This window comes from Hypomesus transpacificus, chromosome 1 (genome assembly GCF_021917145.1).
Source record: "Hypomesus transpacificus isolate Combined female chromosome 1, fHypTra1, whole genome shotgun sequence".
NCBI lineage: Eukaryota > Metazoa > Chordata > Actinopteri > Osmeriformes > Osmeridae > Hypomesus > Hypomesus transpacificus.
This window is the reverse complement of record NC_061060.1, coordinates 4,995,344-5,113,967: the sequence shown is the minus strand read 5'-3', so window position 1 is coordinate 5,113,967 and position 118,624 is coordinate 4,995,344. Positions and strand designations below refer to the sequence as shown.

Sequence of the window (118,624 nt, the reverse complement as noted above, 5' to 3'; positions counted from 1 at the left end):
CAAAAGAAAAAGCTTGTCAGTGGCGCGGGGGATTGAAAGCCTATCAAAAAGCTATAGAAGAGTGCTTTGGTCTGGAAGGGCACAATCAGGGGTTGCGGGGTGCTCGGTTCGGGCGGGGCTGGGCGTGGGGGGGTGTATGGGGTAGGCACGGTATGGGGGGTGTAGTTAGACGAAGCCCCCACCCCCCCCCCCCAACCAGCTCCCTCCTCTTCTTCTTTCTGTGAGGCTGCAGGCTCCTGTCAGAAGGGAGGGGGACGGAGTGTGAAAGAGGCTCAGGCCAGATAAACGGGGACAGATGGGTGGACTTAGAAGGAGGAATAATCACCAGCGGGCAGCGACGGCAGCCCCATAAAGGGGGTGCGTGATGCCGTTGTTTATACAAAACAGAATCTAATAGGAGTCCCCTGCTCCCCCCCCACCTCCACACACACCCGCTACAGGCCCTCACACTCCGTAGGATGACACAGTACCCCTCAAACACACCCCAGACACATAGCTACTGTCGCCGTTTCTACACGGAAACACTACAGGCCGTGTGGATGGGTAGTGTGACGTCGTCTTCCGAGAGGATGTGCAACCGTACCGATAGAGAATGCAGTGATGTCACCTGCATCAGTCCCAGCTCCAGTTTGTTGTCACCTACACAATTCCGGAGATTTGAGGAGCGACATGAAGTGAACTGTCACGTGATTGTCTGAGTGGCACGGCTGCGAACACAGCAGATAAACAACTGACCCAGTATAACTGGCAGGTGAAATCTATACATTCTCTATTTGTAAGAGGGTGTGTGTGGGAAGGAGCTGAGAAAAAGAGACTATTCTCATGCCATTCTTTAAGTGTCCACAATTAAGACCAAAATACACAATAAAACTTGGGTTGTGATTGATGAGTTCAGAACCGTTTTGGATTTCAGAACTGTGATGATTGATGGTGCATTTAAAGCAACAGAATCTCAGATGAGTTGAGAGTTTAACTTAGTAGTTTGACTTAATCATTTCTTTCTTTTGCTTTCTTTCTCTCTCTCTCTCTCCCTCCCACCTCTCTCACAGTCTCTTTTTCTCTATTTTCATTCCTTTTGTCCTTTTGTCGATTTAGGTAAATGAGTTGTGTTGTGTGTTGGAGGCATGTAATGCTGTCCTAAAGTCAGTTAAGTCAGTTGTTGGTCTATACTGTATGCACAAACACCAATCTGATGAAGATTTAGTAAACATATTTACATAATAAAACACAAGTTAATCCGATGCAGCATAAGTGCTCAAAAGCACAAGTGTTTCCCTGAGAACTAGAATTCTCAGTACAAAGTTCATCATTTGGCTGTCCCTTCTCCTCTGCATTCCCTACTCGAATGTGCTAAAAGTGAAGAGAAATTGAGAGAAACATGATGATATCGACATTTCAGCAGTTACCAGTATAAAAGAAAGAAGCATCAAGTGTCATCGTGCTATAACCCTAACGAGCGTCTGTCTCATCTTCAAGCCCGACCAGACTCAAAAGATCCTCTCCAGACCCAGACCGACCTCCAGCCCATCCATCTATCCATCCTTCTATCTGTCCATTCAGCCTCTCCTCTCCTCCTTTCCTTCACACTTGACAGTCGACTGCGTTTGGACTGTGTCCTCTCAGAGAGGCCCGTGAAAGCCTTTTGTCTGGGCCTGTTGCGCATGTTATCTACCGTGGCCCCTTGTGTCACTCACGAGGGGCCCGGAGGGCCTGGGGAGACCACAGAGAGACCCCCGTCTTGTTACCCCCCAATCCATTGCTCCTTAGCAGAGAGAGGAGAGCAGGAGTGCATCCCACCCCAGCTCACTGTCATGGTCCCCCTCTCATTCAATGACAGTTTGTTCTCAATTAGATTTCTTTGTAGCAACAGTGAAAGCCTTTTTGCCGACAAATTCTGCGCCGCCATCTGGGGAAGGGCTTTCTCTGGACGTAAAAGATGGCACCCCTCGCCCTAATATCCATGTTTTGCTTCTTCTGCCTCGTCTTTGCTCGGCTTTTCATTGGTTCTTCCGCTTCTTACCAGTTTGCTATAGCTTTTGAATAGCAGTTAACCAGCTTTGAAACTTGCTAGATATCTAAATTCTCATTTACATACGCCAGATTGGGCTTTATATACACAAGCTCACATGATAAACAGCTTTAATAGCCCCATATCAAATCCATGACATCTATTTAAATGGATCCAGACAGTGGAAAAGCCAGGAGGACTTCTGGAGCAGCAAGTATTGATGTTTTCTGGCTGCAGATGGCAGTGTGTTAGATGGATCTATGTATCAGGTCAAAGAGGTTCTCTCTGGTGTATTGTTACTTGCTGTGGTCATTTAATGGCAACAATATGAACCAATAATGATGACACAATTCTTTGATTTTCTGGTATTATTGAATGACACCGAAATATGAAATGAATGGGAAAAGATGTCGCTGAGGTAGGGCAGTACGAACACGAAGATCCTCAAATCTATCAACAGGTGCAAGAGACCGGAGCCCTGAATTCAGTAACAGATTTTCCTAGTTACGTATATATGCCAACACCAAGCGTGCCCCACAAAGAATGGAAACAGATCCAAGCCTCACACTGCAGTCTCTCACCATCAACTTTTCTTTCATGACCATAAAGATTATTTTCTTTTCAACAGTTTTCTCCCCGTTTCAAAGTGTCAGTGTTAGGTTAAGTGTGACATGCTCCTCACCGCCGTCACTTCCAGGGCCCCCTCGTGTCCTGCAGGGTTGCTGTGGATGTGTATAACGTGTGTGTGTGTGTGTGAGAGTGTGTGCACGTGTTTGCATATGCACAACAGAGTGTGTTCCTGCATGCGTTTGCGCATCTGTGCGTTCATTCTCACGTGTCTGTGCGTGCGTGTGTATGTGCGTGTGCGCATGCGTGTGTGCGTGTGTGTGTGTGTGGGGGGGGGGGATGGTTTAGGTGAGTGCTGTGCAGTGCATGGCTAATGGCAACCGAGGAGAAGCATGGTAAGAGGAGGGGCTCGGTCACGTTCTAAGAGAGCCCCCCCACAGAGGCCGCTTTGCTGTGAAGCACCGCCTTTTGTTTGCCATTTGTTTACCTTGCTTGCCTGGACCCCAGTGGCGTGGACAATGAAGGGCCTAGATCAACAGCTCTTTCAATGGCGCCGTCTTCTTGATCCCCTTTCCTATGAACACGGCTCACCTCAGAGAGAGAGGGAGAAAGGGAGAGGGAGAGAAAAGGAGAGAAGGAGAGGTGATTAAGAGCCCAACAGGCTATCTGCAGACTCAAAGGCACAAAGGCCTGCTCCACTTATCCAATAAAAAAAAGTGTTCGGCACAATCCCTGTGCCCTTCTCTGGTCTCACACCTCACTGCACAGAGGAGAGAGATTGTGTGTGTGCATGGGGGGGGGGGGGGGGGGGGGGGCTTACAAGGTTGAGGCAGGAGCCTGGCTGGGTCATATCAAGGAGCTCATGTGATATTGGAATGTTGACTTCCTAACAGTCTTGTACAAGTCAGTATTGTTACTACATGAAGTGTACAGTTATGTGGTGTACATCTACAGAGTAATGTGCAGGAATATTACAAATGTAGAAAATGCTGTAGTAGGCTGGGGTGGTTGGCAGGTTTTGTATAAGGTGGTAGACAGGGGTGGTTGGCTGGGGAAGTAGGCCTGAGTGGTTGGCCCGTTTGGTTGGCAAATGCAGATTTGGTGTGGGGTGGTATGCTGGGGTGGGAGGCAGGTTTGGTTGGCTGGGATGGCAGGCTATGGTGGTAGGCTTGAGCGATGGCCTTGGCTGTTCTGCATGTTTGGTAGGCAGGTGGTGGTCTACTGGGGTGTTAGGCTGGGGTGGTAGGCTGGGGTGGTAGGCTGGGGTGGTAGGCCAAATGAAAGGAATCCTTTATTCCAGAGGCAATGGGTTGTGGGTTTTAGATGGGTCAAGACTGAGGATGAGGCAAGGAGATTTGACATGCATAGTAAACACTTGTGGGGGGGGGGACTGTTTGACAGTTATTTAGTGGAAGGAACTGTCAATGTTTTTTCTAGTTACTAGGTAAGTGTGTGTTTGTGGGGGGGGGGGGGGGGTATTGTGAGGTTTGTAGGTAGGGTGGGCGGGACTAGCCGGCAGAGGGGGGAGGGGTAGAGGGTGGAAGCGTTGGGAACCAACCTCCTTTACCAGCTGCCTGGCAGATGCCCCGCCCCTTCCTCACTCCGCCACAAAAGATGAAAGCGAGGCCCGCTGGGTGGCAGAGGCACCAGGTGACCGTGGCAACCTGAGGGGTTCACTCAAGTGCTCCCTAATGCCGAAAACCATATCCCGCCGTTGTATAGAGAGCATTTAAGGGAGTTTGTAAGGAGCTGGGGGGAGTGGTGTGGAGGAGGAGAAGGAGGAGGAGAAGAGGGAGGAGTGGTGGTCGAGTCCTTTCTCTTGTTTTTAACCTGACCACATAATCTTTGCTTCTAAAGTCGCTGACAATAGACTTGGTGTGAAGGTGGCACCACAGTGGCCAACCCTTAACAAGGACCTTGCGTCCCAGCCTAATAATACACTCAGGTCAGGTTACATATCTGGATGAATGGCTGGCCTCGCAGGGAAGTCCTGCCTATCCAAGACTTTCACAATCCAATTAGTCTACACATCTCTGCTGACAGGCTGCCCACAGCCTGATGTGCTTCTTCTGAAGCTGTCCCCACATCGGAGTTTAACATCAGACACAAACCTTTTTTAAAGGAATTGAGATCCTAGAATTGGATTTTTGCTGAGTAACAAATTATTGTGGGGTGCAGATTTATGGATTGGGGCGATGTTTCTGGGTATGTATATCCACAATAATAGTGCATTATTTGAATTCATGTAATTAGCACTCTCACATGAATGATTTCTCTCTCTGACTAAAAGATTCAGCCACTCCTTTCTTCAACGCCCTAAAATGTAAAATTGTGTCCCAACAATCTAGATGTATTCTGCGTGTGTACCGAACACAAAAGATGAAAGCTCGGGTTCAGCAGTTCATGCTGTAAACACAATCCGATTGTTAAGAAGAGTTTGTAATTGTTTCAGAGGAGAAAAGGGCCTTATTTTCTAGTCTCTCCGTTTCGTGCCCTTGACCCCCTGTTGGTTTACAATCTTCCTTCTTTCATCACTGTTCTAAAGCAGTGGAAGCTGCTTTACATGAGAGATCGACCCCCAATTGGTAGCATTGTAACTTACTGGTGGTGATCGAACCTGGTTGTCCCCTCTTGATGCACATTTTGTGGACGGTTTGACTAAGACTACATTTTAACTAGAGCCAAACCATCACCGTAACACAAGCACACTTATTCAAGGACTAGTGCAATACAGCTAAAAGAGTGAAATATCATCTAATATGTCGCTTTGCCTTTCCCTGACTCACTGACTCTTCAACCCCCCTCACCACCCACCACCACCAGCCCCCACCCCACCACCAACTGATCTGATCCCATCTACTGTATGAGTGAGTGAAGGAGTAGAGAGGGGTGCTCAGCTGGGCTGATGGACTATCAGCAGGCCTGGTTAATCATTCTATTGTCAAGCAGATAGCGAAAGCCTATCTGCAGCCTTGACAGCTCCACAGCTCCGGTGATGGATGCTCAGGGCTGGCCTGCTCACTCCACTCTAGCATTGATCAATGATCCAGGCTGATAATACCTACAGGAAGCCCCGACCCACCACGGAGGACCACTACGTCAAAGTTGGAGTGGGTGGCTGGGTGGCTGGACCTCCCCCTTCATCCGTGAATAAGAAAGGGGGGGGGGGGGGGGGGGCGGGGGAGTGGAGTTGATCATTTATCCGAGTGGTGCTCCGAGGAGCCGGGCTGCGGTCGGGGTGACAGCTGAAGCATGGCGCATGCATGCGTGTCCGCCTCTTCAGATCTGTCTTGGGTCTCTTTTCACATTCGTCTCCACTGAATGTGACTGGATGCGTCAGATTCACCTACTGATTGACAGAGAACTGTGGCGAAGGATTTTCGTGTCTGAATGGAGTCTTTATCCCAGTCATGTTATAGGAAGGCGCATCCCATTTGTCATATGAAATAGCCCAATATACAGAATGACTTGTCATTTTATATATATATATTTGTGTTTCCCCCTTTTCTACATTCTTCTTTTCATCCCCCATGTCTGCCCCTCTTTCCCTCCCCAACCGTTTTCTCTTGAAACCCACAGTAGGCGTATCGCACCAAAGGAATCTTTGAGATTAAGTATCACGTGCTGTCTCAATGCCTTCTTTTTTTTATAAGCGTCAAGAACAAAAATCCTCTTCTTTGACCGGACAGGCCCTCCCTCCCTCCCCTCCATCCATCCCCAGTTTGCCCTATTGCCCCCTCCTCTCTTCTGTCCCGGCCAGCATCACAGAGCTCGCAATTATAGCCGATTTCCAGCTTACCCTGGAACTAATGTGATAAAATCTAAGAAAAAGACAAGGTGCACAAAGAGAGAGATGTAGCCTGGGGGAAGGCTGGCTGGCGGAGGTCTAAGCCAAGGCAACAAGTGGCTTTCTGGGACTCTAATGGGATTTTGCAAGAGGGCTCGCATTGATCTCCTGCTCTGCCCTTTCAAGGGAGTCTTTTGGCTGCCATGCGGCACACTTCGCCCACCCCCCCGCACCCTCACCTTCCCTTCTAACTATTACCCCCTTTTCTGCCCCAGTGCCCCACCCCACCCCTTCCATACCCTACCCACACCAGATGCCCCCTGCCTCTAAGAAGGAGCAGATGAGCTGGGGTTTTAGAAGTCACCGCCACAGGTGATGCTTAGTCCTTATGGTGGAGTGTGTCTGTGGGTGGGTATAAAATCTCCCTTTGCTAACTTGTAGTCATGTGAGAAGAATTGCATGGGATGTATAACCCCATTTAGTACATCAAAAGCCATAAGCCTTTACCACAAATCAGATTCTCGTATAGTCCTCTAAGACACCTCGGCTCAGAGAGAAAGGCGATACCACCCCAACAGTAGCTGTCACAGAACCGTGACTGCTGCCAGTTGTTGAAGTGAACTCTGACCCAGAGGAGCTGGGAGGTGGAAAGCGGTGGGGGTGAGGGGGGTCCTCTTTATGTGTCACAAAAAACCCTAAAGATGTAGCCCATAAGAATGCACTTTCATAACAAACTGTAGAATGTAATGACCAGCCGATATCTGCTTTGGTTTTGTGTTCATTGCTGCGGTGTTGATTGTAAATCCAGGTATTGTGAAATGCAGAGATGTGCACACACAAACACTGGCTAACACACAGACATACTCTCACACAGACAGTCCAAGTCTGCAGAGAATGTCTCTTTGTATTTGAAGATGAACATAAGAGCAAAGGAAGACACCGCTCCGGGGCTTGATGTGAGTGAGGGTGGGCAAATCTGACAAGACTTTGATTTCTTTTGTGTGTGTGTGTAGCAGTGTTTCTTCTTATGTGCATGTCTATCACACACACACACACTATCTTTGGCTACATGTGTGTGTATCCGTGCACATGTTCGTACGTGTGTGTGTGTGTGTGTGCATGTGGGCTTGACCAGTAGCAGATCTGTCAGGCGATCTTCAAGTGCCGAAGCTTTTCAAAGCTTTGTCCTCCACTTTGAGCTGCCCTCTGTGACCTTTGTGTGGACGCACTCGCCCAGCAAGGAAATGGAGAGGGGCCTCGGGTAGGCTTGCATTGTGGTCGAAGGGGAAGCAGGGTTCAAACGCACATGACCGCCCGGTTCCCCAAGGAGCAGTAAAGGGTGAGGGCTGGGCACAAAGGTGAAGCAGGGAAGATGTTGTCAAACGCAGCAAAGGGCTGGAGAAACCAGGAAGGTTTGATGTCCACAGGCGACCTCCTTGTTTTGCAAATCTGTAATACACTGTTGTCATTCAAGACCCCTCCACGATTCTTTGTGCTGGCTTCTTTCCTGGAGGTAAAGCTATCACTGTGCATTGTTGCAGTACTTTAGTGTAGACTAAAAAACAGAGCAACATGTTCTTGTTCCACAGAATTCATGAATGTTTTGTCCCCAGAACAAAAACCACATCAACAAGATGCTTTTGATTAATAAATAAATAAACACATTTGGGGAAACAAATGTGACACTCTCAAAGTTCCTGTTTTCCAAGCCTCGCTATGCTCATTTCATTGGACGAAAAGGATATAGTCACCGTCAAGTGGGCAGAATTTGGAACTCTCAAGAGCTGGGTTCCACCTGTCACAAACTTGCAGATGTATTATTCCCTCACGAGTGCTGACTTACCACAAGAACATTTGATGCTATCAGGACTTTGGCTATCAATGCAGCCGTACTTCAGTGTGAATCACAAAGGCAGGTGCTACACACATCCTATTATCTACCAGTGCAAATAAATGTGCAGCAACGACATCATTCCCCTTGGCCAATCTTTCTCATCAAATAAATGGAAAGATAATGTTAAAGGTTCAAGGGAGTTATCTTTTGCTGGAACTGCTCGCACCTGGTTTTAAAGTATTATTTGAGTAAATCAATGAATCAATCAAAAGATATATTAGTGAGTCATTGTTCCGAAGCCTTTCCAAACTCCTTGATGTTATCAAACACATTAAACAACTGTTGCCAAAAAATATCTGAGTTTGGTAGTCATCCCTTCACTTCAGAACCATGCTTACAAAACATACAACATCCAAAAACAAGGAACTATCCTGTTTATCCTGATCTCTTTCAATCCTTCTCTCTCGCCCACACCTTCATCCCAGACAGTTTCCCTAATCCAGAATCCCCCCGCCCCACACCCCTGCCCCCCCCCCCGCCCCCCCCTGCCCGGGCTCTAAGACCCTGACGTGATCGAGGACACACGGCTGCCATTCACACCGCCTCATTCAGGCTCCCATTGTGTCCTTAATCGTCGCTCGGTATTAAGCAGGCTCCACACTCCCCAAATCCCCTTACTAACACCCGGACCCCAAATCCAGGCCCGCGCTTTGTTGGCCAGTGAGGAGGGCCTCCCTCTCTCCCCACAGTCTCCGACCTCCAACCCTCCAAACCCCCCCTCCACCCCTCACTCCCATACCCCTTTTCAGTGTGCCCTGTGTGTGGGGATGGTTTGCGGGGGTGTAGGGGTGCAGGGATTTGAGGTGTGGGGGTTCAGGGGGTTGTGGGGGTGTGGGAAGAGGGAAAGCCCTGTGCTCATGGAGAAAGACTGATCCGTGGTTGTCTCGCGTGCCCATCGTGTTCTGGTGGTGTGCACCAGAGCTCATATTGACTCCTCGCAGTAACTCATCTTTTGGGTCCTCTGCATTAGTATTCAGACATGTTGGACAAGGTCAGATGGTGGCCTTGTGTCAGTATATGATAGACAGTGAGATATAACTAACTGATAATGTAAATATTCATCAAGTACTACAATAGATTGTGGATTTGGGTTCGGCAGCCACAGGCCCACTACTGGCATAAGAGGAGGTGTTTACAAAAACAAAGGAAACATATTCGGCTGTGATAAGGACTGTTGGTTACATGAAAGGTGCATAAGTATTTCTGTAACAGGTGTCTGTTTCACAGTGGAATCAAATTGTTTGTGACCCCAAGCACTGAAGAGGTTTTGAACCTCTCTGAAAGACAATGACATGTTTTTGTTTTCTGTTAGAATCCTTTCATTACAGAATTAGACAATGCCAGTTTATGAATGCGCTCAAGCTTTCCCCTACCACAGATATTTACAAACTCACACTCAGTCACCTTTGTTCAAAATGATCTCATTTCAACAGAAAGCACTAGTTTCTGCTTCTCTCTTTGCAAGATGTCAGTATTTTTCCAAGCACTTATCTTTTGGAGTGCTGTTAACATGAATAGGGCAAAGAAAATAGTATAGAGCACTGAAAAACCCATTAAAATAATATTTTCCCCCTCCCTCTTTGTTTTTATTTTCCTCTGTCTGTCTCCAAGTGTTCCTCAAAACTAACCCAGCCCATACAAACACATGCAAATGGCTCTAAAAAACTTTACAGAATGTAACTCAGACCCTGTTTGAGAGATGGCCTGAATGGTCTCTAAAAAGAAGCCTAATTAATCTAAGTACAGAGGCAATGGGCCCACTTGGAAATTCTTCACTCCTTTATCTGAATGGAAAAGAAAGAATGGGATCAAACCTCCCCCTTTCTATCCAGAGAAGGACCCGCCTCATTCAGCCATCGATGTTAACACTACCGACACTGCTCTACCCCATGGCTGCAAGAAGAAAATCAATCAATCTTTTTTTTCCCCTTCTTCTATATTTTTTCGTCTGTTTCCTTTTTATTGCTGTAAAAACGGGAGATATGGGAGGGGGGGAGGGGTGGAGGGGGGGGGAAACAAAGATATATTGCAATTTTTAAAGATCTTTTGGGCCTACACATTTTGAAGCAGCAAAGAGAAGCCTGGTGCTAGAGTTGTCAGGTGCTGGGGAGGCTGGGGAGAGAACAATGGGCGAGGAGAAGCAGAAGGCTGGGGATGAATGCTTTGGGTAAATCAGTAATGGAGCTAAAGGGCATACGCCTGTGGGGAATTTGCTGGCTTATAAAAGAGCTTTAAGAGGCCTTCATTCATATGGACCCAAAGAGATTTGAATTGCCCCCTTCACAATTACTTGAAAGGCCGAGCTCAGGGTGTTCCGAAACAAAGTGGAAATCACGCTGCCCCTCAATGGCTCTAATAAGCTTTTAACTATTTTACATTATAGCGTTCCCCTCTTCTTCTTTTCTCCCCTTGGCATTGTCTTGCAGCCATGCAGTCAGGCCAACTTAAATGTCTGATTTATACTTTTCGTCATGGTGAATTTAAAGTTTTTTTCTTCAACAACGAAAAGGAGAAATCCAAATGAAAGGTTTTATTATATGCAATGGAAATTGGGACAGCAACAGGGCAGGCAGTGGAAAACTGACTGACTGACTGAGTGCTTAAAACTGACTGGGTGTCTGGCTGGCTGGCTGGCTGGCTGACTGACTACCAACTGTATGAGAGTTTGAAATTTGCAAGACCGAAATCTTATGGATGACACAGTCAAATTTTTCACAATATAACGATTACGTTAGCATTTTTTTATTTCATTTAAGTTAATGTAATAAAAATAATCAACAGGTTATCTCCATTTAATCAACTATAGATAAAGAAATATAGAGGATTTGATCATCTATGTGTGAGCATAGCAGATAGTAATCAGCTGTTCATTCACGGGCCATATTCAGAGCCTTCCACTTCCATTCTAGACAGACTGTTGCCATGACACTGTTTATTGCCCTGGAAATTGCTTTCCTTCGCTTCCAAGCTACATAGGTCATGGGTTCAACCTGGGCCCAACTGCAATGCACCCTAAATACTCCTAAATATCCACCCTCCTACCTCGATGTGTTCTGTGATCCAGGAGGGTGGCAGTGCAGCGACAAACGAGGGGGGGGGGGGGGGGGGGGGCTGGAGAGGGGGGCTGGAGAGGGGCACAGTCAGAGCCCTCATGCCCCCTGGATGACACTGTTAAATGTGGGCTGTGTGGACATTAAGAATTTCATGGTAATTGTTGAAGACAACGGGGGGGGCTTGACCTCCCCAGCCCTGATTAAGTTATCATACAACCCTCACAGCCTGAGCCTGGTAATGTCCCCTAGACAGTAAAATAAGGAATGAAAAAGGTTCTCTGAAGAAGGTGTCTCAAAAATAAGGACAGCAATATATCCAGCGCACCACAAAGCTCTGAACACTTGTTCTGCACTTAGGTTTATCAGCCTAAACTGAACCTTACAACGTTAATTTGAAACATTGATAGTATGCATTCTTGCATTTTACGTTGGATAATGGATTGTATAGTTCCAATTGGTGCCTGCAATGTAGGGATCAAAGTTGTAAAAACCCAAGACAAATCTGTGACACGTTCATTACAGCTAATTGACATTAAATCTACAAGTGATCAGTTTATCTATCTTTGGTGTAATCCATGAGTCCAGATAGAGAGTAATGAGGCATACGGGGTGAAACATTAGTCCTGGTCCCAGCACAGGGGCAAGGGTACAGGTGCAATCACTGGCAGTAAGAGATGGGTGGAGAGGGGAAGAGGTTATCTTGTATTGCTTTGAGAGGAAAAAATCACATCTGTTTATCCTAAGCACATGGGCTAGGATTGGGTTTCCTTGATTTTATCTTCTTGGGTCTCTGAGGAGGCCCCCCCCCCCCCCCACTCACCGCCCCCTACTCTCTTAGAGTGATCAGGGGAGGGGATGGGTGGGTGGTGGGGTTAGAAAGGCACCTATTTGCAGAGAAATAAAAAGTCTGAATGTTGGGGTGACTGCATGGCTACCCTCTTGATTGACACTTTCCTGTGACTCTGTTCTGCCTCTGTGGGCATTTAAAACAGACACTCCCCCCCTCCCTCTTTTGGGCCAAGAGAAAAGCAACGATTAATGGGGGTTGTGGGTGGGTGGGTGGCTGGGTGGGGAGGGGGGGGGGTTTGAGGAGGGAGGGGAGGGAATGGAACTTGCTCTAGTGGGGTGTAGGTGACAGTGCGTATCAATTCAGGTAGGGGCACCTCTCCACCCTTGACGCCAGGGCCCCTTGTCCCCCGGCCACTCCAGCCTAATTAGACAGCACTTAACATGGTGGAGAGCCCTTAGAACCCTCTAACACCCACTTATACCTTCTAACCTTGAACAGAAAGTCCCCTCTCTAAACAAACTGAATTTTGACCTTGTATTATTCTTGCTAGAATATATAATAACCCTCGGTCAGTTGAAGGAGTTTGAAGTATAATCGTTAGTACAGAAATTATTTGATTCCTGTTGGCTAATAGATTTACTGAAATATCTCCTCCATAGGATGTTATATCAAATGTGTGAACAAAATATCTTAGTGTGTGTGTGCGTGTGTAAGTTTATAAATGTAAGTTGACTGCGTTAAGCATGTGTGTGTGTGTTCTGTGGGAGGGGGCATATGGCTGTAGGTGTGTGTTTGGGGCTTTCTATTACAAATGAAGACAAGATATCTTTACATACTGGGGGCAGTCACCAGGAACTACCTGCCCTGGGGGCAAGGGTCTGCATTGCCATTGTTTCCTGCTCGTTCTAAAGTGGACTCTTTCTCCCCAAATGTGAGGTTGGCCTCTCTACCTAGGGTTATGGGTGACATATGCCTAATCTACCATAAAGACACATCTGCACTCCAAGTGTTTCTTTCAGAACAGGTGGAGGCAAGGCTCAAATAACATCGTTTCCACACAGGTAGGTCCATAAAGCATGAAAACATGGATGTGGATGTACCTCATTTCTTTCCAAACTATGTTTGTGCCTTTGTGAGGTTTGATGTGATAGGAACGATTTTTATATGTTTTAGTAAGGCAACAAGGCATGGCATACCTTGAAAAATCACCTTTAAATACATGTTTAATCACCCAGTCATATCCAGAAATTGTCATGAAAAGTAATGACAAAGAAGTTCCATACGGTGTTCAAAAGGGCAGTAATTTATTCTGCCCTTTAACTGAATAAAAATGTCTATATTTTTAGCCATTCCTGACAACGAAGATAGCAAGTTAGATTTGTTGCGGCCCTAGGCCTGGACCCAAAATCCTAACATGATCATCTCCATCATGTCACAAGGTGCAAAACATTCACTGACTGATCCATTTCCTCAGCTATAAACACTGCAAAGGTGTGTGAATAGGAACTGAATAAGGGAAAAGGGAAAAGCCTGCCAGCACTGTTAATAGCCGGCATTGCTACTGCAAGCCCACAGGCACATCGACTTGCGGATGTAAGGCCAAGAGCCAGTGATTACACTCAGGTGGGCCGGAGAGGAAGTCACCCTCGACATAGAAAAAGGGAAAAGGCCACAAGGGTTTTTGACACCAGGAATTCCTACTTCATTCACCCTGCGCTTCCAGGACTTGAGCTGGGGAAGGACAAAAAGAATCTCCCTCCCCCCACACTCTCCGTCGTAAAGCCAGCAGTAAGGAGGAGGGCAGCACTGTAGAGGCTTTGGTTCCAACTCACAAAGCATATAAAGTGGGTTTACAAATTGAGAACAATGTTGAGGAATTTACAATGGGATCAATACTGGTCTATTGTGACCTGAGCAAGGCACTTATTAATCAGACTATTGTCTTGGTGAGAGCACCTCTCCTGACTATAGTCTTTGCTTGAACAATTCTAGAGAGACTCCGATAGGGCATTAAGTCAGAACTGTACATTACAAACAGTATATGTAAGGTTTTGCATGAATTTTACATTATGATGTAATACATTTTACATAATTAATGGCAGTTTAAAGACTGCATCACATACTTTGCATCACAATGTTGGAATATGGGAATTGAAGCTGGATGACAGCGTTTTACAATAGTGACTTGGAATAAACAGTTGTATTATGAACATAGTAGATTGTAGTGTATCCACTACATGTTGCAGTCTTATCTCAATTACCAAACCTTAATTATTTATTTACCTACCTGCAAACCTGCCAAATATATTTGCTGTCAAGTAGGCACTAAGCAGTTTGTGATACTTAGAAGACCAATTAGACTGAATTTAAGCCTCTGTTTTATCAACAAGTCATAATCTCCCACTAATCATCCCTTGCCTGCTGCTGGCAGTCCCTTCGGACACCATCCCAACTGACAGAATAGGTTTGAAACTGTCAAACATTTCTCTTCTCCCTCAAGTACACTTAAGCTCAGTGGTGTAGATAGAGCTATCCAGAGTATGTCCTATAACTGTCCTAAGACTTACTTACTCAGGGTCTGCTTCATTTCACTCGTGTTGTGCGTGTTTCACTCGTGTTTCACTCGTGTTGTGCAAAGAGATCGTTTCAAAACAGCATACTTAAGTGTCCGGCATACCTGCTTTAAAAAAAAGTGCCTCAAAGAGCGGACAGGAGGGCTGAATTCATTTTTCCCTGCTGCAAGGTGTGCGAAAGGGGATTACCTAACCTTGAGGTGGCTGGCCAGACAGACATCTGCACTAATGGGCAGTTGGAGGATGGCTGTCACTCCAGGCGGACGTCTGCCCCGAGCGCCGACCTCGAATCCGATTTCTCTTCAAATATCCTAACCTCCATCATTACCTCAGGTGATAGCCAGAACTGACCAGAGAACAGTTTTTAGGTTCAACTTTGGCATGCTCCAGAATTGTCAGCTTTCTTTGACTAATCCTTGTTTAGGAGAGCTCCACAGTAGGGAATTACCTTCGCATGCACTTCAAAGGGAGCGGACAACCCAAAACAAGCAATAAGAGGTTGGGCATCTTGTGCATGTTAGCTGCACTGATTATAGTGTCCTTTTTAATTATTTCAATTCTGCATTCTGACACCTACTGTGAAAAGTAGGTTTCCTGTTGTGGATAACATTTGCATCCTGCAAAGATGATAAATGGTTCAATGTCAATGATCCCTTTTTAATTACTGATGTCATCTACAAGTTCTGTTAGCATAATTGGAAAGCTTTTTAATGCTATCTCTCCCTTCCTCCTATCACACACCATCTGTTGGTCATTAACTTGTAGTTATTGTTTAATTGGAAGATTCGACTGCACCTACAGCACCACCCACCACACCTACACTGCTGTCATAATGGCCCAGTAGGTGTTCGCTTAAGTCTGAACTAGTGGGGTTTGGTTTCTCTCTCCCTCTCTTTCTACCTCCCTCCCTCCAGTCACTTCCAGCTGAGCCACTCCTGGGGTGCATTACTCGAAAGCTCTGGAGCCAGAGGCTCAACCGACAGCACTGTGGGGGAAGACAACCTGCTGCTTCCACCGTCTTACCCCAATCAATATTTAATAGGTGTCATAAAGTCGCAAATGACACAGGGAAGCTGCAAGTACAAATAAAAACCTTTTAGATCGTTTTTCCCAGAAGATATGTGTTCTTGATGGTATTATTCATATTTTACAAAAGCAGTATAATAGGCTATCTGTAACAGAACTGTTATTATGATGAATTAATTTATTAGACTGGCATATTTAAACTGCCTTACCATTTTTGACTTAAACACCTGGTATATTCGTTTTGCACAAAAAGGAATAATATTGTTCGAAGTAATGAGACTGCGCCGAGCAACAGATTGTGTTTTAGCCATGATAATGAGGAGAATTCTGTTTCCTCTAAAGGAAAGGGATCTCCCTACCCCTGATGAAATTTGGTCCTTTGTGCATCTCAAGACAACTGGCTTAAAGCCAGAGAGGGAAGAAGGAGAAATTAATTACATTTAGAAGTGTTAATTATAGTGGCCGTTTTTAGACTGAATAAAACACTTGGTTGGTCAGTAGGCTTAAGATAAAATGTTGGGATAGATTGATGTTCAAGGATGAATTTGATCATTATAGCTTTGTTGCATCCACAGAATATATCAATCCACATTTCATTAATAATTAGTGCTAAATTCGTTTTCAGTTTGTTTTACATTAATGACAATAGAAATGCAAGTAGAACATGGGCGAGGCATTAATTAGTTTGCAGGTGCACGAGCTCATTGCCCAGCGCGTCGGTTAAGCCTGGTCGCGCGATTGCTCATGGCCCCATGCGCACGAACAAAGAGTTATATTCATATAGAGTGCGCACAATAATGTGTCACTGCAGATGTAAGAATGCACTTATTATCATCAAGCACAAATCGAACAGGTGGCAGTACAACAGTTAAACTACAATAGTCTACATAAATAGCCTATCTGTAAAAAAAAACAAAACACGAATAATAGCCTAGGCTGTCCGTGCCAATTTAAAGCAATGTAAAAAGTCGCTTGCTACTCAAAAACACAGAAAATAGGGTAATAGATTTTACATAGAGGCCTAGGCCTATTATACGCCTTTTCCTCGCCAGGGTGTACGTTCTTTTTATTGCTTTCTTTCGTTCTTCCTTTTTCAGCTATTTCTTTCTTTCGGCTATCTCTTTTTTTCTTCATGTTGGTGAAGTTGGCATGTGCCTGTCTTACCCCCAGGGCCTACAGCGGTCCCATTATAGTTCTCTATCCCCGACACGTGCAGATACAAGGGGCCTTGGCAAGACCTCATGCGGATTTCCCACATGGAGGATTGAACCTGAACCTCTTAAGAAATATAATGATCCGGCCATCACAAAGAAGCCCCGAATAAAAAACTATTTAAAGGCATATCTGGTTTGAAAGAAAGAAATGTCATCCGCGGTCTCCCCAACACCCTGCAATAGAGCAGAGCAGGGCTGTGCGTTTGATATTGTGTGGAAACTACCCAGCAAATGTTTTGCACATGAGCACATACATGGCAAGAATGTGTTTGTTTTCCAAATATCCCATAGCCAGTTGTCCAAAATGAGTTGTCCCCTGATTCATACATGTTTACTCCAGACTTTGAGGATAGTGATGATGGTGTTATGTGCGTGCGTGTTCGTGTGTATAGCGCCACAATAGCATCGACCATGTGGATCCACCTGCTACTGTGCGCACGCTCGCTCTCCAAAACCGTTATCTTATTAATGCATCACATCCCCTTTGTCTCGTGAAGCATGCTAGACACTGGCCCTTTTATTTCCCTTACAATTCATTGACAATATGTGCTTGAGGTTGATAGAATTAGTCCATGACACATAAAACGTTATGCTCAAAGTTTTGCTAAGCTAGGCTATACTTATGGTCAAATAATACGGTTAAAGAGGGGGGAAACAAATATGTTTTTAAAAACGTTATATTTATTTGTAGAAAAATGGTTCGCACCACACTTCAAGTAAATAGAATAGATCTCTTTATGTACAAAATACAAAATACATTTTCATATCACTGCCAAAAGAAAAGTTGAATAAATAAAAAACAACACAATGTAAATGTAGAAAGGGTCCATGCGACTTCATAGAATTGTTATTTTTCTTCTGTTGAGGAGAACTGCAGTTTTTGTGGGTCAAAATATATAATGCATGAGGCCAGCTCCTTGTCTTTTGACGGCCTTTCAGTCCATTGTCAGACCGTTGAAACTGAATTTCCACGCTCGTTTTTCTGCATTATCACTCTACAAATTGTAAAATTGACTTTTCACCTCAGTCTGCAAAAGCAAATCTGTCTTGTTCTTTTTAATTATAATACTCTTGAGGACGGGGTCAATATTGTGAAGTGGACCTGTATAGTAGCCTGTGTTGAATGCGCTGCAAAAGTGCAAAGGGTTTGGACGAATAAACGTAGCAAAATAATTATTCAAAACTCGGGGGGAAATTAAGTTATTTCATAATTCGAATATTAGAACATGTATATAGAAAATCAACAGTATAAAATAGCCACAGAGACGTGGTTAAGGCAAATAGTGAATATGAACCGTCTCATTCCGTTTTGTCTTCACAAAATAACGGAAACATCCTCAAAACCCTCTCAGTTATGACCGCACAAACATCTAAAATGCAGGCTACTGTTAATAAACGCTCGAAGCAAAACTGTGGTAGCTGTACATAACATCTGTCTGCAGAAATCCGTAATCATCTGTTGCTGCCGGGCTGCTGGGGGTGGAAGTGCAATACGCCGGGGACGAGGAAGAAGACGATGCACTGGAACCCCAAGAGCCAGCATCGCTCCCGGGGCTTGGAGCTTCGGTTACGCACGACAGGCTCGGTAGAACGAGAGGCTTATCTCGCGACTTGTTTTGGGTCAGGTCAGCAATTCGAATGGTCTCGGAGAGTGCCCAAATGTAATTGTGCGCAAAACGCAGAGTCTCGATCTTGGTGAGCTTGGTTTCATCTGGAAATGCTGGGAGGATGCTCCTGAGGGTGTCCAAAGCATCGTTCAGGTTGTGCATTCTGTTTCTCTCGCGGTCATTTGCCTTTACGCGGCGGTTCTTCTTGACAACATGCACAGTTCCTTCGTTCCTCGCCCGCCCTCTGCGTCTCTTCTTCTGCTGCTGCTCAGGCACGCAGGTGCCCTGGCTGTCGCTCATGGGAGAGGCGGGCTTTCCAAGCGATTCAGGGGAAGCAGAGTGCATGCTGCTGTGTGAGGTTTCGTCATCTGTGAGCGTAAAGTAGTCGCAGCTGGAGCTGTCGATGTCAGAGTATGCGGTCTCCATTGCGGTGCACATCGTTTGTCTGCAGAAAAAAAGAGGAAAGCAACTGGTTAATCAGTGCAAATACAAAGCGTCCGAAGAGTTGTGACGACATATTCGAGGAAGCATAGAAGAATGCGCGGTGGACATAAACCTACCTTGGTTGATACTCTTGGCTTGGATAAGTTATCTTGCAGGGATTCGTAGTCCGAAAATAGTTTGAGTGTAGAGAGTACAAGGCACGCGTCTTGATCTTGCTCTTGAATCAGCTCGTGTGAGCCAGTGAGCCTGGCACACGACTGGCCTCAGATACCTTATATACCCTGGTGAAACAATGATCGCGCCCCCCTGCTTTGGCATTTGTGTGAAGGATGGATGAATGGGGTGCATCAGGTCTGCCCCGTGCCGCACTACCATCTCATTAGCATAATGCATGCCTGTTGTTTGTTCACCCTCCGAAGCGTGCCTGTAATCACGACTGTCCAATGGGAGCACGGGACCGCTGCCCAGCCACGCGAACAGCACTGTTGCTATCTCTGGACCAAAGACCGAGCCCACTTTAAGTAAAACCTTTAAAGTAAAATGGAAGAAAGAAACAACCGAAGGGCTGAAGCCCTTAGCCCCCAAGGCTAAGGCACGCTCCTTCTTCTCTGCGACTTTTGTAAACGCATCTAACCACAAATGGTTCCAAGCCACCAATTCAACATAATCTATACAGCCCTTAAATATATATATTTTTTAATAAATCAACTGACTACAATATTTAAATATCTGCTACTCTGACGCAGAATGAGTGATTTTGTTGTAGTGTGAAGAAAAACTTGGGCGTGGAAAGAATGAGCTAGTATATTCTTGAACATTTAAACTTTGTCATAACTATCCAGCGAAAACCTTTCCCGTTGCCAGTACAATTCCAATGTGAACAGAACTAGGCACATATTTGCCTGATTAATTTATAGCTTTAAGGCTCATCTTTACTTGTCACTGTTTTCCACAAGTCCCAGGCTTATTAAGATTCAAAACATGAAGAGCACAGCAGTAAAAATGTCTAGCACTTGCATTGGGCAATTTCTTTAAGTGTTTTTAAAGACATCTTTATGAGACAGGCATACAATTTTCCATTAATTATTCAATTTATTCAATTTCCAGCATCTCGCCTCTCTTTTGTAAAAGTGGATGGGGGCACTATTTAGAAATAGTTTGGCCAGAGACCTGCAGTGCTTTTCTCCTTGTCGCCTTATGAGAATAGAGGGACAGTCATTTATAAATAATTACACAATGTTTAGAGTCTTCAGGCATGTATAATATATCAAAGCGATTATAAGGTGAATTGTTCCATTGTCTGTCTCCTCTCACTTCTTTTCAGTTCTATACACGTTGTCCCTCGTCCAAATTCGGCTCCTATGGGCTTTTGTGCCCCTTTTTTTCTGCCTGGGCCACTCTATTGGCATTATTCTTATTCAAATAGTCACAGCGTGAACAAAAACACCACGACTCTGAGCTGTGCTCATATATTCTGTGTCACAAATAATTTCTTGCTTATTTACTTGCCCAGATGCCCCTTATTAAGGGCAGGTTACGCCAACGAGTAATGCAGCTATTTAAATGTAATTTTTGGATGCATAAAACGATGGCAGTTTTCTTATTATATAAACCAGAACCCAGTTATGACACACTATGGAGATTCTTTTGAGTAAAGACAAGCAAAGCACTTCACACCCTTGTAGAAACGCTGGAAGCAGTGACCCACGTGGATGGGTGGAGATTGATTTTATTATTACAATTTACCAACCTGTCAGCAATAACATCAAAGTCGCGGAACAGCTTGAACGAGTATTTTGGTTTTAGTTTAGACATTAGCAGAGGGACTTGGTTATTGGTCTTATAAAACAATAAAATGTAACAGGTTTACACGATATCCTAACGCAAGTTGATTTCCACAAGAAGTGTTAACTGCTGCAACTTTGCGGATAGACCCCGTCTTCTGGGGGGTATGGAGAAAGGCATTTTCTGCCCACACTTGAGAGAGGTTGCCAGGGTGATGCTCTGACAGGATTAGGCACAAGTGCACGAGATGTGATTGCATTTCAATGGTAGAAACACGTGAGAAAACGAAACAACCGAATTACCCAAAGAGGGTCCCTGTAAATGGAAACAAAGATAACTAAATAAAGAATTCGATTGAAAAAAAATTAATGCCTTAGGTCATGTCTTGCATACATTTTAGTATTTACATTTATCAAGATATAGCTATTGGTTCGAGTTTACACACATTGCCACAACATTTGTGGCATTATGTTGATTTCTGGATACCGTGGGGACTATCTTTTTTTCATAGCAGGTGTTAAACTCATAGGAGCTTTAAAATAAGGTGTCTGTCTGTACTGTTGAGGTCGTAATACCCCTTTTCAAACTGAGCAATGGAAGTGTGGGGGGATAGACTCACTCTATTCTCTATAGGCGTAGGCTATTCCTCAATTTATTTCATATCTATTTATACAACCTGAATTAAAATTCAATTTTGCATTTTGCTAAGCATTAATCCCCGGGTATTAACGCGATTACTGTCCGCAAAAGATCTTTGAGTCAGAAAGTCTGATAGGAGTTTTCAGATGGTAATCCGATGAATAATCCCTTCCCTTGGCGTTGAGGCAGGCCCGATGCCAGGGGACTTTTTTCTCCTTGTTAAAAAAAAACTCAAGCAGGGCAGAATAGGGCCATTACTTTTGAATGGTAATTAATTCCTTACTCCAGTGCTTCAATTGTACCGAGATACTACTCCACATCTCAAAGCTCTCCTTCATCTTTGTAAAGGCATTAGAGGAAGAAAAAGAAAACAAAGTCCTTGCTTACAACCAACCGTGATGGAGACCAAATTCTTTGTTACTACAAGGTCTATCTCTTGAGATTCACGGTTGTTGTACAGTTCTGTTGCATTTCATCCTCATGCTATTTCGTTCTGTAGACCTACAAAAATGTACAACATAGTTCAGTAAATATCAGGTTTAGAGCATCAGAGGACAGTAGTCGTCTTACATTTTGAAATGTGCAAATGTGCGCATTTTCATTTTCCGTGAAGTATTCGATTATGCACAGCCCACACACACGAGTGGTTGAGAAATGCACGTCCCCATTTTTATTATATCACTTTTTAGAATTACACGTTTTCACCCACATTTAAATTGTTTATGCTACAATTCGTTTTCATTCTTAAAGAGAGTTATAGGCTACATTCCTCTTCAAAATATTTTGTCTGCAATATCTTTTTTTTGTTTTTTTGTAACTTTATATTGATTTTCGAACACACGTTAACTATCTATAATGTACTGGAATCTCATTTAAGGCACTCTGAATGGTAATCGCATGCCCTCATTGTGAACCGGGCCCAAAATACTGCGGCAGTTCGTGAACCTGGGCACTATCAATCAGAGGTCCCAGTATAAATGCAAGACCTATTGCAGCCTATTCACTTGTCTTCATGTATTTGCACAAGTGCATAATTTACCTCTAGTTTACCCTACATTAGGAGCCACAATGAGAATAGTGTCTCTAAAGACTTTATAATTCAAAAGATCCATGGCAACTATTCAGCAAAATGAGCTAATGCTTTGCACTGGTTAAACTGTTAAAGGAGAACAAATATTCGGCAATACTTTAACTGTGGCAATTAATCCCATGTACAATTGGCTTCATCCGACTTTTCAACTTGAATAAACAAGGCCTTATGACCATATGCCCCAAAAAGGGAAATGCCCTTTGGATTGTTGGTTATGTTACGTGTTTGTTTGAGGAGACATTAAATGTTAAATCTGTTCTAATAGCCATTTTATGTGCATGGTCACAGGTTATAGAGATTATACATTGAATCAACACACTTTCAACACTGAAAGTCCGATTGATTTGATTTGAACGAATACATTGATTGACAACAGCAACAATAACAGTGATCATAATATACAACCCAGGTTCACATAGTGTGACTCTTAGGCTTTATAATTATAAACTGAATTGTATCCTTTGCTCCCTCCTTTGGCACCAGACTCATAGCCTGGTAGTTACAGGCATGGCCATCACTTGTGGAGTCTAGAATGAGCCATATGGTTTGGAGTGCAATAACTTGAAGCTGGTGCCAACAATGGAGTAATTGAGAAGGGGAAAGGGGGTCTGAGCTTGACTCGACAAAGCTGCAAAAACTCCCTCTTTCACCCTAATGAAGCTGTTGTCTGGAAGTGCACTGGAGGGGTTGGGGGCGTCGGTGCTGGACGTGATTTGTCATACAATCTGAATCTTTAGGAGGGCCGGAGAAAGACCTCCTCTCCATATGTCTGCTTATTTTGCATCTGAAAGCTAGGGACTGAGAGAGAGAGGAGAGAGAGGGAGAGACAGTGTGGGGGAGAGTGGGGAGGAACGAAGGTGGTATAATCTTCTGCATTAGCGAGGGATGCAGATTTTCTTATTTTCTTTTCACCATGAACAATTTGAAACCAGTGCATGAGATCCTGTAAATAACGATATTGAAGACCAAAATGTGTTTGTCCACCCAACAGTGATAAATGTTGTGAGTTGTGAGTATTATATAAAATAAAACAAAGTTCACCTCTGTCATCAACAATACGTTTCCTTTCAGATTGACTACATATTCAGGAAAAATATGACTCAAACATGTCCTTGTTTGAGTCCTGCATGAACTTTTCAACTTGAGCTGTGTTTATGCCTTTAGTAGTTTATATCCAATCCCATAAAGAAGCTTTAGATCGTGCGACAAGGAGACTGGGGAGACAAAGGTCTTCTTCAGAACAGGGTTCCTTAGTTGTTCTAGAAAGTAAGACCACCAACAATTTATGGAACCTTCTTTCTCCATTTGTAGTGGCATTGTATCTTAAAATGTCATTGCACAGGCATGGAGGAAGCCAACTGTCCCAGGTGCCACTCAACACATTAAACTTAACGTTACCTGACACAAAAAGGTTAAGTCCGAGAAAATGAAAGAGTATATTAATCTCCCTTTTACTCTTTGAATTCCCTCTTAAACTGAGAGGTTGAAAACCATGTATTTAGATAGGATTTAACCTCATCAGATATAAGGAATGTTATCTAAGTTGCCTTGTTTTTTTTCTCCCTTATCTCTGATCACGTTTGATGGCTGAATCTCTGTAGCATCTCTGGGCACTTGCAGTCTGTCATGGTGTAAAAGAATTTGCAAGAACGAGTGAGCTACAAAGACATGTGGTGTTCCCCAGTGAATTGATTTCATATCCCCTAAGCCAACGGTCTGATGATATGCATGGGTGTGTCTTCCAAAGACATGAAGGTCATGAACTTGTGACTGCAGGGACATCTGTACACATTCTCTCATTGCACTCTTTCCAATATTATGGTTAATGACAGAGGAACTCGCTTTCTCCCCAAGAATGCCGTCCGAGCCTGTGGCAGACACAACGAGGAAGTCCCTGAGGACCCTACCCAGGTTTTGGGACAACCCATTTTGTTGAGAACGCCCCACAACAAACCCGAAATATACGTGGACATCTGCCCTGGCTCATCAACATGCATGGCCTCAGTCTGAGGGTATCTGACCTGCCGTAGCAACAATGGAGAAGGAGCCTGATCTATAGCTCACCACTGCTACTGCCTTTATATTCAAACTCAAAGAGAAGCGTCTAAAAATTGGCCCTATTTGAGAGTTTAGGCGAACAGGAGGAGCTTCTTTCAGGGGACAGCATCAACCAACTCCCACTTTCACCTCCTTCTAGTCTCCCACAAGTGATTGTTTCTCTCCTGGTAACAGTGTACCAGACCATTGTTCTTTCTGTTCAGTAGACATGGACGTTGCACATAGGATCCTTCCTTGGGTTGCAAAGCAACATATAGAACTTAATGGATTTCCATTGAGTTAGAATGGAAGCTCCTGTACTTACTATAATATGTACAGTATTTAGAGATGCGGAACAGTATTTCATATAAATGTGGTGACAGTATTGGTAAAAGTGATGACAGCATTCCCCAGAAAGCACCAGCCCCCAATAGTGTGAACATAAGATCCCTTAAGATCCCTTGAACCTAAGTTAAGATCACTACTACCATCTACTGGTCATTAAAGCCAACTGCAACGTCTACATACACCATGCTTACACTAGCAGCACCTGATTTAATGTGTTCCAAATTCATTCTTTTAAAATAACCTAATATAATTGATTTGAATGTCCTTTATTGGCTGTACTGAACATGTTTAGCTTTTTTTCTGGTCAGGAAGTGTTAAGTAATAATTGTTTCAATAAACTTGTTGATAATTCAGTAGCCAAGGAAAATCTATGGCCCTCATCAAATTCAATGAAGCCAGTGGGATCAATACTACCATCTACTGGTCATTGAAAACCACATCTTGTGTGAATATAAAACACAAAACAGCAGTCGCTTGTGAGTTTTCCCCCAATTAATTTTCTAAATCTAGTCATCCAAATATGTAATCAGCAAAATATGTAATCATTCATTTAGCCTTTTTGTTTCTTATAGTTGCAGTGTCATTTCACTATGAGCAGGAAAACCAAAAGAGGGCACTGTTGTGACACTACTTTTGGGTCACCATTTACAAAGCCACAGTATGAATCTCAAAAGTGTAATGATTATATAGCAACATTATCACAGATTGTCACAAGACAAAGCCCTTTTTGCAGCTCATAATATAAATATCCAGTATGACAGCTATGTTCACTAGCTCAACAAGTTGTAGTGTGAAATTATATGCAGTTATATAATGAACGTAAAAACAAATATATGATCCATAAACATTTATTTTCAAATAGTTTAAGAAAAAATATATACTTTTCTTTTTTTACAACACTTTTGGTACTTTTTCATTTTTTTTACAGTACTTATTGTTATGTGCATGTACGACAACAAAATCAGTTTTACGTGGCACTGAGATAAGGAAGAATAAGAGAAAGAAGAGCACAGGAAATAAACTCCAAAAAAAAGCTGGTACTCTCCAAGTATGTCGGGGTCTGAACACCAGGGTAGAACAAGCACAAACATAAGAGGCACATTTTAGTAACAATACAGGAACCACCAGACATATGCTAAAATCAAACAATGATATGCAAAAATGAACGATGTATAGTATGTCTTAAAAAATTATTGACCTTAATGATATCAAACTGTAAAATAAGATTAAGTTCAGACAATGAAAGATGCCTCTTGTAACTTAACTTTGATTAGACAGAAAAGCCATGTCCTTGTATAAAATCGTAACTAATTGAAATCACAATATTCCAGTGAGAAGTAAAAGTAAACAAAAAATCCTCTTGCCCTGATATTACATTCAAAAACAGTTACCACATATGCATATGCTTTACATATATTTACGTAACATTGTTTTAACTTTACACATGCGAGGCTAGTTGATAACTTTGGCAACACAAGAAGTGCAACATAGTGACAGAACTCAAACAACATATCTTCTTCCACTGGCTTCACAGTGCAGACTAGTGCTTCCATCATCAATCAGGAGAGACTGTCTCAGTGCTTGATCCCAGGTACAAACTCTGCAGCATTGGGGTTCAAACTGCTGTTGATCTGAAGAGAAAACATAACGAGTGTGTATTCACAGGGTCCAAATACAATTTAGCATGTAACTGCCACACGATGAAGCTGGACATTTAAGAACATTTTCTAAAAGTTATCTGAATTTCCTTTAGGGGTTTGTCAGCGTTTGAATGGAAAATTTGGCAGTTGCTTTGTCCAGTGAAAACAGACACTTGAAAGCGCTTACCACAAGGTCATCCAGCAGACACTCGTCCCCAAGGCCCAGTAAGTTGAGCTGGTCTTGCAGTTGGCTGATGGCCTGGGGGAGGTCTCTGGCTGGTATGAACCATTCATGTTCCTCCTCCTCTAACATCTCCTGGAAACACCGCTCAATGAACTCCTCCTCCCAAAGCTCCTCTTCAACCTAGGAAGCCCAAAAAAGGTTCAAAGGTGCACTGCGGAAAGAACAATACAAATGTTGCTTGCAGGCAACTTCAACGTAACTGGCCAAGGTTGTTTTCTAATTGTGTTGTAAGCCTCCATATATAGTGTATGTATATAACTTGTAAACAGTTGATGCATTAAACTACTGAATTATAACTTTATTAGTAAAATGAGAGGAAATAGATATTACATCTATGTCAATCTATAATTAGCTGTATTTGAAAAGTCATAACTGTCTACCTGTCTATTAAATTCCTCTTCGTTTTCCATCCACATATATTCAGCGAAGGGATTGTCCTCATTGTTGAACTGGTTAGTTAGGATGACCTCGTTGTTGTTGATGATGTTTGAAGTGTTGTTGATACGACTTGGGTCTTTCATTTTTACTGTCTGTGAAAAAGGCATGGAACAATGGAACATTAAATGTTGCATGCCGACTATAGTCGAGACAAAACCACACATAGCAGGTAACTATATTCGAGTAGGTTAAAACAATAGCCAAGCTGGCTGACACTTGATAGCTAACTAGCTTAGCTGTTTTACAAGCCAGTAAAGGCAGGCATTGTAAGTCGACAAGACAGCACGCGCAGGGACTTTTACAGTATGGTTTTGACAACTTGATATACATTGTCGCATTATTATTAGCATATTATTAGCATCAAGCTAGAAGTCATACCGGAACTGGCAAAGTCTTGTCTTGTCCAACTCTTTGTCAAACTCTCCGTGCGAGATATACCTCTGCCTCTACGTTAGAATAATGGCTGCCTGTGTCTGTTTGTTTACATGGTGAACGTCAACATGTTCTCTGCTGTGATTGGGCGACAATTGAACGTTAGGCACACCCCCCCCACCAGTTACAGGCCCAGCAGCGCCACCTGGTGTTGTTGGTGGTGGGATTTTTCTCCGCGTGCTCACTCAAGACGAGGTAAGAATAACAACTATATCTGGAGAAATCGCTTATCCTCACTTCTTTAGCCATCACATCGAACCATCTATTGAACTTAACAAACAGGTGGTCCTGTTGTGGATCAATTTGTTCTTTGCAAAACAATTAGTAGGGCAGTGGGATTGATTGTTAGCTTTAGCAAAGATAACGTCGATTCGATTCAGGAATGGTTTGATTGGCGTATCACGTGACATGAACAATTTTACACATCGAGCACGTATTTTTATAATTTAAGGTAGCTAGCTATGTATACATTGCTTACGTTTGAGTTGTATCTATTAGTGAACAGATGGAGAATTGCGATACGTCTGTTGCCGTCACTGTGGAACAGCCATACATGTATTAGTTAGCTACTGAGCTAGTCAGGGCACCGTCGTCTCTGCTGGTGCTTGGCTTTATTGTCAAGTATTCTAAGCAAAGCCATATTAGATATCTGCAACGTGCAGTTTCCACGAATACATTAGCGTCACTTGGAAATCATAAGTCAGACGTGACGCACATTATACAACTAGCTAGTCAAGTACTTGGCCATATCTTCCAAATGTATAGCTGGTTGTGTAGCATGCTATCTAGCTCATTCTACCAGTAATTCGGATAATTAGCCTAACGTCAATCTTTGGGTCATATTGGCCAACCATCTTGATACCTACCGGATATTCATACATAATTAATTGTTAGGCCTATCTAGCAATTCCAACAATTTTGGTTGTTGATTTGGATTTCCTTCTTTCACCTCATTTTCTAGACCTCAAACTCTTCAGGATTTCATATAGCTAGCTGACACCAACTGATTCCGAACGTGTTCAATCTTGGCGATTCCTAGGTTTAAGCCGTCTTCTTTCTGGACATGGCACACTGTTCCTAATGTATGTTCCTCAACTCTTGATTGAGGTCATTTCAAGTTTGAATCTTTTATGCCTTTCTTGCCTTCTGTGCCTATAAATTAGCTCTCTCAAACGCTTATAAATGGTTCTTCCTGTTTTGAATGTGTCAATTTCTCACATTTTATGAATATGTGGACTCCTACTTCACCTCCATGTCTGCTTTGTGGCGGAAGCATTCAAGAATGTTCCGCACCATTGTGTTTTTGCAGAGCTAAACTTTCCATCAGAGAAGAGGACTTTCCCTTTCTCCGCGTTGACTTGGGCCTAGCCTACTTCGTTCGTTGAAATTCATTGAAGAAAGCAAGTCCCCCTTTCAAATATTTTTTTTTGTCCAACTATTGCTTAATTCCATCCTTGTGCCGTTTCAAAGTTTTTGTCTGTGCACAATCCTCTTCCTCTACCACAATGTCTCAGAAGATTCCTTCAGATAGTGGTCAGAAAGGGTTTGCTGTGGGGAGGGGCCTCCTAGCAGCTGCTGAGACCTTGAACTACAGCATGGGTGAGCAACGCTCTGACGGCCTCCAGGGCTCCTCCAGACAGCTCAACAGCATGGTCTCTGGCATGGGTGGTGTTGGAGATGGCCAGGACCGTAACTTGCAGCTTTCCCAACGGGGCGGAGCGAGTAGCCACATTGGAAACACCATGAAGTTGTTTGCCAGCTTAGGCCTGTCGCCTACCGACCTGGATGCGTTGGCGCAGATCCCAGAAGAGAACATCAGCGTGGAGACCTTGCCGCACCTTATCATGCAGCTGAAGAACCGCAAGGGAGATTCCAACAGGCACATGGTGGGCAACCCCAGGGACCTGCCCTCCATTTCCTCAGAAGACTCCTACAGGACCACAAGGGACAACTGGGATGACATGCGCAGTGGACGGCTTGGCACATCCATGGGGCAGTCTTCAGCCCGCGGCCAGCAGGGAGACTTAAGTTACGGTTCCATGCAAAATGTCACCGGAGCCCGGGGTTATGAGTTAGAATACAACAGTAGCAACAACAGCGGCGGCGGTGGGGGCAGGGAGCGGCAGTATTCTGAGCTTTCCCATGACCACTACGGTGGAATGGGCATGGGCCCTCCAGCGTCCAACAGTGTCTTTATGCAAAGACGGATGGGCTCGCCGTCACAGGGCAAAGTCCAGGACTACTTAGGAGTCATGCCTCACATGTTCCCCCATGTGTGCTCTCTTTGTGACTTTGATGTCCATTCCATCATGGTGAGTACCTTCCATTCCTTCTGACTGGCCTGTAAAACTCCAGCCACATTCTTGATGCATCCACACACTTGAACCCAGGTGGTTTGATTATCCCCAGTCCACCTTCAAAACCCCCAACACATGCACCATTTAGAATCTTTTTAAGGGCTCAATTCACTGACCTGCAGTTTACTTAACAAAATAACAGATCAATGGTTAACTTGCAATAGACAGGAAGAAAAGTTGTATTTCCTTTGGAATTGTTTAGTGAGACAGAGCCATGGTTTATTGACTAGGATTTAGGCCCACAGTAGGTTTGGAGGTCAGTGTGTGTATCTGCAGTAGGATTAATTAACTCAGGCTTTCATGTAATGTGGGTGTGTCTTTAGGAGTGGAATCAACACTCAAATGGGCTACGACATGCAGAGAACCAGAGGCTGCTCCTCCAAATGTAAGTTGCTACACTCAGCACACAAGTATTTTGTAGAAACTACATTGTGAGGTGTAATCTGATATGGTTTTTGTCTTGTATCGCCTAGATACCCTGATTGGAACCCTCCCATGGCCCAAAGCAGAAGGTTTGATGAGTTTCCACTTCTCTTTACTGTCTCGCTTCTTCACTTGTTTGTACACGCACACACCCCCCATTTGGGTGAAAAAAAGCATATTTATGGACCCATGGTTGCTAATCATTTGTCTTCTTCAGCTCTGAGTCACATGTGCTGGATACAAGCAACCTTTCACGGGGATTGCTGGGAGCCGCCCCCATGACCACCGGACAGCAGAACAGGGGCATGCCCTCCAGCTGGGGTAAGGTGCCCGTGTGGATGAATGCTCCCTCAATAGACCCATCCATATGTTTTGAAACCATGTATGATGGTAACAGTTGAGTTGGCGAATCGTTTTGGGTTATTAACTTGTCATCAGTTGGGTGCAAACATGGCAAAGTAACAATGTTCATATCTAAAAATACATTTAAAGTGTACTACCTTGGATTATCATGACGCGTATGGTTCATTTTAGGTGGTGTCACTGGACATGGTCATGGCAAAGCTCAGGCATATTCGGCACAGCCTAAGGTAATGCATTTTACTCCTTGTATAGCAAAATGTGTGGGTGGTTATGGGTAGACAGTTAGGACAGAGGGTTATTGATTGGTCAAATGGAACAGCATTTGCTTGAAAGATCTTTCAAGTAGCACGCCTGTCCTGACCCCCAGATAAGAAGCAGAGTTGTGGTGGCCAAGTATGATAGGAAGCTCCCCCCTCAGAAGAAGCTGTTCGCTTTGACTCAACCTTTCGGGACCCTTTGTGAGCACCTAGTGCTTAAAACCAAGGTAAGAGATTAAACTAACTGTACCTATTAGATGTTCTTTCAAGTCCATGTACCCTATACAGTGTCAGTTGTGTCTTTTGATACAGGCTTTTCTGGAGATGCAGACACACAAGGAAGCTTTGGCCATGGTCAACTACTACAAGCGAAAACCAGCAAACATTTTCGGCCAGGAAATCACCTTCTATCTATCCAAGGAACTTATGGTGATTGAGGTAGGAACAGTTTTTTTTTTTACCGTCTTTTTAAAAATTTATTAACAATTTAAATAGTTTGAGTGGTTATTCACAGTATTCGGTAGTGATTGCGAGTTTCACACCTTGTCTTCCATGTGTGAACAACAGAAAGACGAAAGGAACAACAGGCCCAGCCAAGTGGTCTTCTTCTCCAACCTCCCATGGGAGGCAGAGAAGAAGATGGAACTCCTCACCATCGCCAAACGATTCGGCACCGTGGAGAAACACCTGTTCCTAAAGGAGGAGGTAAACACTGAGTCCGATTCCAAGTTCAACACGCTGCTTGCATCTATGACACAAGCGACTTCTAGCATGCTTTTACTGTCGAGACCACTGCTTATTTACGTTTACATTTAGTCATTTAGCAGACGCTCTTATCCAGAGCGACTTACAGTAAGTACAGGGACATTCCCCCCGAGACAAGTAGGGTGAAGTGCCTTGCCCAAGGACACAACATCATTTGACACAGCGGGGAATCGATCCGGTAACCTTCTGAGTACTAGCCCGACTCCCTCACCGCTCAGCCATCTGACTCCCCTTATCCGCTTATCCATCCAAACAGTTTTGAAATGTATCTTTCGATTCTTGAAACATGTTAGCATTGTCAAGAGGTAGTTATAGGGTCACTAGCATTGCCTCTGACTGTGCATTACCTTGGAAATGTATGCGTAATTGTACATATTCTTGTAAGAATATTGGAACAATGCCGTGCCCATGTCCTCCCAGGCGTTTGTCCAGCTTGGGACTCCTGAGGATGCGCAGATGTTGGTGAAGTACTACACTCTCAACCCCCTCACCATCAAAGGCAGGGTCATCCGCCTTAACATGTGCACCAAGTACAAGACTCTAAAGTAAGCACTGCTCATGAACGCATTATAGAAATAAAAGTCCAGCATGCTCCACGAATCAAGTATTGATATTAAGAGTCGAATAGGTCTTAACAGTATTTGTAGAGATAATGAATACTGATGTTTCTTTTTGTTTTCCTTTTTTAGTGTGAAAAGTTCTAAAAGTGGGCAGGGCTGGTCGGGGGAGGAAAGGGGCAGAAAGTCCAGCACCAGCAGCACTGGGACCAAAACCTATTCAAAGGGCTCCTCTGTCTCTGCTGCTGAGGACAAGGAGGAGGAGTCGAAGCTGGCAGGGGGAGAAGGATCAGGAGATGAGGTAGTTGGAGTGGTGGAGGGGGATGAGGCGGAGGGCGAGGATTCCGGAACACAACAGGTTGACAAGGAAGACGTAGCTGAACTTCTAGGGGATGGGGCAGAAGCCGATGCGGAACCGTCGGAAGCGGCGGACTGCGCTTCGGAAACCCGGGATGAGGAACCGGAACCAAAAGATGAGAAAGTTCCGAGCAATGGCCGTGTCGAAGAGAAGCCTGAAGCGGAGCAGGGGGACAGGTCCGAGGAACGGTCTGACAGCCAGGTGGAGAGGACCACCCCCGGAGAGACCGAAGGCTCCTCACATGAAAAGGAGGCTAAAGGTGATGCTGAGTCAACAGAACCTGTTGAGAGCTCTGACCTGGCTGATGACGGCCAGTTTGAAGGCCCGGTAAGATAACGATAGAAACAATCCTCTTGATTATCTTGATATGCAAAACCCATTGCATATTTGCATAATTTTACAAAGAATATATTGTAGTAAACATCTCAGAAAAGATATATGTATAACTTTGTTCATTTTTTCCAGGAGGGAAGTATGGAGGAGGACTTCCCAGAGAATATGGATGACTTTGTGACTCTGGATGAGCTGGCTGATGAAGATGACATGGACTCTCAGTCCAAAGGTGACTCTTCAGCAGGTACGCAACACAGCTTGTTATCCTTCAAATGTGCAAGCTATCAAAGTACTTCACAATCTCATTTGACTGTCAACATAATCACCCTTTCCTTCACTTTCCAGGAAGCACAAGAAAAAATAAGGTAATGTGAACTGTTGTTTTTAAGAATTTAAACCATTGTCGCATGGTGCTCTATTAACTTTCTGTGTTTTGTTTTTATTTGATAGGAAATGAGAGTTGTCAATGTTGTCGGATTTAAACGAGGCCATACTCTAGTCAGTGAGCTCTTGGCTCTTGCCAAACCCTTTGGTAAAGTTGACCAACATCTGGTGCTTGATTTAAGGCCTGAGGTAAATTTCTACGCAGTTTACGCATAAGTATAATGGCAGATATGACATATTATTCCTTAACTCAACATATTACTTTTTTACTTTCACTCAAGGCTTTTATTCAGCTGTCTTCGGAAGAAGAGGCCAGAGCAATGGTTCAATTCTACAACGGAAATGTCACACCCACCGTCTGTGGGAAAGCTGTGAGAATATACCATTCACAAACATACCCTACTATCCAGGTAAGCAAGGTATGTATGTAGATTGGAAAGTTTGAGTGAAGAGTTTATCAAATATGAGATTTGTATCCTAAATGTTTGTCATTCCTTTCAGTGTGGGAATAGTAGAGTGGTGTATGTCGGCGGGATTCCGAACTCAAAGTACTTGGATGTGTCTATTCTGAAGATTGCGGAACCTTTTGGGAAAATAAGACGTTTCTTCCTGAACAGAATTAGATCTGAGGTAATGGGTAAAAGTTAAATAGGAGCTTTTGTTCTGATCTGACAGTAAAAAAATAAAATAAAAATCCTACTAGCGATAAGTAAAAGGATATATTAATTGTGTTCTAAATTAGTGTCTGTACTGTTCAGTGTTTTATTGAGATGGAGCGTGGAGAAGATGCTGAGAAAATGGCTGAAACCTACCGGGAAAATCCACCAAGATTCCAGAACAAGCGGTTGACCGTGTACATTAGTAGGAAATATAAGCAACTCAAGTATGGGTGAGTCAAAAAAATAAATAATCACTTGATTGTAAATTTCTGGTCATATTCATTGCATAGTTAGACCATTTGTGACTGTCCAGGCACCGGGGTACAGTCCTTTACCTATCCACACTGACTCCCCTCCAGACACAGACCCCCTGGTGCTGCGTCAGAGGAGAAACGACCTATCAAGAGGGAGCGTGAGGAGGGCGACGTGTCCACCAGCAGCAGTCCAGCCAAACCCACTGCCAAGCAGCAGCAGGAGGAGGAGGAGCCAGTGTTCAAGAAGTTCAAAGAGGAGAAGAGCCCTGTTTTGAAGCAGGGGCCAGAGAAAGATGGGGAGGAGACTAGTGATGTTTCCAGTAAAGAACAGCAGAATGCGGAGGTCAAGAACACTGACCAACCTTCAGAAAGCTCCGAAGTACTGAAGACTCCAATAGACTCGGTAGGAACCACCTCCATAGCTGTCTAAGCAGTCATTTGAGGTTTAACGAACCCCTTTTCCCCCGTCACCAAATGCAGTTGATCTAAAAGAGTCTGAGCAAGATGATGAAAAGTTGTCCACCGAGGAGGAAGTAGAGTTTTCTTTACATTTTAACCGTTATCACCGACAAGTTGTAAAGATCTTCCTCCATCTTTGCAAAACAGAGCATCAAACTTGAAGAGGGGCCTGTGATCCCCATCAGTGAGAAGAATGAAGAGAATGGGCAGAAACCCAGCTCTCAGACACCTGTGGCTGAGACCAAACCAGCCAACGCCTCCCTCCCCTTAGAACCGTACGATCCTACACATCCCATTGGTAAGTTAGTTCTGTCAGTCATCATTAGTGTGCAGTCAAGAATGATAAGGACCAGCATCCTGAGTCCTTCAGATATGTGGGTGTTATGGTCATACGAGTGCTGTTGATTCTGAACAGCTTCATGATTGATTGCAGGTGTGGAGTTTGTGAAGATGGGATACTACTGCAGGGTCTGCTTTTTGTTTTACTCCAACGAGGACACGGCAAAGAAGGTGCACTGTAGTAGTCAGGCTCACTACGACAAGCTAAAGGTAATAACATATCATTAATTTGTTTCTCCTTAGCTCATGACCATGTCTGAATGCTGTAGTCTTGAAAGGGTCTCTAAACTAACTGCCAGTCATCTTCTTACTTTAGAGGCACCAACAAAAACTAGCATTACGCGCAAGATGATTTATTGGCGACGTAACAAACAATCCTCTTTTGAATTTTCAGAAACACCTTGAAAAAGAGAAGACGAAAGCTTCAAGCACAACAGGGAAAAAGGTTGCTCAATAACCTCAATGCTTTGCATGCAGTTGGTCATCCTGAAGATGAATAACATTTTGAGTTCTATGTTTTTGTTGTAACCTTCATGTAGAAGTAAACCATTTAAGGTAAACTTGTATGCTGTTCAAGAAAAGGTTTACTCCTCCCCCCCCCCCCAGTATGACTGATCCTGAAAAGTAAACATACGAAGTAGCTTTTTTTTTTATTAAAGAGAATTTTAACTTGTATTCAGGACATTGTTTTATAGATGTGACAACTTGTTTTACATTTTATTAATTTAGCAAATAAAGCCACATACAAATTGTGTATATATAGTTTTGATCTTTCAGTTTCCAATACGAAAAGGAAAGATCTCCTTCAACTCAAGATTGACCAACACCTAATGTCTCTCTTGAAACAAAATTAAACATGTTAATGACTCACCTTTTAGTGTTTAATACTTTTTGAGCATATAACTAGTTCTTACTTGTAAATGAACAAAAATATTCATAGATCAACAACTTCTCTCTCAGGACTTCTTTTAGGAGGTTAGATTCAAGTTTTTGCTCCTTGTTCCTGGGGGAGAAGGGAAGAAGATCAACAGGGATAAATGTCAATCAACAAAAGAACTTTATATTGATACAATTGTGGTGATTAGGATGTGTAAAATATCAGCATTCCACAAAAATGATTCTTATACGCTCTAGTACTGTGGCATTGGAACTACGAGTAGTGTGCAGTAACAGATGCCTCCACAAGTCAACTGTGCTAATTAAATAGCTGCTTCTATAAAAGATGCATTTGTGTGTAATAAGTAACAACTTATTTTGACATGAACATTTCAGATGTAAAAGGCATCCAAAAGCCTCACCATGAACTTCTGGTAGTGGGACAGGCTGCTGCAGTGTTCCTTTTTGGCTTCATCCTCATCTGCATAGATGACCTGACACAGGTTGCAAAAATAGCCCACCACAGGACGAACAAATTCCATTCCTGTCACAGTATTAAGACCAATAGTCAGTCTGACATACCTGGTTCAATTCTCATGTAGACCATGAACTTCAAGCTTCCCCTTAAACACAGATTGGGAACTACTGGGGCTAACACCAACTGACACAGGATTAGCATAGTCACAGGGAAGTGGGTTAGAGTTTCCAGTACTTACCAACAGGGTTGTTGGGTTTGAATGACTCCACCCAGGTCTTTATGGGGTCTGGTTGCGTTTGAACCTCCTCTTCTCTGGATTCAGTCTTCTCAGCAGGCCTATCCTGGGGCCCCTCGCTGTCCTGCTGAACAACCAGATAAGGTTATTATTATAGAATGATAGTGTCTCCATGAAATGCTTCAAGTAACTACTTTAAAACTGCCTTCCTAGACAAACCTTTTCATCTGATGCCTGAGAGTCTGGGGTGTTTAGTTTGTCAGCCTCGCCTCCATTTTCATCACAGTCCTGTGTGGTGGAACCTACTGCTTGTTCCTCTGATACCACAGACCTTTCTTTGACGTTCTTGGATGTAGCCTTTGCTGTCAAGTCCTCCTTTTCCGCAACTGACTCCTCGCATTCTCCAGCCTTTTTTGTTGGGATGTTTTTTTCCGTTTTTATAGAAGAGTCATCCTTCTTGGCAGTTGGTTCTTCCTTCTCTGGCGTCTTTTTAGCAGAGTCATTTCTCTCTGCCTTAGGCTTAGAATGGGAACGGCTTCTGGTCTGTTTGCTTCTATAGGTGCTCCTTGTCCTGTGTCCTCTCCTTTCACTGTCCAATTCAGAGTCTGACTCAACCCTCCACCTAATAATTAGAAGTAAATATTTACATTTATGCATTTAGCAGACGCTTTTATCCAATGTGACTTCCAAGAGAGAGCTTTACAAAAGAGCATAGGTCACTGATCATAACAACGAGGTAGTCCCAAACATTGCAAGCAGCCAAAACATGAAGCATACATTGTGAAACTAAACAAATATGCTATTCACATCCTTAAAAACTAGATGAGGTGACACAAACAGGTTTGGTTGTTAACATTGGCTCTTACCCTGCAGTAAGCCTGTGGTATTTCCGAGATATGTGAATGCCCAAGCGCGAACCGTTGAATTCAATAGGCTTCATGTTCAGCTCACTGGCAGTTCTGGTAGCTTCTTCAGAACTCGACATCTCAAGAAATCCCTATGAACACATAAGTGAGGTTAGACAACCATTTGCCAAAAATTCCAAGGCCAGTAAATAAATGTAGGTCAAATCCAATTGATAAGGTTTATTCAAAATGAAGTACCATCACACAAAGAAACGACACATCTACTATGGTGATAATTGGGGAGTGTTACTACCTCTCGACGATTTCGGATGAGAAAATAGCGCACTACTTTTCCAAAGCCCTTAACGATCTTCACAAACTGAACGTCTGTGTAGTGGCTAAAAGGAAGATTATTGACGTAGATCACTCTGCTGTAGTGACACTGTAGGGACAGAAATAAAACATTTGTATTATATTATATATATTTTTTATTTACCATTGTGTGGTTCTGCATTACCTCAGACGTATTGAAAACAGTGATTATTTTGTAAAGAATAACCAATCCTTACCCTAGACTTGTGTCTTTTGTTCTTATCTGTGACAAAACAAACGAGATTAAATTAAAATGGGTTTTGGGCTTCTGGTGCGATCTAAATTCCCTTGATAAACCAGAGTTTATACGATTGAGATAAACCACATTTAGTACCAGAGTTAACTAAACTCAACTAAACCGAGTGCACTCAAAGTAGATATGCATAAAACAATCACTACCTTCCTCCTCAGAATGCTCCTCGTCTAACTCATCTAAGGTAATACAGTTCTCAAGACTCTCTGGAAAGTCAGGATCCTCCTGGGTGGGAACAAGAGATACAAACATTAGAACATAGGGACTCTTGTGTAGCTCAGTATCGGGCTGCCCATCCAGTATGCATTGCTGTCGCCAATTAAGTTAAATAATACTTATTTCACCTCCTCTTCGTCCTTTGTAGTGGCTGCTATCAGATCATCTCCATCTTTCTTTGGCTCTGGTTCTTGTCCAGAAGGAGCAGCAGTTGAAAGTTCTACTGACGGAGCCTTCTCCATCTCAGCCTGTTCCATCACCTCCTCCTTTACCTCTTTCACCTCCTCTTCCTCGGCCTGTCTCCGCTTCTCCTCTGGGGCCACAGCTGTCTCCGTCTCTGGGGGAGAAGACTTGGTTTCATCCTCTAACCTCTCCTGCTGCTCCATATCCTCAAGGCACACAGCTTCCTCCGTGGAGTCATCCATGTGAATCCCATCCTCCCCAATCACTTCCATCCCTTCTATGTCACTGTCCATGTCACTGTCACAGACCACAGTCCCAGTCATGTCCCAGCTTCCACTGGCTTCTTCCTGTTTGATGCACTCAGCACTCTGATGAACGCCGTCTGGTTTGGGTTTCTCTGCAATTGATTGGGCCACCTGATCCGTGGTGGCTGATTGGGCCTTGTCCTGTGTGTTGCATTGAAGAGCTGTCGGATGGGTGCTAGCTGGTTCTACTGTGGGGGCTTGAGTCATGGTCAGCCCTTGTTCCTTGGTCTTCTCCTCAGTCTGAGGTTGTGAGGAACCAGGAGAAGCTGCCTCATCAGGTTTTGAGGTTGTTTCTGTGTAGAGACAAAATAAAGAGTTGTACAATGACAATTACTATCTAGCACACCTCAACCGCATCAAACTCAATCTTGGAGATGGCTTAACCCTAAGCATGTGTGGGATCCTTCAAATGGTTTGATATCGAGTGAGTAAGTGAAGTAATTACTTTTGATAACTGTTTTGTCAGGCCCAGGGACCTTCTCGCTGTCTCTGGTGTGAGAACTCCTAGAGGAAGCTGGAGAGCTGTGTTTGCTGGAGGACCGCGTGTTCCCCTCTTCACTCCTCCTCCTCCGCTCTCCTTCTCTGCTGCTATGAACGTCGTCTTCCTTCTCTTTGCTCCTGCTTCTCCTCTTCCTCTTGTGTGAAGGGTCTTTCCCTGGACTGTGCGCACTGTTTTTGGGACTCGGGGACCTTTGTCTCTTTGAACTCTCTTCATATTTCCTGGTTGAGGGAACATTCCTGCAGGAACAAAAATATGGGTCAAAAATATGCTAATATGACCCTTAAGTCGACTTAAGTCATGAAACACTGTGAACTTACCTCAGTGTGCTGTACTCAGAAGAAAATGCCACTTGGAGTGACACGCCATCTATCTTGAGTGAAGTGGATGAGTAATAATCAACCAGCTTCTGAGCATCAATGGCATTGCTCATTTCCACAAAAGCCTGCATAGGATAAAGTCAATTACAAATAAGACAAATATGTAACAAAAGGACTATTAAAAGAACAAACAAAAGATGGTCATTATTATTATTTGTTTACCACTGAAGGTAGAAATAGTGAGTAGAGTACAGTGCCAAATTTTTTAGCTATGGCCATCAGATCCAGGTAGCCCTCCTTGCCCACAGGTGAAGGTGTGAAGCTCAACACCTTAGAACTCTGTTGAATAAAGGCAGGTTGAATGACAAGTCATCTCAACATCCTATTCACACGTTTGAATTTATTTAAAGATTTTACCTGGAGGAAGTTGAATGTTTGCGACACGTAAAAGGTTATTCTCTTTCCTTCTGTCTCTATAGGATTTTCAGTATAGTATTTTACTATATCCATTGCCTGGCCATTTGAGCCCATTTCCACAAATGCCTGAAATTTTTACAAATGTGTTTCATGTCATCACTAAGTTAACATACAACAAACCCTTCATATTTTCAACACAAACACTTTCTTTACTAGTCTTTTCAGATATTTAGATACCAGCTGATTCAGATACCAGCCAATAACCAATTGTATTAGTATTCATTTGTACCTCATTAAGCTAATTTGCAAATAGGTTATTGATGAAAAGGCTACTGTCTCACCAAAGAAGGGAACATGATCATTTTGACAACTTTTCCAAATTGTTCAGCCAGTCTCCTCAGAGAATGTTCCTCGTAAGTCTGGGCTGCAAATTTGGCACACACCACTTTGCTACTGCTCTGGGACTGGAAAATAACAAGACACGATTTCATGAAAAAGAATAAAGCATGAAAGTATATGATTATTTCATTATTGATTGAAACATTAAAAAAACAAATACCTTATTTTTCTTGTTTCTTGGCCTGTTTTCCGGTCTTCCACCTGTAGGACAATAAAGCAAAGTTTGCCACGTGGCAAATAGTTACATTGCCAATGTTGCATGCACGTGATCACAATAACTTCCAATAAAATAAAACTGATTGAGCAAGTCCACTTTACCAGAGGTTTGATTGGGTCTCTGGGCAGATGAGACCTTCCCTTCTCCAGCCTTCGGCTTTGCTGGTTGGTCATCACTCCTAGAGCAAGAACAAAACATCTTGGTCACATCAAACAAAAACGTGCAGCAAGATTGTCATGACACTGAAGGTGACACGTGTTGTACTCACCTTCTGATACTTTCAATCCTACAGTCCCAATCAGGGAACCTGTGATGTGAAGAGATAAAATGGCAATAGCAATTGTGTAACATGTTCTGAATGTAACTCTCACATTGGTGTAAAGAAAACCATAAGCGTAAAGTAAACCATAACTCACAATTGGAGAAGGAGAAGCTGTCCGTCTGCATGTTGAGGCCCATTAACGTGTGCTACCCAGGACTGGGGGAAGAAAAATGTCACATTTCCGGTCTGATCGGACACAAATAGATCCGCACCCTGATTCTTTGAGCGTTTTGTTGTTAAACATAATGCCCGTGGAAAAAAATCATCCCTTTTAAAAGCAACCTACCTGCTTGCGATTTGCGCTATAGAGCTTGCGGGTGATGGTCACCCTTCGCACAAGTAGCCCAGAAAGAAGTCACCCAGGAGACACAGCGAAAATGAGTGTGGGGGGGGGGGGGGGGGGGGGGGGGGGGGGGGGGGGGGGGGGGGGAGACTGCTTACCTTCTCAGAGAGCACAGTTATATCGCACAAAGAGCATGCGCAAGGGTATATCTCGGGGGTTTCTCCGTGGAAATCGAGAGCTGCCTTCCTGGAGGGCATCTTGCAGGCGGCCTTCATCCTGCTTTTGGGAAAATCTTCCTGGTTGTAGTCTGCTGCTGTTTGCGTTGCATACCTGTAATCAAGGTCTACACTGGAGGCAATTGGAGCGCTGCTGCTGCTGCCACTTCTCCCAGGTGCTGGGCTGTAAGAGGGCCTCTCGTAGCTGGGAAAGGTATTAGCTTTCTTACCGAAGTTGTAGTCCACCACATAGCTAGACTCATCCGATGCACATGAGGAGCTGGGCTTAAGGGTGATAGAGCCAGTCTGCCGAGGGTTGCCCCAACGGTCTTGCCAGCTGGCAACCTTCTCCGGTGGAAGGGGTTGAGGCTGGGGATCTCTGTAGGTCTGTTCCAGTGGATACTGAACTGGCTGGGAGCGAATTTTCTCCCATTCAGCGGAGGTGAGTTTGGGCTTGGAACTGAGGTTTGCAGGTGGGGGGTGAAATGTGGTCGAATGGGAGGTGGATGAGGAAGACCGTTTTCTCCTCTTGTTTTTGATCTCCATAAGCAGACCAGGAAGAGACTCCACAGTTATGAGGTGCTCTGGCAACTCCGCCAGCAGAGCCAGGTCTTCCGGCTTCAGCCCACAGCTAGACAAGAGACTAAGGGCTTTTTCTGGGGGCTTTGGGGACTGATGTGTCTCCATCGTGGAATGTCTGGATGTGTAGGAAGAGGATGACATAGTGGAGTGAGATGGCTCCTGCGTTCTCCTGTAAAGGTTGCAGTCATCAGATGTGTGTAGCTGATCTGAAGCCTGGTAAGAGTCGGACCTGGAATCTTTGACAGGTCTTCTGTAGGGGTAGTTGCTGTGAGACATGCTGGAAGGTAAATGTAGCAAGTCTTGTGGAAGTTTCCGATGCAGAGAGGTCACCGGAGAAATCTAAGGAAGATTAATGTAACGAAAATCGAGTCTTTGATACAATGCAACTGTAGAGGTCCAGAGTCCTCGGATAGGAAGTGTCATGCAATTGGCCAAGAATCAAATTGTAATCTCGAGAACCTTAATACACCTTACAAAAATTGACATACCAGACACTCACCCATCCATCCTACAATTTGGTTTTTCCACAAACCAATTAGTGGTTGTTATTTGACTACGCTAGCTATATAGGGATGCAAATACGACAGCAAGCTAGCTAACTACTTTGTAGACCCGCTGTTTTCAATCACGTTTTGTAATTCCACTTTCGTAATTGACTCCCAATTATATGTATTCAAACAATCTGTAAAAAACACCCTCCACCTGTTAGCCAAGTGCAAACAAATAATCGTACGTGTTAACAAAACATACAGTGGAACCAATCCTTGACAAAGTTTTTTCATCAAGTTTTCATCAAGCAAACATATAGTCTTAGATAAAAACAAGTAAACTGCAGTCGTCTTACCTATAATGGCAAAATTGTCGTAGAACCCTGCTACCCTTCTAGCCACCAGCCCAGCTAAACAATGTTAAGTAAAACGAGACGTATTTCCGGTTGTTAATTTTACTCTCATTTCAAAATAAAAGTCAAGAGACGGCGTGAAAAATTTTATATCCAAAATCCATTTGGATATAATCACAGCCATAGAAAATGTATGTCCCACCGAAAACCATTAAAACAGGTTGACAGCAGTATTTAATTTTATTTTTTTTACTACAGCGAGCTACCGGAACCACGTGACAATAAAGCTCTAGCTTTTTTTCCTGTGTTTCACTGGCAGTGAGTGTACACAATGTTTTATTTCACTCCATTCTACACCAAAAACGTCAGGGAGGACTGCCTTTTGTAGATACGAGTCTGCTGAATGTAGCCAGAATATCGGGTTTCTTTAACCGAGTCTGTTTCATTCGTCGTTTGCCTGAGAAAGCGACTTCCATTGGCCAGCTTCATTGAAAACCATTCAAACCGGTTGACAGCAGTGGGGTTTTTTGGAAGTACAGTGAGCTTCATGAACCATGTGATCACGTATCGGCGAGATCAAAGCGTGTCGCAACTCTTTTTCTATTGCTCTGGATATATTCATTTATGGGTTTATTTTACTTCAGACAGCATTGACATCAAATGTTTCAGTTCATTGATTTAGTTCGTATGACATTTTTGTGTGGAAATCTTTGTATGGGAAGCTGTATGTACACACAAACAGGCATAGGAAAAATGTAATGTCCATCATACACACTCATCATTCACGACACAAAATTTACCATTTATGACATGTCCTCAATGATGGATGTAAGAAACATTTTATTATTTTAAAAAAAGAAATTATGAAAATGAATGTTTATCCAAAAAAATAGGTAAACATTTATGTGAATTGATCAAGTATGATAGATTGTCAATTGATAAGGTAAACTTGTTTGACATTTATCATTTACAACAATAAAAAATGTGTTTCTTCCGCCAATTTGTCGTTCACAGCAAAGCCATGAAGAGTAATGGCATGTAATTATCTGTGGTCCCTCTGAACTGGTGTTTTATAGCTACAGTTACACAGTCAACTGTAATGCAATCATACCTCTCCTCCCCCTCCCCTCACCTACTGCCAAACTTAAAAACCACATAGACTGCAATTCAACCATAGAGAGCAATGCAACACTCGCTTGTTAAGCACAGGTACATTGTGTACAGAGTGAGCTTCAGTCAGAGCACTTGTCTAGGGGATCAGTAAGTGGGCCATGAGTGAGCAGACATGTGTGGGGTTGATCCGTGGACGGTCACAGGGTATCGAGAACCGCTCGTCATACCGAGATGAAACACAGAAGGGGGGAATCTTGCCATTTGTGTCAACGTATCTGATTGATTCCATTTTGAGCAGAAGTGCCTCGAAGGATCCTGATATCAACCAAGGTATGTTAAGAAGTAGAAAAAATGACTACCAATCTTCTTTCACTTGTTTAAAAAAAATTACATTTTGGAGAGACCTGTCATTGAAGTCTTTTAATAACTGCAGGAGCTTGGATTTACGTATTTGACTAAAGAAAAATATAATCAAATTAGTTGACTAAAAGAGAAACTCACAGACTAAAATGTAATAAATCAAGGTAGCTTGGAGTTTTCCCAAATTGATGATGTCATGGCTCCCATATCTCTCAAAGGAGCTGAGATAAAGCACAAACACTCCGACCAGGACAAAGGAGACCTCCCTTCACAGGTTACCCAGGAAAGTTCAATCGCTCCAAAGGAGACCAGCCACCACAGAAGCCAAGTCTCATTGAAGATGGTAGAAGAGAGCATAACAAGAGCTCAGAGAGAGAAACCAGAAAGAGGGACAGAGGAGGGATTGAAGTTGGAGCCACAAGTGCAGCCGAAATCAACGTCCACAGATGGACACATAAGCTCAAGAAAGCAGAGGCGCTACCGTACATCCTTCACTAACTCTCAGCTAGACCAACTGGAGAGAGCCTTCCGGAAGTCTCACTACCCTGACATATTTGCCAGGTAGTGTCGGGTTATCATTTAAGGATTATACTGTTGTTGTTATTATGGTGTGTCAAAAAAATAAAGAAAAAAAATCAATGCATTACCACTGCTATTGGTTAAGTTGTAGTATTAGTGTTATGTATTTTCTACATTCTTTGGGAATGTTCAACTATGAATCAATTATAATATTTTTCCCCAGAGAGGAACTGGCAGTGCGTCTGTCCTTGACTGAAGCTAGAATTCAGGTATATTTAAATTGTTAAAAGGAACTGTCAAAAATATAGTTCATCTCAATATTGTAATTTACAGTCAGGACATATATTGAAACCTACAGACACCTACCTTATTAGGTATGCATAATTACATAACGTATGCATCGTTCAGAGTTACATTCTGACAATCATGAATTTATCTAAAATATTACATCTCTGCCTCCCTGCTTCTCCCGTACATGTATTGCATTCAGGTGTGGTTCCAGAACCGCAGGGCCAAGTGGCGTAAGCGTGAGAGGGGCCAGCAGAGCTACCTCCCTGGTCTGGCAGTAAACACCTGCCCTCTGGGTCTGGGGCTTTGGCTGGATGCCCCCCTGCTGCACCATGACTCTGGGCTGGACCCCGTATGGAGCCTGGGGGGGATACCCATCAGTCTTCCTCGCCCAGCCCCCCTTCACTGCACTAAGCCCCTGGAAGCCCTGGGGCTTGGGCCGTTAGCATGGGCACCACTGTCTGAACATCCACTAGTGCACCCTAACTTTAGCAGGTATGTCAATCACAGTATCTCAGTCACATTTACTTGACTTTTCTCTTGTTCATTTGTCTTATGTGTTCTTTCGAACAAGAATCAAATACAATGTATCCATCGCAAAAAAATGCACAATAATCCATGTGATTAGAAAACATTAAATAGGTGACATTATTCATTTATATATTTTCTGGTTTCTATAGGTTCCTATCTTGGATGAACCCACCTGTTCATCCGATAACTGCCTTGGCCAACCAAGTGCCCCAGTCCCTCAGTCAGATGTCCGCAGGGGAAGAGAGGTTCTCCTCAAAAACTTATCTAGGACCTACGTGGTCACCAAGGTCTATGTTTGAAACCACAAGGAAGTAAACTTTTTTCATAAGTGAGCATAATTTATTAATTCTTCTCAGGTTCAAACATTTGTGATTTGTCATGTCAAAGCCTGTTCTTAAACTGAATTTTGAGTCACTATGTCAGGTTACATCATTGTTTTTATTGCCAAATCTTGCTGGTTAAACTCATTCTGACAGAAAAACAATAGTCTTTTCCCAAGGCTACCACATGCACATACGCACGCACGCACGCCCCACACCCCCACCTCACACACAGCAGAGGAACAATAATAGGTAACATCAAGATAAACTGAGGAGGTAACTAGATAAACACTTCCTCCATTTGGGTCCATTAGCTCCTCTGTCTAAACAGTAGTGAGTGGTAAATGGTAAATGGTCGAGCTGTAAACCTTGTTCACCAAAGCGTTGTTCGTCCTTTTGCTGAAATCAACTGGGAGTCATCTTGTTGCAGTTTTATCTGGTTGGCAGGAGCACTTAGAAGATCAACAACACACCTACTGTCCTTATTACTGTTCAACTGGCCATGAAGAAAGGGGGGCCATTAAAATGTTTCATGGGTGAAAGCGCTGACATACGTACACTTGATGACCGTATTATGATGCAGAGCATATCAAAATATAAGCTTGACACATCTTTACACAGGTAATTTATCATAAATGGTAGACAGAAAAAACATGCTCTAATGATAAGCCCATTTCAACCATGCATGGATGGATTCCCACACATACTGTCATTGCTTTCACTGCTGTAAAAAATGTTAGTCATGGTTTCATCTAAGAAGACCAGGCTAAAAAGGTGTAAAATAGTAGCAACAGGTGTAATTAATCATTGCAAAATGGTTCAGTGCAGGGTTCCTGCAGGGTTCCTGCAGGTTTCAGTAAGTCAAATGTAATTGTATTTATAATTCCAAGGAGCATGTGGGACTTCACCTTCACATAGTTTCATAAATATCGTCTCTCTCCTCTCTGCCAAACGCTTGTTAATCTCAGGAAGATTCTCTTTAGTTTAGTTTGGTTAGATAGTGCGAATTATAAAATGATAATCGGGGTGGTCAGTTTCTTCTCTAGGCTGTAAAGTAATATTTACGATTACAGGTAAGAACGATATGTAAATGTATCAACCCCCCCGACCTGTTGTTTTTACCTCTTTTGGGGGGGTCCAAGTCTTAATTAGAGGGGTCAACCCCCCCTCCCCCGCAATTCGAACCCTGGACTCTAGAGCTACGCTTTGTAGGCTATGACTCAATACTTTTTGCTATTTTGTAATACATTTCTGTGGCCAGCGTTTCTGGAAATGAATGAGGGTAAAACCTTTTTTAGAACTGACTAAATGAAACTTAGGAAATCGGATGAAAATTTGACAGTTTTTAAGACGTTTTAAGGCCTTAAAGTTCAAGAATCAGAATAAGTTCAGAATTGTAGACTTAAGACCCTGCAGGAACCCTGTCAGTGGCATAACATATGAAGGGTCCAAAACTTGCCAACTTATTTAGATATATCAGATGCCTTCCTTTTTCCTCCTTTATTATGAAATATATATACTGCGTTGTGTTCAGTAGAATGTGAGCAACAACATTACATTTACTGTAGAAGCAAATATGAGATGACAAGATTCATCAATGTCAATTTATTTCTCAGTTCAAGGTACATTACATTTGCGTGGACCACACAACTTGCTTTTGGTAATGCTTTTTCCTAATCAGTACATATCTAAATGTTATAATGTACCATTAGTATAAAACGTATTTCCAAGAACCAACTATTCTTCCTCTACTGTCTTGGTCCAATAACCTTGTCCTTAGAATAAATGGTACAATACACAAATAGATCTGTTACCTTTGTTGATCAATTTTCAAAATAGAGATCTACTGACACTACCTGGTCAATCTAATATATTGTTTTCATAATTGCTTGAAGCCAAGAGAGAAAAAACCAAAACAAAACAGACAGCCAACTATACAGACCATGAAAAGTAAAGCATCTTAAGGTAAATACATTTCCAAATGAACAGCAGTTAGTGTTAAGTGTTAGGGTTCATAGGTTTACTTTGTTCACATGAACGGTCCACAACAGCAGAAAGGTGGGGACATGGAAAAGCGTCAGGAAACTTCTTTCCTGAAATCAACCCCCCGAACCAAACGAGTCCTATTCCTTAGAGTGAACTAGAAAAGGCTAATTTACTATTCAAAGCCACGACAGTTCCCACATTTTAGCTCAATACTGTAATAACAGATATGCTCTCTCTCATCCCTCAACAAACACAAAACAAGGAGAAAACAAAAACAATTAAAAACGTTTCTGACAGAGTAAGACTGCTGTCGCATTTTCCTATCGGAAAATAGGATCTCATTGTGTGAATAGATCTGTCAAGATAAAAGCCTTGTCCTGCTTTTCTGCTACAGGCAAGTCTAGCAAGCCTTCACATTCTGTACGATATATATATATACACTTTTTGATTACAGCTTTTGTCACTGACAAACTGAACTCAAAATCCAAAAAGGTGTCAAACATGGAACAGAAAGGGGAATCTTGAAGCAAACACTTGATCATTTGACAGTTGTATCTACACATGAAAAAGGACCGTTTAAATAGGACTGATGCGTTGAAAGCGTTTGTCTAGATGAGAAATCTCAGCTGTTAGTTCACCAAGATGGTGAAATGGTGGTGGTGATTTAGCACGCAAGGGCATCAGTGCTCCCTCTGTGCCTTCAGATGAAATGTGGCATACGAAGAATAAGCAAATTGATAACGTTTACATTCTATAACACTTATTTTATGTTTTCATTGTTGTCAACCTTTTATGTTTTTGTGCCACGTGCTGGGGAATGTTTCAACATTAGATGAAACATGAAACTTTGAACCGTGGCACAATGAAAAGAACACATTTTACTATAAGGTGTTCCTATATGTATTTAATTCAGATTCAGGTGTCCTCGACATAAGCATGAGATAGTAATCAATGATGGCATGTCCATAGGGGCAGGTTGGCTAAAGCTCTGATGAGGAACCACAACCCTCAATATCAAATGCAGGATACATCTCAAGAGTCGAAGGAACAATGTTATTCACCTTGCCCGCTGAAGCAATCATATTTGAATTTGACATGTAAGCTACATACAAGCTACTTTGGCAAGTAGCTTGTGAAATGGCTACGTGAAATAGCCAGACAGCATAGCCGTTATACTTGGTTACATTCATACAATTCTTGGTTTCATAGAATCGAACAAAAATGTTTGTTACGGCAAAGCAGAGAGCTTTGTAGTATCAAGTACCAAAACTGAATGTTGTACTGCATTGACAATAATGCTGGACAAAAGCAAATTTAACCTAAAGACAAGTCAATGTCGGACTTGACAATACTATGCTCCCAACTTTGTTAGTAGACTCACAAGCCAACTGCAGGACAATGTGTGCAATTCCCAATCAGTCGGATCAAACCTTGTCGGTGGCACCTTATCCTAGTGTCTCCAAGTTTCCTTCCCTCGTTTCAGTCCCCTCCACCCTTTACTGATTTGAGGTCAGGACAAGTGAGACCAACATGGAGGATATCCACCAGGGGGGTGGTGGAGCCTCCCTTCCCCACCTGTCCAGGTCAACAACACCTGTGGTAAACGGCAGACATGACACCAGGAGAGGGAAAGCCACCGGTGTAAGACTATTGAGACGCAGCCGTTGTGGCTGGGCGTGTGCATATAGAAGGTGTTGGGGGGGCTGGCGGGGGGGGCTAACTCTCGGCGCTGTGCGGATGGGGGGGGGGGGGATAGGTGTATTCAGGGGGCAGGCGTAGAGGGAGCACTGAGCTGGGATCACCGTGGTCACATCAGAACGTCCACCACGTGGTCGCTGTGGTCCTCCTCCTCGGTGACCCGCAGGGCGAGGACCTGCTCGTTCAGGAACAGGCCGCTGAGGCGCTCCTTGCGGGCCTGACGCTGTTCCTTCAGCTGGCGTTTGCGCAGCGCCTTCTGCTGCAGCTTCCGCTGCTTGGAACGCTTCTGTTGGGACACATTTGCATTTGAGTCATTTTGCAGACGCTGTTATCAAGAGCGACTTACAGTGAGTCCAGGGACATTCTCCCCAAGGCAAATAGGATGAAGTGCCTTGCCCAAGGACACAACGTCATATAGCACAGCCAGGAATCAAACTGGCAACCTTCTGATTACTAGCCCGATTCCCTAACCACTCAGCCACCTGACTTAACACAGGTGGGGGGGCTGAGCTTTCACTGGACCCTGCCAAAGGATCATTCAACTGCCACAAAAATAACACTGGGCACACTACATTACGTGAAATAGTTAGTTACTTAGCAATGTTAAATTTAGCATGCTTGAGTTTGTCATTTGATTTCAGTGTATTTTTATGCTAAACGCAGTAACATGCAGAGCATGTATTCACATTTACATGTTCGGAATAAATACTGCTGAGTTTTACCTTGGAGTCTCGGATGCGCTCGGCGGCGCTGGCCAGGTTCCCGTCGCTGTGGGCGCGGCTGATGTTGGCTGTGCTGGCGTTGGAGGCGGTGGAGCCCGTGGTGGAGCTGCTGGTACTGCTGACCATGCTGGCGTTGCTGCTGCTGGCCCCGCTCACGCCGCTGGTGCTGGCGCTGCTGTGGCCGCTGCGCTTCCAGCTGTCCCTGGTGCTGCTCGCCCGCTGACGGGGGCTGTGCTCCCGGATGTAGCTTCGCACCTGGGGGGTGGAGATGGAGGGGTAAGTCGTCCGGGAACAATAGGGAAAATCACACCGAGTTCTGTTTGGGGAGTGGGGTTAAGGCTTGACAAGATGTATTAACCCCCAGCCATGCATGGATAAACCAAAAGCATATTCATACACAAACATGTTGCATCATCACAGGATATAAACTAAGGGCATCTCTGGAAAGTATCTCACTTGTTTGAGTTTCTCGTCGGTTAGACAGTTGAGCTCGATGATGAACTCGCTGTCTGTGGGGGAGATCTGGGCGCAGGGGTCGATGATCTTGATGATGTCCAGCTGTTCTCTCAGGCCCATCTCTGTGCTGACCTTACGGCTCAGGTATTCTATGTACTCCACCTAGACACACACATAGAACATGTTACTTACACACACACACACATTTCAGATCTAGGGCCTGATTTGGCAGTTGTGAAACTTAAAACTCGAGAACGATGTGCTGTGGTTGAAACCTAGCAGGAGAACCGTATCTCTGCAACCCCATGAGAATTGATAATGAGAGAGGAGAGTGTGTCGGCCCCATACCTGCTCATCATTGGTCATGGCACTCCATGGCAGTTCATCCAGGTTCCTGTGAGGTTTAGTTTTCCTCTTAGAGAACAAGCAAGGTGAGCTCGGAACGCTTGGTATAATGTCAGACAGCACATCACTCCCACTGGCGATGTCACTTCCTGGGAGCTAGGGAGGTGGGGGAGGGGGGTCAATATTTTGTATCTACCCAAAGCGTGTTTAGGGTAACAAAAAAAGTGTTCACAAAATCAATCCCACTCTTTTATCCAGTCGGAAAGTAACAGTTTTAAACGAACATACTAAATGTGTCATGTCATTTAAGAGTCTGCAATACCTGCCACTCGAACTCGCTGTCAGACCAGTCCCAGTAGGTGGAGATAGAGGAGGACACGTCACTGCACACAGAACCCTCAGGAAACAGGTCGAAGGAGGTGAACTCCTGGTCATCCAGAAGAGAGTAGCAGTCCTCCTGGTCTCCAACAGAGACAGAGGAGAACAGCTCCTCGCTGCATTCTGAGCTCGCCACGCTGGTCCCACATGACGTCAGATTCCATCTGGTGGGAAGAGGATGGAATATGTTGTTGGGCTATATTGTTCAAGTGTTCTAATAAATACACTATTTAACCAATAGTATGTGGACACTGCTCAGTATCAGGAGACCTGTTGAACCTCTTATTACAATTAATATGGGAGCTGCTTTACACATTTTCTACAACCGCCTTCACTTTTCGGGGAAGGCTATCGTATAGACGTTCGAACATTGGAAGTAAATCCCACATCCTCCAGCCACAAAAGCTTTAGGGACTTTTGCACACACTTTTTTTGGTGACTTGATCACCTGCCTTGCAGATGGTGTTAGAATGTGTCCTCAATGTAATTGATGGTGTTAAGATCTGGGATCTCTGTATAGACCAGTCCAATTTTCCACAATAATCTTGACAAAATATTTCTCTGTATGGACTTCACTTTGTGCTATTATTAAGCTGAAACAGGACAGGGCCTTTCACATATTTTTACCACAAAGTTTGAAGCACAGAATTGTCTAGAATGGAGAAAATAGTGTGTTTCCAAACCTCTTAAAAACCAAAGCAAATAGTTTCCTACTGGAGACAAGTAGAAATTATGACTTGGCAAACTATTGATTTCTTTATGCCATCAGGATTTGTTGGTTAATTCTGTATAAAATGCAAGCTGCTGCAGTCTGTACTTACCTATTGCTATGGAAACGGCGAAGAGGGTCAGTCCGGTGACAGGATGATAGCTGGCAGCCGAAGTCACTAACATCAAGCGTGCCCGCCTCACTTGGGTTACCCCGTTGGGACAGGAGAGGAAACGGCTCCTCTGGAGCAAGGAACTTTTCGTACAGGGCGTCAGACATTTCTTACACCTTAATGCACAGACGGAGACAAGATTCCATAAGAATACAACAAAAATCATGTTATGTTACGATATAAATTATACTTGGTCTTGGAAGTTTATAGGAATTTGACTTGCCAGTTGCCACATATTCTGTTGATAAACATAACTTTAGGCCTGTTATGCTGGGTTTGTAGGTACATTCTGTAGCTAGCTAGCAATACATTGCTACAGTAGTTGAATGATATCAGTAGTTGTGTGTCTTGCTAACAAACTACATCACAGACCAGTGCTAACCTTACAGTAGGCCTAGAATTAACTTTTAACGGCTTCTAATAAGATTGTTTTTCGAGCCATCACAGACCTGCTAGTAATACGCTTTTGCTAGCTACTAGACTAGCTTAATAATGTCGACTAGCTAACCAGTGGCCTTGGCAGAAAGAAAAAAAAGTTCGAATCATAGTACAGTACTGTAAGCCTACTACGTGACGAGCCAATTACTTACTGTTATGCTGGTCAGTAGCTCTTAAGTTTAGCTAAATGTTGGAAATGTTTGCACTGCCAAATGAACACAAAACCTGCTATGGTAGATATCAGGTTAGGGCCTTCCCGTGTTGCTCACAACCCTGGCTAGCTAATGTAGCTGCTACAGCAGCTAGACTATCTTTGACTCACTTAACTCAACTTAGCATAGCTAAGCCGTTAGCAAGCGCCCTATTCACCATGTAATCGGTGGTGAATAAACGATGAATGACTACCTAAACTACTGTTTAGATAATTGCTGAATATCTAGATATCTAAATTAAAGACGAATTAGCAAACCTTTCGTTGATCAAAGAACACTCCTCGTTGTCACCGCATTTGCAAATCTTCCCGACCCAGCTATGACAACAACCCACATTACACGTCATCGAGTTGGAGCTTTAGCGCCCTCTACTGCCCGCCTACTTCCACAGGAAGGACTCAATATCATGTCATGTGACACAACAAGGAAGCGATCTTCGTTCAACAGTAACTAAACACTTTTTGGAGTAAACACCAGCGAAGCATTAATACATTTAAAACCTGTAACAGCATATGATTTATCATGTCTGCAAGCCACAACAAGACTTCGGTCACAGATACAAGCTTTTTGGGTGGAAGGGTACCATCAGAAATCGAAATGATGGTTAAACACATGAAGGACTTGGATCATGAAACCTTCAGAAAATTGCTAAAAGGTAACGGGAACTGACCGTGCAGCATATTAATCTTCATTTGTTATGGATACATTTTATATTCAACATGTGGTTTTTTTGTGGTTGTATGGCAGCAATGCCTCGCCAACCAACGTAAATGCTTTAGCACATTTCAGGCTTTTTACAAATATAATAATACATGTTTTCTCAATTCTCAGCTGTTGTAAATGCCATAGAAGGTCAAGACTGCCAAGAAACAATGAAGGCTATAGCTGAAAGAAGTGTCATACCCGAGGAACGACTGAGTCACATTGTAGCTGGGATGTACAGACTCCTGAATGAGGCGTTACGCATTCCAACCACCTCTCTAAAACAAGAGGTAAGCAATTAGCATAGTGCGGCATGTAAAGGTAGGACATCTACCGGTATGACCTCTACATAACATCATGTTCTGACAATGTAAAATATGCCATGTTTGCCTTTACTGTCTTTCAGGCTTTCAAAGACAATCTCAGGGAATTGAGGTACGCTGTCTCATGGCTCAATATCATGCTTTAACCATTCCTTGTTTCAGAGACATGCTCACAAACAGTTGCATAATTTCTTAAAGTAACCTGATTCAAGTACTGGATGTTGTTATTAATATTATTGTAAATGTAACCTATTCTCTGACTTCAGGATACCAGAAGAATTCATCACAGATTTAGCAAGTGTGGTTTTTGGCAATCGGTATGTTATATTTATACCATTTATCTGTTTTGACATTTGACAGCACTCATCATAGTCTACATGTATGTGGCTGTTGCTTGCTGATGGCAATTTTTTTAATCTGTGTTTGTGGTTTGTTTATATTGTGACTGTGTCTGCATTTGTCCTCAGACGAGCTGTTCTGGAAGCTGTAGCAAGCCAGCGAGGGCCAGGGTTACCTGCTATGGAGGAATTTAGATGGAGAGTGGATGTTGCTATTTCAACCAGGTAGATTTTACATTACGTTTTCTTTGGAACTTAAACCAAGCAATGTGTGAGATACCGGCTTTGGTATAGCCTCAATAAGCATAGATGTGTGGCAATTTATGTAGTGTTGTTTGATATAGAGCTCTTTCACGAACATTAGGAAAACACTAGAAAGAGTTCATTAATATTGCATGCATCCTCATTGTGTATGTGTTCTCTCTGCAGCTCTCTAGGCCGTGCCTTGCAACCCTCTATTCTCATGCAGATGAAACTCTCTGATGGAAAAGCACATCGCTTTGAGGTACTATAACCCTTTAGGACAGAACCATATAACAATATAGTAAAATAATTTTCAAAATGTCCTTTTGGAGGTTTACATCTATTTCTAAGTTGACTTGATTGTCATGTGTGTCCAGGATTCAATCCCTGTTATGTGCACTTGTGTTATAGCACTGATACTTGTCCTCATTAGGTCACTGGCTGTAGTGATTATGTAATTAGATCACAGGCTCAGTATCACAAACCCATCACCTATATCCCTATTCCTTTCTGTGTGGATGTACAAATATAACTACTGTACTGCTCTAAAATTGCACTAGTGCCCCACTATTGTAGGTTAACATTTCGTTTTTTGTGTCATATTTAGATTCTGACAAAAACATTTTTTGAAATTATGTCACAGGGTGTTTTGTTTCAATTACTTTTTCATTGTTTGTTTGTATAACTTGCATGCCAAGTTATAAGCAACATTCCAATAGTTTAATATATTGGCATTATCCAAGGTAAGGAAAACAACAACAATCTGGGAAAAATAGTACCACCAGCTGAAAAGGAGGCTCATGTTTGGTTCTTTTCTTCATGTATTTTCTATTCCTCCAGGTTCCAGTTTCCAAGTTTCAGGAGCTACGGTACAATGTGGCACTCATCCTGAAGGAGATGAATGATCTGGAGAAGAGAAGTGTGTTGAAGATTCAAGACTGACTGCTCGGTTGTCTCCCTATAGATGCGATATCTGCCGGTGATCGTCTATGCTCCAGACTGGCCTTCACTCTTGGTAGAAGGACCATAATTTGGTAGTTGGTAGGACTGAAAACAGATGGGAAAGCACTGGTTCAAGGACCAACATGTGTTTTTGTTATTGGACCCACTACGATACTTATTTGCAACACATCTCGCTATGTAATAATTTGTTTGATGCTTATTGAATGTACTTTGTAAGTTGAATGTGTGGTCAAAATATTATCCAATTCCAGGATTTGAATATTTCTAACATTTTGGAGATACTACAAATGTCATTGCTGTAGTTTTTTAAAAACTTTATCATGTTTCTGAATTAAATCTTTGATTGACAAATTGCAGAATATTTGACCTCTTAAGTGTCAGTGAGGTCAAATTGAGCAATGGGTCAAGCCCTGTTGCTAGGGCGAAGTCTAGACAAGCTGGCGGCGTTGATGGCCCAGTTTCAGAGTCACAGAAGTTTCCGGGCATGGTTGGCCTAAACCTGATATAGACCAGGCTGTCTGAAAATGGGTTTGAGTTAGGCTAATGCAAGACTAGACGACCTATATATCCTTACCAGTTGTGTGTGTGTGTGAATGTGTGTGTGTATGTGTGTGTGTGTGCGTGTGTGTGTGGGGGGGGGGTTATACTGCAGGTATAAACAGTAATCTCATGTCTAATACCGTTTAATAATCGTTTTATGAAAGTGTAAGCCTGATTAAATGTGATCTGTCAATTTAACATTGAGTAATTATTGTTAAGCTACACCTTAGGCAACCGTATCTGACAACTGCCTGTAACTGCGTAGGTCCTCTGTTTAGCGAAATGCTACAATCGTAAACTAGAAACGAGCGCTAAATCTATGCAAATTTGTAAATCTCACTTCAGGACGTTGACCGAATTAGATCAGTTGTCCCGACGCTTTCGGTGTTACAACTGAATTGTTTTGTAACAGTTGAAGATACTTATCCAATGAGAACAGCTGGCATTGGTCACATGACAACGTTTACGTAAGCCTTTTTTTTTTTCATTGAGAATATCATTAATGGTGTACGATGCTGTCGCCGCAAAGTAGTGAGCTGAACAGAGGGCGAAGAGCTAAGAAAATGAGTGGAATACGGTTTGACCATTTACTTCCAAGTAGGCAACAGTGAATCTATTGCCATTACATCCCCACCTAACATGGGTACGGAGTGCGCCAATGGAATGCTGCAGCTTGCGGCTGAAGCGTTTCAATCTAAAAACTTCGAGCTGGCGGCTGACATCTACGAATGCCAACTGCTGCACATCAACGACCCTGCTTCTCAGCTGGAACTGTTGGTGAAGAGAGCAGATGCTCTGGCGTACGGTGGTAAGGTACCCGAAGCCTTCGAAATGTACAAGAAAGCCTCAGAAATCGAAAGACTACGGCCTGTTCACCTGGAAAATCTGATAGAATATCTCGTTTACAGTATTCAAAGAAAGGAGGACGCAGATGATCACCACCGGCTACGAGGCGACATTAAAGAAGGCGATGCATACGATGCTTTCTCATGCAGGATATGTTATGGATTTCTATATGAGCCGGTTACATTGCCTTGCGGACATTGCTTTTGTAAAAAGTGCCTGGATAGAGAAAAGACTCCCGTCTGTTGCAAAGAGTGCAATGACAGTTCCAAAATTGCCGATGTTAACAGTTACAGAGTTAATGTAATTCTCAGTAACTTGCTTTCAAAGTGGTTTCCTATTCAATTACATGCTGTTCAGTTGAGACGTGAGGGGAATGGATTGTACGCAGAAAAAAGAATGGAAGCTGCTTTGGAAAAATACAACGAAGCAATACAAATAGGTAAGATGAATATATATGTTACTATTATGAGCCTTTAGGCTGCTTACAATTTAAACTCCTAGACAACCGCATAGTTTATACATTTTTATTTAAAAACAATAACCAATGCGCATTTTCTATTTTATAGACCAAATGTCCAGGTTAATTAGCAGCATTGTTAACTGACTGCAGCAATAAGTACATTGTAATATTGATCCGCAATGTCTTTTATTATTGTACTCCTATCCTCTGGACTGGGACAGCGTCATACCAGAAGTGGTCAGCGCGTGGTAGTTGAATAAGATGTTATGTAGGCTAGAAGACTAAATATTACGTAAAGGCGTGCGTCGGTGCTTTTCCTCATTGTGTAACAACAATAAAACTGCGAATGTAGGTCAAGGGTATACCTCAGTTCACTGCCAGTTGCAGCACTGTTGGTTTCACTGACTGGTGGTGACCTAGTGTACACAGATTACATTAGACAATTCAGTATCTTTAATAGGCATGCATCATTATATAAAGAGCAGTTATTTGCTTAGATGTGCAAAAGTATACCGACCTTGAATGTTACTGAAAATCACTTGTATTGAAGAAAACTGAAGATACATTATTGTTCTGTCAAGTCCATGTGTCAAATAGTTCTCTCTCACTCTTTTTAATGTCCAGCACCAAGGGACCATGTGTTATTCAGCAATCGATCACAGATCAATTACAGTCTAAAGAACTATGAGGATGCCCTACGTGATGCAGAACTGGCCTGCAAACTCATGCCTCTGTGGTCAAAGGTGAGGATTAAATATTATAAATATAGAGCACATCAGTAGAGCTGGCACTACAAGATGGGCAGGGTTGGGTGTTGCCCACTGAAAGATTATATTGCCCTTCCACCTTATATCTTCTGAGTAATATATTAGCTTCAAAGCAAATGTTGAATTACCCACCCAAAACCTTTACCCCTGTATCTTATTTACTTTTATTGTTGTAGATGTGTATGTGTTATACTTTGTGTTGCAGCTCCGTGTAAGAGGATAGACATCACTAACCACATTTACCTTCCCATAGGGACACATAAAGAGAGCTCAAACTCTTGTCACTCTTGGGAAGACAGAAGAAGCTTTAAGAGAATACCTAGTCTGTATTTCCTTAGAGTCTGACTGCAAAGTAGCCAGAACAGAGGCTCAGAAGGTTAGTAATATGATTCAAATGTTCATATCAATGTTCTAGTCAAATGCATTACTGCCAGACACTACCAAATGATTCAAACTTGAATTGAAGGCACAAAAGCCATGTTGATGCTGGCGGTGACAATAATCCCTTCTCTTTTTCTTTGTCTATTTTCTGTAGATCCTGGCAGATCTCTTGGGCCCTGAGACTGACCATGTCCACACCAGGATCCTGGACTGTTCAAGTCTTATATCTTCCAGATCCAGAATTAAAGGCTCCATCCTATGCCCCCCCACCTCTGGCAGGCTTGTAGACCCTGCCCAGCCCTACAAGGTGAGAGACTCTTTTGACCAGTTCTGGAAGAGTTGCTGCTATTTCACCATGCATGTTTGGCTAACTAGTATGTTCATTGTCTGACCCATCCTTTATCCTTCGAACAATTACACTATGGAGAATAGTTTGTTAGTGTGTAGCATGTTCATGTATTCATATAATATGGTATTAGCCCCTCTAGTGAAAAACACTATGAGCAATGAAGTCAGAACATGGTGACTGACATACATACAACTCCTTCCCAGAAGTGCAAAGTGGTCAACACCAGCAGAACTGCCTCTGAGGACAAGCTGGCCCCCCCTTGTCCCCAGTCGGACCCCAGGCAAGCAGCCTGCCCGAGGGGCAAGACCGAGTGCTGCAAGATCAAAGGTGAAGAGGAGGAGGTGGACGGAGCTCTTCACGCCACCGTCATTGACAGGAGTCTTTTTCTCAAGCGCAAACGTAGCACAGATGAGGACGTTAGCGAAGACGCCAGCAAGCGGCCACATTTCGGTGAGCCTTGAGACTTTGTTTTTGTCACCTTCCCTCTGAGTCTGAATCTGAATTCATATCATTGCATTACAGTTGCCTCTAGACAGGCATGGGACAAATGCTGTATAAATATAGCTAGCATCATCTCCTTTTATGACAAAGGGTGCCATTTATGCACATTTGTAACTTAATGCAAAATTATATATTGTTCCCACAATTCATGACCAACACATACTAGAACCTTTATCCAAGGTGATATCATAGTGAGGTAGTTGTGGTTAGGGTGTGCTAAACCTTGCCATTATTTTGTCGTCTCCAGAGGTCGTCCAGAGCGAAAGAAATACTTCCTGGAGTGAAGTGGTGGGAGACCTCATTGACCCCACAGACCTGGAGTGTTCCCTCTGCATGAGGTAATTACTCAAATAGCAAGTTACTCCATCATAACATAGCCTACAACAATAATACAAAAAGCATAAAACGTTACCTAAACAGGCCGGCCGGCTTACGCAGAGCACGTATTGTACATTGGAGTGGTAAAACTGGTACTATTGTTTTGCCTACTTTGCCTACTTTTCTCCCTGGTATCCCCTAGGCTGTTCTATGAGCCTGTCACCACTCCCTGTGGACACACCTTCTGTCTCAAGTGTCTGGAACGGTGTCTGGACCACAACCCTAAGTGTCCCCTCTGCAAGGAGGAGCTTTCTGAGGTAAGCACACTTTGGTGTCAACCAGACCGCTGCATGTACATACGTCCCTATATATAATCCATGAACAGAAACTACTTTTACCACCATTTTACTACATGCTGCATCACATATCAAACTGTGATGACCCGCCTTTGTTGGAAATGCAATGGAAGGGGATCTCAATTAACAATGAGGAATGCAAATTGTTTTGTAAAAAAAGAAAAAAGATTCTGGCGTTATTTAAATGTTGTTCAGCAACACAGGAGGGTTAATATGTGTATCCCTCCTTCTCTGCCCGTCCAACCAGTACCTGGCTCAGAGGCAGTACTGTAAGACCATCCTTATGGAGAACCTTATCTACAAGTACCTGCCGACAGAGCTACTGGAGAGGCAGAACGTCAACCAGGAAGAAATGGCTGAATTATCCAAGTAAGAACCTCAGTCCCAGTAGGACTAGTTGACAGGGGCAGCTGTCACACTGAGGCAGCAGTTCCATGTTACAGTACATTAGTACTTTTTTCTTTTTCCCCAACCAATGTCTTTTTTCTTTTTGTGCTCTCAGTCTCAACAAGAACGTGCCTATCTTTGTCTGCACCATGGCCTTTCCCACTGTGCCCTGCCCGCTGCACATCTTTGAGCCTTGCTACCGCCTGATGATCCGCAGATGCATGGAGACTGGGACCAAGCAGTTTGGGATGTGTCTGGGGGACTCCCTCAAAGGGTGGGTGCCACACTGGGGACCTCACCGCTTACATACTCAGGAAGTCTCAGGATTGTAATGATTACCAACATTTGTATTTGTGTAATCTGAAACTGATTGGCTCAACAGCATGGCTAGACAATGGCAAACAAAGTCAAACCAAAGAACTTCCTCAATAGGAGTATCAATATGCAAATCGTACAGTGGCAAAATATCATAGAAATCATTTGCGTAATTCAGTCAGTGGTACGGGTTTAGCATGTGGGTTAAAATCGTCTTGTTTGCCTTATTCGTACACATTTTTTATGAATTTACATACTCACCGTTTCTCCTTCACTTCCAGGTTTGCGGACTATGGCTGCTTGCTAGAGATCCGAAACGTGGAGTTCTTCGCCGACGGACGCTCGGTGGCAGACACCATCGGCCGGAGGAGGTTCAAGGTCATCCAGCACAGCCAGAGGGACGGCTATAACACAGCCGACATCGAGTACCTGGAGGACGTCAAGGTATGAGAGCACCACCACAAAGATGAACACAATGTTATTTGGCTCAAAAAGTCATTTTTCATCGTTAAAAGATGTCAACAGATTTGTTTAGCATGGTAAAACGTTCTAATGTAAGCATTGTTACTCCTTTCTCAATTCATAATCAGGGAGTATTCTAAAATGTAAGCCATGATGTCTGGTTGCGTTAGGTGGAGGGGCTGGCGGAGCAGGAGCTGCAGTGTCTTCATGATGCAGTGTACGACCAGGCCCTGGTCTGGGTCAACTCCCTGAAGCCTGAGCAGAAGGAGCGCATCGTGGGCCACTTCGGACCCATGCCAGAGAAAGACTCCCAGCCTCAGGTACGGTACAAATAGAACCCTGGACTCAAATCTCTGGGGGGGACACACACCTGCACACACACACAAGCCGAGAGCGGTAGTACTGACCGTAACTCCGTTGGTCTCTTTGCAGGCCAGTCCCAACGGTCCGTCCTGGTGCTGGTGGCTGCTAGCAGTTCTGCCCCTAGAGGGTCGCGCCCAGCTGCCCTTCCTCGCACTCACCTCCCTCAAGGACCGCCTCAGCGGCATCCGCAGGGTGCTGCTCTTCATGGCCCGCAATCGCCAGCGGTGACTCGAATCAGCCTCGCTCATTCCGCATCCTCCATGCCCCCTAGCCTCAGAGACCCTCTCAGTGTCCCACTGAACTGTCCCTGAGGACACCCCCCCTCCCTTATATACCCCTCATGTAGCTCCCCCCCAACCCCAGAGATACTTCCTACAAGGACTTCCTCATCTAAGTCCTGTCTGACTGTACGTTTTGCAAAACAAACAAAAAAAGACCAAATTGCTGAGTTATCAAGCCTTCATGTAAATACTAGACTTGGGCAAGAAAGTGACAATGATTCTTCACTATCTGTGCGTTGAAGATTGGGTGTCTTCCTACCAAGTTTGCTTTCTTCCTCCCTCTCTTCTCTCCTTCTTCCAAGAACTAGAAGCTAAAATGGACCGTGATCTTTGAATCTGAGTGCTTTAAAACTGATATGGATTTTGTGTTATTGATTTGATTTGTTTTATATTTTTATCCTCCCCGTTATTTATAAACGTGTGTGTGCATGCAATATTGTTTACATGAGCAGGATGCCGAAAGCCGAACTAATAGATAGCTTGTTTCCAAAGGGTTTAACCTATTAAATCAACACCTACCAACATACATATAAAAAACTAAGAGAAAAGGACTATTCTGTCCAGAAAAACCAACTACCAAGTGTATCTGAGTTCCATTGAGGCCTAGACTTGCCATTTTTTCCTCCAGAGGATTATCATATGTTTTCCTGACCCACAGTGAAGGTATAAAAGACCTGGGTCATTTACCATTCGTAAATACTAGAAAGAAGAAATACTTCACACAGCACAATAGAACAGCACCAAACAGTGCAAACCTTGAGTTCAAACGAACACGCTTCAAAAGTATTTATTCGGTGTATTTGACTTTGGTTTGTTGGTAGCTATACTAGGTACAAGTAAGGATCAAGTATTTATTGGTATTTATATGTTCAACTTGCACTTCTAGTTTAAGTAAGGGAAAGTATGTCATTGACCAGGATATGGTCTGTAGTGCTTCCCGAACTACAAACGATTTCCCTGCATGCTTCTGGGTAAGAGGTTAGTAGTGAACCTTACCTTCAGAAAAGTATGTTTTTCAACGTTGGATGATACATATTCCTTTGTTCGCCAGACTTTTTCATCATTTTCGACTATAATTTCCATGTTATGATGTCCTCCTTTTTCTACAAAACCTATTGGTCAAGGATGGTTTTGTTAAAGAAATGTGTGTATAAATGCAAGATGTTTTGTATTCCAAGGGCCAATACCATGTAACTGTATAGAGGACTGTACAGGCATATATCCTCAGTTGTCCGTGGCATAAATATACTCTCTGAACTTAATGGACTCTTCAAAGGCCACAACAACTTAAATAAGTTATAAGTAACAGTAATGGCAATAACTGCTCTTATTTCGGCTTACCAGAGATTGGCTGAGAAAGGGGGTAAAACTAGTTGAATGTCACTTTGCAATCACAGTTGTTGGGAAGTATCAGCTTTCAGTACTGCAGTTGGAATATCAGTCTGACCACCCTGACACTTTCCTGTTAATGTTTATGGTGTTTGGTATCAAAAAGCTGGAATTCAACTTATTGCCCCAAGAAATTCTCAAATTAGCTCTCTGTATTGGAAATTGAGTTCCAATGACCCAAATGTTCCTCAAGATGCCTGTTCAACTTCAGATACCTAAAAAGAATCTTTCTTGGCTGAGCAACAAGCCCGTAACACCACAGACTGATAAGATTGTGTTCTTTGTTATTTATTTATTTCAAATCATTTGAACCTGATGCCTGTGTTTTTCAAACTGTTCTCCAGTTGATCACAAGCTGTAGCAGAAGAACACAGATCTCCTTTTGAACATGTTTAGTGCCTTAAGTTGGATTGCTTCCATGTTGTCACTTGACCATCCCATGCTGTTCAAAATGAGGTAGCTATAGAAAAGTAGCAAAGAAAATTCAATGACATTTCTAAAGAGATTTGGCCCAAATGCAGAAATTAGGAACTAGTTCCTAGTTTCTTGAAGATGTAAAAATAATGATCCTTGCACTTGTTTCAAAATATTGGTACTAGATATTGTCTTACAAAGTCTTATTGTTTCAATTGAGTGTGTCATAAATTGGCAGATTTTTTGACATCATTGAGATCCCAGGGTCAAGAATTTGAAAATGTATACTGTGAATTCTTTTGGCATACATTATGTCAAGGACACAGTCTAAAACACAGTTTCTTATCCAATAAGCCACATCCTATGTGTATGACTAGTCATGTAATCTAAACCAAACTGTTCTTCAGCTATGCAAAGCTCCATTCAGTTATTCCATAGAAATTGGCAAAACCCAGTATCGACCCAGAAAAAAGAAATGTCTTCACCTTGTTTGAAATTTTGCACTTGGCCTTTGACAAACAAGCTCAGTCAAATCTACCTCTGGAAAACCCCTTGTAGCTCTTCCGCACAACGCTCTCATTGATTATTATCAAAGTGTTGTTATTGGTTTCCATGAAGATGACCATGAGGCTTATTCAGTGGTTGTATAACAAATGGCCTCTAACTGTATGCGTGTTTACAAAAATGAATGTACGTTGTTCAACATCCTCTGATGTTATACAGTTTGTCTGTTTTTGATATAGTAATTAGTATGCAATGTTTATGTACAGTTAAACAAGAACACTTCTGAATAAAAAAGATGAAGCTCTGTATCCCCGTGATGCAGAGGACACAAACACAGTTCCTGCATCTTTTGCTTTCATGTCCCACTTAAGTGTTTAGAACAGCAGACTCTGAGGTACGCCAGAGCTCTGTGGAAGACTTTAGAAAGTTCCAGAAGCTGGATGAGAGGGAGATGAGTGGTGGGACATCGAACTTATTTAGTGCAGGTCTCAGGGAGCAACTAGGCGTTATGCAACGCTTCGGAGAAATGTAGGTCAGAGAAGGAGAAGAAGCTAAGCCACTCCCCTTTCCCGCTCTCCCCTGCCTCCTGTAACCCACTGACCCACTTCCTACTGGCCTGCCCCTCTTTTCTGCTCCTGGAGGACTCTGGGAGGTAAGTTGGTGAATGGAGGCGGGCGGGGGGGGGGGTCTGTGATCTGGATACCTACGGTCTGGTCTGTGACAGAGAGGAGAGGGCGGGAGGGGAGATATGTTTAATAACACTTATATAAGGGGGCAGCAGGGACAGGGGGTTGCATAAACTTAGAAATGGGTTATCTGAATCTGCAGCCTATCAGGTTATAAGGGGTTCTCTGCATGGGCTGTGTCACTGACACCCTCTTTCTCTCTCGCACACAGAAAGAGTGCTATTCAGTATGGTGTCTAGGAATGGTGCCAGTTCTTGTGAAAAGAAGACTGCTTTATTTAGGCTCATTCCTATGGTATATGATATCTTTATTTGAAAGGCCTTTTGTTTCTATTTCAAGGTTAATCAACACACACACACAAAACAAACTTTGTGAGTCACAAACTGAGGTCTGAGCCCAGTTCCGTTTGTCCCTACCAAACAGCAGCACAGTTCCAGTGGATATGTTTTGCACAGTACAGTACAAGGCAATCTTTCTCTGCATCTGCCACCAATCAGATCCCTCCCCAGCCTGCCCTGGCCAGAGAGCCCTGGTCACATAACACCCACCCTCCCCCTCTGCCAAGAAGCAGCATTATGTAACGTCTAAGGAGAAGGTCAGTAGATGCAGGCGTCGCCATGGGAACTTGGCTGCTACAACCTTCCCCCGATTTTTTTTTAAACATGTAACGCGGCAGGCTTAACTAGGACAGAGCATTGCATTCTGGGAGAGCAGTTACCTAACTCACCCAGAAAAAATGCATCTGGTAGGTTAAGTGGCCTGTTTGTCTGTTGTTTGTCTCCGTGGTGATGTTATGTGTTTGTTAGTTGAAAGATGCCAGACGCTAAGTGTGAGGACTGGCAGGGAACTGGGATCAGCTTTCCCACCCCAGATTTGAAACGAGTCAGATACGGGACATGACACAGAGCAGATCTGAGGACAGCAACCACTGTTGGAATCGCTGACAGGGAGGCTGTCTTAAAAGGCTGTTTGCATGGTTTGTGATGACAGTTTGAGAGAGAGAGACAGACAGACAGAAAGAGAGAAAGATGTTGAGAAATGGAGACAGAGAGATATGCTGTGTAGGGAGTACCATGTAAGGGATTCTTCACACACTCCTTGAGAGCCAAACAAAATAGTACACGAGACGACCCTGACACAAACACCTTCAAGCCTCTCTGGGAGCCATCAGGAGGTACATGCTGAACTGACAAGTTAGAGTGTGAAACAGCATGGCACGGGGGAGTGGGGAACATGCTTGATCTGAACAGTGTATGGTACTATGAGGCAGTTCACAGAAGATATGTAGAGGATATGTGTGGAGGAGGAATGTGTATGCACAAACTAAACTGCGATGACAATGATAGGGAAGGAGAGAAGCACCTGGTATCTGGTCGAGGAGTTAGGCTGGAATTGTTTTTGTGGTGCAGTAGCAGGGTCTGTTTTGTGGGATTGCCTCTGGTGCTTTGGGTTGAGAGCAGGACAGGGGAAACGTCCCACAGTACTCCTCCAAAACCTCCTCCCAGTACACCGATACATTGGTACTCGCTTCCATACTGAAATGCTTGCGTACACAAATACATCTATATTTTGGATTAGGATTATTATTATTGTGTGAGATGCGTTCACTGTAGAAGTACTTTCAGTATACAATATACTCAATATATTGAGTAGATAATACAAAATGTGTGAGACAAAATCTTTGAAACCATTATCCATTTGTGCAAAAACACCTCCCGACTGTGAAATCAACAACTTTACACAAAGTGTACAAATGTTCCCAACTGTAATTAAGTGACCCCTGCGTACCACAGTAAGTGTCAACACCTCAATCCAACAGGATCATTGTGTAACCTACAGACAGACAGGCCGGCCTTGTGTCTCAGTCAGCTTTGGAAGACGACAGCCCGGGCGGGCCACCATCGATTGCCAACGCATCGTTTTAATGGGCTTAAACAGCCGAGGACAGCCCGGTTGTGCAACCAGGAGACGCACGAGCTGAGCTGTTCAACGAGGCCACCTCCTGTCATGGAGGCAAAGCCTGGATGGCCACAGACCACAGCAGCCAGAAGCCCTGCTGAATCGGTGTCAGTTACAGTCATGGACACTCACAGTTTGGTGTAAGTGTGACATTGGTGCTGTGGACATCTGTCCGTGTCTGTCTCTGTCCTGCAACATCCATGTATGTTGGAGCGTTTAAGACTCATTTGATACAACCCAGAGTGTGGTCTGTTTTGGGATTGTTCCAGAAGTTGGATAGAGCTGGGTAAACATGATCAAGTGCTCTTCAAGTGTAAGAGTAGTTGCTGCATAAGTTAACAGTTTACTGAGATCCAAATAAACAAAGAACACTAATTTGTTGAAATGGTACAGTACTGAACCCAGGTATGATAATGTCCACTTTAGCTACAAACTTTCTTTTGCTGCCTAAATAAGCCTGATAATATCTAGTAAAAATAGTCTGAGAATAGTAGAAGTGAAATTGTGAAACATCTCGAGTGATACTGGTCAGGGTCTGGGTTTCACTGTGTTCCACACAAATCATGAATACAAGCCCACATACGCGGGGGCCAAGCTCAGCCCCTCTCACCCACTGTGACCCGGCACACAGGGTTAGGAAGCACAATAGAGATTTCACGAGTCACCACACTGGCTAACACCCTTCTTCTATTCACCATTGTCATCTGAATACACGGAGCAGATTAGTGTCCATGACGATGTCACAGCAAGCCCACCTTCCAAAGCACAGAACAGAGGTCAAATCTGAAATGAACATTTTCATTCGATTGTATTGAATGATTTCAATCATAAAATACCTTTTAGCCAAAAGCATTTGACCCATGCATATGAAAGTACTATTGTATGCCCCTCTTTCAACAGTCTACCATCGTTATTTCTGTCCGCAAATGAGTTTCCAGTGCCTTATGAACATTACAGGACACCGTGTTGATATACTGTGACTGTCCCCTGACGGCTTCACGACAGTTTATATAACTGTGCTTGTTCTGTGAGGCTCCACACCAGCCTCAGACACACCAGAGTGGGCGGAGCAGGCTGCCTTCCTCCCTCAGCCTTAATAAATACCTTGACATGAGTAATGCACTGCTTGTGCAACCCCGAATAATGCACAACAAGCTGTGTCTAGAGGAGGTCAGGCTGTGTTGTGCGTGACTCGTGTTGTGCAACGGGCGTCAACAGCATCTGCGGAAGAAAACGAGTTAAGTGACGAAAGAATGTGACGTTTCAAGTTGAATAATACAGTACATGAGGGTGCAAACATTCTGTCAAAAGTAAGAGCAATTTTGTTGACCAGCAATCACTGTAGGAAGCACTGACTACAAGGTTCTCTTTCTGTGTTTGTTTGCCCCCTTGTGGATTGTATTTGCTACTGCAGGTGTCTTTGACCACAGTGGGTGCTCAAAGACTATTTTGGTCAGCCCTCCCTCTGCTAACAAAGGTGGTATTTAATCGAGGACTCTGTATACAAAACCATATTTGGTCATTTTTTATGTTAAGAGCATCCAGATGTACAAGACAGACGTGATAAAAAATATGATTAGTTCATTCCTTGACCTCAAAAACCTTTACAGTAACATTTAAAGTACAGTTAGAAAAACAAAACAGGGAACATTTTTGTTATTTACTGCACATTTTATGTACAAGACACACTTTCAAAATGCAATACAAAAATACAAACAAAATACATAAAACATGTCGGAGATTTAATAAATACAAAGAACCCTCAGCTCAGTCCAGCTCTAAATCCGTCCACGTTTAAACTCGTCCACCAAACCAAGGACCAGAACTGGGTCAACTACATTGACCAAACATTTTAGGTGCATTTGATTTACCTCACAGTAAATCTTTGGAACCCTTTTAGGACTTTTGGCTTTTACCGTTTATAGCCAAAGTGCACCCAATTTGCCAATCGTTTTTGACCCAAGGCTACTGGAGATTTAAGGTAGGTCTGTATTGACCAATGATGATACACTTTTGACGCTTCACACATATGTAACACTGACATTACAGGTTTAGTCTTCGTCCAAAATGACTGGCAAAGAGAAATTAAAACAAAGAAACACATTAAGACTTACTGGTTTGTCATATTTAAAGACACACAGCTTCAATTCAGTTCAATTCATGTCTTATCATATGATGTCATCTGACCTCTCGCTCTCTTTCTTTCACATACACATTATCAGAGGGGCCTGTGACATCATATGACACCCATCCAATCAGAGGCTTGAGTGTATGACTGTACGATATAGCAAAGTGGAAGAAAGGTATGTTAGAGAGATATATCGCAATATATCCCTACATATACATATATATATATATATATATATATATCAGTGTGCAAATGCATTCTGGTCCATCAGTGGACAGACATAAGAGACAGGACAGACAGTTAGCGTGTGACGCCCGTTCCTCATTGGACGATCTGAGGCATCTCACTCCAGGCTTTGGCTTTCTTCTTGGCCAGAGCAAGCCAGGGGGGCTCATCCTGGGGGAGTGTGGCTGAGGGGGACATGGCTCTCTGGGACAATGGTGCCTGAGTGCAGGGCTGGGGGGGTTGAGCTTTGGGGGACGAGGCCGGGGGCCCAGGCTGGGGCTGTGTGGGTTTCTGGGCCACGGCTGGGGGGCCAGGTGAGGTCAGGGCTTTCCTCCCCTCCCTATCCGTCACAGCTGCCTTGGATGTCTCCAGAGAAGAGCTCACTGAAATGAATGATTGATGTGTGTCACCTGTCTGGTCCTATCATTGCCATCGTACTAGCATTTAGTAACTACATATTCTATCTAAATGTAAAGGTTGTTTATGAGCCTAAACTGTCATTATTATACAGCATTTTCTGGAGAAAAGACATCTCAACAGTGTAAAGGTGCAATAAGTAAGATCAGTAAAACAGAATAGTGCTATAAACATGTTGAGTAAGCACTATGACTGTTGTTTAGCAACACAGACAGCTGACTGCTAGTGGGTCAATTTCAAATTTGGGAGGAGCCGACTACTTTTCAGCCAATTATGTTCCAGCAATCCTGTTCCTACAAATCACCTTTGGCGAGGCAGGCCTTCCTACTCGGCCAATTGTGTCAAACCATGTCAATCAAACTTGAGCTGGAGGAAAGCAAGGAAGTTCAGAAAAGAACTTGGCAGCTTTAAATTCAACTGTCAAGGGCACATTCTACCACTCTAACATACCCCATGGGGGCAGTCATATGTACATGATTCTCCTTTGTGGACCAAAATCCCTCTGAAAGGAACTGATTGAGACGAGTCTCTCTTTTTGTGAGTAAACATTGGAATGTTTATTTGCAAGTTTAGGAGTGTGTGTGTCTATGCCAAAAATATGAATCTAACCTTTAATGGGAGACCCTCCAGGCTTGGCATGGTCTTTGATAGGACTGGAAAGAACAGGAATGGGCTCCTTCTCAGGGACCTCCTTGAAGAGAAGTATAGAAAAGAATATCAAATATATGTAACTTATGACGGAATGTATATGTGAATGTCACCAAACCTGGAACGAACACAGCAAGTGTCTCTAATGGAATATCATAGATAATAATCAGAAATGCACTTTCTCCTTCCACCCTCCTTCTAATGCAGTGAGGTCAAAGGATGACCCCCATTGCATTTCACTATCAATCAATCAGACGTTACATTTACATTTGATTGACATTCATTTTATTTATAAACAAAGACAAAACCCTGTGTGGCCACCTTCTCTATAGTCCTCTCCTGGGCTTCCTCCACAGAGTTCTCCTTGAAGACACGCTGCTTCTGTCTGGCCATGTGGATCCAGCTGGGAGACTCGGAACCTCCACTAGGCACTCTGGACACGATCGGTTCTGAAACCCAACCCAGGACCGTTGAAACCTCTGCTGGTAGACACCTTACAATAATTGAACCCCAGCAGCCTAACTTGGTTAGGCTCATGATTAAGTAAAAAGGAACCAATACAAAGGTACTTCATGCCTTTAGAGTTGAGAGAGAGCACTCTCCAGTTCCATAACACAAGTTATCCAACAGGAACCAGGCGACATGAATACAACTAAAAGCATTGCTATGTTAGATCTTACAACAAGGAATAGGATAGACGGACACACTGAATGCTCAGAACAGGGCGCTGCTTACCTGGCATTCTCCTGGTTTTCCCCCCGCTCTCTCCCTGCAGCTCTGGCTTCCTGGGTAAGGCAGGCTTGCTGCTGATTGGCTGGGCCGGAGGATCGGGGGCGGGTCTTTTTGTTTGTTCTGCGGAGCGAGCGGGGGGTGCGACCTCCGGCGCAGGGGCGTCGCTCTCCGACACGGAGGCGTAGCGGAGCAGAGCTGAGGTGGACGTCTTTCTGAGGCGCACGCCGAAAGGGTTCTCTGGGTTCGCTTCCTCCTGAGGCGGGAGGTCTCTGGCCGGTCGACCTGCAGCTGTCGCGTCTCCTGCCGCCACAGGGGTCGGGGTTCTCAGAGGACTAGTATTTACTTCAGGTTTCGCCAGGTTTGTCGGTTCAGCTCGGACGGGACCATCTCGCTTCCCTGCCGACACCGCTTCGCCAAGCCCGGGTGTGGTTAAGGAGCTGGCAGGGGCGGCGGGGACAGGGGAGGGAGAGAAGGCGGGGGAGGGAGAGAAGGAGCAGGAGGAGGGAGAGAGCGAGGGGGAGGAGGGAGAGAGCGAGGGGGAGGCGGGAGAGAGCGAGGGGGAGGAGGGAGAGAGCGAGGGGGAGGCGGACAGAGAGGGAGGATCGTCTTTGGGGGCTGTTCCTCCTGGGAGGGTCCTCTGCCAGGCGGGGGCGATGGTGAACCGGATGCCTTTACCCTGCTCAGAAGCACCAGGCACTTTCCCAGCATCCTCTGGGGCTTGCAAGGGCTGCCCGGAGATCTGCTCAGAGCTGAAGGAAAACAGAGTCGATTTGGTACCGGTGCTGGTCTGGGTAGGGGTCAAACTAACCTCCTCCTCTTCGCTTGGTGGGAGGGCATCGGATTGGTGTTCGGGCTCTGAAGAGGAGGGGTCACAGCTAGGTTCCACAACTGTCTGGTCCATGACTGGTTGGTCTATGGCTGATTGGTCCAAAACATTCTGGTCTACCTCTGAATTGTTCACAACGGTTTGGTCCACAACGGGTGCTCCTGGAACGTTTGCTTCCATCATTGTTTGGGCTGTGATCGTTTCGTCAAGGGATGACTGGTGTGTGAGTAGGGCTTCTGACAGGTCAGTCAGGCTCTCTGGTTTGTCTTTAACGATGACCAGGTCAGTCATCTCCGCTGGCTGTTGCTCCACTTCAGTACCACAGTGTACACCTTCGTCTTCTTTCTTCTCCTCTTCTTCGGGGTCCAAAACGACCGTCTTCTCTGCTGGTTCTGAATCCTCCTCAATCTCCTCCTCTTCCTTCCTCTCCTCACATACATCCTCTTCTTCCTCCTCTTCTCCTTCCAGCGCCTCCTCCTCCTCGTCCTCCTCAATCTCCTCCTCTTCCTCGTGTCTTTCTTGCACGTCTTCCGCTGCGTCCGGCGCCTCCTCTTCCTCCCCCTTTTCTTGACTCTCTCCTTCGTTCCACTCCTTCGTGAAGGGTGTGGGCTTTTCATCTTCGGTGCTGTTCTCGCTGGTTTCTTCAGCACTGTCCAGCTTCTCCTCCTGTGGTTGGAAGCGATCTACCACCGGCTCCTCTTCCTCATCGCCGACATCCTCCTCATCCTCCGACTCTGCTGTTTTGAGGTCCTCGCGTGACTCATCGGGAGACCGAGGTCCGTCCCTGAGGGCAGTGGCGTCTTCCTGTAGGGGCGAGTCTGAGGGTGGAGACAGGGGGTCACATGGTTTGGCTAGAGAGTCAGAGGATGTGTTCAAGACGTCAAGGCCACAGGACAGATCATCCACCTCCCTCTCGTCCTCCTCCTCCACTTTCCCATGCTCCTCCTGCTCCTCATTCGCCTCTTCTTGCATCACCAAGACCCCACCCTCGGTTTCCAGCCCCAGGGAGGAGGAAAGGGGGCCCCTGAGGGAGCTCAGCACCTCCTGGAGCAGGGAGCTCTCCTCCTCCTGCTCCCCACCAGCCCCTCCAGCCTCGAGCAGGAAGTCTCCAGCAGGGGTCTCCAGCGAGGCCAGGCAGTCCACAGAAGAGGCCCTGGAGCTGGGCAGGGAGGGAGGCTGAGACAGGGTCTTGGGATGGGGCTCTGCCGGGAGACATTCCTCCGAGTCGGACTCATCCCGCTGTGGGGAGGGGGAGGGGGAGGAGGAGGAAGGGGGGGCATCCTGGCCGTGAGAAACTTCCTGTCCGGCCCCCAGCTCGTCCTCGGTATCAGCCGGCGGGGGCGGCTCTGCCGAAGCATGCTGGGATTGTTTGGAATCCGTCTGCTCATCTTCAGCCTCCTCATCCGTGGCAGGGGCTTTGGCCTGGTCACTGTCCACGTCTGGAGCACACACAGCAGCACACACACACACACACAGCACCACACACACACACACAAACACACAGCACCACACACACACACACACACACACAATTTGTCAGAGCAGTGGGCAGCACAGCTACAATGCAGTTGTTAAAATAATCATGTCTAACAGATTGACTGAACAGAAGCGCTTTTAATCACATATGCACTTATCTTCATACTTGTCATTATATACTATATTTCATAGTAATACAGAAAATCTGGAATCTATTTATCTTCTGTATTAGTTAACTACTTTGAATAAATTTAGACTAAATACACACCTTCTTCTTCTCCCTCGTCTACAGACTCTGGGATAGAAACACTCAGTCTCTCTTCCTGGAAGGAGTCTCTTTCTGACCGGCACTCAACCCTCTGCACACAGAGAGAAACAAACATGACTCAATTGATAAACATTTCACAATGTAATCTATTAAGTTAGTGAGTGTATGAGATAGACATAGAAACACATACACATAACTCCCCCCCCCCACCCCCTCCCAACAGACTTAACGTGCATACTGTAAAATGCATCCTGCACCACGCGTACTGGATGCGTGTGCACGTGTGCACGTGTGCCTTACGGTGGTGGGTTTCCTCTTGGTGCAGGCGTGGTGACGGAGCGCGAGGCGGTGTTTAGCGGCCGTGTTGTCCAGGCACACCGTGGGACTGGCAGGCTGGCTGAAGTCTGCTGCTGGGACCACCAGGGGACTGATGGACCTGGAGCCTGGGTCACATGACAACTGGAGAGAGAGACAGAGAGGGGGGGGGGGGGGGGTAAGTGAGAGTAGTAATACCTTTCATACTAGACAGATGTATCCCATCCAACAACACCTTAAACCATTTCACACAGTATGGTCCAACTTTCAATCAGAGGAATGACCAATAACCAAAACTCCCAGAACGAAACAGCGTTTTCCATTCCCTTGTGCAGAGTCTGATATAAACGACAGGACAACAGAATAGAAACTAAAAAACAATGATGGATGTCTAGAGTCACAGTTTGTTACACTAGCACACCAACCCTCGAGACTGAGAGGACTGTAGGTTGTAACTCTGTCTTTGCCTCAGGATGAGAGGAGAGCTCTAGAGAGGAGAGAGAAGAGGAGAAAGGAGAGGAGGAGAGATGAGAGCCCAGCTGAACAAACACTCAGTCAGGGTCAGCCATTGTCGGAACCATCTCTCACCCTGTCCTCCTGTCCGCCTTCAGTATAAACACACTGACTGCAGTGATGTCCGCCGGGAAGGCAGGCAGGCAGGGAGTAAGGAAGTGAGGGAGTTGGGCAGGCTTGGATCTTGACATTTTTAAGTTGCCTCTACCCTCAGAATCTACCATCACTTTAAACACATTGTAGTATAGAGTTGTTTTATCACTCAATAAGAGCATTTCATATGTAATGGTCCACCGTATTGTAAGCCCAAACACAGGTGCCCGCAAGGCATTCCTTCTATGGGACTGATTAGAATGTCATAGGTCACCGACCATAAACAGAAACAATAAGTGCTTTAGCGGTAACAGACCAGGTGCTAACGAGTTAACGAGGGTCATGTGCGCTAATGGTCACTGTGCGCATATATGAGGCGGCGACACTACTGGGGATACTAAAAACAGGCACATGTATTTTATTTTATTTTTTTACAGGACAAAAAAAGAGACCAGGCCAGATATAAGGACAACCTGATCATCAAACGATGTCACAAGCAGGACTACAGTCGCACAGAGTATTCTAACGTTGGCTTAGAAGGCTCCCTTTATTCCTAGGATGTCTTGCCCTAAACCTTTTTACTTTGGTACTGTATCCAGAGTCGTTTCAATGAACATTATACAGTGTGGGGGGGAGCAGGCGGGTTGGTGTGGAGCCAGGCAGGGCTTGGCAAACTCTGGCCCATAGCAAAGAAGTACCCCCCCCCCCCCCGATCTACTGCAGACGGCCTGGCTGCCTCAGGAAACCAATGGAATGCATTCAGACCGCACGGAAGACAAAGCCTAACCTTAACACAGCGAACCCACACTCACACAGTCAGACAATACATCCTGCAGGAACACTGCAGAAGGACATGCTTGTCTTTAGCCTCACATCAGCAGAGGGACATTTGTGGTGGGAGTGTTCCGAGTGTGGGGAAAAGAAGAGCGGAGAAGGGAGGAGATGGGAAAGATAAGATGAAATGAGAGGAGGAAGGAGAGGAGATGATGGGGGAGAAGGCTCTCTCTTCCTAGGTTCCTGGAAGAGGTCAAACAGCAGGACACTTCCTTATAAGGCTTGGATAAGCGCTTCTGGGTGGTTCCGGCTCGTGGTGCAGCTGGGAGCACACACACGGCACATGACAACTATTTGGAGATATACGAACAAACAAGAGCATCTGTGTGTGTGAGAGTTACCGTGTCTTTTATAATATAACAGTTCTGAGTGCTCCCCCCTCCCCCTCCCCCTCCCCCTCCCGTCAAGTCTTCCTTGTTATCCCATGATATCTGGACGAGAGTGCAGAGTGGTATCGGTACTTTAGAACTTTCTGTCCTGCCTTCACCACAAAAAAAACATTGACATTCTGAGAAAATAGCAGGTGTCACCTCCCTTCAAGGCATTTCTGTTTACAATGTGAGAAGATCATTAACGTTTATCTGCAGATCCCATTCAATCCAGTATCTTTCCGAAACGAAAACATATGCTTTTAACGTTCGAGGATGAATGCATGAATTTTCAATGGTCCCATTGTAAGGAGCATGCAATCTGGCCTGAAACATTACCCGGGTGAAGTCCCTGCCTCACAAACCATCACTGATGCTTGTTTACTTCAAGTAACAGATCCGTTATTGTGGCTGTTATTACATTTGATTACTCACATGCAACCAAAGAAGCTGCGTACATGAAGTTAGTGTTCATGAGGCATCTCCCACTATACAAGCAGTGCCTGCCTCATGGTCCTAAACCTTACAGAATAAAAAGATTCACACTACTACTTTCGGATATCTAACCCTATATACTGTCCTGTAGATAATCAACGAACAAACGTTCAACTAAATACTGATTAACCCAAACTTTAAACATAAATCTTCAACCAGGTATGCGTACATAAGAGTTACAGTAGATAGTGAGTCTGTATCAACAGTATTAGTCTAAATGAATCAATGTTAGACTATCAACACACTCTGTAATGTACACGAAACCATCTTAATTGTTGATAAAACCTTGGATTTTTTTGTTGTTGCCGAAAGCAACTCATGAGCTTGAGCAAGCGAGCAAGAATGCAGAGTATTTCTGGACATAGTCCAAACACCTTAGTCCCCTTACAGCAGGAAACCCCTCTTCTGAATCCACTTCCTGCCAGTCAGTCAAGAGGACCCGCCTCTCGTCTGAAAAGTTCTACATTATACAAGGACCCATAATATAAAGGTGAACACTTTGAATAAAGTTGAGACCTGAGTGATTTTTCTCTTGCACTGTTGCTTGCTTTGACCTCGATGTGACCAATTTTGCTTCCGGCTAATTTGTTTCCCTTTGGCAATAACAGATGAGGGGGGGGGGGGGGGGGGGGGGGGGGGCGGCCAATTGGCTGTTGAAATCCCATTTCCTCACCCTGTGTCACTGTGAGTCACTTGCACTTCTCAGAAAAAAACAGCATGAAAAGGGTGTTTCCGGAGGAGCCGAGTCATTTAAAGGGAGTAGTTTGATATTCATGGTTCACATGTATAGGGTTTGATACAAACACACTCGCTCATCACACCACGTGTGTAGACAATGCTCACTTAAAAAAAAAAAAAAGACTCCTTTTACAATGATCCCAAAGTGTGAATGCTTAGAAGAGGAGACATTTTGAGAGAAGATACCTGGTCGTCATCACTGTCTGTACCCTCGAGGCTCAGGGAGCTGTTTCTCTGCACCAGGTTGAAGGACTGACGGCAGAGGAGAGAGAAGAGGAAAACATTATCGTTCAACTACCACTCAGCAGTTGGGCGCAGGTGTATGTGTGCATTCTGTGTACAATGGAAACTCCCTCAAGGACGGTGGGTTGGGATGTGTCTGCAGGTCTCCACTGTGCTGTGTCTGCAGGTCTCCACTGTGCTGTGTCTGCAGGTCTACACTGTGCTGTGTCTGCAGGTCTCCACTGTGCTTTGTCTGCAGGTCTCCACTGTGCTGTGTCTGCGGGTCTACACTGTGTCTGCAGGTCTACACTGTGCTGTGTCTGCGGGTCTATGCTGTGTCTGCGGGTCTACACTGTGCTGTGTCTGCGGGTCTACACTGTGTCTGCAGGTCTACACTGTGTTGTGTCTGCAGGTCTACACTGTGCTGTGTCTGCGGGTCTATGCTGTGTCTGCAGGTCTACACTGTGTTGTGTCTGCAGGTCTACACTGTGCTGTGTCTGCGGGTCTACACTGTGCTGTGTCTGCAGGTCTACACTGTGCTGTGTCTGCAGGTCTACGCTGTGCTGTGTCTGCAGGTCTACACTGTGCTGTGTCTGCAGGTCTGTGCTGTGTCTGCAGGTCTGTGCTGTGTCTGCAGGTATCCACTGTGCTGTGTCTGCAGGTCTACACTGGGCTGTGCGCCAATAACCTGTGTTGAAAGCTACGGGTGTGTCTGGATGTTTGTCCAGACATGTTAGGGTGTGGGTGTAACAGATGTGGGCTCCTAACAAATCTTTTTCCTCACCTTCCCAGTACTGTCCCGAAGTGCAAAATGAACCGTTCCAAACTGAACTTGGCCTGTCCCAAAATGTTAATTCTTGTGTTTTTGCATTTTTACATTCTGATCTACAATATTTGCAACACTATTTAAGTACTCCATAGTCGTGGGGCTTAAATCAATGTCTGAATTCCAATGTGAATACATACATAATAAAATACACAATTGTCTTGCTTGTTTCATGGTGGGGCACAATTCTTGGTGTGGCTGTAGTAACAAAAGTCTAAAGGTTCGAAAAAAGTTTTGGAATACAAGTTTTTAAAGGTTTTAAAAATATTTTCTACCAAAAGTTTCAAAATGTTGAAAATACATTTGCGTTTTATTTTTTAAATCTTTTTACAAAAATAGGTTTGCATCATTGATGAGTACTTAATGAGGACTATACTACTTTATTGTACTCTATAGTACTCTACTCTGCTTTACCCTGTCTAGATGGATGGTGCTCCTACCTTATGGGAGCCTTTGGTCATGACGGTGTGCAGGGTGGAGTATTCGGGGGGGCTGCAGGGTAGACCATCGTCCTCCGACACGGCTCCCCCATCATCGGCTCTCTTCATACACATCAGAGAGGGAGGGGAGCCCAGACGAATGGCCTGCTTCAACTGAAGCTGTGGAGATAGAACAAGCTTGCTCTTTAAGACTGATCTTCATCAAGTCCCATACAAACACTATTACAATACTTAGAATTTGCTTTAGTTTGCACTTTTGATTCAATTTTTCAGACTACTGCGTGGCCAAGATGAAGTGACTTACCATTGCGTATTTAACAATATTTGCAATTATTATATGGCAACGACATAATAATGTAGTCACGCCAGCCGCGTATTGACCTCATCGCCGGTCTGCGGTCTGATACGGATACTAGACGAAGACTAGACTAGTACTGTCATATTCACTATCCAGACGATACTGAAGACATCAACAGCGACAAATAAATAGTTAACTTTCTAAAATAGTCGTTATTTGTGTTGGAATTAAAGCCCTTTTAGCAGAACCGTGTCGTCCGCTTTCTATCAAAAGTAATTGGTTGCTAGGCATAACCTGAAACACACCGTGAGAAGACTTAAGAGCTAGCTACAATTAGCCTACCATTTAGTTTCATTTACAAAATGAAAAGAGCTAAAAATGCCATACGCGGCTTTGCTGCATCAACCTCGCTATCGCTCGGTCTATACGTCTCGCTCGGTCTATTCTAGCCTCAGTTTGATATTTCCCGGCATGACCTCACTCTCAGTTAATAAGTAGTAAATAATATATGACACAAAGTTAGATTACATGCACTTACAATACTTCCAAGTACTTTACTTGATACAATGTGCGTGTCTGGGCGTCAAGAGTCACAGAAACACAAACCTCACGGCGTGTTTATCTGTGTGAGCTTAGTCAGCCTGCGCCAGATAGCTCGGAACAATCATTCAAGGGCACCGTCACCTCTGTCCTCGTCCCTCCTCCTCCTCCCTTGCCTCCCCCGCTCTCTCTCATGCCTCCCCACCTTCACCTCCTTGCCGGCTCTCCTTCTAACACACATTCTCTCTTTCTGTTATCCCATTCAAAGTGATCTAGTAGGCCAGCTTCCAAAATGTCCAACATGTGTATGACTTTGTAAAGCTCTCTCTTGGAAGTCGCTTAGGATAAAAGCGTCTGCTAAATTAATAAATGTAAATGACTGACAACGAAACATGTCTACAACATTGTAGCTGTAATCCACCAAGAACAACTAATCTGGAAAACAACAAGCTATATCTGATTTCTTAAAGTTAGCCAATTATGGAAGTAATCTTGTTGTCTGGATGAGGCACTCCCCTACTGTGGGGTTCTTTCAGTTATCCTTAGACACTCGTTTGTGGCTATTCTTTGAATGTGCTGTCTGTGATCACCTAGACTTGGCATACAGTCTTTGGCAGACTGGGACTGTGCCTTCACTTTCCAGGTAATAGGACCTTAGGCCTAGTTAGCCTAGCAGCAGACACTCCTCCCCACTCCTGAGGTAATATGTCATACCAGGAATTAAACCCAGGTCACCTAAGACAGAAGGGCTGACCTGAACAGACCAAGAAGTCACTCACAGTCTCATAGCGGTATTTCAGTTAGCGTCTCAGGAAACGACGCTTGATAAAGAGGCGAACCATCCACCTCGACCGCATCAGCGCTACAAACCAAGACACGCATCCTCAAACCCCTGTGACGGTGCATCTTGTCTGGGGCACCCCAGGTTGAGCAGGGGTTGAGCCTGGAGGGTTTAGCTAGCAACCAGCTTGCAACCAGTGAGCTGAGGCTTAGCCGCAAGATGGCTAATAATACACCGCAGAGTGCCAGCTCCAATACAGATTAAGAGTTGAATGTCAGATAGCTGGGAGTGACTGGACACATACTGCTTTCACTTAATGTAACTCACACCAACTATGTACCACGTTATCAATGTGTGTGTGGCTACATCTTGGAGGCCAAGAAGGTTGAGAAAGAAGTTGCATTCTTTTGTTGACAGATTGTAAACTGATAGTGAGAAAATTAAAGACAATAAGTAGTTTCAAGAAACATTGTGTTCTATCAACTTTTTAATTTTATTCTGTTATGTTCGCGTATTTGGGTTAATTCTTGAAATGTTTTTCAAACTCTTGTGATTTCTACTGATGACCTACCTGCAGAGATTTGACTTTCCCATGTATACTGTCCTGTGAGGCACCCAACCCCTCCTTTTCCACCGATGATGGCGAATCAGAAACAAAGACACTGTCATGTGACAGGGCCTTGCTGCCCATGTTAATCTTTGACCTGTGGGAGACAGGAAGAGGAAAACAAAAAGTACCAGTTAAGTGATTGTATCAACAAAGGGAAGTTAAAATTCACCACTTATTCTGTTCACAGTTATGTGTATTTAGCCTGATGAAAACATCGAATCAAAACATTGTCACAAACTAAGGTGGCCAAATAAGCAGTGTGTGTACTTTTGTTTTTCTTTAACTTATATCTTACATTACTTATTTTAGTATTGTCCTCAGACCACAGCCAAAAAGTCTGCTGAACAAGAAAGCATTACCTTCCTAGAAACTGGGTTATCTTCATTAGATTATGTAGAAACAAATCTAATAAAGTTGGTTCAAAAACCCTCAAGTAGCAGGAAGGATGAGTCACTGTTGGTTTCTTTAGGAGGACATCAACAGTAGGTATAAAACTTGAGCCCCAAACAGAAATATACTCAGATGGAAGATTGGAGGGGAAACAGTAGGTTTGTTATTCATGTTTCTGTGTGGGTATATTAATTCCTAGTGTTGTGTCCTGCATTATGATACATGTGTGTGTATAACATTGTATAGTTGTAAACCAGCTGGAGCCTTTAGGTTCTCTGATGGGAGGCATTTGAAGAGTATTCTCAGCTGTGTGTATTTGACAAATCGGATCGATCCAAGAATAATTATGGGATTTTCGTAAATTTACATTTATTCATTTAGCAGACGCTTTTATCCAAAGCGAAGTAAATGTTTCATGATGTACATTCTCTTCACTGAACATTCGCAATGGATTTGTTGTGTAACTGTGTATGTGTATGTCTAAATCTATTTCAGTGTGTCTGTTATGGCATGTATGTGTGTGTTGATATGAACAATGTCTATATTATGTTTGTATGTATGCGTATGCGTGTGTGTGTGTGTGTGTGTGTGTGGTGCAAGCATGCACATAAGGTTGTTATCAAGGTGTATTCTGTCACCCTGAGCCCTGGTCCTTCTCAGAGCGTGTGAGGCTGGTGGTCTCAGGTGTGTTGACATTGTCACTGGACTGGCTGGACTTTAACACCGTGTCGCCTGCTGGAGCCGGTGCCTCCTTCCTCTTCTTCTTCACAAAGAAATTCTTGAAAGTCTGGAACTTTGATTTCTTCTTTCCTGCAAGGTTACGTTTTTAAAAGTCAGTTAACGTTTCAGTTCATGTTTACAGTTTACATTTCAATCCAAATTAAACTAGTGTCATCAGCTTTGTTACTTTCCATGGCTGTTATTCTTCTGGTGTTTCACATCAAATGTTTTCCAATGCCTGCACTATATTTGTTCACTTCCTGTATTGACTGATAGAAGTGGAACGTGAGATGATAGATACTGAGATACTTCTTTATTCTCTTGATTACAGCAACCATAGTATGAACCTTTCTTCTTTCCCCTTTAGATGCAGATTAAAACTCAGATTTTCTGAGTTCAAGAACAATAAGTACAACCAATGTATCTGGGCTCTTCAACCAGAACCGGGACCACCTACAGTATTATGTTGTGAAACCCTGGTAGTGAACCACAAACACCATGAGCCGTTGTGTACTGTGAGCTTCGGTAATGGTAATTGACCCTGTGTTGGTTGTAAAACCCCTGGTAGCCTTAATGACCTGGCTTGTAAAACTCTCTGTGTCTTCAAAGGCATTAACGCCACAGTGGAAAAAACTAAAAACTCCCCTTTTAAGCACTTTCAGTGCATATATGTCTGTAAAAAATCTTCCCCTGGCAACCAGATTTTGTTGGTCGTTTTTAAATAAACAAAATGCCATATAAGCCGGATAGGCGGTTGACAATGGATGGAATAACACATGCAAATGATATGCGTTATATATTTAACCAATATCTTTTCCTGAACAACATTTCACATGTAAACAACCCACCAATGCCTATTTTGGTAATAATAGCTACATCATGAAGAGAAAGGTCAAAGAAACAAAGGCCAAGACCCAAATCAAAAGGTCGAGCTGGCTCGAGCCACAGAGCTGTACAATATCAAGGAGGGTGACCTCTTCTTACGACAATCTTAGGATGAAGACCTTTGGCAGGGGAACAATTGTCGGATTAGCGAGAGCAGTCGGTGTCAGTTAGCCTCTGTTTATTTTTCTATATAAAGACTTGAGACAATCCTGTGTGTGTCTCACATGTTGTAGATCCTATTACAGACCTGGTCTGGATCCTCCATGTCCTGTACCCTCTGGCTCCATCACAGGGCTTAAACAGGGCCAGCCGCTGTAACTGCCTCGAGAAAGTTAACTAGCTGAGCTGCTGTTTCAGGATCCCTGAACTATTTCTGGATGTTTTTATGTTTAAATGTATAGGAATGCCGATAACTTAACCTGAGAGTACTTATTATTCAAGGTCTTTCAAAAAGAAATCTGATTGCAAGTTTTCAGGTGTGAGGGAAGAACCTTTCCCTTCTCTTGGTTCATCTACATTGAAGCCAAAAACATCCCTCTCTCCCTTTTCTCCTGTTCCTCTTCCTCTCGTCATACCCTCTCCTCCCCCATGAGGTATCTGTCAGGGCATCACATGGGGTTGGAGCTCCCCAGCTCCCCTACTGGCTTCCAGTCAGAGATCAACCTCCTTTTCCATTGACAAAAATCTCCATTTACACCCCTCCTTCACCTCCCTCTCCCTGCTAGATATTTAATCCCATTTTAGGGGATCATCCCTCTCTTAAGTGTGACCAGCTCTGTAAAGAAAATGGCTAATCCACATCCGCACCCCATGTAAGATAGGCAATCCAAGCCCTCCGGCGCCGGTCCCCCCCCCCCCCGTGACCTCACTTCCTGTTTCCCAGGGTGCTGAAGGGAAGAGTTCAGGGTTGGTGGACAAAAAGTGGAAAATAATTTGGTTCTTTAGGGAGCTGACAAAGACTGATGCTGTACAATTTTCCGGACTATAATTCTTTTAAGAGTCTCTTGTTAATATGTATGTACATTGGATCCCTGGAGAGCAGTGCATCATTCTGGAGGGAGACAATAGAACCGATCAGGACGGAATGTGTGTGTTTTCTATTTTAAGATTATTAAGCTTATTTCAGCAACACTCAAACACTTCTCAGATGCAGCATTGAGAGTCGTGTAATCTTTATGAACTACAAGCAGCCCTGATTAGATAATCTGATTGGATGGGATCTACAACCCCGTAATCTGATTGATAGGATGTACAACCCCGTCAGGCAGTCGTAGTCTCCTAGCAGCTCATGGTCAAAACAGACTCAAATATTTTTTGCAAACAAGTACTTATATGGGCTTGCTTTAATCTGCAAATATGTGTCTGAAAATCTTTTTTTTTTTCTTATTCATCTGCTTAAATTAAAAAACCTTAGGTTTCCATTTGACACAATAAAAATAAAAATGTGTTATTCTACAACATTAGGTGTAAAATATTTCAGCTTTCGGTTTCTCAGATTAACTACCTGGACATTCTTCTGGGGCTTCTGCTGGGTCCTGAGTGATCATCACATCTGGTGGTCCTGCGGCCATGATGCTGCTGTCACTGCTGGGGGAGGGAGGGAGGGAGATTGAGAGAGAGAAAGAGAGAAAACATTATAGAGAACCATACCTGTGTACGATCAACATTCAAACTATTTCAACTGTTGGGCTTGAGGTACTTTGCCAAAAGGTTCATACTTGACAAGTACACCCGATACATTTCATTTTCCATTCTCATCTGCCATCTACGTCATTCAAGCTCATCTTCTGCAAACATAAGCAATGACTGCTAAGTTTCTAAGGGCACCACAATTTCCCTGTGGGGATAACTACATTTCTGTCTAATCTAATCTCTAATCTAACTCCCCTGGTTCCTGGGAGACAGGAATATGTGTCTTAAGTCAATGACCATCAGACCTTCCATACACAAAATAACAGTTGTAGTTCGATGTCTGGTGGTGGTTGTGGGGGGTTAAGGATCTTAATTTATTCATTGACTATTTTTGGGGTCTTGCCAAATGACTGCATTCCATAAATTATGGCCTTTTACAACTTTTCTTTTATTTATTCAAGTCAAGGAGGGAGACAGTGACAAGACAGTGACAAACCAGGGGAAAATAAACTGCAGTGGAAATTATAATATTCTTGTGTCAGACCTCCTAAGCGCCAAAGACAGAGGAGGTTGTTATGTTACAGTAATTTATAGACAGAAATAGCCCATCCTGAGAAAAACCAGAGGCTGGCTTGTGTGACAAACAGCTGGGGTACAGTACGTACTGTACTTCCTGCTATGACATCACATCAGCTGCTGCATCCTGTGTGCAAGCCTGTTGGTACGTGACATCTACTGCAACCCTCCCGCACAGCGTCAAGACTCAATAAGAGTTCATTATTGATCAAACATGAAGGCTAAAAAGGCACTATTTTGACTTTTATTACCATGACAAAGGTATTTTATAATGCCCTATTAATGATATATAGATGCTCAAAATATAAACATTCAATTAACTCTAACACCATGCCATAAAGAGCAAAGTTACTTTCAATAATGTCTATTGCAAAAACACCACAACGTAAAAACACATTTCCAACAACACATACTCTAAGAGCCTCCAGTGACATGGTTCATCCAAACGTTTCTCATTTGTCTACTAAGTGTTTATAGAGGGATCTAGTGCTCTAGTTTGTATATGCTACAGAGTAGGAACATTCCAGAATGTGAAGGTAGTGGACGTACGCCCAGTCATCTTCCTCATCACGACAGAAGAAAGCACATCTACATCCTTACAGGAATAAGTCCAGCATTCTCTTCTCAGTGTACTTGCTCTAGCTAACTCTAAATCTTTAACTCGTGAAATATGGACTAGCCCTCATCATAGATATATATACCAGTACAGTATTTACACTTGAATCACTATGGGTCTAAAATACTTTAAAATAGTTGGGAAGTACTTGACATTGGCTCCCTCTGTACCACAATGAAACCAATGGAACAAGTCAACCATTGAAGTTGATTCTTTCATGTAGATGACACTGTCAGGTATTTGGTGTGAGTAATTCGTCCTGGTCTCATATGGATAAGTGAATATATGACATCCCATTTCTCCAAAGAAGAGAGCAAAGGATGCATTTCGAAAGCTTTCATATGAGGAGTCTGTTGAGACAGTCAGTGAAGCCAGCCATCTTTCCTTTCCTTATCTCATCTGATAGCAGATATTCATTTCCCTCGTCTCTCACAAGAGAAGAGGGTTATTTTTCTTTGTCCATATACTATCAGAGAAATCTAGACATCTACAAACACACACACACACAAGCGACAGCAACAATTCCACCAACACAGAAACAAAACAAAACTCTACAATAATACAGAACACAAACTCATTATGAGGATGATTTCTAAGAACGAGATAAAGCCTGATGTTTCGGAAATACAATTTGAAAGGGTGATGCAGCTAGTTCATGAATTGGACGACAGATAATAGAAACTATGTTTCTTGGAAAGCGCCTCATGGATGGCAATCACTGAAACAAGGTCTTGTCCAAGGCCCAGTTTACATTGTGCCCCTGGAGGGAAACAGCCACAGGGGAAACCTCCTTCAGGATAGTAGCCAGGACAACTCCACTACCCAGCAGCACATGGGTCCCAGAGGTCAAGCAGCATCAACAAACTGACCTGGATCCGCCTGCAAGTCTACAGCCCAGCGATGATGTCCTCCGCTTCATCTCTCAACTTAGGGAGGAGAGCGAGAGGAAGGAGAGACAGGAAGATGGGAAAGAGGGGGTTAAATTAGTGGTAAGAGTGAAAGAGAGAAATGGTGGGAACAGACCAGGAGGCGTGGGTGTGTGTGAGAGACAGAGATGAAGACAGAGATAGAGAAAAAAAGAGAGAAAGATGGTGGGAACAGACCAGGAGGAGGGAAAAGAGGGTGATGGTGGGAAGGGAAGAGTCAAAGTACAGAAAGAAAAGACTTTGTTAAACAAACAGAAGACATGTTGAAGAAGCAGTAGATATTTGAGAGGAGTGTTGGAACAGCGATTTCCAAGTTCCTTATGAGGAAGGATCCTTAATACATATTTAGTTGAAGGTGGAACAATTTTCTCTCCATTACTGGTTATTAAGTATTACTGTATAACAGATTTGTTTTTTTTGTAGTACTTTTTTTTGGGACCTTTTACTTACTTGTTTTAAAGATCCTATCAAGCCTAGCTGCACTGCTATCTGTGTGCTCTGTACCTCAGTGTCCGGATGTGCAGTGTCACCTGTGTTACGCAATAGAGCATGCCATTGGAGACTAGCTTTGCACAGACCTGTGAGGTGTTCAGGCATTAACAACCACCTGATTGAAGACGCACACATACGCACACACGCAATATCACTCGAACAAACCAAACACGTACACGCATTCAGAAAAAGAAATTAAACACACACACGCAACAGGACCATCTGGTCTAAGTCTCACACAGCTGATGTTGACAAAACGTCAGAGCCCAAATGCACATACTACTGGACAGTACATATTGTTCTAGGCCTGAAAATGCTCCCTGAAATGTTTGGAAGGGTATTTAGGATTTGTCTTGTTCTACTATCACAAAGAAACTTGAAAGGCATTCTTCCCAGACTTGTAGTATGAGATATGAAACATATTTCTTCACTTACCTAATCTTGTCTTACATTACACAAGGCAGAGTGTGATAATGTCTAAGCTCAACCTAATCCTTTTTAGTTCCACTGGGGAGAGACTATATTTTTAATTCAAAGAGAGATAAAATAACAAAAACATCGACGAGAAAATGTAAGCTTCAAGCATCAAAAAACAGTGCAGTCAATCCAATTCATAGTACATGTATCAGTCTAATCCATCTGCAAAAAACATTGGGAACCAGTAACTAACTAGGTTACCGGAGTGATTAAATCATCGTCCGGCAACGATGCGCGTTCCTCTTAGCGGTCACAGCTGAATGGACAACCCTGTAATCCACGAGGTGAAGCCAGAGTGGAGAATTTTGAAATAGAGCTCCCCACGTGAATACTGTTACTGAACTGTGCCAACTGCCAAACATTCAGTGAGACTGGAAGGCTTGTTAGTGAGTTTATATGACTCTAGTTTGTTTTAAAGGTCTTTCATTTGAGCTGGTGAGAGAGATGCCTCTGGCAAATGTAATTATACACATGGCGAAGAGGGAAAGGACAGACATAGAAAGTCTCCTCTGCAATTCAACATACAAGTTGATTGTAATTTAGCCTTTTACAAGTATATGGCAGAGCGTGTCCAGCACCAAGAATTTCAATTCGAATACGGCATTTGCCTGGTCATTCTCCAAACATTCGTTTCAAGCGTAGGGAAACATCATTATCACCAAAGGGAAATACATCGATGTGGTGAAGACGACCACAATAACATACAGGATATGGGACGCGTGAGTGTGTAGTGAGAGACAGCTGGGAAACATGTCCAGTAAAGACACTGTAAAGTCACACTACAAACTGGAGGAATTACAAGTATACTTTGCAATTGTTTACCTAGCACTGATGGCCACCTCAAAGCAAATGTTCAAATGTGTTACTTACACATATTTTGTTTGAAGAGTTAGCTGTGTGTGTATGTGTGAGATTTGGCACACGTCCCCTTCACATGTAGAAGAAGAAAAGGTTGCCATGCAGGTTTGTATCAGTACTGTATGCCTCATCTGCATAGAGTCCATCTGTTTTTGACTGAAGCAGGGTCGCCAGATAATAATGATCTACAGTAGGCCTGTCTGTTTCACTACAACTGCTGTTCAGAGGCAGGAGCAAATCTCACATACCTAAAAGATTGTCCAGAGGGCCAAAACCACAAACCCTTGGTATTTCCTCCACCCATCACCTCAATATGAAAGGAATGACTCAAATTCATGGAATGTACACAATACTGTATTTCCCTTCCAATTTATATATATATATATATATATATATATATATATATATATATATATGATGTATGGATGAGAGGTTGTTTGTTACAATCTATTAAGTGAAAAGTGAAAATGTTGTAGAGTTCAGGAAGACATTCGTTTTCACAGTCTAGCTCCAGTGAGTAAAAAGTTAAGTGTGGCAACTTTTCCAGATATACTTTACAGCACAGTTTAGTAAAACATTTTCATCAAAACAATTCTCTTTAGATTCTCCACAAAATGTGTCAGAAGTAACACAGTGTGAAGAAGAATCCCTAAATGACTGTCTGGCTTAACCCCAGCCTTTTTAAAACACACCCTGGTTGATGACCCAGAGTTGACCCTACCTTACAGGTCTTTATCTTGGATTGTCCAGGCAGAAAACTGTTCATTAGACCACAAATTAGTGGGAAACCAGGTGTTTTGCAAATATTGATCTCAAATACTGCAATCCAGTCAAATACTAGAGGTGCACTTGATTCAGTTGTTCAATGAAAGTTCTACGAACCCAACAGGACAGTCCCAACAGTGAATAAGATGGGATGTAAAACACACCTCAAATACTTTCTAGTATTTGATAACTTGACTTGAGTGTTTTGGAGTTTTGTTGTAGCACCTCTTACCCAAGCAATAATATTAGCTGTGTTCCACCGTGCATGCCATATAAGGACTAGTGTCTGACTATCTTCTCTTCTCCCTGACACACTTGCTCACACCCGCTCAGACATGGGTTCGACCTGCAGGGTGATGTTGCACCATATCTCCCATGCCAGTTCTTTCCTCTTCAAATTATCAGAGAACATTTTAGGGAGAGGTTCAAGTTCATTGGCCCACAGCCATAGACAACATTTCAAAAAAGACCTGGCAACAATAAGTCTCATTTGAAAGTTTGTGAATTCAGTCCAGGTTTTGCCGCTTTAAAGTCTCTCATATCTAACACCCAAAAGGATTGCATTTCTCAATGTGGTTGGAATTGAGTAAAGTTATCCATGGTCATCAGATCGTGTACACATGTTTCTCTTTAAAGGGCGATAGTATGTGTGGGGAGGCATAGTCTAGTCCTAAATGATCTTCTCTTTGGCTTGTTCTCCCTGCTAGCCCTGGTTTCATCAGATTGTTGTGGGGTGGAAGTAGGGTGCACAACTGATACTGGCCATGACTTGTCTGAAGGGAAGTGGAGGAGGGCATGAATGTGAATAATACACTTTGCTTATAAGAGACTCAAGAATTCCGGTGAAACGTTACAGTATTTCAGTGACTCAAGCTGTTTCAAAAGAGTTGACTCACTCTCTTTCTCCATCTCTCCCTCTCTTTATTCCCAGTCGGTCAGTGAACTAAGCGAGAGGTCTATAAAAGCTCTGACTGTCTCAGTGTCATGAGACTACAAGGAGACAGGGAGAGATGGGGCACTGATACACCAATTAAACAAGCCATGAACAAAGCAAGTCTCAAGTCCACATGGCTGAGACATAGTACAGGCCTTGTCGATTAGCAGACACTTCTACTCCAATCCACAAAAGTGTATTCACACATCCTAGTGAACTTTACTTAACACCAGTGAGCTGAATACATGTCAGTTTATTGGGTTTGTGCCGAAAGCGCCATTGGGAGGATAAGCCTGTTTTGCCAACTCGTTTCATGGAGAACAAGTCATTCATGCATGAAAACCTTGCAAATCAATATAATCCAAATATATTACAATACAAGGGGCGAGTGTCCCATCTCACAAAGCACTTTTACACAGCTCATGCATATGCAGACAGTCAGCGTTGAATGCCATGAATGGGCATGCTGACTTTGAATAAACACTCTGGCTGGCATACAATCAAAGTTAACACTTCTTCTAGTCCTTAAGCAGCAATTCGATCTCAAAGCATCTCCCAGAAAAATAACTTACTTGTTTCCTCGCAAGCAGCCATAGATCCCAGCCATGGTTTCAACCTTGTTGGATAAATCAACCAGAAATACAGAAGACCCTTCACTCCAAGTTCTAGATCATCCTCTGGGTCAAATGACAACCGGCACAAAACACCCCTTTGAAAGTTATGTATTCACAAGTAAATACTGCCCAAAGTGTCCGACACACAATATAACTTCTTTAGTCCACAGAAGCCAGACCAGAAATAGAGCTTGGGCTGGTATCAGGATAGGGAGAGAGAGGGAGAGAGACAGCTGACTGGAGGGATGAGAGTTTCTTGTCCTTCTGTCTTGAGACTATAGCCTACAGAGTGGGAGGACACAAGTAAACCGGCAGCCTGCCCCAGGCTGCTCTTTCCACCCCCCCCCTTCCTATCCTCCGCCCACACCCTTCCCTCCCTCCCTTCCCTCCCTCCCTCCCTCCCTTAATGCCTCCGTCGCAGGGACTAATCCCCTCGATGCCGACTGAGTGTCTGGCAGGCCAAAGTGATGGAATCCCGCTGGGCCTATTGTCTCAGCCCCAGGCCTTCCTTAATTCTGCCCTACGTGGTGGTGATAATTAGCTATGTGTGGACTGTGGAGGGGATGTGGACGTGCGTGTGTATATAAAGCCACGAGGGGATGTGGGGATTGTCCTGACTAGGGAGTCAGTCCTGCTACTCTAGCCAATCAGAAATGACACAATGCAATAGCCCAGCCAATAGAGTACTGGTGCCTGAGTCAACACAAGCAACAGATGTCTCCACGAGGAACAACTTTAAGTCATCTGTCTTGATGGACGTAGAAGACATGACGACTTGAAAGAATGTCAATAAAGGTTATTGACGTGCAGAGTTCAATATTCTCTATCAAATCAATATTGCATGACCGAATCTATCATGGCCTTTGAAAATAAGAATATAATTCAATATAATATCTTAATTCAAGTTGGTGGTGTGTGTTTGAGAAATGTATCTGAGACGTTTCATTGTTGGAGTTCCCTGAAAGATCTAGTAAAGCTGGATCAAACAAATGAGTTGAATGACCAAGAAGCCAGCACTATGTCCCAGGCAGAACCAAGAATGCATTCTTGAAAACTATGACAGCATCCAAGCCTATAAGCCACATACCTCATTTGTTCATTTCGACATTCCATGGTCAGGTTGTCTATAAGAATACTTTGTAGCCTTGTAAAAGGAAAGGCAAATGTACGCCAGATATCCTAACAATTAAATCTCAACAGAAGAATGCAATTTGTTTACAATATATAACTAAAACATGTTGTATCCATAACGCTATTCAATCTACCGAATCTCAGTATATCAATTGGTCTACGTGACTTCAATAGCCCATCAGTAATTGGTTATTTTGTAGTACATCAAATATTATAACCACCAGGATATCTGCCCAGAATCTCCAGGCAGAAAATGTTTACATTCATAAAGGGTAAGTGGACTAATTTCAAACACACATCTATCATGTATCTGTGTTTTTAAAGCCAGGAGGAATGTTGGTCAGTTTCCCTCCTTTAAAAAAAGCAGTGTTGGTATTTCCTGAAACATTTCTCCTCAGCTCCGACAGAAACCCAAGCAGGCTTGTCTGTCTGGTACCTTAACACAGGAAGCACGCTGCTGCTAGCTAACGCTAGCTGAGTGACAGTAGACCTTTCATTTGGGAACATTGTATTAGGCGGATTCACAGTGGAGGGTGCAGCTTCCTGTTGAGAATAAGGTGCTGCAATTTCAATCAAAAGACATTTGCCAAAGCTGTAAAAAAAAAAAAAAAAAAAAAGCTACCTACAGCATGCTCACTCTCATTTCTATGGCTCCTTGTGGTAAAAGCCAAATCTGTGCCTGTGGTTAAGCTAGAGGCCTCCCACCCCCCCTCCTGTCCACCCCCATCCTCCTGGTCCCGTCCACACTTCACCCAGACTCAGGTTTCTCGGGTCCACCCCTGAGTTTCAGTGTGGAGCGGAGTTTCTCTCCTCTGCAGAGAGCCGGAGAGGAGTGGAGTTCGGCTAGGAATGTCTGCTCACATCTGGAAGCCATCGTCTGAGGCAGGAGGCTAGGCGGCACCAGCCCTAATCAAGTCCATGTATGCTCCACTGTAAATAACTCTGAAATCATACCCCTGCTCTCTGCTCTCTGCTCCCAGCGCTGGGGGGCTGAGCCTCCCTCCAATATCCAACAGCGGAGTCTGGGTCAGCAGTGTTACTGCAACCCAGGTCTTCTACTGAGATACAAGACTACTAGACACTCTTGAAAAGACACTCAGGTCTGAAACAATGTCCTCAAACCCCATATCATCTGAGTGGTCGCTAAACTCCCCTCTGTGTTTTCACAGTTCAAACAATCCAATTCCAGTACCTGCGTTTATGTTCCTGGTTAAACACATTTAGAGTTGAGTTGACCCCTGTGATCACCCCATCTCCTCTCTCTGCAGACTTCTCTTTCCTCCCTTCCACACCGACACAAGAGCCTTGCTGAGTTTTAAAGCTTGATAAAGGAACCGTCTGCCCATTTTACCGACAGGGAACTCATTTGCTGCACAGTTTGTGTGCGTATATGGCAAGCGAGCAACCAATTAAACTGGAAGGTTTGATTGCATGGTGATAATCTAATAAGAGTGGGGGGCAGGGGGCTAATTTAACAGTGTTTTGGTCTTGTGTGTGTTCCTTGTTCCCAGGTGGCCCATTGACAGGCTCCGAGTGGCTGACCCCAGTTCTATGTTGACCCCAACAGTCAGCTGGGACTCATTTACAAAAGAAGGGCAACTGTAAACACACCAGCTACATGTCACATCCCTGTCCAGCTGATCAACCCTAGAACCAAGTTGAGCAGAAGCTAAATGATGATCCCCCCACATACTTTTGAGTACCTGGGACTCAGCCTTCAACTAAATGACTGGTGTTGTTGGATCTAACACAGATGAACTAGATTCAGTATTTACCTGGCTGTCATTGAGTTGATAAGTATTAAAGTTAACTGCGAAGGGACCCTCTTGCTCTGACAAAAATGTAATCAGGCTACCATATGGGACAACATAATTGATGTTGTACACTATTATTTTGCATACTTAATATTGTAAACTTAAACAGAATGATAATGACAGGTCAACGGCATAATTCATGAGGTTGATCAAGTAACACGATCACGGATCAATTCAGCGAAAGCGCAACAATTAACCCAATCAACCAGAACCGTCGTCGAAAAACTACGTAAAACACATTCGCCTGTTGAGCGAAATTAAGGTCGTAATAGAACCCTAAATAAACTCCAAATATACTTAGTTTACATACCTGCGAACTGGGTTAATATTTCAAATTTTATGTTCGTTCATCCATCGACGTGCCAAGACATCAGTGAATTGGGGTAATTTGGTGTGCCTCACTGAAGTTTCTCTGCAGGAAAGGACCGCCCCTAGACCTGAAACAAAGTCGCCTAATTGCTCCGCAGAGAACTAACTGAACTACCCCTTATCCAACAACATCGCTTTCAAGCGATGTTCATCCCAACACACAACATTGCGACAAAAATGGATCAATATGTTTCATTTATAAAGCAGATAATATGGCGCATGGTATTAGTGGTTGCTGCCGTTTCAGTTTACATTTTCTAAGAAACGTACGCTAAATAGGCAACTTCGAGTAAGCTACATCAAAAATTGTATTATGATTTACAAGACAATAACACATTTTAAAGAGACTGAATATATGTTTAAGGGTGGCACATTGTGGCACACTTTTACATTGCTAAAGGAAAACAGCGCACTCCAGTGGCCATTGATAAACAAAGCATGATCTTTTATTGTGGGAAAAACCTTTCAAACGAGTCATGATCATCACAACATTAGCCTACATCACATGCCAGTAGAGAGAATAAATGAGACTGAATATATATTTTTTTGCAGTACAGTCAACATATCTAGCAATTATTCTCCTATTCTCATTATCAAGGACTGAAGCTTGGGGAAACTTTAGAAGCCCTGAGTTTTGAACCACTGTGACCGAGCCACCACGTCATTGGAATAGTCATCCCCGGTGGTGCCCACATCCATACGCTCATAGGTTTGGACATTTTTGTCCCCTGCATTGTAGGCTGATATTCCCCCTGAAAAAGAAAATAGATTATGTAGTTAGAAATCAAAGAAATATGTATTTCTTCAAAACAGAAAGACTTAAGGCTTCTGTAAAAAACCTACACTGAGCATGCATGCATTTATGACACACAGTGGCCATTCTTATTTAGTTCTGGATCTACAGCCTGTCATATCACTTTCTAGTGACATTGCAGAACAAGAAAAGGGGAAATAATACTCAAAGTACCTTTGAGCTGGTGTTCCTTTGGCCATTTAGGGAACTTCTTCTGGATTTTGTTGATAAAATCAACAAGAATCCCTGTTGCCTGGTTCACATGCTCCTTGCTGTCCCACTCGCCAACTAGCTTATGGAAACGCTTGTCGACCTGTGGAAACGAGGTTTACCACACATTTATAGTACTATATACAGCATAGTTGGAGAATGATACATAAATGTGTCTCCTATGGAGGGAAAGTAGCATGAAAGGCTAGATTAGTCTGTTTCTTTTTACTGTGTGCTTGAGTCAATTCTATAATTTCTCATGTATTACTAATAACAACAATAATTATAGTTATTATGAATCTATTCTACCATCTACCTTCTATTAGCCTTTCAGACAAACAAAGTGTATTCAGCCTTCTCATATATGTATTGTGTTTGTAATTACTCTATTTTACAATACGGGAACAGTTATTTTCTTGCAGAGCCTATGTGCAGATGCAAGTCCTTAGTACGTACTTGCATAAGACCAAAGCCGTTGCCATGGTCTCCCCAGCCGTTGTCCAGAGCAGCACCGGCTCGGGACTCCCTGGACATGATTCCTGCTATGATGGCCGGATCCAGGCTTTTTGAAAGGCCCACCGTTTGCACCATGCTCTTGTACTGGTTCATTCTCTTCATATCAATTTCCGCCATCTTGTGGGATGCCTCCACCCCTGAGAGGCATTTTGGACATTTTTGATACTTCTATTTTCATAGCAGGAATTGAAGTGCATACAGCTTTGTTGAGATTAAGCAACACACACACACACACCTTTGACAGACAGCTTGTCTTGTTTGGCCGTTTTCTCTGAAGCACCACTGGTTTCCACTTTCATGATGTCGCCAAAAAGACTCGCTAAAATAGGAACAAAAGAGTTCACACGTTTCCTGTATTTATTTTGAACTTGAACAGGCTTTCAACATATACAATGCTGTATGGCAAAATATGATAAATATCTTCACATATTAAATATACAGATTCCTGTGCCCTAACAGCAGAAAATAACTCACCCATGTTACTTTGTCTTTGGGGGTTTTCTTGATATGCAGGTCTCTCAAAACCTGTGCCAGTCTAAATCAGACACTGTTGCAACAGGCAGAGGAGGGCTTGGCCAGAGGCTGCTCAACAGAGTGAACAGACACCCCAGGACAGTGCAGCACAGCAGAGCACAATACATTTATTGTAACTGCTGTTCGACTGTTTTCTCATCTATAAACTACTTTGACTTGAATTCGTCTCTCAAAGCAGGTGTATAGGGAAAACAAAGGACAGATAAACCAGACGCAATATTTTGAAAGAATTTTTCGCTTTCGCTTAACAATTTATTTCTCAACCGGTTTGTGATGAAAGAGGAATACGTGCTTTTGAGTGTGTGAAGCAAGCGTACTGTGTATAGGCCTACTCTTTCTACCATATTTCTATACAGCCTATTTTGTATTCAGGTGTCTTTGCCGTCATATAAAATCGTCTACTGTTTCGCTTAGAGTTTTTCAATACAAAATAAACAAAACATAATAGCTTCTCTGATCTTTAATCTTGTGGGGCGGTGCGTCGCATTTCATGGTTTTCCAAAAGCCAATCAAATTACAACAAGGGGGAGGAGCTTCTCTTGTCAGGAAGTTATTGCATTAAATTAGAAGAAGAGACGTTGCCTTGTTTTTGACAGACGCCGACCGTGGAAAAGGGATTAGTAATATTGCTGCCAAATCATGCATTATTGTATTACATAATGCACAAGATACATAGCGTTCCATCATTCTAATTTGGAACATCTGGTGCCCAGCAATGTTACTATTTTTCCATACCTGGCTTTGCGCTTTAAGTTTTCTTATCTGTGCACCTGCGTTTGATGCTAAAGGTAAGATTACTGGCCATGAGACAAAACTGTTAGATGAAGTTGAACAAACATAACTATGTTTTTCTCATCTAGACAAACTCAATGTTTTATTTATTATGGCGGACGATATGAGGCCAACTTTGGGGTGTTACGGAGACCCAATTGTGAAGTCGCCAAATATTGATCAACTTGCTTCCAAAAGCAAAGTTTTTCTCCAAGCATACGCACAGGTAAGTTGACAGACTGTAAGTTAATCAAAATATGTCGCTAACTGTTCCTGTCCGGATATCGGTGGGGAACCTCCGTGTTAGCCTCCTGTGTGTACTCGACCTTCCATTCAATTTACAGCAAGCAGTGTGTGGACCAAGTCGGACGTCAATGTTGACCAGTCGCAGACCAGACACAACGAGATTGTATGACTTTAATTCTTATTGGAGAGTCCACGCGGGAAACTACACAACTCTGCCTCAGTACTTCAAATCACGGGGATACACCACCATGTCGGTTGGCAAGGTTTTTCACCCTGGTAAGATGGCTGGCCAATATGTAACTTAGTATCATACTTTATTAACATGATTCACATTTCCTATAATTATTATGATGTTTTGTTTTTACAGCTCCTTGTTGTCTCATGTGTTAAATGAACCACTTAATTGGGGTTGCATTGCTTTAAACAACATTCCCCCCCCCCAATATAGCCACCAAGAATTTCAGTGAAGCTTAAGCCATTCTGGAATTTCAGTTTGACCTTGTAATTACTATAGCACTATGTGGTCTGTGTGTTTTGTTCTGAAGGAATAGTCTCCAACCACACAGATGATTACCCCTACAGCTGGTCTGTACCCCCCTATCATCCCGCCTCTTTCGCCTACGAAAAGGAGAAGGTCAGTGTCTGTTGTTGTGGTGTCCAGTTCTTGTTTTCCTGGCCCTCCTGTCAGCTCTCGGACACCTTGACCCACCCTCTCATTGATTCCCTTTTCCTAGTTTAACCTGACTCACTCCATTCTCTAGTCCCTTCCTGTTTCATGGATACATCCTCATTCCCTTCTCACAATATTTATTTATATTTATATTTTTATTCCCCTTAGTATTAGCTAGACCCCCCTTAGTATTAGCTAGACTTTGCTCCTTTTGTATAGTTAGTACACATATTTAAGTTTCAATATTCCTATATGTTTAATGTATGCACCTCCCTGCCAAAGTAAATTCCTTGTTTGTGCAAACATTCATGGCGAATAAAATACTTCTGATTCTGATAAAAAATAAAAAAAAATACTTCTGACAACGTCCACCTAGTCAGTATTCCTAGTCCTAATAAGATGTTATCGTAGTGTCATGACTGTGCTCTGTATTGACCTAAATAGTTTGTCATAAAGGTAAGGGGCACTCATCAAAAAGATGTTGTCGTATCAAAAACAAGCACAAGCCCTTCACTTGTGATGCAATGCGGACTGAGTGTGTTAGTCCGAGTGTTAACCTTTGAGCCAGGTGTGTCTGAGGTACAGCTGTGGCTTAAGCCTCCTGCCTCCCTGTTGCAGATGTGCAGGGGCAGGGATGGCAAGCTGCACGAGAACCTGCTGTGCGCTGTGAACGTGAGCCAGATGCCCCTGGCCACCCTGCCAGACCTGGAGAGCACGAAGGAAGCCACCAGGCTGCTGGGGGCTGCCGCCCGGGCCGGCGACGCCTTCTTCCTGGCAGTGGGCTTCCACAAACCCCACATCCCCTTCAGGATACCTCAGGTAGGCAGGGGACTGTCCAGAACACACACCTCCCCCCGATGAAAGCACATGAACCCAGCCGCTCTTTTTATAAGGAAGCAGACGCGTGTGATCAGTGTGACGGGTGAGTGTGACCGCTTATGAGACACGACTTGACACGGGTTTGTGTGTCTGTGTCCATCGTACCCTTCAGGAGTACCTAAGCCTGTATCCCCTGGAGAAGATGAGCCTGGCCCCAGACCCAGACGTGCCGCCGGGCCTCCCCAGCGTGGCCTATAACCCCTGGATGGACCTGAGGAGGAGAGAGGATGTCCGGGGCCTTAACACCAGCTTCCCCTACGGACCCATCCCCCAAGACTTCCAGGTTCAACAGGGACACTCACTCCCGTTTTCTCCGACTGACGTGGATTTTTAGAAGTGCTTCGATGGATACGGGTTGAATTGAACTGGTGTAACTGTTGGTTTTGTGTGTGTTGAAGCTGAAGATTCGGCAGCATTACTTTGCAGCCGTGTCATATATCGACACCCAGGTGGGCCGCCTGCTGAGCGCCCTCGATGAGCTGGGTTTGGCTGATCAGACCCTGGTGGTCTTCAGCTCCGACCACGGTCAGTATACAGCCCACATGCGACAGCTTCAATATCTACATTTTTGGTCTAATTTTGGAGTATTAACATCTATATTTTGTTCACATTCTAACATTCATCTATTCATGTTCTAGAATTCTTTAGCCATTATATATCCACAATCTAGCTTTAATATTTCCATTATATTCACAACCCAGAGGTTTAATAGGTACATGTTATAATTATTGTGATATTATGGTCAGTCTTTAACAAGCTACAGTATGAGCCATGTAGTGAAGCCAGCTTCACTATGTAAATTAATTTTTCGAAATTAATTATACATTCAATTATTTGATGTCTTTGTTCTGTACCTATGCATTTTACCTCAATCACAGTACACCATGCCATCTCCACTAAATTGTCTATTGGGTTATACTTGTTTAGTTTTAGATAGGAACGTAAAGTGAGGTCCTATCAGTCTGTAGTGATTAAACAGACCCTTGATTTTTGTCCCAAGGGAAGGGATGGATAAATCTAATGTCAGCCTCACACGACTTTTTGTCATTTTGCATGCATTTCTCATTTAGGCCACTTGATGGCAGTGTGATTTCATTATAAATCTCCCTTTGCAGTTTTGATTTGACTGAGTCTTCACTTGAAGGACTCATAACCTAATCAAATATTGGTTTACTTGACCACAACCGATTGATTATTTTTTCAGCTTGGTTTACATTTGTTATATGGATTGGCTCATTTTAATGGTTACTGTAAAGAATCACATAATAAACATGTGGTGCAAAAGGAAAATAATAGAATATTTTTGGTCGCATGAACATTATATAAAGTAAACAGTAATTTAAATCAGATTTATAGTAAATTTCACGCAAAATCATTAGCAGCGGCAGTTAAACAATTTAGTTTCCGTCACACTGCAAAAATGTTTGTGTTTTTTCCTCAGGCTGGTCTCTTGGTGAACACGGGGAGTGGGCCAAGTACAGCAACTTTGAAGTAGCCACACGCGTTCCTCTGATGTTCTACGTACCCGACTTGACGACAGAGTTTGGTTGGACAGAAGCAGGAAAGAACTTCCCCTTCATAGACGTCTTCAACCAATCGGAGGTCTTCAAAGGTACCTAATGTCCAATTCAGAAAAAAAAAACTTATAAACTATAAAACAGTGATTGGATGGCTTCCTGGTCATACAGGTCAGTGTTAAGAATCTCTGAATGGGTCTACCGACTAAATCTCATCCCAAATGAGTGTGAATGGATATATCAACCCTCTGGATTGTGACGATGATCATCAGCTTCATGACACAGTTTCTGTCATGTTCTGTCCTTCCCTTCCTGGTGCTAGCGGGGAGTGTGGTGAGGAATGTGGTGGAGCTGGTGGATGTGTTCCCCACGGTGTCCTACCTGGCTGGGCTGCGAGCACCTCACCCCTGCCCTGACGTCTCCTTCAAGGTCCAGCTGTGCACCGAGGGGAGCAACCTGGCTTACAACTTTGGCCGGCGAGAAAGAGGGAGGGACTCAGAAGCCATCGCCTTCAGCCAGTACCCCCGCCCCTCCAACACGCCCCAGGTACGATACCTAATGCAGTCTACAAGTCATAGTTTACCTAGACAGAAACAAGATACTTGGTTTCCCTGAGTTTAAACCTTAGGCTAGACTAAACAAATACAATTGAAGATGCTTCAGAGTCCTACTCCAGGCTTAACTTGTGTTCAGAAGTCTGGGCCTAGCACAACTAGCAAACTCAACTAACACATACTTTACATGAAATTACACTCCATTGGAACTTTCCAAACTGCAGCCTGATATTCTACCTTCCAAAAAGAACTCCTTGATCTGATCAAAGTAGATCAGGGAACAGCTGGCTAGAGAACCACATGTTCACACCTATCTGATCATGTTAGATATCATTAGATACATTTAAGGAGCGGTAGGGAAATCATAATTTCTCAAGAATTCAAAAGGTAACATGTCTCACCTCCAAGAACCCTGTTCGATTTGAGTACTTGCTGTTTTCCAGGTGAACTCCGACCTTCCAGACCTGAAAGACATCCGGGTCATGGGCTACTCCATGCGCTCCTGGGATTATCACTACACCCTATGGGTGACCTTTGACCCCGCCTCCTTCCAGGCCAACATGTCTGACATACACGCCGGCGAGCTATACATGCTGGAGGACGACCCCTTTGAAGACAACAACCTGTACAACGCCACGCATCACGCCACGCTGCTGAGGAAGATGAGCTACTTCCATCCTCATCCTCATCAGCCTGACTGGCGTTCAAATCTTCGACAGCAGCTCCTCTACATCACCGCAGAGATGAAAGCCGGCATGACATCACTGTAGCCCGCAAACTAAAGACTACAACGACAGGAGTGCCCAACAGAATCCCAATGAGATCGACTGAGAATCTGCTCAACAAGGGTCGTTCGAGAAGGGTGCTGTGTGAGGAGGATGGAGCCACTACTGAACAGCCTCCTACAGTCATGCTGATGCCAGTTCGATCCTCCTAGTTTACCACCAGTGGGAGGGATTCTAAACGCAGTCCCAGTGTGTGTGTGAGAGAGATAGGAAAGGGAACATGTAGAGCATACAAACACTTTCTGAATGTGTTCAGACTCATTAAGGGAATTCAACTTGGTCTGTGTAACAGCATTTACTCAAAACACATTGCTCTTTTTTTTTGCAAGGAAGAGCTGTAGTTTCAACTGTACACATGGAGTGTGTGTGTGTGTGTGTAGCAATGTTTTTGTTTCAAGGGAGGTCCTTGGCCTCAGGTTGAGCTTCACTGAAGCTTTGTAACATTTGTTCAATAATGCACATGCGTTTCTGCCAGATTTGATGCAGAAATAGTATCGAATGTACTGTAAAACAAAAAAAGGAAACGATATGCATAGTGGAGTATAGAATAAGACAAATAATAGTCAAAGGATAGGACTAGTCATGGTTGACATATTGATTATCTCTGTAAAAACATATCTTTTGTAAATGTAGTTTTGGATGTGTCTGTTCAAATAAATATATTGGGTTGCAGCACAAAGTTTAATGTGTCCCTCATTCCACACACACACTCAGACATGTGCACACACACGCGCACACACACACACACAGCTTTTCATAACTGAAGTAGTGGCTCTCTGGTAGTCATGGTGTAAGTGGACTATGAAGATGATCAGCTTAAGTTTCAATTGTCCTTCGTTAGGACAGGTTTTCTTTCCATCTCTCAGATGCATGCTCTTTCTCACTTTTGCTCACACAGACTTTGTGGAATGTAGCCTATTTTCAGGCAGCAGCAGTGGATGGCGAGGTAGATCCTTGGGGAGCTCTGATGTATTCAGGGCCGATAGACAGGCTCTGCTGCCAGCTGGGCCGGAAAATTCCACTACCTTTTTTTGTGTTTTTTTGTGTGTTTTCTTTCGAAAGCAAGGTCAGGACAGTGGGAGATGGATCCACCAACTGATTGAAGCTGATATTTTAATTGCTTTTGCCAAAGCAGGATTGCGTCTGTGCTTTCAAACTTTACATTAGCAGTTTTGGAATTCCCAGTCCTGGACGTTTGAAAAATCAGCTTGGAAAAAGTTATCTCGTTAGTCAAATTGTATCCAGACAGGAAGCGTAGTCATAATATGACAAGTGTTCGGGAGGGAATGCACTGGAAAATCTAAACTGAGATAACGTTTGATGGCTGTTACAAAATCACATTAATTAAATGAATGCTAACTTTTTTCAATTACAGTAAACAAATACGTGCATTCATACAGTGGCATCTACTATCCCAGCAACTATCTAAACTACAAGATCCTCATCCTTCCACCTTGGCTTGATTGGAAAGGACACGTGTCTTTCTCTTTACCTGCTGGCCCTTTCAGATAAAACCTTGTTTCAAGCAAATATTGGTTCCTTCGCGCATTACCAATGTAATTACCCTTAAGTAGACAAACATTAACTGAACGACAATGTGACCTAAACATGATGGACGACGTGTGTTCAGCATGTAAAACCAAAATTTGATTAAGGATCGGGGATCAATGCGCGTGGTCAGGGATCACTGCTTTAGATGATTCATATTGATCTAGTAACTGCAGAGTGGTATGAGATGCGTGTGGGTGTCGAGTATGTGTGGGTGTGAGTATGTGGATCCTGAGACATTTGGTTATTCTATCAGCCTGGAGTTAGATCAACACAGTGGGAGGTTTTTATAGAAGTGCTCCAGTTTGTTCATGGAAAATCAAGGTGCAGATGTCTGTGATATAGAGAAGCTGAGGTATGGGGTTGGTTAAGGGCATGCATTCATTGAGCAGATGCTTTTATCCAAATCAATATACAGTATAGGGATGGATTTAAACCTGCAATCCCTTGATCTGCAGTCAAGTGTTCTCACCACTGAGCTCTACCCTCCCCTTGGCATGGTGCCATGTGGGTGGTGGGGAGGAGATGGGGCTAGGCTGTGTGGAACTGGGGACCTGTATGGTAACACCACCACTGGGGGCAGGTTATGGGCTGTGTGCGGGATGGGGGGGGGGGGGGCGTCAGGTAATGGCTTGGAGAGCTGAGATGGCGGGGAGGCATGCACACAGCGGGTATGTGACAGGGAGGCATCCGCTCTGCCCGGGATCTGATGGCCGTCCATCTGGCCCAGTGAGGGAGAGGTGCCAGCACAGGGACCGGGCCCCCTCCAGCCCTATATTACCCTGGATTCTTCCCATGTCACTGCCTATTGCCCCTGACCACCACTCTTAACTTTCATCCATCCATCCATCCCTCATCCCTTCTCCCTCCCTCGTTCCTCTATCGCTACTCCCTCCCACACCCACACGCCGACTGTCCCCACGGAGGCCTGCTATCATGTTAACAGTCTGTCATACTTACAGTCCGTCAGTGTAGCCCAGGCTGATGGTGTCAGTGTTAGAAGGGCACTCGCAGTCAGAGATGTGGTCCACCTTGGCAGGAAGCGTGTTATCACACAGCTGGGTCAAACACAATGTTGACTTACCGTCACAAAAACATCCCAGTGTGGGGGGAGGCCGGTGGCTTTCTCTCCCACCCTCTCCTCTTCTTCTCTCTCCTCAACACCCCTTTCGCCGATCCTTTCCCCTCATCCCACTCCAGCTCCGCTTCCATACTATCCTCTTTAGTCCACTCCTTCCACCTCTCTTTCTTTTTCAAACTGTCCGCTCCATCCATCTCTTGCGCTTCAACCCTCCTCTCTCTCCACCTGTTTCCCTTCCCATCTTCCCCAGTCCTCCTCCTGCACCGACAGTATCCTTCCCTCCTCTTTTCTCCGCTCCGTCCCCATCTCTTTTTCTCCACCAATTCCTTATCCCTCTCCTTTCTTCTCCCCCTCCTCCTCGAAGCCTGGTCGTGGGGGTCTGTGTCTTTCACACAGCCATCTGCTGTGACGGCCTGTCATCTTCTACAACACACAGCCATCTGTCTACGGCGTACCACCATGTCGGGGCGGCCCAGGCAGGAGGCTTGGGGCGACGGAGCCACACACAGTCCTACTAATGACCTCTGGGAATTAGAGTTTAAAGCGAGGACGCCACCTCCTTGGCCGTGTGTGAAAACACAGGCGGTTAATGATAATAGTGATAGGAAGCAGTGGAACGAGGGGGAGATGAGTCTCCAGGGAGTATTGTTAGATTCCTTAAAGCACTCTGCCACATTAGCTGAGATGAAACAGCCATATATCAGACCGCTTTAGAGCACAAAGACGCCGAAAAGTCCTAAACATCCAATTAAAAAGGGTTTTGCAGTAGTGAAACGCGGAGAATTACTGCACAGCTTCACACACGCACACACGCAGACACATGCGCAGCCCTGATGTAATTGGTGGAAACGCGTCATTTATTTTGCAGCAAAGCAGAGCACTTATCATCAAGGGACGACCATCCAATATATTATTGAACAGAGACAAGGCTACAAAAATATTATTTATACAATGCACAATTATTATTGAGGAAAATAACACTCTAATGGGGATAGTAGAATGTTTATATCAATTTGCAGGCTGTGATAAATGTCATAGCCTCAAGCAAAGAGAGTCAAGACTGATAGAAGCTCATTAATTGGCTAGCTCATTAGCATTCTGGCAGGCATAAATATGTCTTTTCTAATCTGTGGAATAAAAACGTTTCATTCCGCAATGTAACATCTAAACTCTGAATCAGAGGTAAACGGTCTGGGATGGCGATATACAGTGTTACAAGCGAACAGCCAAGTCATAATCACATTATGCCAGATAAGAGGTGCACTGTGTTCTTTCCCTGTTAGGTATATTAGATAACACTTGTCGGGAGGGGAGAAAGATTATCTCCATTCAGCAGATATGGGGGGAAAGAAAAGGTTACTGTGACTGATTAGTGATGGTTAAGGCGATGTCTTCCATGACTGGCAGGAAAACAACAAAACCTTGCCATAATCCATAAAAGATGACGGTAATTGAGCAGTTGTTTATAAAAACACATCACAAAGGACTTTTTTTCTGACTTGAATACATACAAATGGCAAAGAAATACCTCAAACAGGCCAGGAACACTGCTGATCTAGACAGGAGTTTGTTTCCAGAAAGACAATCAGACTGTTTACTTTTACCATCCATTTACCATCCGTTGGCGCCAAAAGGCTAGAAAAACTACAGAGCCGTCCACAAGTGCAGCATGTCGTCCACACGGATGACAATTGTACTGGACTAAACTGTGGGAAGGAATTCTAATAATTTGACCTTGACTAATTACTGGTTGGTAGAACAATTGGCTTGGCCTTTGTTTAAGTCTTCATTCAACCACTTCCACCTTCAGGGATAACTTGCTCCAGCTGTGCCAGGACCAAGACTCACCACCTTGCTTGTTATACACTATGGGCGTGGTATGTCTACTCATTTTGCCACGCAAAATGTCATATTTAACAGAAGCTATGGCCAGCTAGCGTCATACTTTCACCAAAACCACTTTTAAGATGTAAAGAAAGCCGAGGTCTGAACTCACAACAAGACGATTTACAACCTGATTATGTCCTCCGCTCTCTCGTCACTGTCCCGGTCTCGCATAGGCCTAACGCAAGCTATCATCACAACACCTAGCAATAAAAATGCAAATGACCCCCCGAAAGAACAATCCATTCCAAACTGCTGTGAAGTAGCTTGGATGTCGGGGCTGAGAGACTGACGGGTCAAACCTCTTCACCGGGTCCAGTTGATATATTAAAATATATATATAGACCTAGTAAATATTGGCAGCGTATTTTCCTCCCTATACCTTTCAATAGGTTAGACAGCGACTGTAGCCTACTACACTACAGGTCGGTACATCTGAACCTTCTCTTGAACAAATTTAAACTGAAATTTAAACCAATCCAATTTGAGCCAATGCAGGATTTTCTTGGAACCAACCAGTCTATCAAAGGTCGGTCTCTGACAAGTGTTGAGAGGATCTCTGCTTTTGGTCCATATTTAATTCGCACATCAAATAGGGGAAATTATACTAATTACCGCTCACTCGATCCGCGTAGTTTGAAATGTTAAGACAGTTTTGGTTTCTTCATCTTTATCCTTTCATGTCTTCTTCATCAAAGCTTGTCTTAACAGCCTACTGGAGTTTAAAAAGTGACAGTTTAAGGTTATGATTCATGGACACTGGGCAGTTGTTTTCATAATATAAATAAAGCAGAAGTATGAGTTTTCTTAACAAATCCCATTTTAGTTTGGTGTCCAACTCGGTTGAGGAATAGCTCAAAGGAAAGGGTGTTTGATATTCAGATCAAAATGACATTTGAATATTCTTGTAATGGCCCCACACTTTAATATTTATCAAACTCCTGCAGTTTTTGTAGTAAGTGCTCTTGCCTCATGCAGGCATGTGTATATGTTGTCATGATGTGAGAGGAGTGATTGTGTTGACATTTAGGGTTAGTGGAGTACATTTTTTAGGGAAACCTCTGACGGGAATCTCACGTTGAAATGTGATCTCTGGGCTAGAACATGGTATTATGATCACTGTTACTGAGATTCATCCCACTAATTCAACTCGATCAAAGTGATCTGGAAAGTAATGAATAGCCAATCATCACCATTAAAGTGTATTGTGATGAACACAATAAGCAACACAAATGACCATTGTGTACACATACAATACCTGATTGTGCCTGCATGTACACATTCACCCACGCCTGTGCGCACACACACACACACACACACACACGCACACACACACACCTATCGAGCTCCCACGGTGCCTCCAGCATGTGTGTTTGACATGTTGTTGTTTGGAGAATTGCTGCAGGCTGGTGTGGCTCTCCTGTGTGTGGGGGCCGTCCATCTCCTCTTCCGGTTGGTTGGGGCTAACCTGTCAATCATACACACACACACACACACACCAGTACTATCTCTTTTCCCTGGTGTAGAAGCTAACCTGTCAATCATTTCCTCTGGCTCCTCAGCCACTTACTGTCTTCTAATTATTTGCTGTCACTTCCTCAGCAGGTGGAGAGAGAGAAAGGGAGAGAGAGAGAGACAAAAACACACAAACGCACCACAATAAACAACTCACACACATTAGTTTGACCTAATCTTAAACAGATTTGTGTCTAGTGCGTGTGTGTGTGTTTCTCCCGTGTGTGGCACAGAGAGGGAGCCAGAATGTTGGGAGCCTGCTAAATGAGCAGCATTAGGGAGAGCCCCCGGGAGCCGGGTTGTGGAGTCGAATCATCCTGCAGCACATTGCCACCCGCCATCCAAACACCACCTCAACACTGTCACCTCTGATGTCGAGCCATTCCCCTGATCCCCCTGCTGCATGTTTGCAAGTGTAGTCCCTACTAAACCACTATTGTGTATAATAGGCCTACTGTGGATCTAAAGAGTCTGGCTTCAACGCACACATACACTATATTCCACTCTATCTTGAGATGATGAATCGTTTAGAGAGTCTTGCCTTGAGGGGAGACAGAGTGCGGGTTGGGGGGGGGGGTGAAGGCAGCAGGTCAGACTGTTGGCAGTAGAACAGGAGAGAATATTGACTGTCCTTGCTACACGCATACACACACACACACAAACACTGCCTTCTCCCCAAAACTAGCTACAGAACACTGAGGAAACGAGGCGTTTCCATGGCAATGCCTCAGAAAGCTATATCTTTTTTCTTTTCTTTTTTGGAGCAGCGAGACCCTGCATGTCTGATGATGTGTGTGAGTAACACTACCAAAGCAGCAGCACTTAACAGGGAGTTGATGGGAGGGGGGAGGATATATTTGCAATTTCATTATTTCTCAATGGGATTTGAGTCTAATTAAGTGCACAGCCTCAATCAAAAACGGTCTTTATCTGGAGAGTACCTCGGAGGGGGTAAGATGATAATTATGAGTGAACAAATTACAGAAGGTTTTAGAGACTAATAATAATAATATTTCTTACAGTCTGAGGAGAGAATCAGACCTGCATTGAGATATTGCAGTCAGGTGGAACTATGACTGCCATGTGAATTTATGAACTGATACAAATGGGCTTGTATTTGGTGACACATTGTGATGTACTGTGTGTATATATAAAGAACGGCACATATAACTATCCTCTGAATGTAGAAAGATGAGCATTTGCAGGCCAAACAGTGAAAGAGGGGAGACAGGAGAGAGGACGGCGAGTCAGGAGGAGGGTCTGAAAGGTTTGCATGAGACTCATCGTGAATGGCATGGCAATGCTGTCACGACAGAGAGGAATATGTGTGTATGTGTGTGCGTGCGACAGTGACGGTGTCTGCGCTTTTCTCCCTAAGATTGATTAGCCGCATCAAGGCGGCGTGTGCGTCGCTAGAGACTGATATGGGTTTGTCTCAGTCCTCATACTTCTTCATTTGTTTCCATTACACGGGCCCACCAGGATCCCCCCCGACAACCTCCCAGCTCCATATCATCTGGGTCCCTCTGAAGAAGATTGGACGGTCTGATTAATCGTTTTTCGGAGACTTCCTCCTTGGGGGGGCGAGTCAGTTTGTCCTGCCCGTTTTTCCCTTAGGGAAGGTGGCTTACAGAGGAGATGGGTTTAAGGAAACAATCACACACACACACCCACACGCTTACAAGGAAGGATGCAGTATGCGCAATAGGGCTACTGAGACCGTCTGAATGACCTGCACAGGTCACTTTGATCAAAAAGGGAGCATTTTCCCACCTCTGATGCCTCTTTGAACAAAGAATCCATTTGAGGTTCCTCGTATATTAGCTCAAGGAAATTCAGCTTTGCTGCGAGTCTACCGGAAAAAACCTTGACCTTGGCCGTTCAACATCTCCTCGCTACACCAGTTAGCACTTGCAACTTTGCGTGTTCAACCGAAAAAAGGCAGGTGAATTCCCAGACTATGCTTTTATTGAGTACAATTAAAAACATTTGAAATTTGCGGATAATTACTATCTGTGATATCATATTCCAGAGTATTTTGGTGAAGGCCAGTCGAAACACTTAGTTTTGGGCACTGTGGCCCATGACAACCATCACATCACACAAGACGTTGAATCCAAGTTCCTCACAAACATGTGTTTCATCACGTGTCCTATCATGATAGCAAGTCAGATTGATAAAAATAAAAAAAAACAGTTTAAATGCTCTGCTTGAGCCAATTCTATACACATCCAGAAAAACTATATGTTCCACCTGTTGACTCAACAGTGTCTCTACTGTATGCTTTGTTGACAACAAATGAGAATCTGGAAGTGTTGTTGCCATGGTAATGTGTAAACATGGATGTCTGCCTTAAGGTTTCTAATGGGTGAGTTTGTCAGAGAGAACAAAGAAGCAACTTAATGCAATAGCTGGCTAGCCTAGTGTGATAATTATTGTCAGTTTACCCACAGGGAGCCAAAAAGGTGAAACACCGTAGTCTAATCACTTTTTAGCTTGGCTGTGTTCCAGAGAGGCATTTCAGAGTCTTCAACCCCCTACATCAAAAATCTCGGTTAGACTTAGTTTTCATGGCTTGCGGCTTTGTCACTGAACTCAAGTAAAAAGCCTCTTCTTTGGTGGTAATTTAAAGCCTGAATTTGATCAGGTTTTCTTTTTTCTCCAATTGACAGAAACAAATATTGACATTGGCCGAAAGCAACAGCAAAGTTGTTTTCTTTATTTATGTTTGTAGAACAAAGGCGAAATTTTTTCCCTGTTCTCAGAAAAGAGCCTAGAACATGTTTATGTTGGAGTAAGGCCCCAGTCAAACAAAGATAAAACAGTGAAGTGAAAGACGGTTTTTGATCTTTCACTTGTGTGGAAGATTTATTGAACAATAAAATAAATCAGGTATATACAGTATGTGTCTGTCAACTGTCTGTCTGCCTATGCTTGTCTTTCTTCATTCCTGACTGTTACTCTTTAGTTAGACTGCTTGCCTGTCTGCATGCCTGCGTGCATGTTTTTCCCCTGCCTGGCTCTCTGTTTCCCAGTGTCCCGGCCTGCTTGTCTGTCTCCCAGCTTCCCTGTCGGTTGGTCTGTCTGTCTGTCTGTCTGCCTCTGTGTGTCTATGTTTACACCCCCCCCCCCCCCCCCCCCCCCCCCCCCCCCAAGCCAGACCTCACTCGCTGCACCCCAGCTGTTTATCGCAACGGCCTTCATCTCTACATGGACCTATCAATCACCACAACACTGAGACTCCAGCGGAAGCAGTGTAGCAGTGTTGTGTGAGAGGGGGGTTAAAGGTCAACCTCTCCCTCAGCAGCCAGAAAGAAAGTAGAGGGCTTGTCAGGGGGTCAACTGCATCACTTCTGATTTGTGAACAGCATCTGTTCCAATATCTTTTTATCTCCAATAACTCCAGATAGCTGACCTGGTTCCACCACCTACACACGTCTGGTAAGGTCAGTACGTAATATGTTGATTCTTCAGACAGTGGCATCAGCATTCAAGAACTGAACAAACTCTAATTATGGAATCTGTGTTGCAGGGGGAGGGGGGGGGGGTAAAAATGGAGGTTGCGCCAGAGGGTTTGATTGGCTGAGACATAAATGATGTCTCCACATCTGGAATAGTTTGGCCAATAAATAACAAGCGAAGGCTCATACATCATCTGCTTCCTCCCAATCTGGTGCTCCTATCGTGCCGAGGAGGAAAAGAGAAAATAAATTCTTATTATAACCCCGGAAAGCCTGGGCAGACACTGTCACATATGGTGGCTGTGATTCCTAGTGTGTGTGTGTGTGTGTGTGTTGTGGTAAGGTTCGAGTAGAAAGCTGGTCTTCGTCAAACGGAGAGCAGGGTGATAAAAAACAGTCCACCGCCATTTCCGCGAACGGCTCGTTGTTACCACGGCAGCACTGTGATGTATGAAGACAGGCCCTGCGCCTGACAGACTGACTGCTACGCAGGGCGCATGGCAACACTTCCTGGAGACGGTTTCTGACAAGCTCAGTTTCCACAGGGCAGCCAAACACCAGGCAGGGGAATATTCTGACATTCCCACTGGGAAAACTAAATCTTGCAAGGGGACTACTAGAGGGATACTTGTTCAACATGGGTCTGCTACCAGGGATTTAAGCATTTTCACTTCAACACGGTGGCTTTGTATGGATTTTTCTTTTTATATCTAAAAAGGTTAGAAATTGTTTTCAAATCATTTTACGCAAATCTCGTCTGTGTGAGACAATGAGCGGGATCATAGGGAAACCCATTTGCTTGCAAATGAAAATGTTTCCATAAAAGAAACAGCATTTTCATCATTAAGTTGGACATAAAGACACAGAAGCTGGCACACTCTGACAAGCTTTGACATCAAGACATCGTCTTAGTCAATGGCCTTATCTCGCCTGTTAGTGTGCAGCTTGGGAGAAATAAAGCATGTTGGCAATGGAACGAGAATTCAGCTGACAACATACATTAGCATATTTACATGGATGATCTTAATAGGACAAACACTTTATCATCCAATACGAAACCTGCACGGGTAAAGAGGCTTGACAATCAGTCTGATTGCTGGGCTTGGAGAACATGCCAGTCAGATGGAGATACAGGGGAATTAAATGGAGTTGTCTCCGCTTCAGGAGCAGGTGGGCATCTAACAAGCAGCCAATTACAGCCCTGCAAAAATGTGATGTGTCGCTCTCGCCAGGAAATATATTCTTAATCAAGAATCATTCAATTAAGAAGTTGACAAAGAACCACCAGCCCCACTGCGCTATAAAATGACGTGAATGAAAAATCACATTCAAACTAATGATAAGAGTTCAAGAGAAACTGTCTATTCGAAAACGACCACTTTGGAAATATCATCAGCGAATATAAGTGGGTTCCTTAATCTTAACTGTTGAATAGTTACAATCAAAGTGTAGTCATGATTCACAGTAGTACTTAAGTTATAAAGATCTATTGTTCTAAAATGGCTCACAGGAGGGTAATTTTGGAAAAGATAGGGGGAAGCATATAATCTTTGAATATACCTCATCATTTTCAGAGTGCCGTTTTCAATCAATGCAATGTGCTGTTCCCAAAGGTTTAAGAAATCTTCAGAAAGAGAAATGTGTGAATTAATTCCAAGGTAGAATATAGATGTACTGAAGTAGCCTATTACTCCAACCAATCCCAATATGTAACCATAGACAATAAGGACCTCTTAGTCATAATGTTTTTAACAGGGCTACTTCATAACAAGGATAGTTCCAAACCACCTCCCCTAAAAATGAACAAATAAAATGTCTCTCACTCATCTTGGTCAGTCTTGGGGGCAGCATGACAACAGCAGTTGTCAAGGTTTTCTCGAGGTTGAGTCTGTCCAGCGCGGCATTTCAGCAAGTGGTCCATCGCTAGTCTTCCTTCTTCTCAAAGCTACCTGGCTGCCTATAGTTGAAATGAAATGGTGAGTCATAGTGAAAACTGGCGGGGGAGAACAGGGGAATGCACCCGGAAATTAATATTTTTGGAAATGGTCATAACTTCAAAATAAACTAAATATGTCACACCAGTGACCTCATTAAATGTTTGGCTATGAGATTTAAATATATGTATATAGGCTTATTATTATTTATTTATTTATTTATTTGGAAAATCTTCCCATGTAGGGTTGGCCTACGCGTCCCCCCGGTTAGGAAACACACTGATCTACTTCACACATATTTGTTCAGTCTTCTAAAGGTGGCGTAATTACATATAATATGTGCAATCGTTCAACCTGCCATTTAGCATGTACCGAGTCTCCTCTCAAGTTTCCTGAGGAAAATATCCCTCATTTCATTTCACAAATGGTTAGAGTCACTCCATTAATGAGATGCGTTGACTTATCAATTTGCGTGAGTAACCTGCAGACATCGAAGCCGAAGCTGTTGAAAAATTACCTTGATGGCTCGCCATGCCACACGAATCTATCTTAGAGATGATTTTATTGCATGGTTACCTTAGGCAATTAAATCTATAAATCTTAGCTGTCAGTGGCTTGGCTCTGTGCCACAGACTGTTGGGAAACAGCGACGGTAAATAAAAAGCTTCTTCCCACCTCGTTTGGGAAATTATTTAGTAGGTGGAAGAGCTGTCCCGGCGCGAATGACTTTCACTTAGAGCAGCTTGAAGATTACCAAGCACATACTGATACACAGTAGCCTATATCCACACACACATGCATACACACACACATACACACACACACACACACACACACACACTAAGCCCTTCCAATGCTAAGGGAACCTCATAAATGAATAAGGCTTGCTGGAGCATGCAAATTGTTCCTGTGATGAATAAATAAGGGACCATAGGCTCCATAAGGATGGTTGTAATGGTGTCACATAAGGAGCAGTGACCACAGGCTAACTCAGATGGAAATGTCTAATGTCTGTGATTACAAGGCTTTATTATACAATAGGGCCTTAAGTGTGTGTGTGTGTGTGTGTGTCAGATCCCCTGAATCCATCAGTTTAACAAGAGAACATCCTTAAGATCCAGGGAGGTCAATGCTCTAACAACAATGAATACATATTTTACATGTAAATAAAATTAAATACATAAAATACAATACAGTAGGTGCTTGCATACAGTCTTACCAGTACAGTAAAGTGTAGGTTACTGGAAGGGGTTGCTCATCAAATTAGTGTATTTCAGGCTACAGTGGTGCTGGCTTTGTAAAATAAAATATGCATGCAAACAAATGATGACTATAAAATTCGGATTACAATTATGAATCAGAGTTAGAAGCGTGTACTTCATACCATTTGTATTTTATTTTATACAGAGACATTAAACATTTAAAAACAACAGAACTATCCTTCGATTTTTGTTCATTACATATAACAATTTTATTATAAAATAACCATACAATAGGCAAAAATAATGAGAATAAAAAAATGGCAGAACTTGTGCAACACATTTGAAATACAAAGCTAACCAGGCAGGAAGATTCTTTGATACATACAACGTATTGTTCATGAATCTTTACAATGATACGTTCATAAATCCATAGCATGACAGTTACCCTGCTTGGTACAAAGAAATGAATCTAACTAAAAATCTACAGCATGCCCCAACTATCGTTAGACATCGTCTGTTCGCAGATCTTAGCATTTTTTTTTTTTAATTAACAACATTGTCCATTTTAAACATTTGTTGAGAGAAAATGCTGCTCATGGGGATACCCTGCTCTATCCCGATGCAATAGCAGTTAGTATCTTTCAACATTGTGTAGGAATGGGTAGGTAGCGTTGAAGCGTTTCAATAAAGCTGGAGCCTCGAGGAACTGTCTTTCGGTAAACGTATGGCTATTAGCATTGTTGTCTATCTTTGCTAATTTGAGTAATTGCTTTTGGATATTCAGTTAAACAATTCATTTTACAATGCTGAATTTCACAGTTTTTAAACATATCTGAAACTTTTCTAGAACAAACCATGATTGTACAGTCTAAAACAACATTGTAGCAGTTCTAAGGCTCAAACAATGGAGATTGATCTTTGGAAATCACTCTACAAACCTTTTTGTGTTCCACAAAATATTTGGCCAACTGAAGTACTGTTCTACCTCAGAATTATTGAATATCGCTTTCAGAAATACAGCTGTATCAAAAGCAAATCAGTTTCCTCCAAATGTTCAGAGCATTTGAAAAATGTATGGCTGTAAATTGCAGTTTGTTGTTTTACATTACTGGAAGCACAGCCATGTTTCGTAAATGCCTTTTTTCCTGTTACAACCCATATTGTACCATAGCTGACTAAAACTGTACACTTGACTCATAGTCAAATCTCATAGTCTCTCTACACAAAAGGGAAGTGGTGGACAGAATAGGGAGACAAGTCACAATGGGTGACCTAGGAAGGACTCTGACATACAGAGGTCACACAGGAAGAAGTTTGGAGGGAAAGAGTTTGTTGTCCCCTTAGCAACAGTCCCACGGCTGGCTTAAATACTCCCAACAAGCATCATTCCTCTGTCTCTTTCCTAAAACCGCTGGTCTAACGTTTGGATAAGTCACAACTTTGTAAAGGAGGCACATGCTTTCAGATTAGCCCCATGTCAAAAATGGTCACTACTGTCCTACAATATATTGTGTGTCAGACAAAAATGTATCATGTTACATCATACATAATGCATATTATAGCGTATGCCAGAAATGACCAGATGATTTGGTACATCTGGTGCAATTTTGCAGGTTTCAAGCCAGCATGATTTTTGGGCTATTTTATGACAACAGTACATTAGAGAACCGATGCAAATTGGTTTGCGCCAGTTTAAGGCACAACGATAAGATAAAGGGGTATGTCCAAAACAGTTCACATTTTCTGCGTACTGCCTGCAACTATGTAAGAGTTGTACCTACTAAAAGCACAAAGTAAAAGTAAGTGGTTAAGGATGTATCTTAAATCTGAGTGTTCCACAGAAAAAGGAAGGATGCTTTTTCAGGAGTATTCAAACTCAACCTTTCTGTCATGTCAGTATGACCCCAACCACTGTCACTCTTAAGATAAGGATTTATGGTCCTAAATCAGTCCCTAAGGAGGATAACATTCCCCTGGAGAACACAAGCCACTGTCAGAGATGGAAGGCTGAAGATGTGTGCAAAATCACAGCTCTGCAGTAGGGTCAAGTCAAGACCATTGACTTGATATTTACAAAATGTAGCTACTTGTATCGAGTGTTCGAATTGATCTTGGGTGGGTCCCCAAGGTAGACGGTGAGTTAGGTGGTGGGTATCACTGGTACCACAGGACCCCCACCATCACATGTGTCTCTTATAGGGCTCCCCTAACTAGAATCGGGGGTCTAGCCCCCCCCCCCCCCCCGCCTCCCCCCCAGGCCCCTCAATTTAAACACTGACTGCATCTCTACTGTACAGTTGAATTTGCATGTATTCTGCTTTGGCTCGGCCAGGCGTCATAGTTGTATTTCCACTCTGGTACAATGGTGCATATCAACAGATGAAATAAAACCTGTATTAAGTATATGAAAGCATTGAAAGACTTGGACTTGCGTGTACCACACAATTTGCGAGTTTTGGGTGTCTTCCAGTAGTATCACTGCACATGTGCAATATAGTACTTGACCCAGGTCTGAAGAACATACACTATGGATTATTCTGTACATTATAAACAGATAATTGATCTTTGAATGATACGTGTTCTGCATTTTCTTAATGCATGTTAAGATACATTGCTCAAACACACACACATATGCTGAAGGAGGGTGTGACCTATTTATGATGATGTCATGTTCCACCAGCTGACTTTGATGTACAGAATGTCAGCAGTTGATAAACCAGGGGTCAACAAGTCAGGGCTCTATGTTTCCTGCTCCACACCGCAGCAGTCCATTCAGTTAATCAATTTATGGAAATTACGTTCAATCAACGACAAAGCAGGCATTCCCCATAATTAGCATGTGATTTGTGATGCGTTTCCACAACTACACAGTCCTAGTGATGCCAATCTCACCTCATCTTCACTGGTACCCTACCCACATTTTGCATTAATGTTGTTTAACAAGGACCACCCGCAACATGTGTTGTGGCAGGCAGCAAGCTATAGCTAGCCTAATTATCCAACTGCTTTATGAATCAGGGAGGGTCTGTAATTGACCCGTGTGTTGTGGTTTCGTGGGTGTTAACAGACAGTTATATCCATCGTTTTCTTGTCATGGAACATTGGGAAAAAGGGAGCCTGGGCTGGTCATTAGCAGGAGATCGTTGGTCATTATACTTGTTGTGGCTGAATGCTGGGACAGGGCATCACGCCTATTCAATGACATGACAGTGTGTAATGGTAAGACTTGCTGCCAATAAATAAATCTTGTTCAAGCGTACACCCGAATTGTCAAATTTTCTTTCTATGGTAAGTTGGAACCTTGGCTTAGACCAGAGGACTACTATCTACCAACGTCCAAAAAAACACATTTTCAATAGGTGATTAAAACTTTTCAAAGGGGTAAAGCGGCCCTCAACACAGGCACTTACTGTTAGGTGGGAGATAATTACCCTGAAGGAAATACATCCTTTGAAAATGTGCACTGCATGCAAGCATAGCTGTGCACTTTGGGCTACCACTAAGATGAATGAGAAGATGAATGGCATCCTGAATTAATTCCGAAACTTTTTCTTTTGAAATCTTTTGATCTTTGATTGTCCCAGAATTGTGATGGCCTAATGTAATCAATGTATTATTTTTTTTTTTTACAAATTCACAAGATTTTGGGGGGTTTAAATGTTTCAAACAATTACAACTAATTATGCATCAATTAATAGTATTTTCTATTACTGTAGGCCTCGATAAACTCAAACTTGAATTTGTAGCTGCAGTCAACATTCAGCCATTTAGAGGCTCATTGATTGATAAATATTTTTTTATTAAGCCAATCTCTTGAGATCCCTCCAAGAGATAGTTGACCATAATAGCTGCCAAGAACCCACATTTCTGTGAACACAGACTCATATGGTTACACACACACAAACACAGAGTTGGGACAAGCTAGATAACTCCCTGGCTGGCAGTTTGGGACATTTTGACAGTGAGTGTTATTTTGCATAAAGACAATAAACACTTCTATTTTGTTTCAACACCTATTCATGATTGTGATATAACACTGGAGTGTTCAAAATACTAATCAGAGACACATCATGGACAACCTCAGTTTCATTGTATCGCTTCTCAATCATGGTTTTCCCCCCAAGTGATTTCAGTTATGCTAGGACTTCGTACACGTTTCCACTAATCTAAACGATTTTGAATTTTCATTTGGGTAGTTGGTTGCTCTACAGTTCCACAGTTCCAAAAAACAACACCTAATAACGTCACATGTAAAAATGATTAATGAGTCAAACATCAAGTGATTCTTACAATCCAGTTATTTTTTTGTCAGATATTGGTTTGTTCTGTTTTAATTTTTTGGGGGGACACTCCAAAATATGTAATTGGTTTGATGACCTCATTGTATTAGGTATAAACTCCTTTAAAAAGTATTTAACAAGTAGGAAACACTGCATGTGCATTAAATGCCTCTCTC

General features: G+C 43.5%; 11 protein-coding genes across 16 annotated transcripts; 5 read left to right on the top strand and 6 right to left on the bottom strand.

Moving 5' to 3' along the window:
- Positions 1-18,300: 18,300 nt before the first annotated feature.
- neurog1 (neurogenin 1) lies at positions 18,301-19,206 on the bottom strand. The gene is made up of 2 exons (XM_047023446.1): positions 19,080-19,206; positions 18,301-18,964 (listed from the first exon to the last, which is right to left on the bottom strand). The coding sequence occupies exon 2, from the start codon at positions 18,955-18,957 to the stop codon at positions 18,301-18,303; it is 657 nt and encodes a 218-aa protein (XP_046879402.1). The 5' UTR covers positions 18,958-18,964; positions 19,080-19,206.
- A 6,540-nt stretch (positions 19,207-25,746) lies between these two features.
- Positions 25,747-27,678, bottom strand: LOC124473356 (polyadenylate-binding protein-interacting protein 2-like). The gene is made up of 4 exons (XM_047028720.1): positions 27,563-27,678; positions 27,127-27,276; positions 26,690-26,866; positions 25,747-26,493 (listed from the first exon to the last, which is right to left on the bottom strand). The coding sequence occupies exons 2-4, from the start codon at positions 27,265-27,267 to the stop codon at positions 26,437-26,439; spliced, it is 375 nt and encodes a 124-aa protein (XP_046884676.1). The 5' UTR covers positions 27,268-27,276; positions 27,563-27,678; the 3' UTR covers positions 25,747-26,436.
- A 62-nt stretch (positions 27,679-27,740) lies between these two features.
- On the top strand, positions 27,741-35,880 carry matr3l1.2 (matrin 3-like 1.2). Of its 2 annotated transcripts, none has more exons than XM_047028566.1 (21): positions 27,741-27,811; positions 28,926-29,928; positions 30,297-30,358; positions 30,447-30,485; positions 30,614-30,717; positions 30,931-30,986; positions 31,127-31,243; positions 31,329-31,454; positions 31,584-31,721; positions 32,202-32,326; positions 32,471-33,023; positions 33,162-33,273; positions 33,375-33,394; positions 33,480-33,602; positions 33,695-33,832; positions 33,915-34,043; positions 34,172-34,302; positions 34,432-34,729; positions 34,933-35,083; positions 35,219-35,334; positions 35,519-35,880. In XM_047028566.1, exons 2-21 carry the CDS (start codon positions 29,122-29,124, stop codon positions 35,579-35,581), a joined length of 3,408 nt encoding a protein of 1,135 aa, XP_046884522.1. In that variant the 5' UTR covers positions 27,741-27,811; positions 28,926-29,121; the 3' UTR covers positions 35,582-35,880. The 2 variants fall into 2 exon arrangements, with proteins under 2 accessions (XP_046884522.1, XP_046884549.1); XM_047028593.1 differs by having other exon boundaries at positions 27,742-27,811; positions 33,695-33,823.
- matr3l1.1 (matrin 3-like 1.1) lies at positions 35,696-43,078 on the bottom strand. 4 transcript variants are annotated; one of them, XM_047028204.1, is made up of 20 exons: positions 42,986-43,078; positions 41,503-42,480; positions 41,156-41,217; positions 41,008-41,046; positions 40,841-40,917; positions 40,683-40,723; positions 40,465-40,587; positions 40,124-40,249; positions 39,929-40,045; positions 39,707-39,831; positions 39,333-39,625; positions 38,528-39,180; positions 38,330-38,408; positions 38,128-38,153; positions 37,872-38,000; positions 37,580-37,710; positions 36,933-37,335; positions 36,717-36,840; positions 36,423-36,544; positions 35,696-36,127 (listed from the first exon to the last, which is right to left on the bottom strand). In XM_047028204.1, the coding sequence occupies exons 2-20, from the start codon at positions 42,415-42,417 to the stop codon at positions 36,107-36,109; spliced, it is 3,606 nt and encodes a 1,201-aa protein (XP_046884160.1). In that variant the 5' UTR covers positions 42,418-42,480; positions 42,986-43,078; the 3' UTR covers positions 35,696-36,106. The 4 variants fall into 4 exon arrangements, with proteins under 4 accessions (XP_046884160.1, XP_046884323.1, XP_046884404.1 ...); XM_047028367.1 differs by having other exon boundaries at positions 36,717-36,837; XM_047028448.1 differs by having other exon boundaries at positions 41,503-42,310; positions 42,986-43,054.
- A 780-nt stretch (positions 43,079-43,858) lies between these two features.
- On the top strand, positions 43,859-46,108 carry LOC124470523 (homeobox protein ARX-like). Its single transcript, XM_047024448.1, has 5 exons — positions 43,859-44,425; positions 44,674-45,016; positions 45,198-45,243; positions 45,465-45,757; positions 45,943-46,108. Exons 1-5 carry the CDS (start codon positions 44,254-44,256, stop codon positions 46,106-46,108), a joined length of 1,020 nt encoding a protein of 339 aa, XP_046880404.1. The 5' UTR covers positions 43,859-44,253.
- A 1,595-nt stretch (positions 46,109-47,703) lies between these two features.
- On the bottom strand, positions 47,704-53,588 carry fam199x (family with sequence similarity 199, X-linked). The gene is made up of 7 exons (XM_047020754.1): positions 53,487-53,588; positions 52,520-52,695; positions 51,643-51,862; positions 51,324-51,476; positions 50,976-51,137; positions 50,520-50,774; positions 47,704-50,083 (listed from the first exon to the last, which is right to left on the bottom strand). Exons 2-7 carry the CDS (start codon positions 52,684-52,686, stop codon positions 49,907-49,909), a joined length of 1,134 nt encoding a protein of 377 aa, XP_046876710.1. The 5' UTR covers positions 52,687-52,695; positions 53,487-53,588; the 3' UTR covers positions 47,704-49,906.
- A 38-nt stretch (positions 53,589-53,626) lies between these two features.
- Positions 53,627-56,528, top strand: commd5 (COMM domain containing 5). The gene is made up of 7 exons (XM_047020767.1): positions 53,627-53,884; positions 54,061-54,221; positions 54,338-54,366; positions 54,521-54,571; positions 54,722-54,817; positions 55,022-55,097; positions 55,676-56,528. The coding sequence occupies exons 1-7, from the start codon at positions 53,752-53,754 to the stop codon at positions 55,775-55,777; spliced, it is 648 nt and encodes a 215-aa protein (XP_046876723.1). The 5' UTR covers positions 53,627-53,751; the 3' UTR covers positions 55,778-56,528.
- Positions 56,529-56,833: 305 nt separating this feature from the next.
- Positions 56,834-64,767, top strand: LOC124469352 (LON peptidase N-terminal domain and RING finger protein 3-like). 2 transcript variants are annotated; one of them, XM_047022595.1, is made up of 13 exons: positions 57,065-57,146; positions 57,247-57,623; positions 58,269-58,387; positions 58,665-58,787; positions 58,947-59,099; positions 59,345-59,591; positions 59,890-59,980; positions 60,163-60,277; positions 60,564-60,685; positions 60,819-60,977; positions 61,300-61,462; positions 61,651-61,800; positions 61,913-64,767. In XM_047022595.1, exons 1-13 carry the CDS (start codon positions 57,067-57,069, stop codon positions 62,069-62,071), a joined length of 2,058 nt encoding a protein of 685 aa, XP_046878551.1. In that variant the 5' UTR covers positions 57,065-57,066; the 3' UTR covers positions 62,072-64,767. The 2 variants fall into 2 exon arrangements, with proteins under 2 accessions (XP_046878544.1, XP_046878551.1); XM_047022588.1 differs by having other exon boundaries at positions 56,834-57,623.
- A 4,659-nt stretch (positions 64,768-69,426) lies between these two features.
- zgc:66433 (uncharacterized protein LOC321250 homolog) lies at positions 69,427-91,046 on the bottom strand. The gene is made up of 12 exons (XM_047031729.1): positions 90,713-91,046; positions 84,369-84,451; positions 81,898-82,069; positions 80,831-80,963; positions 78,641-78,799; positions 77,339-77,404; positions 74,097-74,255; positions 73,797-73,887; positions 71,230-73,491; positions 70,816-70,943; positions 70,456-70,537; positions 69,427-69,812 (listed from the first exon to the last, which is right to left on the bottom strand). The coding sequence occupies exons 1-12, from the start codon at positions 90,745-90,747 to the stop codon at positions 69,526-69,528; spliced, it is 3,657 nt and encodes a 1,218-aa protein (XP_046887685.1). The 5' UTR covers positions 90,748-91,046; the 3' UTR covers positions 69,427-69,525.
- A 3,440-nt stretch (positions 91,047-94,486) lies between these two features.
- On the bottom strand, positions 94,487-96,295 carry lygl1 (lysozyme g-like 1). The gene is made up of 5 exons (XM_047031616.1): positions 96,062-96,295; positions 95,823-95,906; positions 95,528-95,724; positions 95,036-95,174; positions 94,487-94,820 (listed from the first exon to the last, which is right to left on the bottom strand). The coding sequence occupies exons 1-5, from the start codon at positions 96,063-96,065 to the stop codon at positions 94,687-94,689; spliced, it is 558 nt and encodes a 185-aa protein (XP_046887572.1). The 5' UTR covers positions 96,066-96,295; the 3' UTR covers positions 94,487-94,686.
- Positions 96,296-96,629: 334 nt separating this feature from the next.
- On the top strand, positions 96,630-102,211 carry ids (iduronate 2-sulfatase). The gene is made up of 10 exons (XM_047031569.1): positions 96,630-96,909; positions 96,982-97,118; positions 97,237-97,414; positions 97,684-97,772; positions 98,427-98,627; positions 98,800-98,970; positions 99,086-99,212; positions 100,129-100,299; positions 100,527-100,750; positions 101,202-102,211. The coding sequence occupies exons 1-10, from the start codon at positions 96,837-96,839 to the stop codon at positions 101,526-101,528; spliced, it is 1,698 nt and encodes a 565-aa protein (XP_046887525.1). The 5' UTR covers positions 96,630-96,836; the 3' UTR covers positions 101,529-102,211.
- The last annotated feature ends 16,413 nt before the right edge of the window (positions 102,212-118,624 follow it).

What these genes read in the sequence shown, in the direction of transcription:
- neurog1 (XM_047023446.1), bottom strand. Translation starts at nt 18,957, where the DNA reads ATGTGCACCGCAATGGAGACCGCATACTCTGACATCGACAGCTCCAGC.
- LOC124473356 (XM_047028720.1), bottom strand. Translation starts at nt 27,267, where the DNA reads ATGAAAGACCCAAGTCGTATCAACAACACTTCAAACATCATCAACAAC. An exon ending in AAGAGGAATTTAATAGACAG is followed by an intron (nt 26,867 to 27,126) that starts GTAGACAGTTAT and finishes TGGGCTTCCTAG; the next exon opens with GTTGAAGAGGAGCTTTGGGA. An exon ending in GTCTGCTGGATGACCTTGTG is followed by an intron (nt 26,494 to 26,689) that starts GTAAGCGCTTTC and finishes TTTTCTCTTCAG; the next exon opens with ATCAACAGCAGTTTGAACCC.
- matr3l1.2 (XM_047028566.1), top strand. Translation starts at nt 29,122, where the DNA reads ATGTCTCAGAAGATTCCTTCAGATAGTGGTCAGAAAGGGTTTGCTGTG. An exon ending in GGGCATGCCCTCCAGCTGGG is followed by an intron (nt 30,718 to 30,930) that starts GTAAGGTGCCCG and finishes GGTTCATTTTAG; the next exon opens with GTGGTGTCACTGGACATGGT. An exon ending in AGGAACTTATGGTGATTGAG is followed by an intron (nt 31,455 to 31,583) that starts GTAGGAACAGTT and finishes TGTGAACAACAG; the next exon opens with AAAGACGAAAGGAACAACAG.
- matr3l1.1 (XM_047028204.1), bottom strand. Translation starts at nt 42,417, where the DNA reads ATGTCTCACAGCAACTACCCCTACAGAAGACCTGTCAAAGATTCCAGG. An exon ending in CAGCTTCTCCTTCTCCAATT is followed by an intron (nt 41,047 to 41,155) that starts GTGAGTTATGGT and finishes TTCACATCACAG; the next exon opens with GTTCCCTGATTGGGACTGTA. An exon ending in TGATCATGTTCCCTTCTTTG is followed by an intron (nt 40,250 to 40,464) that starts GTGAGACAGTAG and finishes TAAAAATTTCAG; the next exon opens with GCATTTGTGGAAATGGGCTC.
- LOC124470523 (XM_047024448.1), top strand. Translation starts at nt 44,254, where the DNA reads ATGAGTGAGCAGACATGTGTGGGGTTGATCCGTGGACGGTCACAGGGT. An exon ending in GGATCCTGATATCAACCAAG is followed by an intron (nt 44,426 to 44,673) that starts GTATGTTAAGAA and finishes TATCTCTCAAAG; the next exon opens with GAGCTGAGATAAAGCACAAA. An exon ending in TACCCTGACATATTTGCCAG is followed by an intron (nt 45,017 to 45,197) that starts GTAGTGTCGGGT and finishes ATTTTTCCCCAG; the next exon opens with AGAGGAACTGGCAGTGCGTC.
- fam199x (XM_047020754.1), bottom strand. Translation starts at nt 52,686, where the DNA reads ATGTCTGACGCCCTGTACGAAAAGTTCCTTGCTCCAGAGGAGCCGTTT. An exon ending in CCATGACCAATGATGAGCAG is followed by an intron (nt 51,138 to 51,323) that starts GTATGGGGCCGA and finishes GTGTGTGTCTAG; the next exon opens with GTGGAGTACATAGAATACCT. An exon ending in AGCGCATCCGAGACTCCAAG is followed by an intron (nt 50,084 to 50,519) that starts GTAAAACTCAGC and finishes GTGTCCCAACAG; the next exon opens with AAGCGTTCCAAGCAGCGGAA.
- commd5 (XM_047020767.1), top strand. Translation starts at nt 53,752, where the DNA reads ATGTCTGCAAGCCACAACAAGACTTCGGTCACAGATACAAGCTTTTTG. An exon ending in AGTGTGGTTTTTGGCAATCG is followed by an intron (nt 54,572 to 54,721) that starts GTATGTTATATT and finishes ATTTGTCCTCAG; the next exon opens with ACGAGCTGTTCTGGAAGCTG. An exon ending in GATGTTGCTATTTCAACCAG is followed by an intron (nt 54,818 to 55,021) that starts GTAGATTTTACA and finishes TTCTCTCTGCAG; the next exon opens with CTCTCTAGGCCGTGCCTTGC.
- LOC124469352 (XM_047022588.1), top strand. Translation starts at nt 56,978, where the DNA reads ATGGGTACGGAGTGCGCCAATGGAATGCTGCAGCTTGCGGCTGAAGCG. An exon ending in ACCCTGCCCAGCCCTACAAG is followed by an intron (nt 59,100 to 59,344) that starts GTGAGAGACTCT and finishes ACTCCTTCCCAG; the next exon opens with AAGTGCAAAGTGGTCAACAC. An exon ending in AGTACCTGGAGGACGTCAAG is followed by an intron (nt 61,463 to 61,650) that starts GTATGAGAGCAC and finishes TGGTTGCGTTAG; the next exon opens with GTGGAGGGGCTGGCGGAGCA.
- zgc:66433 (XM_047031729.1), bottom strand. Translation starts at nt 90,747, where the DNA reads ATGGCTGGGATCTATGGCTGCTTGCGAGGAAACAA. An exon ending in GGAAAGTCAAATCTCTGCAG is followed by an intron (nt 78,800 to 80,830) that starts GTAGGTCATCAG and finishes CTATCTCCACAG; the next exon opens with CTTCAGTTGAAGCAGGCCAT. An exon ending in CAGACAGTGATGACGACCAG is followed by an intron (nt 74,256 to 77,338) that starts GTATCTTCTCTC and finishes CTCTCTCTCCAG; the next exon opens with TTGTCATGTGACCCAGGCTC.
- lygl1 (XM_047031616.1), bottom strand. An exon ending in AGACAAGCTGTCTGTCAAAG is followed by an intron (nt 95,725 to 95,822) that starts GTGTGTGTGTGT and finishes AATGCCTCTCAG; the next exon opens with GGGTGGAGGCATCCCACAAG. An exon ending in ACGGCTTTGGTCTTATGCAA is followed by an intron (nt 95,175 to 95,527) that starts GTACGTACTAAG and finishes TCGTTTCCACAG; the next exon opens with GTCGACAAGCGTTTCCATAA.
- ids (XM_047031569.1), top strand. Translation starts at nt 96,837, where the DNA reads ATGTTACTATTTTTCCATACCTGGCTTTGCGCTTTAAGTTTTCTTATC. An exon ending in GGTCTTCAGCTCCGACCACG is followed by an intron (nt 99,213 to 100,128) that starts GTCAGTATACAG and finishes TTTTTTCCTCAG; the next exon opens with GCTGGTCTCTTGGTGAACAC. An exon ending in CCAATCGGAGGTCTTCAAAG is followed by an intron (nt 100,300 to 100,526) that starts GTACCTAATGTC and finishes TCCTGGTGCTAG; the next exon opens with CGGGGAGTGTGGTGAGGAAT.